Genomic DNA, 144,179 nt, shown 5'->3' on the forward strand with positions numbered 1-144,179 from the left:
AATGCTGTTGACCGCATGTTTAAAGGAGGTATTTCTAGGCCTGAATTGGGAACAGTTGTGAAAAAGAATAAATGGAGAATACCTAAAAAATATGCGATTTGCAAATGACATTGCCTTGCTGAGTCACTCAGGAGGTGAGCTGCAAATCATGATCAATGAGTGTGACAGGCAGAGCAGATCGATGGGTCTAAAAATTAACATGCTGAAAACCAAGGTAATGTTCAACAGCCTAGCAAGGGAACAACAGTTCACGTTTGGCAGCGAGAGCCTAGAAGTTGTGACGGAATACGTCTACTTAGGGCAGGTAGTGACAGCTAATCCGGATCATGAGAGGGAGATAACTAGAAGGATAAGAATGGGGTGGAGCGCATATGGCAAATTCTCGCAGATCAAGAGTGGCAGTTTACCAATTTCCCTCAAGAGGAAAGTGTACAACAGCTTAATCTTACCGGTACTCGCCTACGGGGCAGAAACGTGGAGGCTAACGAAAAGAGTTCAGCTTAAGTTAAGGACAACGCAGCGAGCCACGGAACGAAAAATGATGGGTGTAACGTTAAGAGACCGGAAGCGGGCAGAGTGGGTGAGGGAACAAACACGGGTTAATGACATCCTATTCGAAATCAAGAGAAAGAAATGGGCTTGGGCAGGGCATGTAATGCGAAGGCAAGACAACCGCTGGTCGTTAAGAGTAACGGAGTGGATTCCAAGAGAAAGTAAGCGCAGCAGGGGGCGGCAGAAGGTTAGGTGGGCGGATGAGATTAAAAAGTTTGCAGGCAAAGGGTGGATGCAGCTGGCAAAGGATAGGGTTAATTGGAGAGACATGGGAGAAGCCTTTGTCCTGCAGTGGGTGTAGTAAGGCTGATAATGATGATGATGATGAACGTTTAGAAACACTCTTTCGTTGTCCAAACACACGGATAACATTTTCGCATCCGCTTCCGGCTGCCGATTCGCTCGGGGTTCGCACGGGGAGTCAGACGTGCTGGTCGTCGGCTTCGGCGATTTTCAGCCGGAGCAGCGGAAGTTTCCGCCTGACCCTAGCAAGATCATCCCCAACGTGCACCGAAAGCTGTCGGGAACATCTGGACACCAGTTTTTTCCAAGGTGGGCCCGGTTAAACCCCCTTTTCGGGCAACACATGGCCCGATCGGGCCGGTGGCGCGGCTAGGCCTAACGGCCGAACCGGTACCCGGCACATCGGGGCCTCTGGCCACTGACGCCAGTATGGCTGCTACGCAAATCTCCTGCCGAGGCTACGACCCCGAGAACATGCACTGGACAACGGTTCACCCAGCGGAAACCGCAGGCCCAGTTTCGGCAACGGTTACCCCAGCGGCAATCGGAGGCCCAGATTCGGCAAGATTTCGCAGCGCCGCGTTGAACGTACATAAAAATTACACGGCCTCCCAGGTTGACCTGGATCTTAGCGCTACTTTCTCATATGTAATGGTGACGATCCTTCCGCTACGCAAACAGGACCCCCCATTGCACATACTCAACATTTACTGTCCCCCAAAGCTACCAAATGTTACATTCGCAGATATCTTCAGCCGGGCTTTGAAGGTCGCGAATAGGGATCCCCTCATAATCGTTGGGGACTTTAATGCTCCCAGCACCTTATGGGGGTACACACGTGAAGAGAAACGCGGACGCAAGTTGGCGGAGCTTGTTTCCACACTGGGCCTTACTCTTCACACGGATCCCGCGCAACCCACTCGTATAGGTAACTCCGTTACACGCGATACGTGTCCGGACCTCACCTTTACGAAAAATATTCGCTATGCAGATGGGAGGAACACCGAGGAATCCCTCGGTAGTGACCACTGCATAATTACCACTACAATCCATACCAAGCCACTCACAAGACCACAGGCCAATGCAAAACTACCCGACTGGACCAAATTTAGGAACAGTTACACCAATCCTCAATCGATAATGGACCAAGGATACTCAACGTGGTCCCAACACCTAGTATCCCACTTGAAATCAGTCGAGCAAAATGTTCAACTCTCAGAGGCGAGCCCGGCGGTGGATAACCACCTCCTCCACCTCTGGGAGGCACGACACAGCCTAGTCCGCCGCTGGCGTCGTCAAAAACACAATCGGAAACTCGAAATTCGAATTGCGGATATCACCCAACAGGCGGCACAATACGCGGCCCAACTCGCCGACTCCAATTGGGTGCACCGATGCAACACTGCAGCTCGGCAAATGTCGAGTCGGAGTACGTGGCGCCTCTTCCGCGATCTTATTGATCCGGCACAAACCCGTACTGAGACACAAAAACAGCTTCAAAGGGCTATACATAACTTCACTGGAGACACGGCCAAACTGGCCGATGCGCTCCGCGACCAATATTTCAGTATACACCAGGATCCCCGTGGTCAGGCGTACTCGTATGCAGGTTCCGAGAACGCGGATTTGGATCAACCGTTCCAGCTCCATGACCTAAAAGCGGCCCTGGCTAAAATGAAGCGAGGTACAGCACCAGGCCGGGACAAGGTGACGATAAAGCTTATTGCCAACCTCCCAGATCCCGCCTACGAAACTCTCTTCGATTACTTCAACACTATCTGGATTGGAGGCACACCACTCCCCATAGATTGGAAAACGGCACTAGTAACTTTCATTCCCAAGCCAGGTAAAGCCATTAACACCGACAACCTCCGGCCCATCTCCCTCACTTCGTGTGTGGGGAAGCTGATGGAGACTATGGTCCGCGACAGATTGTCGGCTTTCCTGGAACAACAAAACATTTTCGCAGACACCATGTACGGTTTCCGCCCACACCGGTCCGCACAAGATGTCCTGTTGCAACTTCACAAGGAGATTCTCGACACCGTCGAGCACCCCAGCAATGATGAAGTAGTCGTCGCACTTGACCTGCGGGGGGCTTTCGACAATGTGACCCACGAGATCATCCTATCCCACTTGTCGCAAACACATTGTGGGCGCAATACTTTCAATTATATCAAACAATTCCTTACAGATAGCCAATCCTATATCCAGCTACAAGACACAGAATATGGCCCATATCAACTTGGTACACGAGGGACCCCACAGGGAGCTGTCCTCTCGCCATTACTATTTAATCTGGCCATGATGAAGCTCCCTACCCAGCTGGCGGAGGTCGCCGGTGTGCAGCACGCTCTGTATGCGGACGACATCACCCTCTGGGCAACACAACAATCGGTTGGAGACATCGAGACCAACCTGCAACAAGCGGCAGCTATAGTGGACGAATACGCTCGTCTCTGTGGTCTTGAATGCTCCCCGAGCAAATCTGAATTTGTGCACATACGCCCCAACTCAAAGTGCACAACCAAAATTGCCCTTTCCCTACTTAGCGGACCGATACCTGAACACGCGGAGATCCGGGTACTGGGGCTTTTCATTCATCATAGGCGCAAGATAGACACCACCCTAAACAAGTTACGTAAGGTGGGGGACCAGGTGGGTCGGATGCTCCGCCGGGTGTCCAATAAAAGGGGGGGACTACGATGCAAAGATGCCCTGCGGCTGGCCAATGCATTCGTGACCAGCCGGATTTTATATTCGGCTCCCTACCTCCACCTACGCAAATGCGATGAGAATGCCTTAGAGGCAGTTCTCCGCAAGATTTATAAGAGAGCGCTCGACCTCCCCATAACGACGTCCAACAAGCGTCTCCTCGGTCTGGGGATGACCAACACCTTTGGGGAGTTACGAGAAGCTCATCTTAACAATCAATACTTGCGCCTAAGCAAAACACCTGCGGGGAGCCGCCTTCTAACCCGCTTACACATTTCCTACGCAACACATACAGAAGAACGGGTCCGCATCCCTGAAGCCTGGCGCTTTGCACTCCAGGTGCGACCCCTTCCGAAGAACATGACTGCAGACACCCATGATTGTCGCCGTCTCGCGCGGGCGGAGGCTATTTCTCAACAATATGGCCACAAGCCAGGTGTCTTCTATGTGGATGCGGCCGGCCCGCACCATGGGGGTTGGTACACGGCGGCCGTCATCCACCAAAACACTTCAGTTCAGGGCCTTACTTTCCGTGCCCCAAACATTACATTTGCGGAAGAGATCGCCATTGCACTGGCCGCCGCAGATCCAGAGTCCCGAGTCATTATTACGGACTCCGGGGGCGCCTGCCGCAATATTGAGCAAGGGTACATTCCAGACCGTGCTTTCAAAATTCTCCACGCATGCAATTACACAGGGTTTCCGACCCATCGTACCATCGTGTGGGCTCCGGCTCATGCGGGTCTTGAGGGGAACGAGGCAGCCGACGCTGCCGCCCGCGCGCTTACTCACCGGGCGTCGCCTCATCCGCAGCCTGATCCGGAATTCAATTTCAATCCGGCCATCACCTTTAAAGAGATCACCTCTCTTTATCAAAATTTTCATGGTCTCTATCCCCCTCCCTGTAAAGGCCTCACCAGGGTGGAGGAGCGCTGGCTTCTCCGCCTCTATACCAATACTGTACTGTGCCCGGCAGTACTTAAGCACTTCAATTCTTCTTTCTCGGGCGCGTGCCCACACTGTGAGGAGGAGTTTTCGGACACGTACCACATGGTGTGGGCATGCCCTTCCAATCCTGCCTACCCACCCCACCTCCACCCCACTCGAGAGGCCTGGGAAGCTGCCCTGCGCGGCTGCTCCGAACTCCATGCCCAACAGGCATTGGTAGCTAGAGCCCGAGCCGCTGCGGAAGCTACAGGGATCCCGGACTAGGGCTCCCTCCTAGTGTTTGTAAGGGACGGGCCCTTCCGGCTCGCCCCATCGACCTCTCACTGTAAATAGAAATAAAAGTTTTCCTCCTCCTCCTCTCCGGAAAACTCGGCTTTCTGCGTCATAAGCTGAAAACAGCACCTTCTGATTTGAAAATGCTATCCTACAGAACTTACGTATTGCCGAAATTAGAGTATGCAGCCATAGTATGGAATCCCTTTTATCTAAACCTTAAACATAAACTTGAAATGGTTCAGAGGCTAGCAGTGAGGTTCATTTTCAACAAGTTCAGGCCCACTGATTCCCCGTCACAACTCAGTGCTGACAACCATTTTCCTACCTCAGAATTGCGAAGAACTATAGCACGACTCAAATTTGTTTTCACGATGTATGACAAGTCGCTAGAATTTAATGGACGGCCATACATTCAACGTTACCTGCCACGCGTGTCAAGGCACCGTCACGCTCGCAATTTGCTGCCTTTCCATGCCCGTACTAACCTGTTTAAATTTTCTTTTTTTCCTCGTACAGTTAGTCAGTGGAATGGTCTCCCCTCTGAAATTTTTTCCACTGATAATTTTGACCAGGCGCTGCTGCTGTATTTTGCGTCGTGACATTCTGTGACGTTTTTTCCGTAATTTTATCACGTTATCATTATTCTGAGAGGTAGCGAATGCAAGTTCATTTCTGCGAGATTACATAAAAATCATTCTACATAACTGAAATGCGTGCTTGTTCACTTTTGTTCTCTTCCCATGTTTTGTTCTCTTTCAGATGTTAAACGCAAGAGCTTATTTATTATTGACGTTCATCGGGAGAAAATGTTGTACGACATGCCCACCTGCTTTGTCTCGTTGAGACCGCAGTATTTGTAAATAAAAATAAATAAATAAGGGAGAGTGCCAGCGTTCGAAAAAGACCAAGATGGCGGCCACCGGGATAGCCATTGCGTGAAACGAGGGGCGCGAAGTTCCGCCGCATTTTGCTCCGAACTGAGCTTTGTGGTGCTTCGGAGGCGTGAAAAAAATTATTACAAGACACTTTGGCAACTAAATTGTTGAGATTCGAAAGCCAACCATTATGTGACAATTTTCACTATGCCGTGACGGCTTCCGGTGGAAGTGACGTCACATAATTCCCGTGGTTGTATCGACGTCCGCGCTATTTGAACGCAATTTTGACATTTTTTACTATAATTAATTAATTACTCTACAGTCATCAAGCTTGGCTTCTAGGTTCATTTTTCTCTTCCTGTATCTGAAGCAACCACTTTTTCTGCTATATTTTAAATACCACTGCCACACGGCATTTCTCGAGGCCTTTCCAGCAAAGGCACCTCTTTTTACCAAAAGAGCTAAAGCTTAAAGGAGCAGCGACGCTGCTACACGCTGCAGCCCAAAGGTGCAACAGTCGTTGAGGCTTAGCACCCGCTGCTGTGCTCGAGCCAGCTGAAGTGAGTGTTTTATATTTAAAGTGGGGTATTCTGTTCATTGGCTGAGCACAGCCATTTTTTTTTTCATTCTAATTGCTTGCTTGAAAGAACTGCAACAGCTGCTCTCATCAGGAGCAGCAGGTTTTATGTATTGATTTGGCCACCAGGGGGCACTCGTATTGCTGCTACACTTTACTGCCTTCAAATCTTGGCAGAAAATATAAACACACAGTATAAAAAGCAAAGCCAGACACACCTTTCGTATTTTAAAAAGATGTTTTCAGACATTGTTGGCTGCGTCTACTTTTTTTCATTCCTTTTACTTTTTGACGTTGGGCGGCACTGCGATCGCAGGTTCTCGAAGGCCGCGCCTTTCGGCTCTAAAGGTCTCGGACGGGCGCCTTCGCCTCCAAGGCCCTTAGCGGTAAAGGCACAGCATTTGTGCCATGTAGCTACACTTCGGACCTAAGGACCTGATTCTCAAAGGTCTCTGCCGTGCCCGCGTGACAGGGGTATTAGTTCCCGAGTTAAACGTGTGACACCCTCTGCGAACGGCGGGACGATGGTATCGATTTTATAGTAGTTGGAGGTCGAATGACGCATGTAAACTTCGGAGGTAGGTACTTTAAAGTGTATTGAATACTCATACGCCGTTTTTAAACAATAAAAAATGGCATTTTTTTCACCATGTCCTCTCCCTGTCATTTTTCTCACTCTAGTCCCAGCTCAGGTGCTTCAGGTGTCGATGGCAGTTGCCGTGGCTAGCAACATCTTTTCCTTCCATTGTTATTTTTATTAATAAAGAGCCACTAATAATGAGACAGAGGTGAAGTCTCCCCTTGAGTTTTAGTGTGAAATCACTCACACGATCGTGAGAGCCGAGCGAACATCTTGCTCGTGCATCGCTCGTTGTCATGGCAACTGTGACGCCAAGTGGCACAAATTTGGTATGAGCCGCCGCTGAATTTTTCATTGGCCGATTTCAACCAAAATCGATGTCCAACCATAATTGAGCGTGCCTGACACGATGGCGACATTTGGCCAATTAATTCTGCCCGTGCGGGCGCGGAAGGCAGAGCGGGGTTCCTTTTTCCCGCCCTGCGTGCAGGAAGCAGAAGAGAGCGGAACACATTTTGGTGGACTGCAGTACAGCGTAGATATTCCGGGATGAAGTTTATTCCGTAAACGTTGGGACGCCACAGGGGCGCTCACATGCGCCCTCGGAGTCCCCCATACTGCGTCTGGCTCCACACCATCTGTAGGGCACAGACCGGTGTGCGTGCGCGACACCAAGACAGCCTGGCGGTACTTCATACATAAAGTTGAGTGGGCAATGTGCGCGCATGGCAACGCGAGCTCCGAACTGAGAGATAGGGTGCCGCGCGACCGACAGGCAGCCGTCGAATTTCAGTCGCGAAAAACTGATGTCGCTTTCAGTTCAGAACAGGCCACCTTTGCTAGGCAAACACTGCTTGCACCCGCGGCCTTCGCTTATCTCCACACTTAGACTCCCTGCGTGACAATTCCATCGTTCAACCTCTTTCCCACCAAGAATAGTGTTCTAACGCGATAGCGTTAAAGATCTCATTGTCCAGAAAATTCGGCGTCGTGTGCGTCGGCGTTGTGGCCGAAAAATCATGATCATGGCTCTGGCAGGTGGTGCCCAGAAAGCAGCCTAGGAGGCAGGCGGGACACCTAGGTCTCGTGACCTTGCGGCGTCATCACAACCTGCCCACCGGATAGTGGGCAAACTGCCCATCGTAGAAGGGGGCCGGTAAATTAATGATCGGTCGCTCGGGAAGATCAACCTGCGCCGCACAAGGGTCATCAGTGATAGGATCTGGCAGTGCGCGTCGCTTAAGCTCTGCACCTCTCCGCCAGGAGGGGTATAAGGACTGCTAGGGATCTGTGATTGTATAATAGAGAATGACACTACATAGGGTAGCCTAAGCGTCCCCTCCAATGTGTTTAGTGGACTAGCAGTTATAGTGGTCATTCCCCGCATTTAGCTGTTACGTGTTCGTCTGAATACTGTTTTCTGGCAGACTTCTCACCTGCCCAGGCGTATATATACCTAGCGACCTGCCGACCGTGTCAGGTTGCAGCTCAATTATTCATGACAGGGTACTCGGGAAGAGCAACCTGGGTCACAACCGAACCCAAGCAACCTAAGTTCCACCGATGGAAGCACCTGCCATGTGCAGTGGCGCACCGCTTGACCGTTGTACCACTGCGCCAGAAGAGGTTTGAGTACTCCCAGGGATCTATGAATGAATGAGCCGTTTATTTAGAAAGGGAGGCTCAAGGCCGTTTGTTGCGGAATTGAGTTGTCAAGGCAGAGAAATGTAGGGGTCTGTTGATACATGAGGGGACGTAGGAAGACCATTACGCATATATGGACCTTAACCCATTATCGCTATCCGAACAACTGCCATCCGTGAGCACTGGATCTGAGCACCGCAACCGAAGTGAAAACCTAACTGCTGGCGCACCTAATCCGCATCGGGCCTAACTGCGCAAATCGGCCATAATTTTTTTTATTTCATTATTGTCTTTTTCTCTGGACCTTTTTCACCAACTTTCCTGTACATTCCCACGCCATCGCCGCAGCCGTCGTTTTTGTGGTCCTCTGTTGGAAAGGCGTTAACTGCCAGTCTCGCGCTGTGCCTTGAATGTCGTCCTCATGGACTTACACCTCTGCGCAGTGGGTCCGCGGAACAAACCGCTATCGTATTGCCCTCTTAAGTTGCGTTAAGTGGCCCCACCACGTTTCGGTGCGCTGGCACTACGGCCACCACTCACCGGTTTTGGCGAACTTGGTTGTGGCAGTAAAGCCAGACCAGGATACCTACATCAAGACCGACAAATTTGACCACCACAGGCATTTTCCCGCCGAGTTGCCGGCGGTCGATGATTTCACTTGGACAACGCCAGGAAAATGGACATCAACAGAGGGGGCGTTTTCTTCGGGCCGGGATTTCCGTCGTACCGTCAGTGGACTTGGCGGCACCGGTTTGACAACGACAATGACCAACCCTCTTCTGTTGTTCGCACAGGTTGGTGAAAAGCGTTTTGTACCTACTATCAGAGACGACTGTCTTGGCCTACTTGTGCTGCCAAGCCCACAGGCACTTTGTGTAATTATTGCTTACTTTTGGGACACAATGGCACTGTTGCTGATGTGTTGCGGGGATATTGAAGCAACTCCAGGTCCTGACAGTGACATAATAGGTATGATGCAGATGCTTTTGGACGGGCAGCATGAAATTAAAGCGGGTATAGCTGAATTGAAGCAAAAGCTCGTTGACCTAGAAATGAGGCTCTCGAAGACCTCAGAAGAATGTAAGAGGATTGAGCAGGCTGAACATGAAATTGCAGATTTGGGCTCCAGTGTTGGAGGCGTATTAAAAAGCTTGATGACATCGAAATTCGTAGCCGCAGTAAGAACTTGGTGATCCGGGGCATTCTTGAGGTACAAAATGAAACCGAGGAACAACTGAAGCAGAAAGTGATTGCGGGCGTCTTCGCGCAGAAACTGAACGTAGCAGTGACGAGTGCAGAATGGGTACACAGAATTGGAAAGCCTTCTACGGGAAACTCGAGACCAGTCATTGTGCGGCTTGGAAATTATAACGAAAAGAAATAAATACTGCGCTACCGGACGAGACTGGAAGGAACAAAGATCTTTATTGACGAAGACTTTTCATATGAAGTAAGAAGAAAACGACAACGTCTTTGGAGCAGCGCAGTAAACGATAGGAAAAATGGAAAAAAAACTTACACTTGTTTTCGACAAGATTAAGATAAATGGTGTGACTTACGCGTGGGACGAAGCGACAAACCGGCGCTGTCGTGTGAAAGAACAGCAACCCGATAAAGCGCCAGCGGCTCACGTCCACGCAGGGGTTGACTTGCGCATGACGGAGTGTTCAGGCTGCTGAACCTTAACGCTCGTAGCCTTGTAAATAAGTGTGTTGATTTCGAACATGTGCTGATTGAACATGACCCTGATGTTGTTGTCATGACCGAGACCTGGTTGCACGATGATGTACGTGACTCTGAAATATGCCCGCCTGGTTACAACGTGCTTAGGAACGACCGTGGCAGCAGAGGGGGCGGGGTAGCTATTTTCATTAAAAAGCCGATTAATTACACATCATTTGCAAAATGACCGACATCGAACCAGTATGGTGTAAAATTTTTTTAGGAACAAAAGAGCTGTTTGTAGGGGCTGTGTATCGTGCACCTGGGTCCGGTTCAAACGGTATTAATAAGCTAAACGATTTTCTTTATGACCTGCGCGCACAGCACAAACATGTTGTTGTTGCTGGAGATTTTAACCTTCCGGATGTAAAATGGGATGAAATGGAACCGGGTTCACGGGAGAATGAAGCTGGGATAGCTGCTGTTGACATGTGTTTTTCCCACGTGCTCACACAGGTAGTCAGGGAGCTTACTCGTGTTCACGGTGATGATGGATCCGTTCTGGATCTAGTCTTCATAACAGACAGTGTAGCATCATGGCTGCACAAAGTTGCCATTCTACCTGGAATTTCGGATCATTCCTTAGTCAGTATAACTTTGCAGTTGGGTCCATTCTCTTGTACGCAAAAGCGCCTGACATACTACAGAGATTTCAATACAGCTGATGACACTACCATACTTGACGAATTAAACTACCGTTATGATTACTTCGACAAACTAAGCCACGATGAGTCCGCACACATAAATGAACTATGGCTAACTTTCAAAGAAACTGTTCACAAATGTATAACACAATATGTACCCTTGAAATGTAAGAAAAAACGTATCCACAATCCGTGGATTACGAGAGAAATTCTTCAACTAAAAAGAAAAGTGCCGAGACGTAAAGCAAGGTTGCGGCGATCAGGGAACCCGGCGTTACCTGATGACTTAATGATATTAAGCGAAAGGTTGAAATCAACGATTAAAGAATCGAAACATAAGTTTTACAACACCACAATGAGTAAATATCTTCGCGAATCTCCCCAAAAGTTTTGGAGACACTTGTCCGCATGCAAGACACCAATAACAAAAATGAATTCGCAACAGGGTCTCACTGAGGATAAGGCTAAAATTGCGGAGGCTTTCAATGGGTTCTTTTTAAGTGTTTTTACTTCAGATGACGGAGAATCGAAACAGTTTACGTCGCATAACAATTTACCCGAATTAGACGAATTACAAGTGTCATACGAGGGAATTCTGGCTTCACTGCTTAAGCTATACACCTCAAAAGCTGCAGGCCCGGATGAAATACCGAACTTATTTTTAAAGAGGTACGCCGAATGGACGGCTAGGTATCTTCATAATTTGTAAGAAATCTTTAACCACAGGTACGCTTCCTGATTACTGGAAGATCGGTAAGGTTACCCCAGTTTTTAAGGATGGTGACACTGCTAATGTTTCCAATTTCAGGCCAATAGCACTAACATCAGTGTGTTGTAAGCTTTTAGAGAATATTGTATCAAAACACATTCGCCAGCACTTAACGCGCAATGATTTTTTTAGTGAATACCAACATGGCTTTCGGGAGGGCTTGTCAACAGTGACGCAACTATTGGAATGTTGTCATGATTTTTGTAAAACGATTGACTGCAGGGGACAGATGGATGTTATATTCTTAGACTTCAAAAAAGCCTTCGACAAGGTTGACCACAGAAAGCTTCAAATTAAGGTAAAACTGTTTTGGGACATAACTGTGTAGTTCGATGGGTAGAGGACTTCCTAAGAGGTCGCAGACAGTATGTTGTCATTGGGGATAAGAGGTCCGATTGTTGCGAAGTTAGATCGGGTGTACCCCAGGGGTCAGTTCTTGGCCCCCTCTTATTCCTGATATACATTAATGACATGATCCGGGATTCACCAGTAAAGCGAGGCTATTCGCAGACGATTGTATTATCTACCATGAAATTAGATCCGTTAAGGACCAAATTCAGCTTAGTGATTATCTGCTCAAAAATAGATAATTGGTGTACGGAATGGCAGATGTCACTGAACCCGCACAAGACAGTTTGCATGACATAAAGCTCACAAGCTTGAGCCCCTGAACTATGTGTATAACTTGCAAGGTAACCCGCTTTCCAGAGTAACTGAACACAAGTACCTCGGCGTGACCATCACCTCAAATCTTAGCTGGGCAAAACAAATTGACAACATTGTCGCGAAGGGAAACAAGCGATTAGGCTACATTAGGCGCGTCCTAAAACAGGCTTCTACGGACACAAAACTGACAGCGTACAAGATGCTTGTACGGCCTTTACTTGATTACGCATGCGAAATATGGGACCCATATACCAAAAAGTCTGTCTCTAAGCTTGAGCAGATACAGAGACGGGCGCTACGCTTCATTTTCTCCCGGTACCGACGATTGGATTCAGTGACCCCTCTTTATGCCCAAGCAGATGTGCCTCTTCTTTCCAACAGACGAAAAGAAAAACGACTAACTGTGTTTTATTGTGTAATAAATGGTTTAGTCTTGGTTAAGACAGAACAATACATTAACGAAGCAAAGACACGCGTCACTCGTAATAAACATAACAAACACGTCCAGGTAGAAAAAGTTTTTAAAGACTGTTTTAAATACTCTTTTTTTCCTGCCACCTCGTCCGATTGGAACAGCCTTTTTAACCACGTTGTGAATGCCCAATCCCGAGAGCAATTTGCTACCCTCATGTGCAAATATTTAACGCAGGAGTGCACATAATTTGTACATTACATTGACTGTATTTTATGAACTGTGTTTGACTATACTGGCTGTTTTATCGTACTGGCCTGCGTTTATAAATTTTGATGTCGTACCCACTCCTATCTTAGTCCAGCTGGACTGATAGTATGTACAAATAACCGGGCTCGAACCCAAGTGAAAACCGAAGTGCGAGCCCAGCTCGCTGGCATTTGGCCGTCATTTTTTTTATGCTCCTTTTTCAAAGTAGCCGGGCCCCATCCAAGAGAGGCGCAGCCAGTTTTAATGCTGCGGGAGGCGGTCGCATGGGTCCAGTCTTTGTTGGGCCATCGTTGTCCGGACGTTGGTCGAGCGCACTCGCTGCTGCTGTCGCCGCCGCCCAGTGGTGCAGCGGCGGCTACACGCGACCGCAATAAGGTGACGCGTCGTCATCCCCGACGAGAGACCGGGAGGGAGAGCAGCCCTAAACTTCACGCTCCTTTCCTAAGCTACAAAAAACTGCGCGGGCATCGCGCCGTGTACACCGAACCTCCGGCTTCGTTCCCGTTTTATTCGCATTTGTGCAGGACCTTTGAGCCAGTCATTTGTGCTATCATTAAACAATTTTAAAAATCAAATGACCGTTAAACGTCATCCCATTCTAAGTTCACCCTTGGTATGCTTTGTATAAATATTCATGATCGCATGAAAATAGAACCACGCAGGTATCTCCACTTCAAATTTAATGCCAACACATGTGTAAGAGGAGAGAGTCGTAACAGCTTGGGCCTCATTTGCACGTTCAGCGCACACAACTCCTCAAGGAACACAGAAGCGAACAGCAGACATGCATGCTAGACGAGCGTCGCTGGTTGTGGGCTTCCTCGGCCGGTCCCACACAAGCAGACTTCTCCACTGAATCAATTGGGAGGAGTCTCTCGCGACCACCGACGCCGACGGATGACCAGTGCGCGGTCTGTCGTGAGTTTCTTTCGATTTCCGTTGTTGCTGAGCCTTATTTACATGATTTTACGAGACTTGGCGGCATTTTCCGACGCGCGCAGAAGGATGCGTCTGTCCCAGACGGATCGTTCTGGCGAGCGGAGCAGCTGGGGTTCAAGAAGGAAGCAGCTCTCGGCGCAATTGTCCAGGATCAGCAGCATGAACACGGGGCCTGGCTCGTCAGCTGGATCGCTTGCAGAGTAGAGGGCGCCAACTCCGGCGCGCAATCAGTGTTGCCCGTCGAGCTGCAGAGGCTGCCCGCCTCAAGTCCATGTGGGCTCCCGAGCAGGACGGCTCTAGTTGCTGGACATCGTGGTGAAAGTGCGCTGAGAGAGCGCATGGCACATGCCTTCGGCACGCAGAAGCCGAGCTCCAAACTGGGAAAAGGTCGCACTCGGTGGAAAAGGCTCCCAGGACGATAACGGTACTCGGAAATTCGCAATTACAGCGCAGCTATTTCGATATTTATTTCAATATAACAAGCAGTTGCATTGATGTTCGCGACGCCGGCGCTGCACTTGAGCTTCGATCGATGGCTTGCACGGAGGGATTTCGGCCGAGAAGACGCTTTAAGTTTTCCCCAAAAGTAAGCATTACCGAGAATTGCAATCGTCCTGCGAGTTTTTCACCTGTGTTTGCTATAGCCCGGTAGAACTTGTACACCCTAATTGGACGTCAAGTGGCTGCGTGTTTTACAGCGATCGCAGTGTCTTTTTCTGTGCATCTGCAATAAGGAAGGGGGGCCCCTTCCTCCTTCCACAACCGAAACACAGTCGGCGAAACCACCTCAGCGGGCCTCACTCGTCCACTCGCATCCGTGAATCCGGCCTCGCTCACACGCACGCGCAGGGCCCACGCAGGAGGGTCACCGCTCCGCATCCCTGCGCGACAGAGGCGTAACGTCGCAGCTCACGTTGCGTATACTGGAACTGAAAATATATTTCGCCGATTTATTCTATGCAGGATAAACGAACTACACTTTTCTGGTGTTACTTTCCGCCGCACATTCATGCATGCACTGAAAATACAAATTTGAAAGTTGTGGCTGATCAACAATGGCGAATTCTTAAAACTACGCATACTCACTTATTTACGCAAGCACACGCTACCAAAAATGCACGTTATTGAATGTAAATACGTTGATACAATATCTACAAAAATTATTAGTATTGATCGTATATATAGTGTTGAGCACCCTTTGGTGAGTGCACATCCAGGCACCCAGCTGGGAAAGTGCATGTCCTACCCGCGAGCCTCCACCGATCCATCATCAGCGCGGTAACTTAACCATCTCTACCCAACACCCGCCCACTTGCCACCATCTTTAAGAAGGCTTCCGCCTGTCGCCCATAACAAAGCATAAACGATTAAACAGCAAGATTGGTTTTATCGAAAACCGTATACATCAGCATGAGTCGCAGGTACTGCTAGGCGGAAAAGCACATGGTGCTTCTAAATTCTCATTGTTTACGAGGCGAGACCACATCATTTTACTACCACATATTAAAGAACTTGAGATCGGCTTTCATCTCCACAAGTGAGGTTTAGATCGAGTGGGTAATAATAAAGCTGTCGTTCGTAGCTCATGCGTCTTAGGAGCTCATAGCCCCGACAGTACATGCGGCCAAATGAATGAGGAGTATTGAATGGATAAAACAAGGTTAAACGTGCTTTATGAAAAAGTTAGGTCTTTTCTGCCTTACCTCTTGCTACAACAGTTCCCCAAAACAGAGCGTATCCCTCTCCAATAAAAAAAACAAAGCCTGAATGCCGTGCCCCGATTCTGTTACCCTAACTGTGTGTGTGTGCGTGTGCGTGTGTGTGTGTGTGTGTGTTTAAATAGGGAGGAGAAAGAGCGGGACAGATACATTTTTTCTTTCCAATTGATACTTTATATACAGGGTGAGTGTTGTCGCTTTTTCAGATTTTTATTTTATATACTTAGTTACGTCGTTGTGGTCTTCTGAGCTGGATTTTACAGTAAGGCAGACATTATGTACCTGAAATGTACCATGGTTTATGGAGGATTTAACGTCCCAAAGCGACTCAGGCTATGAGGGACGCCGTAGTGAAGGGTTCCGGAAATTTCGACCACCGGGGGTTCTTTTACTTGCACTGACATCGCACAGCACACGGGCCTCTAGAATTTCGCCTCCATCGAAATTCGACCGCCGCGGCCGGGATCGAACCCGCGTCTTTCGGGCCGGCAGCCGAGCGCCATAACCACTCAGCCTCCGCGGCGGCTTCAAATGTACCAGTAGTTAGATTAACTTTGATAGGCTTTTTTACTTTTGATTTAGAGGCAAGGTTGTATTGCAAAATTTATTGCTGTCAACTTCGAATGTCAGCTGTTTTTAAATATTCTTAACCGGCAGTATGGTCCCACATATCGACCGTCAGAAATACGCACCTGAAAGCTCGTTGAGTCGGCTTTCCAGCATTGCATAATTATAAAGAATCGCTTCTCGCATTTCTAATGCATTTCAAATACAGGTGCAGTTAGTGCATGTGATTATGTATAAGTTAACTAGATTTAGGCGGCAACACCATGCACAGCGATGACATTGTATATATAGTTAGGTAATGTGGGGAAGCCAATTGAGCAAGTTTTCCTTCGATACTTCGAACTATATACGTTGCCGAGCAAAAAAAAAATTAAAAACCAGACTAACGTTCTCCGTACACGGATAAATTTTGCAATATAACATTGCCTCCTAAAGCAGAAATTATAAAGTTTATTAGGTTATTTACTCTGATTAATGTCTAATTGTTGATCCATACGAGGAACACCCCCCGTCTAAAGTATACGACCAAAGGGGTTCGTTTGTAAGGCCAGCTGGTGTATGCCTCGTTATGCACCTTCAGCGACCGTAACTTCTCTGAAGAGGAATGTCTTCGCGTCCTCAATCCTCCCAAGATTTGGACTGCTGGATGTACTTCGGAGCCCTATTAAACAGCTTAGAATCAAGCCCCTTGGGCTGCATACTTATGACGGGGGTTGTGCATAACGTCCACTTCGCTGTACAATCCAGCACAACAGAAAGTAACGGCGTATTGCTCACAGTTTTCAAAATACAAGTCTGTAAAGGTTAAATAAAAAATGACATTGCGCTTGCGTCCTGCGCATGCGCACTATCGCCCCCGCATGCTCCTTGCGTGCACCAAGCCTTTGCGGACGCACAACTAAAACTGTCTAAGAACTGTCCCACCAAACAAGCTACTGCGCTATCACACCTGTCTTTGCTTACTTTGCTCAGGGGCATGATGGTTTACTGCTTCACCATCCCCGACAATAAAATAACTAAGGAAGGTTAGCAACCGCACAAAAGGACGACGACAGAAGGTAAACAAACGTACACGACACCACGGGCAAACAAGAAGTTGACAGTCTGCGCCCATGGTGTTGCGTTCGTTTCCTTGTCCTCGTCGTTTTGCGCAGTTTCTGACCTTCCCCGAAAATGAACCAACTAGACCGCAAGAACGTCGTACTAAAAGCGAAATAACCAATGCGGTGCAAAGCGGAACACGGTGAGGTTGACGAGACGCGGGCATTGCTCGCTCAGTCTCACGTTTAACCCTCATGCACGCAAAAGATTTTCTCGCTCCGTAGAACCCAGTAGCGATTTTTTTGCGGGAATTGCCAGATCGCATTATAGGCAACCTGCAGAGTAGTTTGCCGGTTCATGTGCCGCCTCTCGTGGCCAAAGGGGACAAGCATTGAGTAGGCAGCTCGGCGCGGTCCGGCCGGCTCCGCTTCCCGAGAAAGGCGCCAACAGCGAGGTTGCGCAGCTTTCCGGATTTTCTGGGAGCTTTATCTCGACCATCCTACACCATGGATGTCGGTCGTATTCGGGGAAAAAAAAAACTGGCCGGAGATACTGTTGCGTGAAGGACTGCCATAGCCGAGAAGGGAACGGAGCCGTGAAGCTGTTTCGTTTTCCTGCAAGGCCGTACGAGTCGGCCCGGCGACAGAAGTGAATCGTCGCAGTGCGTCAAGTAAGTTGCGCTGGTGTTATAATTCGTGTGAAGCTATGGAAAAAAAAGCAACAATTCGGAGCGGCTGAATGAAGCTAGAGTGTTGAGCATTCATTAAATTCGCCGCTAGTAGTTTTCTCGCTTGGTATCGTCAAATTGTGGTCGCGCTCCTGCGTTAAGAAGACGTTTTTCTGGTTCTATGAGAACAGCGGTCTTCAAATCGAGTTTCGTCGCATTCGAAAGCGGGGTTCTTGGTCGCGGTTTTTTCTTATGCACGGTACTCAATTGCGTACTCACAACGTTAGCGCGTGCGTGTCGAAGTACCTTGAATTAACGCAGCACGCCTTGCGGGGCGAATCGCAGGTGATTAATTCAGGTCCCACTGCCGTTCGTCATTCCCTTATGTGATTGCGCTTCTGGCGCAGATTTGCATGCGTTGTCTTAGGGGATGAATTGCTTTTGCAGTGTTGTGTGCATTTGGTTGCATTATATTTCAGTGGTGAAGACTGGAGCCCAAATGACAACACAAGAATATCATCAAAGCACTTTGTCAATGGGGAAAAGACAACCATTGAAACACATCCCGGTTATCTCCCCACAATCTTCCCACCTGTGTACAGGAAACGGTCGAGGGACTCCGCAGGCCAGTTGTTAAGATTTAACAGGTAGCTTGTTTATATTTATTTACTTCATACGAGACTGTGACTCATGTTTTACTTAGCATTCGAGCTAAACGTACGCATGCATGTTAATGTTTTTGCAGGTGGATGCAAAGATCTGCCGGCTAACGCAGGTCCACAAGAACAAGAAGCCGCAGCATGTGCCACTGACGATGGCCGTTCCCCTACATCTGGCCCCGCTGAGCTGGACACATCCAGTGGAGAACCTTGGAATGGCCTCGACTTCCTGTGTGCTGCAGCTGAAATCTATTCAGCAGTTGCTCCTGTGGTGAGCCTCGATGTCCTGTCAGGAACGTTTCACTGCAGTTTGGCAGCACAAGCGCTATGTTTGCAGCAATATGTATGCTCTAAGCACCAAGAAAACATTTCCAGCATCATATTAAGTGCTGCTGTCTCTTTTTCCTGCAAGACTTTATGCTAGGGCTCAGAAATGTGACGCCAGAGTGCACATTTTTTTTAGCTGTTGAGGACCACATGTTACTGGTTTTGTTTATTATCAGGTCAGGAGCAGTACACTAAATGACCAAATGTTTTGAAATATGAGCTAACTGAGGGAGGTGAAAATCAGTAATTTCTGGGAAATTAAGAACATATGTATGATGGCTCTAAGGTTGCAGTGCTCAAGTAAAAAAAATATTTCTGTATTATGAAACTTAGTCATATGGTAGCTTTCTCCCTTGACTCAGCTGTGCTTTATTATTCTGTATCACGCCTTCTATCTCTGTGCATGACGGGCCAGGAAAGGCGTTTTTTTCCAGAGTGCTGGCCTAGCGTTGTTGTTGTTAACCTATCAAAAGTTGGCACATACCAACAATGGGGGATCGCCCAAGAATCAGATGGCTATTCACCTGTACTCTGTTAATAAAAAATAAAAGCAGCGGGAACGCAACACCCGAGGATTCTTCCTCAGGAACAGAAAAGGGATAAGAGTTTTGATTTCAAAATATATAATAATAAGAAGAACTGTGACACATCGTCTTCCTCAACGTAACGTGACGCATCATGCAAGAAGCAATTTTTTTTTCTTTGTAGGGCAGCAAGGACATTTACAACATAAGCAACAAAGAATAACATTTGTTACAATTGCTTTTTAGTACCGCCACTGTAATGCCATTGTAAACACTTGTTCACTTTGAAATTTGTTCCAGGAAACTGAAACAGACCACGAAAGTGCTGGCAGTGTGCCCAAGGGTGTGACGTGTCGACCCAGGTCACACATTGTAAGACCCGTGACTGTGAAGTGCTGCATAAGCCAGCTGTTCTCAGCACCTTCAGCGGACCAGACCACCGGACAAGCTACTTTGCTGTTTATGACAGCATTGAAAAGCCTTCGGGTGCTCTTGAAGATTTGTGCAGTGTCAACTGTGTGGTTTTTGCACTATCGCTAAGCATGCTGCCCATATCTCGTGAGCGGAAGTGTGATGTTTCGAAAGAAAATAGGCTCCTCATTTTCTTAATGAACACGGTTTTATAACAGTGTTGCCATACAGAACGTAGTATCCGGCACTCTCTGTCAGTTTAGCGGAAGATAACTCGCGCACCTCAAAGCTCGTCTTTGCAGCGCGCTTAACTGCATGGTTAGATGGACTGAGTAAACACTTCAAACGCCTGTGCTTGTTTTCTTGCCTTCAGCAATCAATTTCTCATGAAATGCCGACTTGTCAGTAATGCTTAGACCTCTAATGCAAGACGAGAAAACTACTCACAAGAGAAACGTGCCACTGCATTCGCGCGTCCCACCGGCTGGGGTAAAATCACATGGCGGCTCTCATTATCGGCCCTCTGCCCGATCTGGCGGCAGGGTGGCTTCAACTTAACGGGTGCGCGGCGGTGCGCTGACGACCGTGCTGCGCCACATACGGGGAAAAACAGGCGGCTGCCGCCAGACCACGGCCCCCGTGATTCCAGCGCTGTTAGAAACAACTTGATTCTGCATACTCGGTAAAATGCTTAAAAGAACAGCTTTGCATTTACAATTCTGGCAATATTTATTTAACGGTGACAAAGAGGAAGAGTTATTCATTGTGACCCCTCTCTGAACCAAAATCTTTAGCCTGCTAGAACCTCTCGTTCTTTCTGACGTCAAACAACGCGTATTCATTAAGCCTAGAAGCTTTGAAAGTCCGGAAGTGATCTCAAAATGTTGTGCGTTTCATAACTAAAAAAAACTGCAATGCGGGCATCTTCAGACAATGCGAAAGCTTCGTGCGCCTTTCGTTCACAGTGAACGTGAGACACACTCTAGCGGCAACAACGAATTGGTGCTGAAGCGAGGGGTCCTGCTTCTTGGAGGAAAAAGAACTCGGGAAACGCCCTGCCCAAACAACAGCCAGGGAGAAAAGTGCGGAGTAAATCACGTGGTTTTTCTCGATCGGGAGGCCATCCTGTCTGGCCGCAGCTCATAGTTGGTATTTACAAACCGTGCGGCAGCATCGGCCCGTGGACGCATCGGTCTGGTCGGGCCGGCGGCGGCTGGCGCACTCGGCATGAAATAGAGACGTGCTTCAAGTCTCCGCCACTGCGATCGGAGTGCGCTGAAGCCGCCGAACGCGTCGGCGGTCAAACGCCGCTAAAGTGAAGGTCTCGCTTTGGCCAACGCGACGTCGCCATGACGGGCGCGTGCGCGGGTTACGTACGCGCCTGTAAGGAACACAACGATTTATTTAGATTCGCGGTGGCGCATAGTCCTTTTGCTAGATTTTGACTGAAGCACGCATGTCCTTACCCTGTCCCTTTTCTATGCGTCCCCACTTCCCCGCCTGGCCTTTCCTCTTGCTCGCTCTCGTCTACTTCCTTCGCCATATACGTACCGTGCGCAAGGCGACAGTGGTGGGCGGGCTTGTCCCCGCCGCAGGTGTGGGCCTAGGTCTCCACCGCCCCCACCACCACGGAGCCCACCAGTCGGAGCACTCTGCGAGGATGGCGTCTGTCAGATGAGAAGCCGCTCGAGGCATTCGCAGCCAAAAGCGGACAACAGAGTTGCACTTCCAAGCAAACTGTGTTTACACGCACTCACATGTGCCCCTTGACTTGTCCGCAGGGGCAAAGCAGAGGTGACTACGCCGCCCCTATCGACGAAAGGGCCCAATTTCCGGCACGCGTGGCCGACATGGCTAGCGACCTCCCCTATCCCATTACCGCGGAAGGACATCGCACAAATCGAACACCTCGTCAATAGTGATCTCATAGCTGACGTCATAAGACAACGGCAGCCAGGCTGCACACTCCGAAAAGCTTTCCCGACGCAACACGCGGTGTTAAATTGGCCTCGGTGTAATGGTAATACTGGAAACCTGTGACAGCAGCCAGGAGCGTTCGATGCAAGAGCATGTCTCGCATTACTTGGCTCACTGTGCGAAAACCCCGCCGTCATCTGATATCCGTGGCTGTTATGCGTGGCAGAAACGCGGCACGCGAATGGCGTTATCACCCCTCCTGCTGCAATAGGACGCCGGCGTTTAGTGGCGTTGGCGTTGAGAACGTTGCCCTCGGCGTCGCCATGTACGCCAAGCCAAGACTTCAACTAGAACCCGTCTAGCCCGGCGACTGCTTCAAAGCAGGCGGAGAGATGTGCGCTGTGAACTCAGTGACATAACTAAACGCCACACTCAGCGAAAGGTAACGCTCTGTCATTTACACATGGATAGAATTTATTAGATGCCCCCATAATTTTATTCTCGGCAGCTATACGTGCGTGACTGAAAACAAAATTGTTTGCAGGTCTGCACTCATCTGACCTTCATGCTGGCTTTGCCCTGTCTGCTGTATTCAATGCAGTGTTCCTGGCCGCGCCACTGTAATGTCAACACGAGTACGCACGGACACCTTCCCCTTGTAGGCGTGCAAGGCGGCGGTCGCGTTAAAGTTGTCTGCAACCATTTTCAGCTGATCACGCCCACTACGCCTTAGAAGATATCCCCAATTCTACTCCGGTCATACCGGTGCTTACCTACGGGGCAGAAACGTGGAGTGTTAGGAAAAGTGTTCAGCGCAAGTTAGGGACAACGCATCGAGCTATGGAAAGAATAATGATAGGTGTAACGTTAACAGACCGGAAGCGGGCAGAGTGGGTGACGAAACAAACGCGGGTTAATGACATCCTATTGTCGAAATCAAGAGGAAAAAATGTTCTTGGGCACGGCATGTGATGCGAAGGCAAGGCAACCGCAGGTCTTTAAAGGTAACGGAATTGATTCCAAGACAAGTCAAGCGTGTCAGGGGCCGGCAGAAAGTTAGGTGGGCGGTTGAGAAGTTCGCGGGCATACTGTGGGTGCTGCTGGCGAAGGACAGGTTAATTGGAGAGATGTGGGGGAGGCCTTTGCCTTGCAGTGGGCGTAGTCAGGCTGATTATGATGATGTCGACTCGGCTAATGGACCTAACAGCGTCCAGCTTCCATCTTCAGACCTGATTTGGCTAGCGAAAACACCAGCTGGAGTGGTCCCATACCTATGAGCGCACTTCAGGGAATGCTTCAGGGAACACTGCAGACACAGCAGGTGAGGCGCCCGAGCGAAACAATAGCCCATTGCTCGTGACAGAGCAAGATTACGGGCTAGCCGAGATGATGCGCACTGTCCGTTTATCCTTAAGCCCGCTGTGCCGTTGGCGGTACGGACTGGGCAACATTATTTTTCTTTCCTTTTTCTCTGCCCACACTAATATATGTCCGTTTATCTAACCCGCTATACTTAGTGGCACGGGTGGGGACACTTTATTTTTCGTTCTTTTTATGGCACCTCAATAATTTTTGTCCGTTTATTCTTTCTGGCAGTTCGGGCAGGGCACTTCATTTCTATTTATTTTTTTCTCTCAAAATTAATCTCTGTCCGTTTATCCTACCCATGGGCACGGGCTGGGACCCTTTTTTAAATTTTCTTCTTAGTTCCAAAATAATTTTTGTCCGTTTATCCTAGCCCGTTGTGCCTTCTGGCCACAGAGCGCTTCTTCAGGGCATTTTATTTTTACTTATTTCTTTTGCCCAAACTAATGTCGGTTCGTTTATCCTACTCAGTGGCAGGGTTTGGGACCCTTCTAAAACTTTTTTCTTAGTCCCAAAATTATGTTTTTGTCCGTTTATCCTAGTCCTTTATGCTTTCTGAGCACGGGGCCCTTGTTAGGGCACTTCATTTTTATTCCTTTTTTCTGTCCAAACTAATCTCTGTCCCACTCTACCCAATGACTGATGTGCGACGGTGGCAGCCGCGTAGCAGCAGAGTCCGTTCTTGGGCTAGTTGGCATTGTTGAGTCACATTCATGGTATTCCAGCGCAACGGCACATAGCCAAAGAAAGGAAGACGGAAAAGAAGAAGGACGAACACAACGCGTAGCAGCTTCCGGGCGGCAAAAGAAGCGAGTGCAGGAGCGCAGCATGTGCAGGAGTACGTACTCTAGCACACACTGTTTTGTGAAAGGGAGTGAGCTACAGGACAGCTTACTCCCTTCGTGTACAGAGTATGCGAAAAGAAGGGAAAATCAGCCGGCGCAATTTTTGGGGGTCCGCGTCTCCACGCCACGCGTCTACTCGCGGAGAACACCGCTTGCTTGGGGCATAAAGTCAAGAACACTAGGCGTAAATATGACGCTGTAATTGGCTTCAGGTTCTGTTGTTTATCACTGTTTGCTTTTTTTAACTGCTCCGAATTCTCAAGTTTTCCTTTGCTAACCTACCTACAAGTAGTTATCAAAAACTTATTGTCGAGTTCGCTTTGTTATGGCCTGTTTGTAATTTGTATTGTTATTTTTAACTTTCACTTGCACTGGTTGCCCATCTTCGACAGTCCGGTATTGAGACTAGCAGTATTGTAAATAAATAAATAAATAAAGATATTTCGCTTCATCCTCCTTCGGAGTCATGGGAAATACGTGGATCCCAATAGTTAGATGCGAACATACATGTGAATTTTTATATCACATTCTTCATGCCAGTCGCCAAGTACACCTTACAGAACAGACTTTTTTACTATCTGGAATTTATAACCTCAGTATTAAAAGGCCAGAAATACGGAGTCTCTTGGAGGGATCGTGTCAGCAACGCGTAGAAATGTCTGGAAGATGAAATTTTCACATAACATCTACAACGATAACACCACAACTGAGAAAAGTAAAAACCTTGGAGAGCCTCATACCTTGGAGAGCCTCATTATGCCTTCCTTAGACGACGAAATGCTGTAAGTAATCAATTTTAAGCTTCGGTGTTCAACGTCCCGAAGCGACACGTGGGCTAAAAGGGACTCGCTAAAATTATCAGAAGTAATCGATAGTGCATTTGCATCACGGAAGCCAACAGCCACAGAAACCAAGGAGCATAGGGGATGATTTTTTTGTTTGTTTTCTATTCGAGCAGTTTTGATGCCATGGGTAACATAAAAAGGTTCTCGCACAACTCTCGTCATCACCGTTTGATCACGTGTCACGAGGAACTCGCGGTAATATGAGACGTACTACGTTCGCCACTGTGGACGAGGGTGGCGCAGCTGAACAATCTCAAGGTTAGGTTACAGAATACATAAATACCCCCGAAAGCAGAAGACTGGACGGCCGTCGCCGTAGCTCCGTTGGTACAGCACCGGACGCGAAATTCGGAGGTCGTAGGTTCGGATGCCACCCGTGGCTTGTGGTTGTTTTTTTATTCTGCTTTCTAATCAGTTATCTTTAAATAATTACTCTATAAATATTCCTATTGATTAACTTCCCAAATTAATGAAAAACGTAAACTATGCTCCTTGGTTTCAGTGACTGTTGGCTTGCGTCATGTATATCATAACGAGCCCCTCATTTCCACTCCCTTGTTTGCTCAATAGTGCATTTAGATCTTCACTTTTCCCCAGCAGAATTTCCGATTGTAATATTAACACGATGAGACTATCACTCCACCCGGTCGTCACACCCGCACATAATTAAGATTTTGTTTTTTTAAATGTACTGTTTGTTTCTGAGGCTTTCTGTGCCTACAGCGCTGCTGTCGCTTTTGCTTATTTGCCTTTTCGGCTCCCAACTGTGTGTATACCGGGTGTTTCACCTAAGATGTTCCGCATTTTTTAAAAATAGGCGTTTAGAAATGGAACAGCACTTTTTTCTACATAGCACTGTCTGCGGTGTTGCGCATGAGGATACAGCTAAGATGTGCGAACTGGTAGGCTGGTTAAATAGCATTGGATAATCAATTTTAACTATTGCTTTTAGTCTCCTTATATAGTGAGAGGCGTGCAGCCCACCGTAATTAATATAAATATCAGTTTTTTAAAACGCAGTTGCCCTCGGCGCTGTGGCCCCAATAAATTTGACTGTTTTGACCAGTCACGTGCACGGCAGGGTTCAGCAGACAAGGGAATGGAAAGAGGTGCTCGTTATGACATATACATGGCTTCCGTCATGTGTGTGCACTGGAGGGGTTGCTTTGCATGCAAGGTTTTCGAAAGCGCAAGTATTCTGGCGCGATGTAGGGAGAATTAGTCGGGCCACAGCGCCTAGAGTAACTGAGTTATCAAAATCTGATATGAATATTACTTTGGGTGGGCTACACGTCTCTCAATAAATAAGGAAGCTAATGAATAGCTTCAAGTTAAAAATTAAGTATTACTTAAACAGCCTAATAGTAAGCACGGCTCAGCTGTATTCTCTTGCGCTACACCCCTGACAACGCGAAGCCAAAAAAAAAGTGGTCTTCTAACTCAATGAGCCTATGGTCAAATGCTTAGGGGAATCCCCCAAGTTGGAGTAACTTTGTAATGAGTGAGTAATTACTCATTAGTATCCCCCCAAGCGCAACCATACGGCTACAAAGGAAAGCTATACAACTTTCTCAGAAACTTCGTAGTTAAAGAAAAAGTGCGAGGGGATTCCCGGTGCTCCGGTAATGCGGTGGTCCCGGGTTCGAACCCCGGACCAGGAAGAATTTTTTTTTAACTACGAGGATTCTGAGAAAGCTGCATAGCTTTCCTTTGTAGCCGTATGGCTGCGTTCGGGTGGATGCTAATGAGTAATTACTCCCTTATTTCAAAGAGCCCATTTTTATAATGTGCCGAACATCTTCGGTGGGACACCCGGCGAGTTGCGTCGACAGAACTCCTGCAAGTGTAGCCTTCCATTTCGGCTGTTCCCGCTCTTCACCGCCTATAATACGCGCGTGTGCACTGCTCAGCGCCTGCTGCGTTCCCAATGCACCAGAGGAATGGACAGAGGAATGCGCCCACTGGCTGCCCGCTACTCCCCATATGTCCCTAACCGATCGCGTTAACCTGTTCTTAAAGCGCCTATTGTCACACTTCTCGGTGGACACACGAACCGCGCCGTAAACGAAGGGAGGAAAGTGGCAGTGAAGCAATGAAAAAGAAGAGCAGGGGCCATAGTGGAGGGCTCCACAATAATTTCTACCACCTGGGCATCGTGCACTGACATCGCACATTCTGCCTCCATCGAAAACCCGCCGCACTGACTCAGTGGCTAGGGCGCTCGGCTACTGAGATCGATTACCCGGGCTCGATCCCGGCCGCGGCGGCCGCGTTTTGATCGAGGCGAAACGCAAAAGGCGCCCGTGTGCTGTGCGATGTCAGTGCGCTTTAAAGATCCCCAGGTGCCAGAAATTATTCTGGAGACCACTACTTCTACATATCATGAAATCACCACATTCTACAAAATCAGCCGGATGACACTCCCACCATCACACAGTACCTTGTCGCCCTCATCCAGCGCCACATGGCGACAATTGCAGACGGGCTGCTTTATTTCACCCCACCGTCTCTCATGCTTGCGCCCCACCTTTCCACCTCATTGTAACACCTGCGGCGTGCCCAGATCCATATTTTCCACTATCTTTGCAAATTTCCTTCCCCACAACCAGGACCCCCATCCCCAATCCCGCTCATTCTTCCTGGGAGGCTGTTTTACGGACCGCTCAGCCCGCTGGTCAGAAATGGCTGGTGGATCGGACTTTATGTGAAGCACAAGTCCGTGGACTCCTGGACCAATAGGGGATCACCATGGAAGATTTGTTTTGTTGCGAAAGCAACACTACGCCAGCCAGCTAGCCATTTCGGCTCGTCGCGCACTTCAGCTGTATGCCGTATGCTGCGGCCGACTAACGCCCTTGAGCCGCCGTTGCCTAGCAACGCCGCAGCCGCGCTCCAACAGATGGCGCCGCCGTCGACCTCGCTGCCGTCGCCGCTCGCTCCCCCAGATGTGCTCCGCTGGGGCAGAGGGAGAGGAGGTGTCGCCTCATGGGGTGTATATATATATATATATATATATATATATATATATATATATATATGCGCTTCGCCTCAGTTTATTGTAGTTGTAGTCGTTATGGAGAGCGAGAAAGAGGCAACAACGAAAGAACGAAGCGGAGACGAGACAGTGCGCTCAAGATACAGCAGAAGCGGCCGGCTAGAAGTCGTGCCACGTCCAGGAGTGACTATTCAACTGCGAATAGACCGGTTTGAGTTTTCGAGAGCGTCGGAATGAGACGCTGCGTATACGACGTGCCGCGGAAGCGAAGCTTTCGCAATTCAACTAGGGTTAACCAGAGCTAAACCACACCCATTTTTTTTTTCTCTTCTAATAATGTTTCCATCTATTCTACGGCACCTTTTTCTTCTTTTCTTTCACTCCCTCCTCTACCCCTTTCCTTACTACGCGGTTCGGGTGTCCACCGAGACACGTGAGACATTTATTGCGTAATTTCCTTTGCTTAAAAACCAATTTTTTCATTTTTCAATAGGCTGCTGGCATCCATTGGGTTCATTGGCGTTGGCATTAACATTATATACTCCGTTGATTATGAGGAAAGGGAAAGCGCATAACTGGCTCCCAGGGTCAGTGGACAACTGATTCGCGCTTTCTGGTAAGCAGCGGTGGTGTCTACCTGCTAAAACTGCTTTTGCACAATATTCTGTACCCGCCGCGGTGGCTCAGTGGTAGAGCGCTCGGCTACTCACCTGGAGTTCCCGGGTTCGAACCCGACCACGGCGCCTGCGTTTCGACTGACGCGAAATGCAAAGGCGCCCGTGTGCTGTGCGATGTCAGTGGACATTAAAGATCCCCAGGTGGTCGAAATTATTCGGGAGCCCTCCACTATGGCACCTTTTTCTTCCTTCTTTCACTCTCTCCTTTACGCCTCCTCTTACGGCGAGGTTCAGCTGTCCACCGATATGTCACATACTGCGCCATTTCCTTTTCCTAAAAAAACAATTATCAATATTCTATGTTTAGCAGTGACAACCGCCAGCAATTTTAAGAGCGTGAGCTTATTCATCACGTTTCTCGATTTCTTGAGGTGTGCTGGCGCCTCCCTTCGGTCCGAAATTTTCTGAGACCGACAAATTTAAGACAGCGGCCCCCACTGTAAATCGATTTAGCAATGCGATTGGTGATTGGTGAGCTAAGTGATTTTCTGACGTCATAATAACTATAGGCACTTGCCTATGTTTACTCGTTTATAACTCACTAATTATTCAGGTCATCATAAAACGAATTAGATATTTGGAACCCTCTAGATGAGTAGAACACGTTAAACACCAATATGAAATAAGTTAATATTTAGTCACATTTAGGCTTAAATTTAATTGATTATATTTAATTATAGATCACGTCTTGATGTAACTAATGGCATATTCGTAATGGGCTCGATGAGTAGAACATGTTAGGCACCAATATCGCCTAATTATGTTAATATTTAGTTATGGTTAGGCTTAACATGGTAGACGTCACGTCAGCACTCGGCAGCTCACAATTTCATACCTCTTAGCGACCGGGCACCTACTACCTTGAGGTAAGGGAAAATGGCCTCTAAATAGTCTAAAAACTTTTTCGGCCCAAATTGGTCAAAAATATCCGACCTCAAGGCGGTAGGCGTCCGCTCGCCATAGAGGTATGCAAAAGCAGCCTAATCACATGCTAATACATCGCATGGCCGACAGATTGCGCTACCAAACAGCTAACGCTAGGGTGCCACAATGCCAGGGCCGCCGGGTCGGGTGGAGACAACTTAAGCGACGCCGCCATATTGAATCACAACTGGCCTCTCCCATGTACCGCGAAATGCTCGACTGGTAGCCCAGTGTAGCTCTCGCGGCAAAAGGCCGTTCAAGTTGAAGCACATTGAAGCGTGCCGAGAGCATGAACGGCGCCGTTACATACGCTAGCGCCGCTGATCCCGTGTGATTCAATATGGCGGCGCCGCTGAAGTTGTCTCCACCCCGGCGCTAGCATTGAGGCACCCTAGCTAACGCTCGTTACTTAAACGTCTTCCAGAAAGGCGGCATATTTTTTTTTAAAGAGCCTTAGCACTTACCACGTTCCTCGATTTCTTGGGGTCTGCTACCACCTCCCTTTGGCGTGAAATTTTCCAAGTCCTAGGATGGCGGCCCCCATGGCAAATCGACATAGCAACCCAGTATTGATTTACTGGTGACGTCATTAGTATATCGATTTGGTGATTGATTGGTTACGGCACTGATATTTCCAATTCTTAATTGATTGGTGGTCTTCATATGGTTATATCTCGGCAATGAATGACTTCACAGCTAGACTATTGTATTCTTGGCGGGGGTTGTCAGGATACTTCATTAATCTTATTAATTATTCCGCGACGTCATAAATAAATAGTCACGTGACTATGTTTCATCGCTTATAAATTAATAATTAATGATGTCATAAAACGAGTTAGATATTTTGAATTTTCTCAATGAGTAGAACACGTTCGGAGCCAGCAATAATTAATGAAATTAATAATTAGTTATGGATACGCGTAAATTTAATCGCTTATATTTAATTAACCGTTGACGTCATGATCTAACTAATGGACTATTCGTAACGGGCTCGATGAGTAAGTAGAACATTAGACTTCAGTATCACCTAATTTGGTTAATATTTAGTTATGGTTAGGCTTAAAGTGGCGGTCTAGGCGTCAGCATTCGGCAGCTCACAATTTCATACCTCATGGTGACCAGGCACCTACCGCCTTGAGGTAAGAAAAAATTGCCCTCTAAAGAGTCGAGGAGGAGAAAACTTAATTTTCTGCAGTTTGGGACGCCTTCAGAGATATTCTGTCCTTGGTTGTATCCCCAGGAGTCTTCCCTGTCGAGCTCGTCCGCTTCTAATCAGTGGTCGGTTGCCCTCAGTCCAGGGCTTTGCTGGCCACTGCCACCCATTGAGCTCGGTGTACCAGACGTTGTTAGTCTTCACAGCGGTCGCTAGACAGCAGTCTTTCCCATTGCTCCGTACTCGGGTTTGGCATTCTGGGGACCACGTCGATGTTTTGACAGGCCCATGTGATGTGAGTCAAAAAACTTTTCCGGCCCAAATTGGACAAAAATATCCGACCCCAAGGCGGTAGGCGCCCGCTCGCTGTGAGGAGGAGGAGGAGGTGTAGGAACTTTAATGAAACAGGAGAAGTCTGCCCGGTTTTTGGCCTGGCATGCTCGCCGTGAGGTATGGAAGAGTAGCCTAATCACGTGGTAATACATCGCATGGAAGATAGATGGCGGTACCAAACAGCTAACGCTCGTTACTTCAACGTCTTCCGCACGGTGGCGGTATCTTTTTTATCAGGGTATTTCAGCAGGCAACCTTAAACCATTCAGAAAAAAATATATACAGCAAACTGACAGGATGTACTGAAAGAAAGCGATACTGAGGAGGCTTACACCTTGGGCACCTTGAATGACAACGTTGTCGTTCTAACTGAAACCTGGTTAATTCTTCCATCGCCAACCCTGAACTTCAGATAGCTTTGCCTAACTTTGATATCTTCCGCTGCTTTCGCGATGAGAGGCATGGTGGAGGGGTGTTGATAGCAACTAACCGTAGTCTACATTGCTTTAAAATTGTTATCTCCTATCCGTTGAAAATACTGTTCGTTTGCACTAAAAGTACCCACCAACCGGTCCAGTATTCTGAAATAAATAAATAAATAAATTTCCACCCCAACAAGGCATAACAATAAGTCTTCCAGTCTGCTCGATCTTTTGTTCACCACAGATCCTGATAACCTTTCTGCACTAACTGTCTGGCCCGAGCTCAGCGATCATAGCGTAATTCACGCTATGTATCAATCCCGTATAGCGTACCCGAAAAGAAATGAAGAAGAAAATAACCCTCTACAACAGAGATGATTACTTCGCTTTCAATGAAAGTTAACTCAGTTTAGTTTCTCTTTTCTTGATACGTTCTCCTGTGGGTCAGTTGAAGATAAGTGGCTAATTTTTAAATCAAACATACAATAATAAATCAAAGCCCACATTCCCACAACTACCGTAACCGAACGGTCGTCTTCCCCCTCGTTCAATAACACCTTAAAGCGCCTCAACAATAAAAAGAAACGACTCTATCTCACCGCAAAACAAAGTACCACTTCACGCGCATAGAAAAGCGCGGCACTGATAAAATATTTTCGTCTCTAGCTGCAAAAACTAAGCGATCATTCTTTTCTACCTCAATTCCTGATATGTTGCGTAATAACTCAAGTCAATTCTGGAAGGTTATTAATCCATGCCTGAAAAAATCGATAACTATACATGACCAAAACTACATTCCTATTCCTCATACTGAAGTTGCAACCACTAAACTCAGCGCTTTGTTCAGTTTTCACCAAAAATTTCGAAGGCAATCTTCCTTGTTTTCCTAAGCTTCAACATCCTGACATGCCAGATATCACGTACGAACCTCGCGGCATTTGCAGATTAATCGAATCACTAAAGCTAACCTCATCGGCTGGAGTTGACGACATCAACGCCAAAGTACTCAAAAACCGCAAATGAATTACCAGTGTGATCCTGTCGTACATTTTTCAACAGTCATTTTCGTATAGAGTGGTGCCGCTGGATCGGAAAACAGGTAAGGGCATTCCAGTTCCATTACTAGCGTTTATTCTAAATTGATAGAGAATGTCATTTTTGTCCAACTCATGAATTTTCTTATTTGCAACAACTTCTTTCATTCTATTCAGCATGGATTCCTTAAAAATTTATCTTGCGATACGCAACTTTCACTTTTCACAAACGACATCAGCTCCAACCTAGACCTTAACACACCTGCACATTCAATGTTTTTAGACTTCGATAAAGCTTTTGACAAGGTTCCCCATAATCAAATCTTCCTGAAACTTTCGCGCCTAAATCTTCATCCTCTAGTCTGTAACTCGCAAGGTATTTTTTTGATCGGCCGTCATCAGTTCGTTTTCGCAAATAACCATTCCTCACCTCTGTCTCCTGTGATTTCTGGTGTGCCTCATGGTTCCGTTCTTGGCCCACTGCTCTTCTTAATCTACATCAATGACCTCCCTAACGATATACCTTCTAACATCCGTTTGTTTGATGATGATCGTATTATATACCGATCGATTAACGATTTTTCAGACGCCGTCATTTTTCAACGCGACTTACAAACAGTGGAAAAATGATGTAAACCATGCTTAATATTTTGAAATGACAGCAAAACGTCATTAATTACTTTCCACCGCCACCATCGTCACGTAGTGCCCACGTATTATTTTGGCAGCCCAGTAATGTCCTCTGTGACATTTCATAAATATTAAGGACCTATTTTAATACAGAATATTTCGTGGTCCTCTCACATAGCGAAAATATCTAACGAGGCTAACAGCACTCTCGGCATTCTAAGTTGAAATCTTAAATTCTCCTCCCCTTCCATAAAAACCCTTGCTTACAAAACACTTGTAAGGCCCAAGCTAGAATATGCGTGCTCCGTTTGGGACCCTCATTCGACTGATCTGTCAAACTCCATTGATCATATCCAAAACCGCGCAGATAGATTTATTTTTCACGACTATTCTTCCTATACTAGTGTGACAGCTTTAAAACCTAATGCTAATGTTCGCAATCTAGAAACTCGAAGTAAAATAGCCAGGCTTGTTCTCTACCACAAGTTCTATCATTTTCTAATTGATAACAGCGTTCTATCTCCCGCTCACCGCCATTCATCCCGGACCAGTCATTCCAAGTCTGTATTCCCACCGCACGCATCGCACCTTCACTCGTTTTTTTTTTTTCAGAAACAGCGAAAGACGACTGATCTGCCTGAAGAAGCGGTTCACCACTGCAGTGCGACAAATTTCAGGACAGCCACTCAAAATTTTCTTTTGCGAAGCCGCCCACCCCTCCTGTAACCCCCTGTCCAAGTGGCATTTGACGACTAACTAACTAACTAAATAAATAAATAAATAAATTAATGAAACAGTTTTTCATAATGGACAAGGAATGCTTTCCATTACAAATGTTTAGACATTCAAAGAAAATTAGAAAGCATGGGATAATTCCGGAAGTACTTGGGGAAATAGGAGTGAAATAAAAACTTGTCAATGTTTTTAACTGTCCTGACAACGATGTGTCCAAAGCCTTAAAATTATATCGCAACAAACTCAGAACTGGGATTCTAAAAGCAAAAACGAACAAAGTGAGAGATTACTTTCCTGCGTGGCCTAAAAGAACAGCGCTAACGTTGAAAACAAATTAAATACAGTGTTGATTAGACATTTTCCTAGCAGTCTTGCTCTAAAGATCGTTGTGAATAGTGAGAACCCATCAGGGGACTGGGTGGTTAATGCCTTCAAGAACCATTTTGTGAAAATAACTATGCGCAGTGTTGATGATCTCAGTGCTTTAAAGTGTGCCGATTATAACGAAAAATCACTGTTCTTGCAGGCTATTAACGATGACGAGGTTCGGTTCATGTTTCGAAAATTAAATAATAGTGTAAGTCACGATGTAGGCGGCATACAGTCAGTTTTCACATACTACAGTATTAGTTTTAGTTGGTAACAACTTTATTTAGAAGTCCTGCAGAGCTTTCGCGACGGGGCCTTAGGTCTCCCACGTGGGGACGTCGAGGTGTTGCCTCGTCGTCGCCTCGCAGGCCTTGCTGGACGGCCCAGAGTTGGTCACCGAGGCTGGGGCTGCGCAAGGCAGCGGCCCACCGCGGCGGGAGGGTTCCGTAGTTTGCACCGTCAGGGTTTTTGCTACAGTCCCATAGCATGTGGGGTAAAGTTGCTATAGCAGTGTGGCAGACCTTGCATATATTTGTCGGGTATGTTCGGGGTTGAGTGTGGTATTGTGCCGGATTGGGGTTGAGCGTCTGCAGTTGTCTGAGGGCCACCGCGTGCGCCCTGTCCAGCTTGTCGTTGGGCGGAGGGAAGGTTCGGTGGGCCAGGCAGAGGGCCTTGGTAATTTCGTTGTATGTGTCAAACAGACTTTGGTGCTGTCCCATGGACGGCGGTCGCCGGCGCGGTTCGCGAGCTCGCGCGCCTGGACGTGCGCCGTCTCGTTTCGGTTGCGATATGTGTGCGATACTTCTCCCATGTGCGCCGAGAGCCACTGGGTTCTGGTTTGAAAAGCTTCCTCCCACTGGACTTTTCGATTGGTCAGGATTCGGGCCGCTGTCTGTGAGATCCATCCTTTGGCGAAGTTTTTGACCGTTTGTCGCGAGTCGCAGAGAACTGTGGTGCATGTCGGATCCGTGAGGGCGAGGGCCACCGCCTCTTCCTCCGCTTCTTCTGCGCGCTCGCACCCTACACTTGCCGTTATGCGCGTTTCGCCACTCGAATCGACGACCGCAACCGTGAATCGCGAGCGTTCTGCGTATTCCGCGGCGTCAACCAACCTTGTCCCCGTTTCGTCTCCGTAGCTGTGTAGGAGAGCTCTGGCCCTGGCCACTCTTCTTCCCCGGTTGTGTTCTGGGTGGACGTTCCGTGGAATCGGGTCGACTCTTAGAGTTCGTCTGATCGCGCCCGGAACAGCGGTTTTCCGGCCTTGTTGTGTATGGTAACGGATGCCGACACTTTCCATGATATGGCGTCCTGCTCTTGTGCCCGCTAATCTTTCTAGTTGTGAAGTGCGCTGCGCCTCGGCGATTTCGGTAAGCGTGTTGTGAAGCTGGAGCAAGCGTTGCGTGCTGGTGTACTCGGGTAGACCCAGTGCTATCTTGTACAGCCTGCGGATGAGGACGTTGATCTTGGCTTCTTCTCCCTTGTAACAGTTGTGGAATGCCGCGACGTACGCAATATGGCTCATGACGAAAGAGTGTATGAGTCGTGTGGTACTCGCCTCCCTCATTCCGTTTCTTCTGCTGGTGACCCTCTTGAGGATTCGCATGGCGTTAGCCGTCTTGTGCTGTAATTTAGTGATCGTTTCACCGTTGACGCCATTGGCTTCGATTATCATGCCAAGGACCCTAATTCTGTGCACTATCGGGATGGTTGCTCCGTTGATCGTGCGTAGTCTGATCTCTTCGTATTCTCGTCTGGTCGCTGCCGCATTCCGACCACACGCGGGTGGTCTGCCCCTCTGCTAGGGCGGTATAGTAGGAGTTCCGACTTTGTAGGCGAACATTGTAATCCCGTACTCACAAGGTATTCCTCTATTGTCTCGATTGCTAGTTGCAGTGCCGTTTCGATGTGACCGTTGCTGCCTTCGTGCACCCAGGTGTTATGCCGTCGGCGTATATGGTGTGCCGGACATCTTCGAGTTCTAGTAGTTTTTCTGCTAGCTCGATCATGACGAGGTTGAAGAGCATGGGCGAGATGACGGAGCCCTGCGGGGTGCCGGTGCTTCCCGGCGTTTTCTCTTCTATTTGGATATCCCCTGCCACTAAAAAAGCTCGCCTGTCTGTCAAAAAAAAATTTAACGTAGTTGTACGAGCGTACACCTAGGTTTTGCTGCGATATCTGGTGTAAGATCGCCGAGTGCGCGATTCTGTCGAACGCGCTTTCAAGGTCGAGACAGGGAATTGATCTGGTGCCTCTCGTCTTGCCGTCAAGCACCTGGTGCTTCAGTTGTAACATTGCCTCTTGCGTGGATAATTGGGCGGAATCCTATTATGGATGGTGGGTATGCCCCTTTCTGCTCTAAGTGGGCTTGCCAGCGGTTAAGCAGTGCGTGCTCCATGGTCTTGCCGACGCACGACGTTAGGGATATGAGGCGAAGGTTGTCGAGGCTCGGCGGTTTTCCGGGTTTTGGGATTAGTATCATTCTCCCAGTTTTCCACTGTTGCGGGAGGCTGCCGCGCTGCCAGCACTCATTGATGAATGCCGTGAACTGTTCCACGGATCGGTCGTCGAGATTCTTTAGGGCGCGATTCGGCACCCCGTCGGGGCCCGGCGCCGATCTGCTGTGGAGGTTGTGCAGCGTCATCCTGATCTCTTCTACGTTAAAGTCCTTATCCAATTCTGCGTTCAGATCCCCCTCATATGGGCCGTGTTGTGCGGTCGAAGTGTGCGGCAAGTACTTCGCTCGTAACCGGACGGTCACTGCATCTTCACCGTGCTTCTCGAGCTCCTTGTGTAATAGACGTGCGAGGCACTTCCTCTGGTGGGACTTCGTCTTCGTTTCGTCCAACAGATGCCTGAGCAGGTTCCACGATTTCCCGTTGTGTAGTTGGCCGTCGACTGCATTGCATAACTCATCCCATTGCTGGAGGTTGAGCGTTCGGCAGTGCTACTCGATATTGCGGTTGATCTCCGCTATTTTCTTTCTGAGTCTCCGATTGAGTCTCTGTCCCTTCCACCTGGCCAGGACAGAGTTCTTCGCATCAATGAGATGCGCCAGGCAGCTGTCCATCTTGTCAGTTTCAAACTCGGTTTCAACGGTCTTGGTTGACGCTTTGGCGCCTGCAATCAGCGAGCGGGTCCAGGCTTCGATGTCCGTGATCGTATCTCCTGAAGACTTCTGTTGGTCTCGTTTATTTCTGAAATCTTCCAAATCGGCCCATTTGAAATTTCGCTTACTGCCCTGCGCCTTGTCCGGAGTCTGTACGTGTATTTCGACGATCATGTGGTCACTCCTCAGGTCGGTCGACGTGTTTTTCGACGTGGTAGCCGTCGTCCCGGCATTTCGGACGAACGTCAGGTCCGGGGTCGTGTCTCTGGTAGTGGAGGTACCGATTCTCGTCGGGTGCGCCGGATCCGTATGTAACGTGAAGTCGAGTTCCTGCGCATCTTGTCCAAGTTGTCTTCCCTTGGTCGTGCTGTAGCCGTAACCCCATGCCGTGTCTGCCGCGTTGAAATCTCCCCCTGCAATCAACGTCCGGGACCCGGCAATCTTGAGCGTCTTCTGAAACAGCGCTCGGAAATGTTGGCGGCGTTTCGATGGGCTGCTGTATACGATCAGTATGAATATACTTTGTTTCCTCTGCTTGGTGGGTACCAGTTCGATGAGAGCGTGTTCCATCTGGACGGCTCTTAGTTCGTGGTCAACGAATGTGAGACGCTTCCTAACGAGCGTGTATACACCCCTCCCATCAATTTTGCTGCCTTGCGTTTTGTAGCCTGTTAAGGTAGCCGCGTTGGTGAGCGTTTCTTGGAGTAATATCACGTCCGGTTTACGTTTTGCGTGCCTGTTGTGTTGCTGTAGAACGTCCTTTTTGCCGGCGAAGCCGCGGCAGTTCCACTGCCATATTACTATCCATTGGTTATCGTTGGTAATGTTGATGCTGATGCAAGTTACGCGGCTGCCCTTGATGGTGGCTCGGTCCCGCATCACTGCTCGCCGGTGCTTGTCCATTTTGCGTGAATGCGGAGTGATTCAGTATAATCTGCATGTTTCCTTCAAGGTTAGTGTCCTGTTTGCGAGGCCAAGGAATGTTGCGTGTAGATTCTCAATGGTACTTTGCATGGTGCATAGCATTTTCTTGATGTCTGTCATTTCCACTCGCAGCTGAGTGAATACGATTATGTCGAGAACGTCGCGTGGGCAGAGGGTATATGTACCGAGAAAGGTCCAAAGCTAACTTCTGGTTAAGCAAATAATAAAGAAAGTCAAGGCGGTCTTTTCTTCTTCGCGTTTCAAGTGATTAAATATTATCAGCTGCCACGAGCTCAGTGTTTAAGATATACCGCTATACCCTGCCTCACACGCGTATTTTTGTGTATAACGTGGTATTTTCCCAAAGAGTATCGAGACAGCAGAAGTGATCGTCTTACAAAAGACAGGTGATTAAAAATTACATAAGTAATTAGAGGCCTGTGCCTATTTTCCCTGTTTTTTCGAAAGTTCCTGAGTAGGTTATTTGGACAAAAATAAACAGCTTTTGTAATAACCACATGGTTGTAAATGCCGCACAGTTTGGCTTCCGAAGGAATCCATCAACGGAGCTCGCTCTGTTAGAACAAAATGTGTTTATTTTGAAGAAATTTGACAACATAAAGTTGGCCCTTTGAATATTGGTGTATGTTAAAAAAATTATTCGCCCGAGTCAAAATTTATTGCTAGATAGATAATTTACAAAACTATGGCTTCCGTTGAGAGCTTTCGAACTACTGATATGTCACCTAAGGAGCCGACAACAGTCTGTTTACATTAATGTCCGCTCGTCATACACTAAAGCGATTCCATCAGGTGTGCCCCAAGGAAGCATTTTAGGACCATCCTTATTATATATATATATATATATATATATATATATATATATATATATATATATATATATATATATATATATATATATATATGTATATATATATATATATATATATATATATATGTATATATATATATATATATATATATATATATATATATATATATATATATATATATATATATATATATATATATATATATATATATATATATATATATATATAAATGGCAGACTTAAGTTTTATAGCACTGAAAAATTCGCAACCTATGCCGAAGATACAGCACAGCTTTTTTCAGCCGCTTCAAAGGGAGGACTAGCAATTCAGGGTAACGCCACGCCTTGAAATCTTCGACTACTGACGAAATATAATGGGCCGGATATAAACATAAATTTAAAGGCCATTTCTTACCATCTCAAGAAAGAAATCATCCCGTTTAATCACAATAATATTACAAACAATGATAAAGTAGAGATGGCTAATACCTTCAAGGTTCTTAGAGGGACCTTTTCAAAAAAGCTAACTTTTGATGACTGTATACAAATCACATAATGTCCAAGCTTTCAATTGTTGTAGTATTAACCGACATCAACATATACTTTCCGCTGTCGGAGGTGAACCTTCTTACTTACGCCTCGTTATTTTTTCTCATTTGAACAACTTTTTTTTGCAGCGGGGTACTACTTACTACCTTGCAAGAATTTAAATAAAAATACGCTTTACAAAAAATAGCAACAAATGTCGCTAACTCTTCACACTGCGAATCATCTGTCGCCCTTCTCTGCAAATATTACATTGTTAGAATGCAAGACACGTATACATACCACTCATGCACAACTTTTAAAACTTACATAAAAAATAATACCAATTTCTTTGCTGACCTAGAATTTTTAACAAAAAATGTTTGTATATAACACATGAACAGTTAAAAATTTGAGTCTTTGTAGGACTACTTATGGGGAATGAACTATGCAACACAAACTCCCTGAAATATTAAATTATTGCATGAGCTGCGATATCCAGCTCGAAAGGATACCAAAGCCAGTTTGCGTAAATTTTTAGGTCACCGAAATTCTCACTAACTTTTTCACTTTCATAAGGTGTACAGACCTTTATGTCTCTTATTCATTGTCATTTCATGCCACATAATTGCAAGTTATCGTAAAGGCCGACCAACATGGAGCGGTTTTCCTGCGATAAACTGGCGAGCGGCAGTCCGGCGGCATACGTCCCGCGGATGTTTGCCGTCGATTAGAGCCAATTTCACATGCAAGCCAAAACAGCAGCGAATCCCACCGCCGCGGCACAAGAACCCGTATTGAGTCGTCGTGGTGGCTCCAGTGGCTGGCGCGGCGAGGTACCAAAAAGGTTTAAATGTTCGCTGCGACGCGCCGCTCAATCGCTCAGTCGCTTACATGTTCGCCAGGCAGTCAGCCGCTCGCCGGAAACGGCCAACGGGGATGGTCAGCGGGGACCAATCGGCGCACGACCGCGTCTGGATTCCGCCCGCCGGGCAACAAGGCTGCGCCCGTCGAAGCGGGGCCTCTCGGTTCACCACCGATTTGTCGTTGCCGCTACTCTGTGTTTTATGTTCACGGCGAACGAAGGGCAAGAACCTTACTCTTTGCTTAAAGATGCCCGCACCACCAAATTCTAGCGATGAAACGCGTCCAATTTTAGACTGCTTCCGTGTTTACAGAGCTGCTAGGCTTAGCCGGTGCGCGTTGTTTGACGTCAGAAGGCGCGGGATGTTCTAACAGATAACGATTTTGGTCCAGAAAGGAGTCAAAGAGTAATTCGTCCTATTTGTCGCCACTGAATATACAACTGTTTCAATGTCATTACAAAGCTATTCTTTTAGCATTTCACTGAGCGCATAGAATCACGCCGTTTCCAGCAACACTGAAATCACACCGGCTGCGCACGCGTCGTGGCCCCTGCAAGCCTCACCCATGTCACAGCGCGTGCGCAGGAGTAGTGCGGTAAGCCGCTATACATCTCAGCTATTACGTCTCCGCTATGCTAAAAAGTCTATTGACAGCGACCAACTTCTAAGCTCCAGACGAATTCCTTATAACTGAGTGTTACTAGTTAAAATAATCTCCTTTCGTGCTATTTTTATGCGCTACCCCCCCCCCCCCCCGCCCTTTATGTCCTTCTTCACTCGGGCCTTTACGTGTACAGTTAATGATGAATATGTTAGGTCTCCTTGGTGTGCATATAGCGTGGATTAGCTGTTCCTGCTGTGGGCAGCCGGGTGTCAGCATTCTCTCCAGCCCACCGTGGTACGCAGCTACAGACCATTACTGTTGGGGCCTCATGACGGCACTCACCGGTAGGCGGCCGACACGGCCAGCGCGGCGCGGAGCACCTGCACCGGCTGCACCCGCACTAGGGTGTCTATCGCCAGCTGTGCCACGGGCCGCAAATTGGGAGGTACCAGGGGCCTCCGGTCCGGAACGCCCGTCAACTCGCCCCGGAGCCAGCCGACCAGCTTCTGCAGGCTGTCGCCGTGCGCCAGGCTGCGGAGAACAAGAGCACCATGTGGCAGTGTCCGGCCGGGCTCCGCATGGCTGCTTTGTTCACAACACGAAAGTCAGCCAACGGATGCACCGTACTGCTCGGAATGTCGTCCCTCGTATTCGAGGGGAGATGGACTGTGGGTTCGGCCACTGCCACTGCAGAGGAGGAAAAAATTGTCTGCCTCGCGAGTAGCTGCAAGCATGAAATGCATTGCAGGAAAGCAGCGGAATATTCTAAGACGGCTCCTTCCTGAAGATTTGCTTTCCGCCGTTGGTTAGATGCGCTGAGAAGCCGACGTGTGCGGTAGTCTACCTTAAAACACGCAAGATGTACGACAAGGACTGATTAGCGGCATTAAGCGCTACACCAGTGCGAATATTCGATCATTTCGAATAGTCGGTCGAATAGTAAAGCATTCGAATCTGTTCGAACACATTCGAACGTTTGATATTCGGAATTTCCAAGTACTCATCTCAAGCCAATAATGTTTCTGCAACTCTTGCTTCGTGTCGTTTTCCGTACAGCATACCTCATCTGGAATCCTCCACCCTATCTGCTAGGCGTACGCGCCGCGTGCATTTGCGCCCGCGCGTATTACGGATCCGATCTGCGCATGCTCGCGGCATTGCAGGCGAGAAGGCGCAAGTGCGGCGCACACATCCGTATCTGCAAGGTGACTGCGCCAGGGGTTGGAAACTTGATATACATCAGAGTCCAGCCAACACAGACGTCAGCGACAATCTTTTTCAAAGCGGCAGGAGAGATGCCAACTGGAGTTTCGTATTGTCGTCATGATAACGGTACCCGGCACAAAAAACCTCCGAGCGGGATGCGGAGGCTGATGATGATGACAAATCCCGAAAAATTCATCCACTGTCGCTGCCTATCGAGCTATGAGCATGCGGAGGAAATAGTTTAAACCAAAACTAGCCGGAATGTCCTGCCCCCGACTGCGCCCGCAGTGTGCCCACTATGCGCCGGAACCGGCACAGTGGCGTCCATCACTTGGAGGTCTTGACTTCTGCGGTCCGAGTCTGAGCTGACTGAAGCTGCCGCTTTTCTCTGCCTCAAATTCGCTAATCAAGCGCCATGAGAGGGGGCTATAGCATGGAGATCGGTGCCCTCTTCCAACGCCTGGGGAGTGCCTCGTAGAAATAAAGCGCCTGCACTCCTTCCGTGACGTCACGAACCATCACCAGTTGACCACACCATACAAGGTTCAAGAAGAGGCAGCCGCCTCACAGGGAGAGTGCAAAGGCCATTTCTTTCTAGGAGGCACTGTTTGGGCGCGCAGGCTAGCTGTGTGTACGGCTAGCAGATGTCCATGGTGTCCCCGGTTAAAAGCAACAGCTGCTCAGCGACGCAATCGTGAATAAGACCAGCAGCTGGAGGTAACTCAAAGGGTCCCACACCCCACGTATAAGCTGACTCCGTATATGGGTTCACCCCTTTAATTTCCGCTGGCCATTTTAGCAGGAAGTCGACATAGCTTCGATGAGTGTGACAAAGATCCAATTAACTCTTTCTTTCTTCATGCAATGGCCTCATGTGTTCGCAAAATACATGGCTTTGAAAATGCCTCTCGCACCCTTTAACCTCGCAAGTATTCTATTCGCTTAGATTTTTTTTTAAATATCGCTGTTCGCTTCAAACTTGAATTTCACTATTCGCTCAGGTCTACTAAGTAATCTTAATTGTTTCATAGACGCTACGCGTCTGTTCGTTGTTTAGTTTCAAGCTGGGGCACACACAGACACCCTGACGACGTAAACGTCGTATCACCCTCCGGTCAGCACGCACGTAGGGCTGGTTCCGCGGCACCCAAGCGATAGCAGTCGTCATACTGGGGCATCTTCGCCGGCATTCGAGAACATTCGAAGTCCCGCACGGCTGGCCAGTTTTATTAGCGTGCGGCCAGCTGGATAACATTCGAACGGAGAGATTCGAAATGCTCTGCTTTATAGGTACAGAGCTATGTTCGGCTTAGGCACGCCGCAGGTTCTCCAGAACATGCCGAAAATGGGACCTAAGAGCATTTTCTGCTTAATAAAGATTTCTACTGCAAGCTTATATTCTGGCCCGAACTGGGACAACTATCGTGATCTTGTTTCCATATGTTTTGCTGAACCGCGCTGCGCGTCGCCCTGCAGTGCAGTAATTTCGCACCCTGATGTTGCTGCGACTGAGTTCACCATGCATCCACAGCGACCAGTTCCCTGCTGATTGGCGTTTTAAAATAGGTAGCCGACGAAGTAGCTAGAGCCTGGACTGCCCAGAAAAAAGATGCATGTACACATTCCAGACACCTTTTCGCACAATGTAGTCCCAGAGTCCTTCGGTACCTCTATTCTGGTCTTTTAAAGCTTCACATAGGGACAAGAGTTGCCGCTAGGCGCGCAGCAGCAAGTGAGGAGGCAACCAAGTGGCGACGGCACTGAAGGGCTGTGGAAAAGGTCATAAAAGGCGATCGGATGCATTTATGACTACTTCTTGGGATTGATTTATGGGAATGCAGCAAAGCCACGCGCGCAGAGCAAAATTTCATCCCGCCTCCTGCGGCAAAAAAAAAATTCAGGGGACGATTGAGCACTGAAGCAGTGCATAGCCGCCTTGCATAATTCGGTGCGGGTCGGAAGTGCAGCGGTAACTACTTGGCACGCTTTCCATCCTTAAGCAGTGCTCTTAAGAGGGATAGAATTAGTTCATTAGAACTTGGCTGAACCGCGCAAGGAACGTAAGATTCATTCACGGAGCTTTGAGTCCCTCAATCACAAGAGCACACTTACCACAGCATTGCATCATCATCACCATCATAATCAGCTTGCCTACGCCCACTGCAGGGCAAATTCCTCTCCCATGTCTCTCCAATTAGCCCCATCTTTTGCCAGCTGGGGCCACTGTATCCCCGCAAATGTTTTATTCTCATACGTCCACCCATTTTTTTCTGCCCATTAACGACTAGAGGTTGTCTTGCCTTGCATTACCAGCCCTGCTCAAGCCTGTTTTTTCCTTTTTATTTCGACTAGGATGTCATTAACCCGCGTTTGTTCTCTCACCCACTCTGCATGCTTCATTTTTCTTCCCATGGCTCGCTGCGTTGTCCTTAATATCAGCTGAATCCGTTTCGTTAGCCTCGACGTTTCTGCCCCATAGGTGAGTACCGGTAAAATACCGCTGTTGTATACTGCTCTCTTGAGAAATAATGGCAAACTGCCATTCATGATCTGAGAGAACCTGCCATACGCGCTCCATCCCATTCTTAATCTTTTAGTTATTTCCCTTTCATGATCCGTATCAGTGGCCACTACGTGCACTAAGTAGACATATTCCCTTACCACATATATTTTCTTTCAGTATTTTCACGTAAGGCTCTTGTACACCCGGATTTCTTAATGCATGCGTGACTGCTGAGGTTTCCACCGAGTCAAATGCTTTCTCGTATTCAATGGACGCAATATGTAGGGGTTGGTTATATTCTGCGCGTTTGTTTGTTACCTGACTGGCAGTGTGATTATGGTCTACTGTCGAGTATCCTTTACGAAAGCCTGCCTGATCATTTGGTTTATTGAAGTCTAAGGTTGCCCTGAATGTATTTGCTATTAACAGACAGTAAACTGATTGGTCTGTAATCTTTGAAGTTCTTGACGTCTCCTTCGCTGTGAATTGAGATAATATTATCGTTCCAAGCTTCTGGAATGTTCGATGTCATGAGGCATTGGGTATGCGAACGTTGGCAGGAGATGTGAGGAGAGCAAGTTTACATATTCCATTGTAACTTTTTACTTTTACTCACAGTAAATACGCATTCGAATAGTACTGACAACTTATAAAACCTAAATTCATTGAATCATGTTACGCGAGAACGTGTTGTAAGACGTGCGCTGCGCGAGTAAAAAAAACTGTGGTTTAAGTACTGCTGAACCTGGTTAGAGGGCGAAACCTTCGGTGCATAGCGCAAGTAGACACGACTTTGGCGTCTTTAACGTTGAGTGCGTTCAGCACATTGGATAGGCAGTGCGTCCCCCTTACGGCCTGGCAGGTGGCAGCTAAATTAATGGTTGATCTCGAGAGGTTGGTCGCCCAATGAACGCTGCGGCCTTTTTGCCGCCCTCTACCGGTGAATCGAAAGGTCAAAGGTCAAGTGGTGCGACACCATAGTGGAGCACATATGGTAAGGCCTATAGCCACACTTCACCTCTGGCTCACATTGAGGTGAACTGGTACCGCACGGAGAAATCGGCTTTACCTAGCGTAGTGAAGCTTTCTCTTAAAGAAAAAAATACGAGCCCGCCATTTACTTCTTTAAACTAAACGCGACGTAGGGGCGCTAGCACATTCACTTTGCTTAATTTTGTGTATCGTCGTTAATATTGGTGACTGTGCTGTCGGGTTTAAATTGGGGGTCAAGTTTAAGGCGACAAATTTTATTGCGGAGGAAATGAAAGCGCGCACTCTTTCGGCTCCGCTTAAGTACAAATGAGGAACCCATCAAAGATTTACATTGTATTCAAGTCTCTCTTTATAACCGTATTTTCCGCTATATCTGAGTTTTTGCCTTTCCTATTTCTCCCCTACAACACGAAAGGGGAGATTTCTCTCGCCATATTGCCACCTGCCTACTGTGGAACGTGGCGCTTCCGTCATTTAAACCCCAGCCTCTCTCGTAGCGAAACACTCAGTCCAAATGCGAATTCTGTGCCGAAAAACCGATTTTCATTTTCAAGCACTTCGTTTCTCACTTTGGTTTTTGGCTCCACTGCGCACGCGTGGAGGCTGCAGAAGATGACGACGTGCAAAGCACCGCGCTTGCAGTTTAGCACGCGGCGTGTTCAGCTGCGCCGATCGTCAAAAGGGAGCGCGTCCCGAGTCGCATCGCGGCGACGGCGCCTAATGCAGTGGCCAACAAAGCAGATCTGTTCACGCCGCCCCGGGTTCTAAACCCGTTAAGTGGTTTATTCTAGTTTATTTGTGCTCCGAGGCTTCATCCCCTGGCAAGACAGCTTTTTCGCACGCGAGCGGCTTCTTACTAGTGCACTCTAAACTCGTCACTCTTCGCAGACGTGTGTAAGTGATAGCTACACGCGCGCTTTTTTCCGGAGTTCGCTTTCCCCGCCCTTTCTTGGGAACAACACTAAACCTGACAGACGCCAAGTCGGTGTGCAGCTGCGTTATCCCACCATGCAGGCACAGCATATATGTTAGAGTCCTCCGTTTCGCATGCTTCTGTTTGCACTCATATTTACACTGTAAACAAGAATCAACCCAAATGGAGGTTTAAATGGTTGGCGCCATTACTCTATACTCTATATGCGGAAACATTTACCCCACGAATATGGAGCAAAAATGTGTTAAAGGACCTATTTTACTCCATGCACTAAATAATGAGGTATAAAGGAGGATTCTCCCCCTGATAACTCCCATTTTAAATGGAGTTTCTTTGTCTCAATGCGCCCAAAGTCCCCAATGAAGTAAAAAAAAAATACCATTTTGCGCCATCCGCGCCGCCAAATAGCGTCCCCTCTGCTTCTGGCCAGTCGTCTGATAATGGCGGTGAGTGACGACCCCGTGGTTGCCATCGTCGCTGGATCTCTTCTCGCTTCTGCGCCTTCACGGGCGCCTGCCGCGGTACAAGATATCGGCTCGTCGCCGTTTTCCGCTAGCTTAAGCTACATAATTGAACTGTTCTTGTGAAGCCTCCAATGCTGTAACCATACCCGATCTTGTATTGTTAGTGTCGCCAGCCCGTTAGAGCTTCCGCTTAGGCCTAATTCTCACAGCTTTTTTCATTGTGGTTCTCGAGGTGTGTTGCAGCAGATAAAAATGCGTTGCATGAGCATGGAACTGTGACAGAGCATAGTTTCAACGCTGAGCTCTTGATTGAACTGATGAGGCTACATTTTTCCTTAGTCATATTGAAAAGCCAAGCCTTAAATAAGTGAATATGAGCAAAAACAGTCATACCAAAAAACCTTCATGGGTGTTTTCATTTTGAGCTTGTTCTGCCCTGGTTTTTACTCAAATATAGCATGGTGCAGAGAGTGAAAAGTTCCCCGCGACTTTTCATATTTGAACTATTTATTCTAATGTTACATCTCTTTATCTACGAACATTACAACCAAACGAGCTCGAACAGCAAAAGCAGACGACAAGCAAACGACTCCTGCCACCTCCGCCTACGCCGCCGCTGGGCTTGCAGACGACGAAAAGAACGCGCGACGCGGGGTCAAATTAGGGCAGCGCAGTTTTCTAAGTTGGATTGCCGGCGGCCCTCGCAGCTACTGCCCGTTCCCGCCGCTGGCACTGCGGTAAGAATGAACCTGCATGAGGATAAATATGACGCAATTTTGGGCTCCATTTCTGCGGGTAGTAACAAATGTACTCCTTTGTACTCCTAAATACCTTAACGGTGTAAGGAGTAAATCAAATACTCCTCTTACATTGAGTAAATAAAACCTCCTTTTGGGTGTGCGCTAGAGGATAAGCCATTTACTCCCATTTGGCTGCATTTTTGTTAACAGTGTACACATACGCAACTCGTGCTGACGACCATTCCATTATTTAGGTTTTAGCTGATCGTTTCGATACATTCTCTGCTTTCTCAGCAAGCCACGACGTAACTTTTTTTACTAATTACTTTGAATGTCTTGTCAAGGATTGTGTCCAACGCTTTGTTCCTTTTAAAACTAAGAAAAGAAATACTAATGTTCCTTGGATGACTCGAGACATTTTGCATTTATCTCGTCGCCTTCGTAGGCTAAGGCGTTCGAGAAGAAGCAACGATCCCATAACCTTAGACAGATTTCACAAGGCAAAAAAGGAACTTAATCTTAAGTTGCGCATGGCCAAGGATTTCTTTTTTCGTGTCCACCTGCGCGATCTGTTAAGAACTAACCCCCGAAAATTTTGGTCATCCATCTTACCTCGTGACACTTCATCCACTTCGTTCAGATTAGACAATGACGTCATCAGTGAGCCTGCTGTAATATCTGATGCTTTCAACAAATATTTTAACTCGGTGTTCGTTCCGGATAACAACGTCATTCCGCCACTTACTAATATAATTTCTTCTCCAGCAATCAGTAATGCTGTCATAAAAACTGATGGCATCCTAAATCTTGTATTAAACCTCGACGTTAAGAAATGTACCGGCCCAGATGGAATACATAATGCGTTCCTGGTTCGTTACTCCATGTGGTCTTCGAAATATCTGACCATCATATTCAACAAGTCCTTATCATCCGCTACAGTTCTTTCTTCTTGGAAATTAGCCAAAGTGCTCCCTCTTTTCAAATCTGGTGAGAGACAGTGCTTGTCGAACTACAGACCGATTTCATTGACATCACAGTCATGCAAAATGTTGGAACACATCATTCATAAACACATCATGGTTTTTCTTGAATCCAATAATTTCCTATCTAACTTTCAGCATGGGTTTAGGCGCGGTTTTAGTACGGTAACACAATTAACAGAATTTGCTCATGATATATTACATAACCTCGATGTCGGTAACCAAGTTGATGCCATTTTTATAGACTTCTCGAAAGCATTCGATACTGTTCTACATTCCAAGCTTCTTGCTAAACTAAATGCTATACTAAACAATCCTCACTTGGTTGATTGGATTTCTAGCTTTCTCTCATCTCGTTCCCAGTTCGTATCCTATAATTCTTCTCTTTCTACTGCTGTTGATGTAACGTCAGGTGTGCCTCAAGACTCCGTCCTTGGACCACTACTCTTTTTAATATATATAAATGACTTGCCGCATAACATTTCTTCTAACATTCGTCTTTACGCTGATGACTGCGTTTTATACGAAGTAATTAATGGCCCTAATGACCATCGTCACCTCCAAGAGTCATTTGCTATGTTTTGTAGTTGGTGTAGTACCTGGCAAATGAGAATTAATTTCGACAAAACCGTCCTCATGTCTTTTTGTAACAAATCTTCCGTTTCCCATTTTAGTTACTCTTTCAATGGCCGTGTGGTGGATAGGGTCTCGTAGTACAAATATCTTGGTGTCATATTCACGCATAACATGTCTTGGTCTAAACACATTGATTACGTATGTAATAAAGCACTAAAAAAACTAGGTTATCTACGACGCACGCTACCCATTTCACCAAAAGACACAAAGCTACTGTTGTATAAATCTCTAATCCGCCCTGTTCTTGATTACGCAGCTGTAGTGTGGAACCCGTACAAGCAATTCGAAATTAACATGTTAGAAGCAGTCCAGAAGAAAGCTGTGCGTTTTATATGTCATCGTTATGATCGCGATTTCTCACCCTCTTCTACACTTCTCTCATTGAATTTAACCACGCTGTCTGTCCGTCGCCACACAGAATCATTAAAATTCTTACATTGTGTCGTCAATTCCTCAGTAAGGCTGTCAGCTAACCACTACATTTACTTTGCACCATTATCATCTACAAGAAGTCATCACGAGCTTAATTTGATACCGTATTTTGCGCATGCTAATTTGTTCAAATTCAGTTTTTTTCCCCGTTCAATAGAAGCCTGGAATTCTCTACCCGGGTCCAATCGTTCTTGTCCATTTCAAAACTTTGTAACTGCCGTTGAAGACGCATAATAGCTGTGTATTCTTACCCTGTCGTTAACAGTTCCTTTCTTGTTTGATATTTCATTTGTGATTTTAACTTTTTGTAGTGCTCACTTTGTACATTTTGCTGCACTTTGTTTCCTTGCATTTTTGTGTTTTCCCACTCCTGCCATAGCGCATATAATTGCGCTGCAGTATGTATAAATAAAAATAAAAATAAAAATCAGAGCTCAAGCACATAGAGCTCGTGTGCCCGCAGTGTGATCCTAATAATGAGATAAGGGAGCATGCTTTGAAGGACATGCGAGCGCAGGACAGGCGTAGTTTCCCGCGTTGTCGTGATCGTGAGGTGACGGATTCAGACGGCATTCTGAGCGTTACTGGCGCGCCGCCAGTCCAGATATCAACTCCTACAAAAATACCAAGAGGCCTCTAATTACGGGCCGCAGCATCCGTCCTGCATTCCTAACGGGGGCAGCGAATTTCACCTGCTCTCCCGGTGAGGACCAGTGCCGACGACACGAATTAGATCACTCACGCCAAAATGGTTTCTGAAGACGTGGGCGAGCTGAGAATCGAAAGAAACGCCACCAGTTTCCTGTCGAGGCGCTGTCCATTAATTACATCACTTAGAGCCATTCACTAGGCGAGGCGGACGCCACAGAAGCGGCAGCGCAGTGCACAGCAAATCTTCGGCGTTCGTAGTCGCGATCCCACGTAGCATTTCGCGCGCATGACACAGAAAGAACTGAAGAGATTCCGTGCGAATCCGTCACGATGCCAGCGCGTCACATCACTGCCAATAGCGGCCGCCTCCCTCGCTGACCAGCTTTTGCGGGTCGGTAGACTGGAAACGCTGATTGGTCAAAAAAATGTGACGTCAGATTCGTAACGTCATGATCACGTGACTTTTAATGACGTCATGTCCGGTTGGGGACATACACGTTTTCCCTAGGTTTTTCTCGGAATTCCCCACGTTTTTGACAACGCGCGCGGGATAAAAAAAGCGCATCGTGCACGTGTGCACGTGTCTCTAGTTAAGCTAACTGCGCCGCTGATTGCGCATTGACTATACCTGCCGAAGAGGCTCCAGGGAAGTCTGCCCTGTCTGCGTTTTATTCCGTTTATTTGTTTAGTCGTTTTGGCCAGCAGCACGCGAGTACATGCATCTATAATTCTTATCTGTTCCGCGAATCCGCCACCGTCTTTTGCTGTACTAGCCGCCGCTCTGCCTTGAGGGGCGCCTATTCTCCCCTCCTGCTCCTCGTTTTGCTTTTCTATTTCTTTTTTTTTCTGCCCACTCCCTGCGGCTGCTCGGTGGACAGGGGGCGACAGCGCGTTTTTCTTTTTCTCTTTATTTCTCTTTCTCCTTTGAAAAACGCCCTCCTTCGAGCAAACAAACAGATCACACAAGAGACAAACAGCGAGCAACCACACTCCTCTCTTCGACTGAGGGAAAGGAGGAGGGTGCTCAAAGGAACAGACGAAAAAAAAGGGAGGGACGAGAAAGCAGAGGTTAGAGACTGCGGGGCGGAGAGGGGTGAGTTGTCCGCAAGGGAAAAAAGGGGGGGGGGGGGCGCTTCCTTCGGCGGAAGCGAGAGGTTCGAACACGAGGAAAGAAAATATCGTAAACAAGAAAACAGCAATAAAAGAACAAAGAAACGGAAAACACACTGCGCGCATATGCCTCAGAGCGCGATGCGCTCCCCGCGGGTGCGGCTGTTAACAGTTAGAATGTAAGTTACGGCGGCGGTGCGGCCGGCCAAACGCACCGCAGAAACCCGAGCCCGCAGCCGGGCGCCGCAAAGCGCAAATGTCTCCGCTCTCCCTCGTGTCAGAAGGGCGCCTCCGCCCCGCGTTTCGTCGCGGAGACAAAAAGAGGTCTCCTTCCTAGAAACTCAGAGAGGCGAGTAACAGAAAGAAAATGGGGAACGGAGGCGCGAAATCACCCAAGTGTCCGTTATTGCAATGGGTTACTGCCCTATATGGAGCATCACGCTCTACTATCTGCAAATCAAGAAAAAAATTAATAAAAATAAAAATATAAAGAGTTGAGGGGGGAATAGGCAATATGCTTTGCTCTCAGAACTGTTTTCTCTGGTCATGAGCAAGAAAGAATGGCAGGGGGAGGAGAAGGGCGGCATGTGGAAGCAAGCACGCAAATTGGCATGACCTCAGGTGATGCAGTCGGGGTGCTTTGAATTTCAGTAGGGCTAGGACTCTGACCTCTGAAGTGTGGAGAGAGTGCCAGGGTTCTCATTCATACCGGCCTGCACAGGATTAAACTTATATATAAAGTATGATTCTCTATGCTCACGCTCACGGGTATTTTAGAAGCCGCTCTGTAGTAGCGTAACATTTAGTTCGTGAAACTGTTGACCTTCCTGGGAAAGGTGTTTCGAAAGGGAGAGGAGAGGAAGATATATATATATATATATATATATATATATATATATATATATATATATATATATATATATATATATATATATATATATATATATGAAAAGCTGAGAAACGCTTGATTTAGACATTTATTTTGAGTCGACGTTTCGGACAGAGCCTGTCCTTTCTCAAGACTGAAGTTAAGCGATCTTCATTCCCTTTTTAATGAGTTGGAATTGGCACACATGTCCGCCACATGAACAGAGCAACAAGCAATCGGGTGCTGGAAAGAAGATGGGCACAAAAGAGAAATACTAGAAAAGGGAGAAAGAGAACAAGAAAAACGCGCTGTCGCCCCCTGTCCACCGAGCAGCCACGGGGAGCGGGCAGGAATTGCCGAAGTCGCAATTCTTCGCAAGTTCGCGTAACTGAGCAATATGAACCTCTGACAGGCTCACCAGGGTTCTGTAAACATATCTCGAACCGCGGTGGCGTTCCGTCGTGGCTGAGAACAGACGGTCGCAAGTGTTGAGCGCGGTTAGAAACGCATCTTCGCCTTTCGTAACTTCATTTAATTGAGGTCCCTGCTCCTTCGTTTTAATATTGCGCCCGTGGCGGATGGCGTTCCGTAACGACGCTGACCTTCGACGCCGCGCGAATGCAGAAGCATACTTTGCGCCGGGATGCAGCAAACTCAGGCGCCGGACGCCTCTAAGTAGGTAGGAAACAGTGCTTTCAACTTGTTCCGTGGTATTGGTGGCTGGACAGGGGTTTCCAGGAATGTACGAGGGGGCGTAAGATCCCGTGAAACTCATAGTAAAGGCCTACCTCGTCGGCACGTTGTTGTATTGTATAGATGCAAGATCGAACGACACACCGGAGCGAGCGATGTCATGCTGACGCCAAGTTTCCGCCGACCCCCCCCCCCCCCCCCCCTTCTTGCTTTTCCTGCGTCACGTATACGTAGTGTCAAGCAACATGCATGTGACTGAAACTGAAACTTTGAAGAAGAGAAACTGAAAGTAAGAGAACTGAATTTGAAAATAAGGGAAGAGAAACTGAAACTGCCGCACAGTTCATTACCTGATGGGCACAACAGTATCACGTATAACTTAACGTCTTCATAAAACCGCTGTTTGTTCTTCTATAAGATTAGCAGCATTAGTATATGTTTGCTATTAAAGGCACCCAGGTAATCAACATGATTTACCAACTTAATTAGTGTTGGTTCTGGTGTAATGCACGAATAATTTATAGGCATGCCTTTGTGCATACGTCAGAAATTATATTGTGAAGCAAGCCTTGAAACTGCCTGTGCATTTCTCATAAAAGAAGGAAAAAATTATCTTGCTGTCATAGCATGCGTGTCATCTATATCAGATGTAATTGTAATCTTCAGCTATAACTTGAAATGACCCATGCTGGCTGCCATCATAAATCACTTTTTTAATTGTTCAATAAACCTCATAACTCATTTTTGTCATGAAAGGAATGAAATGCTTCATTTATATCTCAGTGCCTTGGTACAGTCATGGTTCATTATGCAATGTAAAATCAGATTTAGGAATATTTTTGTTACTTGTTGCACGGTTTATTCCTGAAATTCAGCACATCCACCAGTGTTGCGTTCCCCCGTGGTTTTCTTTTTTATTAATTGAGTACAGATGAATAGCCACCGGATTCTTGGCCGATCGCCCAGTGTAGGTATGTGCTATCTTTTGATAGGCTAACAATATCAACAACATTCGTCTTTCACTTTCAATCATATATGTGCTGCACTATACTTTTTCTTCTACTTTGTATTGATTCCATCCATAATGATGTCAGACTTTAAAGACAAATCCTCAATACTTGGAGATCTTTACTATGTGCCCAATTTTTGTTGTTGCGACAATGATGGCACAATATGTAATGAAGAATTTAATATATATTTCTCCACATCAGTCCCCAAAAATACTATGAGAGAGAAAGGGCAAATCAGTTACAGCGCCAAAGTACCTTTCACATAATTCTAAACTGTGCAGATAAAACAACTGAAAAGGTAATTTTCCCTAAACTTATTCCATACTACGGCCGGCTTTCAGGCTAATTGTGAGAAATGTCTGTGTAAGCATGGCGAAAGGGTTGAGCCGGAATGCTGTCATGATTCATGGAAGAAAAAGATAGTAGGCATAGGAGGCACTGGCCACGCTATCAGCCTCTTTAAGTTCCTGATTCCGCTCCATCTAAATTCGTTAAGGTTGCTTTGGGTACCAGGTCATATGGGCTTTCACTTAAATGAGGTCGCAGATTCCTTAGCAAGAGCCTCTCTCAGCGGCCCAATTGTTGCTGTCCTGCCATCGTGTGCATATACAGCTGCGGTGAGGTTCCGCAGCTACACAACATTTCAGGAATTTGCTGCCTCGGCTCTTACATCATCTCCCGAATATCAGCATCTTCTGCATCCTTGGAGTAGCAAAGACTGGCGCTCACGCAGACTAGAGGTCTATTTCACGTGCTTGCGTTGCCGGGTTCCCCTTCTAAATTTCTACTTTCACAGATCTGGCCTGGCAGCTTCCCCACTGTGCCCTTTTTGTGCCGAACCTGAGGCAATTGATCACTTCCTGCTGTTCTGCCGCCGCTTTTCTCATTTGAGGAAGCGTCTTTTGCAAATTCCATTTCATCAACTGGGCTTGCCTGTGTCTTCCGCGGTTGTTCTTTCCATTGGCGCTTCTTTGCTTGGACGAAGCGACAGGAGTGTGCGCTCTGCTGTGCAAAATTTTCTTCAAGAAACGCAGCGACTCCCATTCTAATTTCTTTTTCCCGCTCTCAGTCAGTACGACATTGCAACATTACAGGCATTGTGTACTATTATGCACATTAAGCAATTGTCCCGTCTTCGATCTCCAAGTTAACTGGACCCCTGTCCTTCCCTCATCCAATCTATCAGACTACATACTATTACCACTCCTTTTCCCGTCAAAAATTTCCTGTATCCAGTAATTAACCACCTGTGTCTTGGCCACTCCCCCGTAGTGGGTATGTGCCAGCAACGTCTGAGGCCTTCCTTCCTTCCTTCCTTCCTTCCTTCCTTCCTTCCTTCCTTCCTTCCTTCCTTCCTTCCTTCCTTCCTTCCTTCCTTCCTTCCTTCCTTCCTTCCTTCTTTCCTTCCTTCCTATCAGCTTCCCCAAGTTATAGGTTCACGCAAGCTCCGCGGCAGGTTGATATGATCTCCTTGCCACGAGTTGCTGATACGCAGGCTGACCCCGTCTTCTATTACGACCATATTTACCCGTCCCATGCAAAACATATGCCCGCAAATATCCTAAACGGTCTTCTTTCTGAGCACCTACAGAATTTTCCTCATCATACCGTTCTCTCCACTGATGCCTCCGGCAGTTGTGAGAATGCGGCGATTGGGATATATTCGCAAGATCTGGCTTGGAGCTATTCCGTTCGTATCCCAGGTTATACTCCTATATTCTTCGTAGAGTTTATGGCTATTGGTTTGGCTTTTCTCAAACTTCCCAGGCATGTAGCACGGGTTATTATTCTTGCAGACTGCCTTTCAGTTCTAGTCTCTCTCCGAATTTCCGGAAAATCTTAATTGAATCGGTCGCTTAGGTATTTTGTTCCGTGCACAGTGCGAGAGATCCGCTTTGTCCGGGTACCTGCAGGCATTCGGGTGTCTATTTTAACGAGGTGGCTGATTTTTTGGCAAGGTTAGCTCTCCGCGCTCCTGTAATCTATCCCGTCCCTCACCTCATTTAGTTGGAAACTTCACGTTTCCAGATAGGTACTGGGCCCTGCCAGACACCTGCCATATCCGCCTTAAACGGCTAGATCCGACGATGACCTTTTCAGTTCCTCGCGGAATACCTCGCCCTATTGCATGCGTTAACCGTACACTACGTTTAAACGTGGCATTCACGCGCAAATACTTGCACTTAATAGGACAAGCGGACTCCCCGGAATGTACCACATGTGGCGTGCTAGAGACTATAGAACATGTTTTAGTGGCGTGTCCAGCGTATGCACGTGAAAGGCTCATACTCGCATCTGCTCTGAAGCCTATGGACACATCGCTCCTCTCTGAGGATTTGATCCTCGGCGCTTGGCCAGATAGTATTAGAACTGTAAAGGCAACGCGAGCGCTCTCACGCTTTTTGAGCGACACGGACCTTGTCTCGCGTTTGTGATGTCAGAAAGTGTGCCTTGTTTTTCTTTAATAGTTTTTCATCTGCCTCCTTCCATCATCATCGTCCCCCATCGTGACCTTCTTTTATCTCCTCTTCCTGTCCCCCAGAGCAGAGTAGCAGGCCGGATATTTATTTTTCAGGCCAACCTCTCTGCCTTTCCTATCAATAAACCCTCTCTCTCTCTCACGTTTCCAGCTTTTCCAAAATATTTCAGCCAGCTTCAATGATCCGTCGCTCAATACCGTGGATTTTCACCACTTAAAGTACCCATGGAATGTCCGGTGGTGTAAATCAAGGCGTTGAGAAGTGTCCATGACACTTCTGCGATGCAGAATCCCTCACTTAAATTTGTATTTACGCAAATACGGGTTCGCTGCGACAAACATTTGTGTCTCATGTGGGCAAGTTGAAACATTAGATCATTTTGTCCTCTCTTGCCGGCTGTTCACAGTTCAAGGAAAGCAGTATTTGGAGGTCCCTCTTTCGAGGTTAGGACTTTCTCTGTCTCTTCCAGTTCTTCTCTCGTTCGGTGCGAGCGCCAAGGAATTCCCGTTAAGCAGTGTTTGTGGCTGCCTTCATGATTACATAAGTGCAACTGATCGGTTACCTTGTTAGCTGTATACAAAATTCTGTCGCATGTCCAAAAATGCTTTATTCTATTCCTGGTAATTCATATTTCTTAAATTTAATTCAATTTCCCTATTTCTATCTTGATCCAGTCTTCTACGCCGCCGCCTCACGTCTTTTTTTCCCCCGTGCAAATACTTCATTGGCAATCTCCACTATACCTTGGTCAGTCCCCCCGCGTGGGTATGTGCCATATTTGCTGAGGGGAAGAAGAAGAGTGTGGACTACAAACACTATCTGTACTTGTGCTCTGTGTTTTTTTTGTATGTTTGCATTGTAAGCCATTAATAGGTAGAAAGGCATGCACGTAATGGGCATACCCTGTGCACATGAATGCGGAAAGCTGGTGATGGCTGTCAAAGCATTGCCAACAAAGCAACGGGACCTTCAAGAAACAGGATATGGTTGTGAACCCTCACATGCAATGATTTTCACACAATTTGAAAATGTGGCAAGTTACAGCAGTCCCGTGGTTATATTGCTGCAAACCAAGCTAGCTCATTTATGCGGAAACATTTTTAGAGGCTGCCAAAAAGGAACATGTCAAGAAGTTACACATAGCATCCTGTTTCATTGAGGATGTTTATATGTGTGGGAAACGATGGGAACAAGCATCTCTGTGTTGGCTAACTGCTCTGCAATCCACGCACTGCCATGCAGTACATACACAATCACAGTCCAGTGACTGCAGAGCGGTCTGCAACCAGTAACTTGCAACTATACTATGCAGCAAGTTTCTTTGCACTGTATTTGTTACATTTATCGAACGATGAGATAGAATTGGCATGGCTATTTCTACACAGCGCATTTCCGAAAGACTCCTTTCTGCCATACTGTACTTTTTAGCCAAAAAGCTTCCTACACAGTCATTTAAATCGCTACGCATGAATATGTTTGTAGCAGGTGTGTGAGCCCGAACAAAAAAATGTTTTTATTTTCCTTAATTCTTCGGTATTCCTGATTATGACGACCTGGGCATTTATATGTTGGTACAACTTTTTTCAGGCATCACAACTGATGCACCGATGTGTTTGGTACAGATTCACCTTCAGACATTTCATATCTGTTGGGTCAAAAAAAAAAAAAGTAATAGTTGACTGCAGTAGTTTTTTACTGAGATAACTAACATCACACTGCATGCTCATGAAATTCCTCTGGCTGTCTGTAATTGGATTCATTGTATAGCTTCATACTTGTTTCATTTAAACTCTGCACACTGCTCTTTTCACCGCACATGGAGACATGGCACGCGGAGCCCCGTGGGAATGGGCAAGGAGGATTAGGAGGTCGGCTACTACTTCCCTGGAATCCAAACACAGCTTTAGGCCCCTGTAAGTCACGGTTAATTTCGGAAAGGCAGCTTTGCCCGCTTCCTTTCGTCCTCTTGTCCATCGTGCGTCGCGTCTCGCGGCGAACCGGACAAAGGGGAGGCCATCAACCCCCCTCCCCTTCTCGTCCTGAAGCAGGGGAAAGATCCCGCAAATAGTTTCCTAGAGACGTCCTTTTTTTTCCCTGGTGTCAACGAGGGGTCAAACGTGGTGCGAGGCAACGTTCTCTTTTCATTCTAGAGACGCAAAAATACACTGCAAAATGAAACCTTGTCTTTCTCTTCCGCGATATTCGGAGGTCGTGGGTTCGTATCCCACCGGTGGCATGGTTGTTTTTTCTGGTGGTTTATAAGTAATTTTCTTTAAACCAATTAATTGGCTTTAGAAATTAAAAAAAAAAGAAAACATTCTCCTATGCACCTTGGTTTCGGTGACTGTTGGCTTCCTTTATATATATATATATATATATATATATATATATATATATATATATATATATATATATATATATATATATATATATATATATTATAACAAACCCAAAAAAACAACGAAGCAAGTGACATATATATTCAATGCAATGAAAACAATGAGAATGTATGTTCACTAACAATAGTTTACAGACGCATGAAAACGAAGAGAGAACCCGAGAAAAATAGAGAGAAAGAAAAACACTTAATAGGCATACATGCCACCGGCAGACAACAGAGGCACATAAAATGCAACCTGGCTATATATTAACAAAATACATTTTTAACTCGCTTGGTTTAACAGTAGCCAAAACTTTGTACTTATAAGAGTGGACGGTAAATTGTGTTCAAGCGTTTGTAGTTTATAATTATTTCGAAAATATGGAATATACCAGAGGTCGGTGTTTCGGGTGTAGAGTCGATTCGAAGCGGTCTTTAAATGTGCAGTACGTATTAAGAAAAATCAATAAGCAGAAGAAGAATGGTGAAAGAACCTCAAAATGCTAGAAACATACATATGTTCAAAACGAATTATGAGCATAAATTCTAAAAGCAGTTTGCGTTGGAGAGAGATAAGGAAGGTTTGCAATGTAGCGGATCATTTTCTTCTGCAGAACCTGTATTTTTATCACGTTTGTTTTTGTAATGGTTGCCCAAACAGAGATACAATAATTCAAAACGGAACCGAAAAGAGCATGATAAATTTGAATTTTCACGTGAGTGGGAAGGAGCCATCGGCATCCTGATAGAACACCTGCTACTGAAGAGAGCTTTTTACAAATATTTTCCACATGCCGATCCCAGCTGAGATGCGACGAGAAAGTAACTCCAAGGATTTTGTGGCCGTCAACAATTTGAATCTCTTGACCTGCGTATTTAGAAGCGCGTTGTAGTTCGACTGGCTTGTTCCTTGCGCGGAAAGTTATTATCTTAGTCTTTGTAGGGTTTATTTGGAGGCAATTAGAAGAGGACCAGTTCTCTAGTTTCGTAAGGATTACGTTGCACTCTTCAATTAACTTGTTTATGTCGTGACCAGAGATAAGTATACTGCTATCATCGGCGTATATAATTTCGCTTTGTAATAAATATGCACAATGTCATTTATATAGACGTTAAAAAGCATCGGGCCCAGAATGCTGCCTTGAGGCACACCAATTCGTACCGCCAGAAAAGAACACTGATGGTTGCGGATATAGACAGATTGTTTTCGATTGTGCAGGTATGATTTCATGAGGTCTAAAGGTGTTCCACAAACTCCGTTTTGAGAAAGTTCAATGTTTTGCAGGATACATTCCTTAAGTGATAACAAAGCTGTTTCCGTCGACTTGCCCTTCAGAAGCCAAATGGAGCCTCCGACAGGATTTGTTTTGAATTAAAAAAGTTCACTACACGGGAAAAGATTACTTTTTCCAAGCCCTTTGAAAAGACTGGAATCACAGATATTGGTCTATAATTGGACACTACATTTTTATCCCCCCCCCCCCCCCCCTTTAAACACAACTGTCACTCCTGCTTTCTTCATTTCTTCCGGGTAAACTCCCGTTTCAATTACCAAATTAAGATGTCTGCAAGCACAGGTGCAATAAAAGATAGTACATATTTGACTGGTTTTATCTGAATATTGTCAACATCTAAGGCTTTGCTATTATTCAAATTCATAAAGGTTGTACATACTTCGGTCTCATTGGTGGGCTCAAGGAAAAGGCTTTCGAAAGGGCTACAAGATTAAGGAACTTCAGGTAGATGTATCATAGGTAAATGGGTAGTTAAAAAATTGCTGTTTAAATGGCCAAAGAAGAGCCTGACCGAATAATTGAGAGCCCTTACAGATTATTCGTTGAGTTGGAGCATTTTTTCGTATTGCGACGTAACAAGTTATTTAGAACTTTCCAGACAGCGTCTGAAGTTTTCATTCTAACATCAGAGAACAGTTTTTGATGATACACAATCTTAGCACGCCTAAGCTCAGTATTTAGTTTATTTCTTGTTTTCTTTAAAATAAGATTAGAGATTCTAGAGAGCGATTATTTAAAAAGGCATGGTACAACTTGTTTTTGCGCTTTATCATTCTTTTGAACTCTGGCGTCATCCATGATTTTCTTATTCGTTTAGACTGCTTAATGCTCTTGAAGGGAAAGTGCTTAGAGTATATTTCTACAAAAACCTTGATGAACGCTGAATATGCATTATTTAGTCTTTTATATCGAACAACTAGGAGTCCCGCCCAAAACCGTTTCAGCTTGTTATCTGGGTACCTCCAAACTTTTTTTATTTGCGTGTAACTCCAGCCCTTCTAAATCTTTGTCATGGTAGCCGCTATTGTTTCTCAAGTACTATACACCATCTTGATATTAGCAGTTCCTAATTCAAGCCTTCTGCAGGGTTTGAAGGACCTGTTTAATTGGAAATGAGAACACGTGCACAGGGTGGAAAGCGTGTGATCTGCCAGGAAACACTGAGGCGGCCCCGAGAAGGGCCTTTATTAAGGTTGACAGCGGTTTTGTGCCTCTTCACTTGGCAGCGACGACACAGCGTTTGCGGTCCCCATGGTTTTGCCCCAGCTGTCGAAGCAATCCTCGGGCCCGACCTTCGACATCTGATGTTTTTATTTAAAAAACACATGGACCAAAGTCGTGCTGTATGCAGTGCGATCGCCATGTGGTTCCACTGACGGCGAACAATCATCCACCTAGCCCGGCTCTTTGGACAGATTCAGGAAACGACTGAAAAGAACAAAAGTAACGAGCAAACAAAGGTGTGCTGCAAACAAGTTAGAACGCAAAGAAACAAAGGCACGCTGCGCTGGGCTAATGCTGTAGCGAGGTCTAATGTGTAAATTTTCACGGCTGGCGTCGAGTTCTACAAAGCGTGAGTAGTCGCTACGGAAATAAACAAAGGCGCACTGGGGCTGGGTAAGTCTGCAGCTACAAGCACGAGTTTTTTTGCCTCTACCGCCGATTTCCACACCGCGCGATCGTCATAACTTTTCTTGGATTTGCTGTTGAAGCTGACAGCGATCATAAAAATTAACGCCGCCGACTGTAGTGGCAGAGGCTTGCCATTGAAAGGAAGAAACCCGTGCACTTTGTCAACCAGGCAACGAGGCCTAGCGCGAATTTTAGAGCTGACTTGGACAAAGCGCGAGACGGCGCGCGCTTTTAACGCTTGCCAACACAAAGAAACAAAGGCGCGCGGCGCTGGGATAATGCTGTAGCGAGGTCTAATATGTAAATTTTTACGGCTGCCGTCGATTTCGACAAAGCGCGAGAAGTCTCTCAGTAATTAAACAAAGCTGCACTGCACTGGGTGAATGCTGGATACTTAGGCCAGGCGCGATTTCCACAATGCGCGAGTCGGAACTTCTGGACTTACCGTTGCAGCTGATAGCGATCCTAAAGGGCAGATTGTAGTGGCAGAATTATCGTGGCCACTTTTGCCCTGGACTTGCCACTGCAAAGGAACAAAGGTGCACTGGGGTCGATGCCCCGGCCTCTCGCCATGTGGTATCGGTCCGCGGCAAATAAGGACTGCATCGGCTTGCCAGAAGTATCCAGGAAACGATGCTGCACAAAAAGTTACGTTACAAGCGCCGCAATTTGGTGAGTTCTGCACGAGAAAACTTGCGAAAACGGTGTACAACCCTTACCTCGGGGATGAGAACGTGCACGCCCGACAAGCGCTTCATCGTGGCTGTCAGACGGCGGTTCAGCTGGCGACGCCGGCGGTCCTCAAACCGCACCTTATGTGGGTCGTCGTGATGGCGTTGCAAAATTTTGAACACCAGCACGACACTAGCCACGTACTCCTGCAGCAGCAAAACGAGGTCCTGGAATGCGCAAGGCATGTAGGTAAGCGGTACAGCACTTCATGAAGCGAAATTTGAGATAAAATGCGTACCTTTATGTCGCTGGCGATTTCTCGCGGGTCAGCGCCTTTTGGGGGTCGTCGCAATGTCGTGGAAGCAAGACCTGTAAAGAAATTTCAGCTGGCTGTCGCCGACGAGCGCACCACGCAAAAAAGCCATGCCTGGACAGCTCCCGAAACGCGCGCGTCGCCGCCTAGGCTCACGAAGAGAATGCCCGCGTTCCACGCACGCCCGGCGGCCGGCCGGCCGGCCCTAGCGATTCCCTAGGCCCTCTAGGGGCAGGCCGAGAGAGGCGCGGCGACCCCATATCCGGCGACCCCACAACGAGGGTGAAGCGAAAAAAACGTCACGCAGACAGGCATCCCACCCACCAATCGACGTTTCCAGCCTACCGACCCGCAAACGCTTCTGTCACACGACCGCTGGCGCCGCGGCGCGGCCGCCCCTGGCAGCGTGCAAAAAGCTCTCTCTCCCTCATGCATGACCAGGAAGAGGTACTGAAAAACTCTGGCACGAAGTTCACAGACGAAAGCCGAGCTCGAAGGCGACGAACGACAGTGATGAAAGGGCGTGGCTGGCGTAGTCTGTCGTAACGGCATGGAGCAAGGAAGACGTACGGCGCACACGAGCCCATCCTTTGTTTTCATCCGTGCAATCTTGCGCTGAGATGATGGAGAGAACACTTGAACGTCTGTTGAGAAGAACGAGTAATGGAAGAATTCTTTAAAGGGACTATGCAACGAATAAAATGTCACTTGTAAATGTTTTCAATGCTTAGAAATGATCCTTCACACCAAGTATGAGTCTTCAGAACTGAGTCCGCAATTTATAATGAACTTTTAAAGACCGTGTTTTTTTAAAATTCGCTGGTGCATTGGTGTGCTCGTAGTGATTGATTTTGCAACTAAAATTGTGAAAGAAAGACGTCACACTACCCATGACGTCGCAAGGCCACCACACTCTCCCATTAGCTGGAGCCACGGCAGCCACGACGTCACGGGCACATTTCCTGTAGCCGTGAAAATCGTCTGCTCGTGCCGCCGCGCGACCCTCTCGGGCAAGCGCGAGCCAGGGCATTGCCTTCGCGCTTATGGTTTCAATTTTCCCCTGCCGCCTCCTGTCGGGAGTTCCGGAGCCACTCGCACGGCTCTTCGTGCGCACGCATAGGGCTCGATGCCCATCGCGGCCGTAAAAGCGAGCAGTCGCACCTCGAAGTCCGGGTTTATTACTGCTAATTACCACAGATGACACGCAAAGAAACCCGACGCGCGCCGCAATCCAGGAAGGCGAAGAGATCGTAGAGATGCCGCCACGTCGCCGACGCTGGTGCTGGGGGGCTAGGAGCGACAACCGGAAGTAGCAAAATAAACGTCAGCGGATAACGTTTTCATGGGCGGGGCCCATGCAGTAACAGAGCTGTTTTCTTTACTTTTTTCTGGTGCTCCGCGTGTCCGAGTTGAGGGGGGGGGGGAGGGGGGAGCGTAATTTTTAATCGTCTATATCTTCGCTGTTATTGATGCTAGCTCAAAAATTCTTGCACTGGGGTGACGACTGATCGAATGCCTATCTCTCGTCTGCTTTACGTAATCTCAATTAATTTATTGTATAGTCTCTTTAAATACGCTACGTGCACAGCTGGACCATTAGATGCCTACCGACAGGCACTGTGCCATACAAAGACAGAAACAAACGTGTATGGCTTCTTGAGAATACATTTTCGCGATGAACTCGGAGATGTGTGAGTGTGGCTGTTTACTTTTTACGTGTGTGTGCACGGGTGTGGGCGCTATTCGCGAAGATTTGCAATGTTCGTTCATGATCGAAGCCAGCGGCACGTGACACGACCATGCATCTAGAGTACTCGGGCAAGACTGCAGCCGCACGCTCCTACGCTCTTCAAGATTGACTCGTAGGTTCTTTCCTCGCCATATCTTGAGAAAGTTCTTGGTCACCCTCAGGTAGACCTTACCAATAATTTCGCCGCGCCATCAAGCGGCCGCGCAACGCAATCTGGGAAAACAGAGCACCTCGCTCGCGTCTCTCTGTCACGTTGACTCCGCCGGCAATCCTTCGTCCACCTGTCATCGCGGCGCTGCTGCTTCCCGCTGTTTCCTGATCATCGTGGAGTGCCCGCTGTTTCTATGCATCGTATGGCACAGTTTGGGGTTGCGTTCTGCGGCCATATGGGTCACCAGCCGAGCGCGGTAAAGGTCCGGTCACACTATAGGCAAACGCGACGTCGGCCCATCCCGTCGCTGATGCACTAGCCTGTCACATCAGACCGACGACGAAGCCATCACGACTAACCACCACGTATCGGCGTAGCGTGACAGGCTTTCATGCCAGCGAAGCCAACGAAACCGATCGGCGGACGGTCGCCCGACCGGTCCTCGGCAGATTAGCGGGAAAGCTTCACCCAGATGAGGAGACGGCCTGCATAGGTGCGCTTCTCTCTGCTTTATCCGCGCTAGAAATAAGCAAAGCAAGTGGCTGCGTTCGATATGTTGACATCTGAATTCAATCATCAGCGACAAATTTTCGCCAAATTGTTAAATTTCAGTCGACGCTGTCTACGACGATTAGGCTTAGCTGGTCGGCAGGATTCGTATGAGCGTTTCCGCGGTTGTTGAGAGCGAATTAAAAAGTTTTAGCAACTGAAAATGGTCATCGAGTGTAGTTTTGGTCACAATGATCATTATTGACCAAACTCCATTATTGTTTGCGCCAGAGGATATGTGCACAATAAGCGGTAAGCGCCGGTGTGACCTGCTTTGCCGAGCAATATTTGAGGCGGAGTCGTCGGCGTGCGAGAATAAATCAGGCCGCTTTAGCCAATGCCAACTGTCGCCGAACAGACCTCTGGATAAAGCGATTTATAATCAACTACATCGTACAAAGCAGGTGCTACCACGTCGTCTCCCAGCGCCTGGAAAACACAACGGAGCAATAGCAACAGACGACCGTCTCCTGACGGGCAACCGCAGCAGGTCTCCGTGCCGCATTCAGCCGGTGCGGAACATAGTCCATACTCTTGGGCCCACTAGGGTTAAAATGTGCACCACATATTTTGTGGTGTTCTGAAGGCCGCCATAGGGTAAATCGCCATTGCGAGCCTTGTTGATTAACCACGCGCGCCGATTATGGCTTCAAGTAGTTTTCAAGGGATCCCTCGAATGAAACGTGCAAGTCCCTTCATGTGTAGCTGCCGCAGTGCATTTGACCGCCACCACGATTCTTCTTCGCTGGCATGCCGTACGTCGAAAAAGCTGTAGGTTGTGCTAAAAAGTCACAAAAATGGCAGAGAGGCAAGTAGCCAACTTTCACAACAGTCAGCTGCTACATTTATAGCTTGGAAGAACCAACAAATAAACACGAACGAGAAGGGCGCACAACGCTAGAAAGCAGCAGCGCTACCAGGCAACACCAGGTATTCAGGGCTGCTAACACGTTTGACGGCACACGAAGGCGGAAGGCGGTTCCTCCGTTCTCCCTTCATGCTTTGCGCGCATCCGCCAGGGGATGACGCGGCGCTTGAATCCGTGGAAAGGTCTATTGAGCCCGGTGATTTGTCCTGCTTCCCGGCAGAAGGTCGGCCAGCGAACATTTCAAGTTGGACGCAAGCCTGCCGGTCTTCTTTCTTAGCTGCCGTCACCGTTAAGTACAGTCAGGCCGGAATGAAACGCGAACACGCGTATGCCGCTCTTTTCTACTTTGCAGAGAGATGTTGCCTTCCAACCCTTTATCAGTATGTACTCCATTTGCAGGGAAACCTGAATCGGTCTAGTTGTAGGCACACTGGAGGTGAACGTACACAAGTAAGATTTTCTGGTTTGTTTCAAGGCGCTGTCACGTTTCATTCCGGACTGACTGCACATTATAGCGTGCAAATGCTGCCTGCTTCTCATCTCCAGTTTTCTCCTCCTACGTTATGTTCTGCTTTTTCGTCCTCCTGACGGCCGCTTTGCTAATTCCCCTTTACTTGCACCGGGAGCCGTCCAAGCGCCCGACTGGGAGTGCTCCTTCCTTTATGGCCATTGTTTAGAAATATAACATACTAATGTGTTCCTCATAAAGCACTTGTTCCAGCCAGCAGCTGGTAACGCGTTCCGAGTTCATTCGTGGCGATGCGCCCGTGTCCCAAACAAGAAACCGCCAGTGGACCGGAGGGCACAAAAGTGACCGTCGTGGTTGCCACGCGTCGCTCTGCGCAGCCACGCCACAATATGCTCACCTCGTGGAGCCCCCTGGACCGGCATCCCGCCGCCGCCGCCACCGCCGATGCGCGCCCGTCTGGTGGACGGTCACCACGTGCACGGGGGCGGGGACCTGCGCCGCATCAGGGGCGCTCAGCTATCGTCCATTTGCGAACACGCTCAAGAAACACTGTAGGCCGACAGAATGTTCGCCACTTTGAAAGATCGTCTCGATCTTGCACCTTTGAGCAATAAAACGGCTTCTTTATAATCAGGCAACGGGGTCTCGTCATTTAAATCAACACGCTGATGAGGCACTAATAGCACGGCGTGGATAATAGTGGCAGCCCCAATCAATTAATGGTCCGTCCTCTGGATGCCTCTACTGAGGGAAGACGAAATGTGCCGGGAGCCGCCGAGGTAAGGCAGAGCACTTACCTTGAGCACCGTCTGTCGAGGAGGGAAGCGCCCCACGGGCGCGTGCGGCAGCGGCGGCACCGGCAGCGGTGAGAGTGGCGAGTGCGCCAGCACCACGGCCAGGAAGGCGGCCGTGCCGGCCGCCCACAGGGGGATCACGTGCTTGGCCGCCACCACCAGCGGGAGGCCCCACTCTGCACAAGCAGCAGTGACAGTGTCCGCTATATTCGTTCCACCGGGAGAGACGACTGAGCACAGCGCCGCCGCTCTCTCACAGGGCCACGGTTCACGTGACCACAGGTGCTAAACTTCACAACGAAATGGCAGAATGGAGGCAACTCGTCCCAGTACGTCTACCTCTGGGAACTCAAAAGTTCAAAACAAAAAAATGACAATTTCTGAGAGTTCAATCGATTAATGCGCGAAGTGTAACAAACAAATACGATCTTCTAGAACACATAATACAATCTCATCGCCCACACATCCTAGTTATTACCGAAACATGGTTGCATTTAGAAGTGCAGGACTCTGAACTGCACCACCGTACAAGCTTATCCGCAAACGCCGAGGTGCAAGAGGCGGAGGAGTAGCAGTGCAGTTAAAAACAACACTACTTTCTCCCGCATGGATTACATCGATGACCACGAGAGTGTATGGTCTAATATAGAAGCGCGGGCAAACACATACTGCTCGGAGGTGTGTACCGACCACCGAATGCTCCCGACGAGTATCTCTAGGTAATGCACGACTACCTGACACAGCATACCAATTCAAGATCAAAAATAATCATCACAGGTGACTTAAAATTAATTGTTCAGCACTGTCCCATGGTAAAAAGAAGTGAAAAGAGCTGAAATGCTGTTATTCGGCGCATTTAGTTTTCAATTAAATCAATTGGTTACCTCTAATACTCGAGTTGTCGGAGCATGCTCTTCTCTGACCTTATGCTTGTTAGCAGTACCCTGGAAAACTGCTCGGTAAATATCGATGATGGAATTTCGGACCATAAAATAATAATCCTCTCATGTCCATTCCATATTTCACATAGCACTGTGAAACCATCCGTTACCTTTGTCAGAGATTACAAGCGGGCTGGAGATATTTGTTTTAGCTCGTTTGCTTTCCATAATTTGAAACTTTGAGTGACATTTTCGCTCTGTGGTCTTATTTCAAAGAAGTTTTTCACTTGTGCGAACAGCTTTATATTTCTTTGAGAAAAAAAACGCGACAACCGTGAATATCCACGGATAAAACGAGAAATTATTCACCTGAAAAGAAAGATTAAGCGGCGGCGCAAGCATCGCCCATCAGGCGACCTTGTACACCTTATCAGTACGCTGCATGATAAAATTCGAATTGCTGAAACACGTTCCCTTTCGGAGACGCTGCCGTCCTTTATGAAGCATAACCCACACAAGTTTTGGCACTATCTAGCAAGCGAGCAATCCATAGTTTACAAATAAAAACTCCGAGCGGAATCGTTATTGACCCTGACACCAATGTTACGAATTTTAACTCCTTCTTTCAGTCTTCTTTCTCACGTAAGGCTTCCGGCACTTGCCCACAACCATACTTGATCAATCATCCAATGCCTGAAATAAACATAAGCGAGGATGGCATTTCGTGCTTGCTGCGCAAATTAGACACAAAGAAATCTGCTGGGCTGGATGATATTTCAAATACTTTTTTCAAGTAGGAATGCATCATGGGTTTCAACGTATTTATTTAGAATATTCCCTATATCCATGCCCCCTAACAATCCCGGATGACTGGCGCTGTGCTGAAATAGTTCCTGGAGGAGGAGGAGGAAAGGCGGGGAGGCTAACCAGACGAATAGCCGGTCTGCTACCCTGCAGGTGGGGAAGGGGTTGAGGGGAGGAAAAGGTGAAGGAGAAAAGGCAGTTACCGGAAATTAAAGTCACTATGTAAACATAGTAAACTCACAGCCTATCGTGCAGGCCAGAAGCCCTCAAAAAGCGGAGCAGTGCCTTGGACGCCTTCACCGCCGACGACCACCGCGGCCAGTGGCAGACAATCTTCGTTTCCGTCAGTGTGCGCAGGTCTGGATGCTGCAGTGCACGGCAGATCTAGAGACTGACTTTCGGCGCTGTAGGCAGGTCATTCACAAAGAATGTGGGCTATAGCATCATCACACCCGCCGATGCCACATGCAGGGCTGTAAGCCATACCTATTAAGAAGGAGCAGTGCTTGGTGAAAGCTACACCAAGCCACAGGGGACACAATAAAGTTGCTTCACGTCGTGGTAGGCCGGATGGAAGCCGAAGCTTCAGATCTGGGTCCAAGCTTTTTAAACGCGAATGCCAGAATTGGCCTGAATTCCACGCGGCAAGCGTGATGTCCCGCGGCAGTGGTCTAAGCCTACCGGCTGCGTCAGCTCTCGAGATGGGGACGGAGACACAATCCCCCTCACGGTGAGCAGTTCGCGCGGCCTCGTCAGCGCGGTGGTTGCCTGCGATGCCGCTGTGTCCTGGCAGCCATTGGTAAACAATATCGTGCCCTTTGATGATGGCTGTGTGGTGGAGCTCTCGGATTTCCGCGACAAGTTGTTCATGGGACCCATGAAGAAGAGCAGATTGTAACGCTTGGAAGGCTGCCTTTGAATCGGTGAAAACCGACTATTGCTGGGGTGTTTCTCCACTAATATGCTCAATGGCGACACGAATAGCAGTAAGTTCTGCACCAGTCGATAAAGTCCGGTGTGATGTTTTCACTTTCTTAGCTATGGTCTTTACGGGGATGACTACGGAGCCCGAAGAACTAGAAGGGGTCACTGAGCCATCGGTCTATACGTGCAGTCGACGTCCGTGTTTCTCATGCAAATATTCTAGAGTGGTCTTTTTAGTGGAGTCGTCGATAAATCAGCCTTCTTTTTTATGGCCGGTATGGAAAGAAGCCCACGATGTTGGTGTAGACTCCATAAAAGAGAAGACGGTCTAGAGGCTGGTGTAAATTGGGTTGGTAGGAAGTCGCGATGGGCATCAATAATTTTCGCAAACGATGTACTCGGTCGGTTAGCAGGATGACTGGCAAGATGGTGTGCGGGAATCCGAGAGGGGTGATGAATATGCGCTCTCAAGGTTTCGATTGTGACATAGGCAGTCACTGGATACTCCTTAGCGATGAGTACTGTTGCGGCTGTAGACGCGCATTTTGTCAGTCCTAGGCAAGTCCGCAGAGCTTGAGCCTGAATACTTTGCGGACACCGTATTCTCGTTTTCCTGAAGTTTCCTTGTGCAGGGATACTGTACCGAAGGAATTCCATTAATAATGCGGTGTACAGCTGGAGCATCGACTGCCCTGATGTTCCCCACGACTTCCCTCCGAGAAAGGAGAGAACTTGAATGATCGATGTCAGTCGCCTTTTCATGTACGAGACATGTAGGCTCCAAGTTAGATTGCGATCGATGATTACTCCAAGGAAGCGATGGCTTCTTTCCTAGGGTATTGTTGACCCATTTATGCGTACGGGGTAATGGGACATGCTCTTCCGTGTAAAGGCAACAACGGAACATTTTTCAGTAGAAATCTCTAGGCCATGCAGGCGGAGGTAGGCCGCAAGATTGCTTGTGGCCTTTTGAAGCCTTGCTCGAACTTGTGGTCGCGTAACTCCTGATGTCCAGATAAAAATATCGTTTACATAGACTGACTGAGACTCTCGCCGACTGTAGTAGTACATCGACAAGGCCGACAAGCGCAAGATTGAAAAGCGTTGGGTTGAGTACTTTTCCTTGTGGGACCCCACGGGAAGTGTAATGTAAGGATGTTGGTCTGACCTCAGTCTGCATAAATAGTGATCGGTTGGATAGGTAACTGCGTATCCAGCAGAACATGCGACCACCAAGTTCTGCAGCCTCCAGAGAGTTCAAAATAACTTGATGAGTGACGTTATCATACGCCCCTTAAACATCCAGAAACAGCGCCGCGGTCAAGCGCTTCAGATGCTTCTGATGTTTAGCTGATGAGACCAGGTCAATCACGCTATCAATAGACGAACGTCCCCGCCGAAACCCGGACATTACATGATAGCGCTCCAGATAACACTCAATTCGCGTAAGTGCCATCCTTTTCATGAGTTTGCGCACGCTACTAGCCAATGCGATTGGACGGTACGATGCTAAGACAAGCGTCGATTTTCCAGGTTAAAGGACTAGAACCAGATGACTTGATTTCCTCGCGTCCGGAACTGTACCTGCACACCACGATGAGTTGAAGTGGTCTAAAAGAACACGTCGAGCCTCCTGACCAAGGTTTGCAAGGGCAGAGTATGCTACTCCATAGGGTCCCGGGAATGAAGACCGTCTGCAAGCGGCCATGGCAGCGTCTGGTTCTTGCATAGAGAAAAAAAGGTCAATTCGCGAATCCCTAGATCTAGGAACTTCGCAGCAATTCAAAGTTCTGGATTGGTTCCTGGCACCTGCTATTCTTGCGCAAAAATGTTCACCAATCTCCGCTTCGCTACGCCCTTGGTGAAGTGCGATAGACTTCAGCGAACGCAGGGCTAGCGAACGCAGGGTTTCCCCGTCACGTCATAATAAGAACGTGTGACAAGTTGCTGAAAAAAGTAAAACAGTCGTGCGCAATTTTGCGGGAGCAGGAGTGGGTTGGACAGAGAGAAGCTAAGAGACCTGTGGTTCTGCCATATGTACACAGCCTGTCACGCAATTTTAGAAATGTGGCCGGAAGGTACGATGTTGGTGTGGTCTTCTCAGCATCATATAAGTTGTCGAAAATATGTAGCACGGCTAAGAACAAAGTAGCGAAAATGATTCGGGAAAGGAAACACTTGTCGGGTGAAGCATGAGTAAGCCTACGTTCATTGTAAAGTGTGTGTGATATACAGAATTCCGTTATCTTGTGACAAAGTGTATGCGGGTCAAAGTGGCAGATGTATCAAAGTTCGGTTACGGGAACACGAGAGATCACTCGACACTGGCAGAGGGCCAAATCTGGTCACGCATTGTAAGGGGCGTAAAAGCTGCCAACCTTTTCTTTCACAGGCAGACATTTTGGGTGCCCATCCGGCGAAGATCAACCGGGAAATCATTGAGGCCAGACGTATCATGCGATTAAGGGAAAAATGCGTTATTGACCCTTCCATTGCTTTAACAGATGACGAGGTTCGATTTGTTGAACAGGGCATCTGTAGGGGGTTGTCATGGCACGGTTTTCTCGTTTTTGATGGCGTGGTTTTGGTGCTGCTTGGCTTGGATATATTCTGTGTTTTCCTCAATAAACAGTACTTTTTAGTCAGCGCTCGTTCTGTTTGCCCTTCGTCGCTTGTCTTCAGCGCTGTTAATTCATTATTTCATAAGGGTGGTCCCAAACACGAAATAAATAACTACAGGCCGGTCTCGTTAACAAGCTCCTAATGTAAATTGCTAGGACATATTATTTACAAACCACTCATTAATCCCCTAGAAAATAATCATCTAGTCTACAATCGGCAACATCGCTTTGGATTCCGATTATCAGCAACCACAAAGTTAGCAGAGACAACTTACGATATCCCAAATGTCTTGAATGTAAGGAGTCAGTTAGATGCTATCTTTTTAGACTTTTCTAACGAGTTCGACTTAGTTCCTCACGAGGACTTGCAGAACTCAAGGCTATGGTATTGAAAATGACGTAATTTCATAGACTGACTGCTTTCTGAAAAAACCGTAAAAAATGAGTCAAACTGAAAAATTCTGTTTCTGGTAACTTGGACGTTTATTCAGGGTTCAGTGTTTGCACCCTTATTATTCTTAATAGGCATCAATGATACCCATTTAGCGTTGAGCCTGGGGTTCAAATCTCATTCTCCGGTGATGACTGCATAGTGTATTAGGCAAAATATTCCGTAGAGGATCAGATTGTACTAAATGATTTCTTATCATCCATTGAGACGTGGTGCATTTTTTGGTGAATGAAACTTAACGCCGACAAAACAAACAGCATAGCTTTACCAACAATAAGAATGCCATTAGATTTTTCCTACGCTATAAATATTGTCCCAGTCCTAAAAACCAATTAGGTTAAATACATATAGGTGGGGCTATGAAGCAATATGAGCTGGGAACAACACCTAAGTAAAATATGTAAGAAGGCCCAGGAAAAGTTGTATTTCCTCAGAAAGACGAGTAACTTAATGCATACAAAACACTCGTGAGACCATTCCTAGAGTATTCTGATATTATTTGGAGTCCTCACCAGAAATATTTAATAGGCAGATAAGAACAAATTCAGAACCTAGCAGCACGCTTTGTATACTCAAACTATTCCAGGCATTCGAACATCTCTAACCTATTAAAGAAAGCAGATCTACACAGCCTAGCTCAGCGTACAGCAGCATCAATACTTAAGTTCTTGTACCTAATTTATCACGGACACTTCAACATAACAAAAGAAACATACCTTCAGAAACCATTCCACCGCTCCTCGATGACTAACAATATGAAAGCACTTCGCCAACCATAAGCCACATTTTATGTTCACAATTATTCCTAGTTCCCTTCAGCTGTCCAATACTGGAATAAACTACCGTCTACTGCTGTGAACTGCAACACAGTCGAATCTTTCTTAAAACATGTTAATCACCTTGATCGAACATCATTCCCAACTTGCTGCTTCTTTAGTGATGAAATTGTTATTTTGTGTTATCTGTGCATATACTTGTCTCCCTTGTTCACTCCGCCATTGTCATTTTTTCTGCCTTGCATCCACTCCTGCATGGGCCCGAAAAGGGCCTGCAGTATTTGTATATAAATAATAATAAACTAGCACTGGACAGCAGAGGGACGCCTCTTAAGACAAAAAAGCATTAACAAGCACAGTGAGATGCCACTGAGACTTCTGCTATGCAAGTACGCTAAAACTATGCTGCGACGACACCCCCCTCTCCGGTGGCTACGGCTTGGGTGCAAGTTCTTTGTCTGCACCACGGCCAGGCCGGACACAGCATTTCGATGAGGGGACGCGGAAAAACGCTCGTGTAGCGCTATTCCACCGCACGTTTTTCCTTTTTGGAAAGGCTGACAGCTCGGCTGCGACTCTGTAACGCGAAGCTCAGCGACAGCTGTAAATGGCTGTTGTGAATTATAGTGCACATTCAGCAACAAACTGCAGTAGAGACGACCACCCAAAAAATCAATCTTGCAGCTGCACTCATTCGCTTTCGCTTCCAATGCCGGGTTTCAGTACCGCATCTGACAAGCATGTGACTGGAATAAGTCACGCGGATGTTTGGTCGCGGCGAATGGCGCGCGTGTGACCCAGTTACTTACACGAGCGATGTGACAGACAGAAAATAGGGTTCGCGTAGTTATCGCACTGCCCAAACTGAAGACTACGCCTCAGCATGCTCGCAACGATGAACACACCCTAGCGAACGCCTCCCACTCGATGTAACCGCTCGCCCAAGCCTCAGAATGAATTTGTTATGAGTAAGGGTTGGACATTTCGGTTCAAATCGATAAAAGCACGCCGAATTGAATATTCCAAGTTCAGGTTTATGCGGAAAAGGTCAGCATCTTTGATATGCAAGCCACAACCAGCTTACCAGGAGTTAAATCGAGTCGAATGAGAAAATTAACAAAGTACAGAAGCCAGGGGCAGGATAACGTGTCGGTAATGTTGGAGGAACACAGTTATGCGTTTTGACGCATCATCCGCTACCTTACAATAATACCTCTGCAGACCGGAAGGTACCACATGCCCATCGTCTGCAAGCGAAGCGCTCTTGTTACGCCAAAAGCTGTAATAGTTTTGTTATAAGCTATTTAGGTATATACAACGACCAATAACGCGGTACGTGTAATGTCACGCGGTCTTTCTTTGCGTTTCACCTGCATCGGAAAGCGGCCTCCGAAGTTTGAGTGTGTGTGTGTGTGGCGACTGAAAGAACATGAAAAGGAACGTGCGCGGGCCTGTCCATTGTGTCGAGAGAAACCACATTCGCTGGCAACAGCTCGAGAGCACTAAGCTAGCGCCGCAGCCCATCACGCCTTGTGTTAAACTGTAGCCCACTCTCGCAGTGTGCATTGCAAATCGTTGTCTTAATCAACTTCCATCGGCGGCGCGAACAGATCAAATCAGCTTAACCTCGATCAAAGCCTAACGAAGAGTTCAGTACCGCCGCCACAGGTGCCGATGACACAGGAAACAAAGCCATGAGTCGATCAGGCTAAGCACACGCTTTCGTACATTTCACCGGTTTAACCACGTTAGAACCCTACCTTTTTTTTTGTTTCCCCGTTTCACAACCGCTCCATTTTTTCATTGGCGATAGCATTTCTTTGAACAAGCACAGCTCTAATTATTTGAGGTGATTACTGGTAAATAGACTGCCCATATTGACGAGAAGGTCAAGGTAAACTGTGACTTCTGACCGCACAGGAATACCATGCTTGATCATCTAAAAAATTCTAATTGACATCCAAGAAATAATAATCCCCCCCCCCCCAAATAAAAAAACAGAAGCCGGTGCAATCAGAAAGTAAATGCGAGAGACAGTAGCGAACAGCAATGGGTCATCCCATAAGTAACGAGGGAGGAAGTAAAGAAAGCACTAGAATCAATGCAGAGGGGGAAAGCAGCTGCCGAGAATCAGGTAACAGCTGATCTTTTAAAGGAGGGAGAGGAGATTGTGCTAGAAGATCTTGCCACCCTGTATGCGCAATGCCAAAATTACCTCTAGCGTACCAGAGGCTTGGAAGAACGCTAACATTGTCTTAATGCATAAGAAAGGAGACGTCAAGGACTTGAAAAATTACAGGCCAATCAGCTTAATGTCCGTCGCCTAGAATGTATTTACTAGGGTAATCGCTAATAGAGTCACGATAATCTTAGTATTCAATCAACCACATGATCGGGCAGGCTTTCGTTCAGGATATTCCACAATGAATCATATTCACATCATCAATCAGGTGATAGAGAAATGTGCAAAATATAACCAACCCCTATCTATATATAGGCTTCGCTGATATTGAGAAAGCATTTGACTCAAAGGAAACCTCAGCAGTCATGCAGGTATTGCGGGATAAGGGTGTAGGTGAAAATACTGCAAGATATCAACTGCACCGCTACCATATTGCTAAAAAATCAGCAACAAAAAATTCAATAAGGAAGGGCGTCAGGCAGGCAGACACGACCTCTCTGATGCTATACACCTTCTGTTTACACGAGGTAATCCGAGGGCTTAATTGGGAACAGTTGAGGATAAGAGTTTATAGAGAATACCTAAATAAACTGCGATTCGCTGATGACATTGCCTTGATGAGTCACTCAGGATATTAGTTGCAAAACGTGATGAATTAGTTAGACAGGCAGAGCTGAACGGTGGGTGTAAAATTTAACATTCAGAAAAACAGAGTTGCTGAAAACCAAACAAACAAAAACAACAATAAAGGAAAAAGTCAAAGAAAAGATGCCGAAAAATGCCCTCTTCGGACTCAAAAAGCCTATTTTTAAAAATTGTGCAGTCTTAGGTGAAAAACCTGTATAGCTAGACATGCATTACTTTGCCCATACGTGCCAGTATTTTGTTCGCGTTTGTCTCTGTCGCTAATTGGTAGCGCGTCCCCGACTTTCCGAAGGGGAACGCTATCGCGTGCAGATTCCAACGAGAGAACAAAGAGATCGAACAAAACGAAACGAGGCCGTATTTATAATTTAAAAGAAAATGCCCAAAAGCAACGGAAACGCAAAAAGAAAAACACACACTACACACGTGTACAACACTACAGAATAAAGGAAAGAGTTCACCAGGTACTTAGCGTTCCAGGTGAAGCGGGGATGCCTTGCAGAGAGGATGGACGCGGGTGGATGTAGTGCGACACGGCGCTGGCGTTGCAGCGAAGAAAGCCGCGGGAAGGAGTTAGGTAGTAGTAGGAGCGGAGAGGAACACAGGGAGACGCCGGTGGCCTCCCATCAGCAGCCCGAAGAACTTGGCAGCTGCAGGAGAATCCTAACCAGATCCCGTCGGCGGCGGCCCGAAACGCCGGAGACTTAAAGCAGGCTATCCAAGAGTGCCGTTCGGCAGCACGGATCCTCAGTCCACCGGCTGCCACCTCCGAACTTGAAGGAACGCAGGAGACTTGCGTCGGTGATCCAAGGGAGGGCACGGCAGCACGGACCCAACGTCCGACGGCTGCCACCTCCACGCTTGAATGACACGATCTCCGCTGCGCTGTCTCCCTTCACACCTCGGGTTTCTGACACGTCAGCTCTCCGCTCCACGTGCTCGGCACGCTCTTTGTCGCCATCGCCTCGCACACGCCCTTCGCAAGCGCACACGCGCAACGCTGGGCTGGCGCGCGCAGCGCTCCGCTGTCTGACGCACCACTGTGGACGCATCGCGTTCAACATCCTCCGCAGATGCGTTGTGCACCTCGCATATGACCCCCCCCCTTCTGAAAAGTTTTTTAACATAGAAAAAACTTACATTGGTGCACACGACACTTATGTTCATGTGGTAAACAGACAGATGAAACGGTGTCGAAGTCCCCGAAGGCACTTTACACAGTGACACATGGAGGCACATGGAAACGCTCACAGAGCAAACATGGGGTCAAACATTATACATCTAGAAAAAGGAAATATAAGGCCATACAAAACATCAGACACAAGCTTTAAATACGTCTGTACCATAAAAGCGAACATGTACACACTGAATAACACATAACTGGAGAACGAAAGAAGAAGAAAAACAACACACCAACGTTACCCCATCCGTTTGCACAGGTCACCATTGCAAACACACCGGATAGTAGCTCTCTACATTGGGCATAACTCTCCGGTAATTTACAATCGACTCATGCAATCGGCGCCAACGTTTTCGGAGCCCTTGATGTACTCTACACAAGAGGTATACTCTTGTAATGTTAGGCTCCAACGCAGTACCCTGCTGTTCAAGTGCTTAGCCTTTGTTAATTATTGCAAGGGTTGGTGGTCAGTCTGAATGATGAAGAACGTCCCATATAAGAATATGTGGAATTTTTCAACCGCCCAGACTATCGCCTAACACTCGCGTTCAATCGCGGAGTAGCGAGGTTCGCAAGGTAACAACTGTCGACTCGCATGTGACACTGGGTGGAGGATTACATCATGCTCCTGAAGGAGAACGGCGCCTATACTGACCTTAGAAGCATCTGTGCGAAGCACGAACTGCTTACTGAGAAGTGGAGCTCTTAATACGGGTCTGGAAGTGAACGCATTCTTGAGCTCGTCGAAAGCGGCTTGCCGCTGTGGTGTCCAAGAGACAAGGTTGCGTTCACTTTTCCGTGTCAACTCCACGAGCGGTTGGACTTTGCCGGCATAACCAGGGAGGAAATCGCGATAGTTTCCGGCAAGCAGTACGTACGTACTGCTTGAAGCAGGAAGCTTCGAGAACGAAAACATCGTTCTCTACCCAATCCGGCCACTATCAGTTCTCCTATATGCCCTTCGGCATTAAGACAGCATCGACCATCTTCACGCGCCTGATGCTCATTCTGTTACAAGGTATACAGACAATGTCGTTCATTACATCGACGACGTTCTTGTAGCGACCTCTACCTGGGAAGAACATCTTTGGACTTCAAACCGGCTATTTAGCAGATTGCGCGAGGTCGGCCTCACGATAAAGCCGCAGAAGAGTAAAATCACAGCCACTAACATCTCTTTTCTTGGACACCAGATTGGAGAAGGGACCATCCGACCATTGGAAACGGTGGTGGAAAAGCTTGTCAACGTACCGCCGAGTGAAACTTGGTCACATAATCAACCACGTGACGAACCACGTGATCAGCCACGGCGCCGCGCCGTCGGCACGCGACCAAACACGTGACAGAGTGACGACGCAGCCACAGGGTGGCGGCGCCGCCACCGCCACGGCACCACCACGCTGAAGGCTCGAAATGCTGCCGTAATTCAGCTATCGCTACAAAACGTGACACTGCCTCGTGACATCGCACTTAATACGGCTAAAATGAATTAGCAATTTGGGTAAAATGCTTGTTATCAATTTTCACTGTAATACTTCAAGGAAGAACCCTATACTAACACTTGTTAATAAACTGTCACAATAAGTTGGACTAGTTTTCTCCCTTAATTATCTGCCACGAAATGTAAAGCTGTTACCTGCACTGTTGCTACCTTATCAGGGGTACTCTGCTACAAAGATCGGCTATTTGTTCTTCATAAAATGCTTACCTAGGCAATATGTGATGCGCCAAGAGATCCCCTAAGTGAACCTCTCTTTCAACAGCTTAAAATACACGACGTGCGCCATTTATACAATTAAAGCTTAACATTCGTTCAAGAGCAAACCTTAAACACAGAATACTTGATTACCAGACACTACCTCTCGAATACTAATAGGTACCACACCCACGCTGCGATTGCGGGAAGCAAATGCTGGTCATCCACTGCATCTTCTCTTGAACACAATCATCCGTGAGAATATTGCTTTTGAAACGAATACTTTATTATTTCTTAAGTTCAACTTACTTGGGCATCAATTTTAGAAGTGACACTTTTGACGATAGCAAAAACGTTAATAACAAAAACGCAAGCCTGCCGACCGGAGCTTTGCTATTATATTGATTGTAATAATGAAGCCTTGCAATATATGAAAAAATTGGCTTCATAAAGTCTTTCCCGTTGAAAAATGCTTTTGCCTAGAGCTGTTGGGTGTGAGTCGCTTCTTCCTGTTTTTCCAAGTATAGTTCAGGTTAGTGCAGTTCGGTAAAAATGTTAAAAGCCTGTGATTGTCATCATGATCATCGTCAGCCTGACTGCGCTCACTGCGGGACAAAGATCTCTCTCATATCTCTTCAATTAACCCTGTCATGTGCCAGCTGCGGCCGCCCTATCCCTGCAAACTTTTTAATCTCATCTCCTCAACTACTTTCTGCCGCACTCTGCTACGCTTCCCTTCCTTTGGAATCCAGTCTGTTTTGCATTCGCATTACATGCCCAGCCGAAGCCCATCCCTTCCTCTTGGTTTCGACGATGATGCCATTATCCACGTGTTTGATCCCTCACCCACTCAGCCTTCTTCCTGTCTCTTAACTTTCAACCCGTCATTTTTCTTTACATAGCTCGCAGGGCTGTCCTTTTTGAGCGGCTTCCGCACGGCGAGCGGGCCGTCCGTTTTCGGCCTCCGGGCGGACGTAGGTGTTGTACGATCACTGCTGCTTGCGAGCGAGCCGGGTGGTACCAGCATTCTGATTGGTGCGCACGGCAGTGCCTGTCGTCTAATCACATGCAGCGGTACAGGCATGCATGCTTGTAGCAAAACACGCAGATATCTTGCAGTAGAAATTGCCCGTATTAATTGCGGCGTACTCGAGACATCCGTTGCGTCAACGTTTATATTTATTTTTTTTGCTGCGGGATTTTCGTCGAAGGTGCAATCGTGGTCGGCTGTGATATGGCATGGATTTCGGTGCGGCGGACTCCATCGGCCGCGAACCGATTCGTGACAAAACTTTGCAACATCGCAGGAGAGCCTGATCATCTGAAGCGATGCTGTGGGAAACGACATGTGGACCATTTCTATCCAAGAGACCGAATCACATCGCGATCGCGTACTCCTCCCCATTCGACCGCTATGTTTTCACAACGGTCAATGATTTGCCAAAATAACAGAAGCTACGGCGCCGCTCCGCCAGCAGCTGCTCGGCACCACGTGACCAACCACGTGACAGTGTGGCGGCACAGCCACAGGGTGGCGCGCCGCCACGCTGAAGGTTCGAAATGCTACCGTAATGTAGCTATCGCTACAAAAGAAGAAAAGCAGTGATGGCTTTTGTCTTTTTACCTCTTTGCTGCAACTTGAAGTTGGCGGCTATTGTGCTTAAGATGAACCAAGAGCCCTGTTAACACTGTCTTGAATATATAAAAGTCACAGCATAAACATGTATTTGTAGCATTCTCATTGAGCCACGTTATGGTGAGCCACCTAATGAAGTCGGTGCTGCTTAGCTGAAGAGATGATACGAGAGAAGCACCAAAGAAAATCTGACACAGATAGGCACGATAATGCATGCTTAGGGAGGGGGGGGGGGCTTTTAGTTTACGAGTTCAGATGGCTAGACACAGCTTTTGCACAGTGTGCAAGATAGCCTAAATGTGCAAGATAGCCTAAAGGCAACTGTATGCCGTGCGACAAAACTAGTGTGTAAATTTGCCCCAATATTACTTGAAATAGATTGTGAAGAAAGTTCCTACGCATACGAGAGCATTGTATTGGCTTGCCGAGGAGTTCAAGCGACTAAGAAATTCATTATAACAATTTATTTTAACATTTATTATACCTAAACAGTACTAAATGACAATACTTGAATGGTGAGCTTTGACATGATGTGTCAAGTAGGAACTTTATGAGTTTGTAAATTACTATTAAGAAGTAATCAACAATTAGCATCCAAGCACAGGCATACGGCTACAAAGGAAAGCTTTGTAGCTCTTCCTTGTGGCTTTATGGCTGCTCTTAGGTGGGTGCTAATGAGTAGTTACTCCCGTAAAACAGATATTCTCCGCCTTCGGAAAATTACCTAAATCAGTGGTCTAACATCATCATTTGCTGCGTGGTTTTCTGCAGTGACCAGCTCAAAGGACAAGAGGTTAGTAAGCCTTGTGAGGTGGAAGGCCATTCCAGCCTTTCGTGGCAAAAGCAAAAATGACTCTTGAAATGCAGGTGCATGAGCTAACTGAGGCTCTTCAGTACTTGTGCGGCTAATGCAGAAGGAACCATGAGTCAGGACAGAATAGTTGGTTATGTGACGGTAAATAGTTAAAAAACACCCTGCAGTTTCTGCACGACATTAAGAAGTTTGAAGATTCACCTTTAGTGCCGTGACACTGGAGCTTCAACAATAGTCTGAGAAAATAAAACGAGGGCTCAGGTCTGAACTTATCGCCGGATTTCACTTAAGTTAGGTTTGTTCCATGTGTCATTAGAACGCCCAAGCTGATGCCACACAGGGGATTTTAACGCAAGTAAATTGGAAGACGGCGATGCTAAGTACACGTTATGGTGTAAACATCCTAGGTTGTGGGCGGGCGTATAAAGATTAAGAGGTGAGGCCATGGTACTTCATGAGCCATGTTTACCGATAAGTTTACTATAAATGGGCAAAATGTAAGTGACAATGTCCAGGTTTCCTCAGCATTTAATAACACCTTTAAAAAAGTTTTCACAAAAGATGACGGGTGTCTCCAGCCCTTTAGCATGTTCAATACTTGCCTGACTGATGTTGTCATTTCTGAAGAGGGTGTGTTTAATCTATTGTTCAAACTGGATGCTAAGGAATCACCTGGACCAGATGATATTCTGAATGCCTTTCTTAAACAGTATGCAGAGTGGTGTTCCAAGCATTTGTGCATCCTATTCACTCGATCTTTGAATAATAATTGGTTGTTTTTTTTTTGGTGGGGGGGGGGGGGAGGAAGGAACTGGCGCAGTACCTGTCTCATATATCGGCGGACACCTGAACCGCGCCGTAAGGGAAGAAATAAAGGAGGTATTCAAAGAAGAAAGGAAGAAAGAGGTGCCGTAGTGGGGGGCTCCGGAATAATTTCGACCACGTGGGGATCTTTAACATGCACTGACATCGCACAGCACACGCACGCCTTACCGTTTTGCGGCCATAAAAACGCAGCCGCCGCGGTCGGGTTCGAGCCCGGGAACTCCTTATCAGTAGCCGAGCGCTTTAACCACTGAGCCACCGCGGCGGGTTCTCGATCTTTGATCTTTGAAAGAAGGTGTTTTACAGTGTGATTGGAAAACTGCTATAATTAAGCCTTCGTATAAAATTGAATAGGGCGTGTATTGAAGATTATCGCCCTAGCTCATTATCTTCAACAACGTGCAAATTATTAGAAAATATCATTCATAGCATCTAACTAATTTCCTCGACGAGCGTAATGTACTGGTAGATGCTCAACATGGGTTCAGACGAGGGTATTCAACATGCACTCAGCTGGTCGAAACAATCCATCATTTTGCAACAGCAATCAAAGAAAGGAAAACAAACAGGTGTTATCTTCATAGACTTTTGAAAAGCTTTCGATAAGGTTTCGCACAAAAAACTACTTCATAAACTCATATTGTTATAAATAATAAACAGATATTAATATGGATACGATCGTACCTATCTGATCGCCGTCAGTTTGCAGAACTACATAAAACCTGCTCCAGTCACGTTCCTATCGATAATGCCGTTCCACAGGGATATGTCCTCGACCCCCTACTGTTTTTTATATTTTTAAATGATATTGTTAAAGGCCTGTCCGTACGTATTAGGCTACATGCGTACGACTGCGTGCTGTATGAGAAAATAAGTTTGTCTGATGATTAAATTAGGCTGAATAATGACTTTGCAAAAATAGTTTCTTGGTGTGAGAAGTGACAAATGTCAAATAATTTTGAAAAAAAAAACCGTATTTATGTGAATAACAGTTAAAGAGAACCCTCTTCTTTATCACAACACTGCTAAAAATAGTTTTCTTCTATGAGGTTACAGAATATAAGCATCTACGCCTATGGATTTCCCATAACGTCTCTTGCACCAAGCATCCCAATAAGTTTTCACCAAACGCTCTCCGAAAGCTTTTTTTCTTACGGCGCTCGCTTAAGTTAGCAACCCCTGGTACACGCCTCCTTGCCTACAACACTATTATAAGACCAATCTTAGAATATGCAGTAATTATCTGGGATCCTTTTACAAAGGTAAACATAATAAACTTGAAAAAATCCAAAAGAAAGCAGTAAAGTTTATATATAACACTTACGGGCGAGCATCAGTCAGTGCCCTCCTCAAAAAAAGCGGCTTACCCTCTATTCTTAACACAAATCGCATTTGTCGCTTAAAGATTTTCTTTCAATTAATAATAACTTCAAAGTTGACACCTCCAATATCCTTACTTATTCCTCGGGGTACCAAACTAGAAATCGCTATTCCCTTTTCATAACAGCGTTAAATTCGTGAGTTAATTGTTCTAAATATTTTTTTCAGGGACCATCACTGATTGGAATAATCTCACGGATGATGTCAGGCAGACATCAATTTATTTGTTTGAAGAGCACTTGAAATGATTATTGTTGACTACCTTGTCGCGGTATTTTCTTGCTGGCTTTCGATGTGCAATTTTGTTTTGTTTGGGTCTGTATTTTTGTATCTTAACAAAATGTTTCCCACCTGCTATGATCTTGGGTATAGAATCGCAGTGTTCATAAATAAATAAATAAATAAATGAATAATGTTAATAGCTGTGTGTTTGAACCAGTGTAGTGTGTTATAAGTAGGCAAAATGTAGTTATGCTGGTAATAAAAAAAAGGCCGCCACCATCTGGAAGACGTTGAAGTAACGAGCGTTAGCTTTATTGGCCGTGCGTAAGTCGAGTCTTTCCGCATCCAGCGGGGCCAGTGAAGAAAACCCTGTGCGGTTCGGAAAAGTAATACCCCTGTCACACGGCCAGTTTCAATTACCCTCGAGTCGAGGGTCTTCGAGATTCTCAATCGCCATCGAACTCGCCGCTGCTACACGGCAAATCTCAATGGCCATTGAAATGGTTCTCGTGTCTTACGCCACGGATGTGTGGCGCCACAATCGCTACTTTGGATTTTGCAAAAATAACAAAAATATTTGATAAATGTTTACTAAATGCTGAAATACAGGCATACGCGAAAGTCGTTCAAAACCCTTTTAATTGCACGTACGCGACTGACATATGCTTACACGGCTGTAGCCACTCTAATACAAGACGAGCCAAAGCCAAGCCATTGCAACTGCGTCAGAGCGCTGCTTCGTGAGGCTTAAGACCTGGGAAATCGCCTTGATATCTGGAAAACAAGAGCTATTTGTCTCTTGAAACTTTATGCGAGGGTAATAATGGACAAATCAAAGGCGAATAAAACTTAAAACACGATATTGCTTTGAGGGATTAGCCACGAAGCTGTTATCGCTGTGAAGCGGGCGGGCAGGGTGCCGCCATGTTGTCAACTTTAAGTACGCAAGCAACGCAAAGTTAATGCGCTTAATGCACTTAAAACCAGTCTAATACAATTTTAAAATTATTATACTGACTGCTTGCATTAAAGTTTAGGTTAATAATGTTTGTTCATGCTTTTGTACCGCGAATGTATCGTGTACGAAAGTGCGCTTGGCGCCGCTCGAAGCAACGCTAGCAACCTTGGGCAGCGCTCGAAGGCCCTCGAAATCTCGATGGAGTTCTGCGCTACTCCGTTGACTCGATAGGCTATTGACTCGATCGCCATTGAAACTGCCCGTGTGGCAGCGCTCGATCGCCTTTGAGTCGATAGACTATCGGTTCGAGGGCCCTCGAAATGCCCGTGTGACAGGGGTATAAACCAAGCTTTCCACCTAGCGGAGCGCCTAGCGCCGTCTGTCACAGAAATTACGATGCACGACTACCCGTTGTCAAGTCGCGCCCCCTCAGTATACGTCCCAAACAGAATTTGCTTTGTTGGGGGGTCAAGGTGGACCTAGAATTCGGCTTGAGGTGCGATTTGGTAACGCTTCAATTAGTAATTGCATGTATACAGTATTTACCTATTATTTAATTTGGTTTTATTTCTGTACCAACACCCGTAGGGTTTTATTTGCCTACCAAATTCGGTACACAACTGTCCCTGGATGGGTGCCCCTTGTTGTCGGAGTATATATAGCCGAACGAATGTATGCATTGTAGATGGTGCTACAAGTCGCAATGCGCGATGTGCTGTTCTATATTTGCTGCCACAGATGGCGCTGTGATCTCAGGGTGGTAGGAGACCCCACGAAACCTCCAAACGTGATGAGTAAGAGCTAACGATCTTAAAACATTAGTGCATTCTAGTAACATCAGTAAACAGGTCATTCTAGAGCAGGCAAAATGCTGTTTTGGAGAACTGAAACGCTGGTATTTATTGCAAGATGGCAGACCCCATATAGCCATCAGTGAATGCATGTATCAAAACACTGAAGGGAAAATGATAATGTGGGTAATAAAAAGCTGAGGCCCGACGACAATGCCTTGGGTAGCGTCCAAGATTGCAGGAAAAGGCAGGGTGCATGAGAATTGGCAAGGGAAATCTACCGACGGCAGGCTATTTATGCTTGAATTCAGTTCAGAGCTATTGGATGCAAGTTAAAGCACGGGAAAACTAGAGTTACATAAATAAGCGAATCACATGCTTTTTCAAAGCCAAGAAAAAAAAGCATCGAAGGGGATGTTACAGTGAACGTGCATGTCGTGAAGAACAAGAGCAATTGGCTATTGCAGGAATGTTTTCGAAAAGCTTGACAATATGGATGAAAGAAGTTAATGGGCCAAAACAATCTAGCAGGGCAAGAGTACAAAATGTGTTTGGCGATTTGCAGCGCATGGCAATGGCATAAATAGGACCATAGGTGCTGGGTAATTGTGGATAAGAAACATAGAGTGGCCAAGCTTTGATGAGGCTGGAAGCAATCTGCACAACATGCACCAGATATGCATTTAACTTGCTTCCTGTCCTGTTGATGTTTTCTGTAAATTTAACAAAACTTGATCCGAGTGTACTGTCGGTTGAACCGGTGGTAATTTGTCATGTTGAAACAGAGCTAAAGGATGAGGGCAACAGAGCAAGAACTGCCACTCTGTGCCGTGGTGTTGTTTTTCGTCGTCTTTGTTCCCAACATATCTTTACCAGCTCCACAGGGCTTATTTTGCAGTCTGCTGTTTAAAAGTGGTGTCAGGTAAAGCCAATCGCTATTCTTCAGCCAACAAACTGCTGTGCCATACAACACATCCTTGTAATGATCTTCATAATTTGCAAGAGAAATGTACTTCTTTTGTCACATGGTTAAATAACACAGATTAATTTCTTGTGAAATCATCGGAACTAAAAACCAATCATAATTTCATATATACAGCCATGCCCCATTAGTACATGCCTCGTCAATATGCACTCAAAGTATTGACAGTGTTTCAGGGGACAAATATTTTTCAGTGCACTTATGCTTTGTTAACATGCAAACTTGCTGATCACAGCGGACAGAACGAGAATGCGTACAGCCCATTGCCGCATGTGTTGCCAGATTAATTTGCGTAGTGGAAAGACTTAAAACTTTGGATTTGAGAAGATAAATGAAACGCTGCCTAATCATATACCTTTCTTGCACAGTGGAATCCCCATCACACTGCTTGCCCCACTGTCTGCACAGAATTTTATGCTAACCGGTGAACTGCCAGGCGCACTGACTTCTCCAGCTGTGACAATCAATGTCGGGGCTCGGCGACTCACATCCTGGCGTAAATTGCTCATTGCACCAAATGAATTAAGCTGCTTAAAAATAGAACAACAGTATCGCTTGCTTATATTATAACCTCACAGATGCCTACACGCAGTCCACAAGGCTAGGTTAGCACTTTTTATACAGCGTACACTGCAGAAGAAAAGAAAAATGCAACACTCCTGACTCAGGCATGCGCAGTGGGCAAGAACAGAACTAGGCGCTGCTGCAACGCGGGGAATCTGCTAATGCAAGCAGCAACAGCCATTTCATTCAATCCGAGGAGTAGAGGAATGGGTTTAAATTAAATGCGGTCTTTGCCTTGGCAGGTAAATGGTTCCATTGATACTATAGGACTCTCAAAAACAGGGCCATATCGGTATTGCAGAACCGACCACCATGTAACAATTCTTAGAACAAATAAGCCTTGTTACTGTAGCTTTGAATGTATGCAGGAATGGTACTGTCGTGACCACACAAACGTGAATGGATAAGCGTGCCAGGAAACCTAGCCAATCACTGAGGAAGGTGAAAATATGCATCTATATATGCAAATATATTTTTTCTCGTGCAAAAACGCAAGGAGGATTAAAGAAATCTGGGAAGCGTTCTACACTGCCGACACAAAGCTGATTGTGCCCACCATCGCCGTCATTCAGTAGACAAGTAATCATGTCCGTAGCAAGTAGTCACAGTCAAATGAAGGTAGCACATAGACGTGTACACGTGCATCGATGACATCTTCTTCTCAAGGCTTCGAAAATGTGTTCCTAAACAAACAGGTGCGGCTGACCAAGGGAGTGCTGCTGAACAACCGCTTAACACCACTTATCGCTTAATGCCAATTCCTCACGGGTAATGTTTCCGTATGTAATTTGTAGAAGGTTGTAGAAGGAAGTCTTAGTGCATGACATGATATACATCATGTCCCGGCATTCCAAAGTACATTGAGCAGTAAATAGGAGGAGAGAAAAGCATCGTCATTGTTCATAGGTTTTCGCAACACTGAAAATGATAACCGTTGAGAAACGGTCTGCCAGAGAGCGCATAGCAAAATTTACCTCATGCATAAATCCTGCATAAAGTATAGAGTATGCATAAACTATAAAACAGCTGTATCTTACGGTACTCACCTACGGGGCAGAAACGTGGAGGCTAACGAAAAGTTTTCAGCTTAAGTTAAGGACAAGGCAGCGAGCCATGGAAAGAAAACTGATAGGTGCAACGTTAAGAGACAGGAAGAGGGCAGAATGGGTGAGGGAACAAACGCGGGTTAATGACATCCTACTAGATATCAAGAGAAAGAAAAGGGCTTGGGCATGGCATGTAATGCGAAGGGAAGATGACTGCTGGTCTTTATGGGTAACGGAGTGGATTCCAAGTGAAGGGGGGCAGAAAGTTTGGTGGGCGCATGAGATTAAGAATTTTGCGGGGATACAGCTAGTGATCGCAGCTGGCAAAGGACAGGGTTAATTGGAGAGACTTGTGAGAGGCATTTGCCCTGCAGTGGGCGTAGTCAGGCTCATGATAATCAATATGCCCGCAAACTTCCTAATTTTATGTGTCCACCTGACTATCTGGCGCCCCCTACTTCGCCGCCCAGTACAAAAGAGTTCCTGCTTTGTAAGTAGTCTGAGACGACTTATCTTTTATAACTTGAATCCTTGTGGAGATGAGCGAGATAAATTAACTCTTGTGAACCTCCCTGTTAAAGTGGTTCGATTGTGAAATGCGTTTGGGCGTTCACCCCTTGTTGGTCGATTTTTTATTGAATAAGCGTAGAGAGCGTTCAGCTTACTGTCAGTTGCTTGCAAGGTATTCCCTAGGCAATCGCTAACAAAATTAAAATAACCTTAGTCTTCAGTTAGGCAAAGCACCAAGTGGGTTTTCAAAAGGCTGGTCGACAACAGATCATGTTTACACCACCAATGAAGTGAAGGAAAAATACGGATAATTTAATTTACATTTATATACATATAGTCTTCATTGATTACAAGAAAGCATTTGATTCAGTCGAAACCTCAGCATTCGCAGGCATTGCGTAGCTATAGGGTGTAGAAAAGGCATAAGTAACGGTGCTGGAAAATATACTTAACGGCTGCACAGCGCGTGACCTTTGTCGTCTATACAGTAAGTGGTAATACCAATTAGGCCCAATCATGTAGGGAGACACTATCTCTCCAGTACTATTCACTGCGTGTTTACAGACAGTACTGGAAAGTTTGGAATGTGAAGAGTTAAGGATAAAACTTAACCGAGCAGACAGTATAGCAAGCTGCGGTTTGGTGATGACATTGCCTTGCTAAGTGAGACAGGCCGCAAACTGCAGTGCGTGATTTAATACCTAGCCGGTCAAAGCATAACGGTGGTTCTGAAGGTTATAATGAAGAGCACGGGTAATGTTCAAAAGCCCGTGAAGAGAACAACAGTTTACAGTAGACAGTGAGGCATTAGAAGTCTTAAGGAATTACTCGGTCAGGTAATAACCGCTGTTCCACACCACAAGAGCGAAAGAGCTATGAGAATAGGAATGGGATGGAGTGGATTTGGCAGGAACCATGAAAAGCAGCTTCCCAGTATACCTCAAGAAGAATGTACATAACAGTTGTATCTTGCCAGTACTCACCTATGGAACAGAAACTTAAAGGCTAACGAAAAGGTTTCAAATTAAACTGACGACAGCACAGACAGCTGTGGAAAGATTTTAAATTGGTTGGTTTACGTTTGGTTGGTTTAACGTTAAGAGACAGGAAGAGAGCCGGATGGGGAAGAGACCCGGTCGAAAGATAACCCAACTGAAATCAGGAAGAGGGAAAGGGCTTGGGAAGGACATATAATGCGAAAGCAACATGGTGAGCTGGCGTTTAAGGCAAGGCAGGAGCGGAATAATAGAAGAAGTAAATTCGACACCCCCCCCCCCGGTGGGAAATTTTACATAGGCAAATCATACTGACACCCATTTTTTCGACGAAGAAAGAACAAGAAATGTGCATGTTTAAAATGGGACCGCTTTCCCCCGCCCCAACCGCAGCCTTCAGGATCCCGAACAAGCGGCCCCTTGGACGCAAAGAATTTGATTTCTGTAGAAAAACGTCACGCTTTCTTCCTTTCTTACTCTGATAACCTGTAGCCGCAAATAATTCCTTCACGTCGGGTCATCCCTTCGTACGTCAAAAAAAAAAATGATTTTTCGTTAGAAGCGCCTAAAAATTTGAACCCGGCAGAAAATCGGAAAACAAGTGAAAGAAAAAAGAACCGCTTTATTTTTTCACAACTGGCCCTCTTCACCGGAGCTTTTGACTTATTCGCTTTGATTTTTTTCTTCTGCTTGATTTTACTTATAGATACTTTCGGTCACCTTTACTCCTTTTTTTCTGGCAATTCCTCCCGTTCACTCTCTCCTTTTCAGCTACTGGTCCGAGGCAGACAAAATCCAAACAGTTCTTCCCACGTCGCGGTATGGGTTTGTGACATCTGCCTTAGGATATGAGTTCCACCCTGAGTTGCACTCTACGGATGTGAGTTCCGGGAGAAGCCAATCGTAACAGCTTCGGCAGAGTCAGGTGGGCGGATGAGGTAAGGAGGTTTGCGGGGATAAGGAGGCCGCAGGAGGCACCGGGAAGGGTAAGTTGGAGGCATAGGTCTTTGTCCTGCAGTGGAAAAAGGCCAGTGACGAAGTTCACGTATGACTCTGTGTTGCGCAGCCTGTACAATAATGCCTTTTGTGTACATTGCCTCTGCCCTTATCCTTTCTTCTTGCCGCCTCATCTCTTTCATTTCATTACTCCATTCTCCCTGCTATCCTTTATTTCCACTGCCCCAGCTCAGGTGCTTCAGTATCGATGACAGATGCCAGGGCTAGCAAAAATCTCTCCATTTCTTTTTTATTATTTTTAATAATACCACTTACTACTATTCTTTCCGTCACCTTTTCCCCGCTGTGCATCTTCGGCCACGATGCATTTTAAGGAGAACAAATTATTGTACCTCTTTTTCTGCGCACGTGTTTACCAGAGGCACTGTAACCTTATTTTCTGAAAATTTCTCCTCTTTAGTGCAATGGAGCCTTTGATTCGCACAGTTAACCTTCGATCAGTCATTTAATCTAAAAGATCTCAATTAAATGTTTTCTTCACGACGGTGTGATTAAGTTAATGTGTGGTGTGAGCTAGGCGTGACGTAGCAGGTTCGCGGGCCATAAACGGGAAGCAGAAAGTGTGACCTGCGTCAGGGCGGCTCGCGACAGACGCGCCAAAGGAAAAACCTTTCCTGGAGTTGCACCAGGCGACTTCCTCGTCTCGGAAGCTAGGCAGTTTTGCAGAAGTTTGAACCTGGCCGAGTGGTCGTTCCGAGGGATTAAGGGTAGCAACGTAGTTGAGGACGGCCGCAGTGGGCGCAGCCTGTATAGTTACGATGTCGAACGCGAGATGCTTTTACGAGTCGATGGCGGCGAGGTAGCGGCCGCTCTTCAGAAGTCCTGGACAACGAGCCTCGACAGAGCTGTCAACGCAAACGCCAAGACGCGCCGCACCGGTGGCCTCAAGAGCGAAAGTGTCGCGGTCCCGCCATCCGACTGCGTTGATGGCTTCCGCGCCGTCGGTCGTTTTAAAGGGCGCAGTGTGTTGGCGCACAGACGTTGCGTCGAAACGCAAGAAAAGTGCGCATTGTCCAGTTGCGCTCGGCCGCGCGCCACTTCACTTTGCTGAAGAAGGCCTGTTCTGGTGAGGAATAAGTACGTCTTAGCTGAGGAGCCGCACACAGTGAAAAGAGTACGTACACAAGCCTCAGAACACAGCTGAAATTCAAGTATGCTAGCAATGGACACAGCTAACCACGCGTTTCCTTGTCTTTGTTGTGCATCTGCCAGCTGCCCTGCGTTGGGCGTGTTAGCAAAGTGGCGGCGATCGAACGCAACGGCCGCTACATAGAGATTAAAATCGCTACAAGATCAATCGATGGGGCGCAATCCTTATCACCGATGTCTCATTCATATCCATGCCCTCGTGCTCTCTTGAATTGTTGCACTACAGCAGTATGGAATAGAAAAGTTAAACTAACTCAAGCGCACACGAACTACGCAGCCAATAAATTGAAACCGAAACTACATAAGCTGCCTTTGACAACACTATTGTGGCTATACTTTATTTGTCTTGTGCATACGAATGCCTTTCTCTCTATTCTTCAAGCTTCGCTCTAAATCAACTGCTTCAGGCTTGAAGTTTTTTGTTTCATAGTGCTCTCGTAACGTTATTTCCTGTAAACCACACAAAGTGAACAACCAGACGAAGACAAGTCCATTTGTCGAAACGTTGGCAAACACACTAAGGCTTTCCGCTCCCTTGTTCACTTCCTGTTGCGAAGGAAGCCATCTACTTCCCGCTCACTACCATGGATTCCTATAGCTATACACTATGATCATTGAACATCTCGTTGAAAAATTCTTGCCAGTTTTTTGCTGTGAAGAAAATGATGAGGCGTCCCCCTTACACTCTACATTAACGTTAAATTGTTTCACTGCGTCCTAAACGTTTGCCTTTTCCTGTGATTGGGCCAGTTCTGGTGATGGCGCTACTTACTGTAAATAAATGCCAATCTATCCAGCCCAAGGATACGTTTTAAAGATTTAACAAAAACTCTGGGTTTGACGAAATGCATATCTAATGTCATTGAAAGATAATATGTTCATCTCGACCTACTTGATTGTGCGGGCCTCTTGAAATGTTCACCGAAACCGTGCCAGTTTGAACCTGTTTGCATTAGGCGGCTGTCTTCGTAATGAACAATGAATCATAAACATATGCTCCACAAGCTGCGAAGATGCGACCGTCTTCTGGTGCGTGCACCGAAAACCCTGGAAGAAAGTTTTTCTATTTGAACCATACTTGTCGCTTGCTTGCTCAGTCCTGGAAAGTCAATGTGTCCCTTGGCATGTTCTGCCTTATCGCACTGCATAGCTCAGGAAAAACCGAATTGCTTTACTGCACTGCTCAAGTTGCTTCTACGCCAGAATTGAGCTTTAACAAATGGATTAGCTGCCCTGAGGACGTGTATCACCTGGTTGGCTGGTTTTCAACCGCAGTCGTATATACCCGTGCTGATTACGAGCTTGTCATTGTCGCATTAATGCAGATCTGAAAGGTGAAGTTCTGTTCCATGAGTTCTCTCTATCTGTAAAAATAATAGCTCACTTTGTGCGAATATGTTTTCAGCGCCCGCCCTGTCTCATCTTTCTGTGTGGGTTGTGTAAAAATTAGCGCTGTTTTTACTTTTGTTACACACTGCGAATATGTCTTGCAGCTCACGCTGTCTTCAGCGATATTACCAGGCTTGGACTGGGGCAGTTTAGTTTACGGGACCTGTGTTTCCAGTGATGTAATTATGGACATTATGTTAGCCTTAAACCTTAACCAAATTGTGTGTGACTGCACACGCAAAAATGATCTGTTGGATTTATTTTTATTAGTAATTTGTTCTGTAATGGTGAATTGAGAGTTGAATCTGGTATTTCGGATCACCATTTGTTGTTTTTTCTTGTCCTACTGATTACGTTAAAACTAAAAGAAATTTTTCTGTTGCCTATGTCCATGATTTTGATCGCTCTGACGACACTTCTATTATTGACTGTTTGGATTATGTGTTGATGTGTACCAATGAAGGTGGCACACACAGCTTATGGGAACGCCTCAAGAAGGGCGTTTTATTTTGCACCGAAAATTAAAAACAAGCGTCGAAGCCCCTGGGTAAGTCGTGATACTATTCATATGAAGCGGAGACTTAAACGTCTTAGGCGACATCCCTCTTTATCTTCTCAGTATTTGCAGAAATTAAAACATGAATTAGCACAGGAACTGTCTACATCAAAATCCCATTACTTTAAGGTCACCCTTCCTTCATTCATATAAACAGATCCGAGCGAATTTTGGCGATACCTTGGTCAACAAAAGGAAGCCTGCAAATAAATTAGATGTGAGGATGGGAGCCTCGTCACTGATGTGAAGGATATAGCTCAACAGTTTAACAGGTATTTTCAGTGTTTTCCGGAGCCTTTCAGATATTATGGTCGCGGATTCACCCAAACAATCCATCGATCCTAACGAAGTTCCTGTTATTTCCACAGAAGGGGTTCTCTCTTTGCTGCGTAAAATAAATATTCGGAAGGGCCTTGGTCTGGACGACATTCCAAATGCCTTTTTAAAGCGTTACGCGCTCCAGATCTCGGAGCATCCGGCTAAACTTTTTATTGTGTCTCTACAAACCAGTGAGTTGCCAAAAGATTGGAAGAAGGCTCGTGTTCTGCCAATTCATAAAAAAGGGGACAAATTACTCGTAACTAATTACCGACCGGTATCTATTATCTCTACATCCTGTAAGCTTCTAGAGCACATCGTGGCCCGCTTAATAATTGACTTTTTAAATGACAGAAATATTCAGTCACCTTTTTAGCACGGATTCAGGAAGGGTATGTCGTCCATCGTTCAACTAGTTGCGACTATTGATGATTTTCTTAGAGTGCTGGATAACTCGAGACAGATTGATGTTCTTTTTTTGGATATGGCTAAAGCTTTTGATAAGGTGTCACATTCAAAGCTCCTTTATAAATTACAGTTACTTGGTATTCCGTTTTATCTTAATTAATGGGTCAGATCATATTTAGGTGGTAGAACTCAGTGTGTTGATGTGAATGGTACTCTTTCTGAATCCCTTCCGGTTACTTCCGGTGTTCCCCAGGGTAGTGTGTTAGGACCTTTGCTGTTTTTAACATATATAAATGATTTAATACATGCCATTCCTCCGTCTGTGTCAATAAGATTGTTCGCATGTGACTGCGTTGTATATAAAGAAATAACATCAATTGGAGACCATCAATTGCTTCAAGAATCTTTGCTCAAAATATGTCACTGGTGTAAGGAATGAAACATGGATTTAAATATAGATAAGAGTGTACTTCTCAGAGTTACGAGAAAAACAAAGTTAGTCATTATCAATATTACCTTCCCCACAGCCACATTAGAGAGGTTGCGCAATATAAATATCTAGGAATTACTCTTAACAACCGATTAACCTGGGGCACTCATATTTCTGAGATCTGTTCAGCCGCTTTCTCTAAACTTTGTTTCTTGAGACGTAAATTAAAACATACTCCTAAAAATATTAAGCTTTTGGCTTAAAAAACTTTTGTCAGGTCCAAACTTGAAAACGCTTCTGAAATTTGGGACCCGCACACCAAGAAAGGTATCTATCATTTAGAGCTCATCCAGAGGAAGGCAGTAAGTTTCATTTTTCATAAATATAAAAGGTCTGACTCTGCAACAGAGCTCATGAAAGACAATAACATTCCGTTGCTCCGTACACGCAGAAAAGTTAACCGTATTTCTTTCCTTCATAAAATTATAGCTGGTAAGCTTACCATTTCTCCCTCTTCATTCCTCAGGCACTCCACTGCTCGAAGGACCCGCCATAGTAGGGAGCACTCCTCACATCATCTTTTTGGCAAAACAAACGCATTTAAGCACAGTTTTATCCCTCAAGCAATATCAGATAGGAGCGCACTCCATGAATCGATTTTTAATTCTCCTAACGTGGAACACGTGATAAAAACCTTTTTGCTCAACTAAAAAGTAAGTGACTCTATTTTGTTCCTTTTTTTCAGCATGTATTTTTCTCTTTGCTATGTTCATTTTTTTGGTTTCGTTTTTGCTGTGTGTCACACGCAATGTTTTCACGTGGTGCTGTGATTTGTGTTTTTTTATGCCCCTCCTGCTTCGGTCAATGCTGGCCTGCAGTATTTTGAAATAAATAAATAATACCAAAAAGCAGAAGAAACAGAAGCTCCGACCTGTACGAGCCGGTATTGGAGTTCATCTTGCTCGACTGCAGGCTCCGCTTGCTGTAAACGGCCAGGCCGGAATGAAACGCGAACACGCGTACGCTCTTACTTTTGTACTTTGCGTCGAGATAATTTTTACAGCAGATTTATGAATGCGCATATCGGTAGACCCTTTGCGCAGGGAAATGAATCAGGCTGATTTTATATTGCAGCTGAAAGGCAAGATATGTTATCGTGTCCAGAGACATTGTTCGCTCTTCATTCTGGCCGGACTGTGCATGGCTTCAACTGCTTGAATAATCATTACTTGTGGCAGACTGAAGGAAAGCTGAGATGGCTATGCGGGCACGCCGGTGCTTCATACTCCATTAGCAAAAAAAGTAGAGAAGAAACCATAAGCGATGACTTTCAATACGGATGTGCAACAGGCATTTCCCCAGAACTGCTTCTCTCGTTGAGAATAAGTTGTAAATTGTGAGAAAATTTCACCAACCTTATGACCAGACGTTTCGGAGCGCGTTCAACTCGTTCTTCAGGGATGCAGAGGGAAGAATGGTTGACAGCTTTTAGGGCACGGTGGGGAAGAGGCATAAGGTAAGCCGGCGCGTGGAGGCCATGTCGAAGCCTGCGCCATCATCGTCAAAAGCCTAGCTATGCCCACTGCAGGACAAGGGCATATCCCTCCAAATAAGCATCGCATGCGGCAGTTGCGGCAACTTTTTTTTACCACCCTTGAAACGTCTGTCTCATCTACCCACCCGACCTTCTGCCGCCACCGCAGCGGTGGCCTAGTGGCTTGACCATTCGCATCGCATGAAGAAGGTGCAAGGTTCGATCCATAGTGCCGCCGGTTGCCCATCAGTGATACAATGCGTACAACGATTCCCCTGGCATGGTGCTCGGCTCCTTTGGAGCGGAATGCTTGGAAAATGAGTCTTCGACCCCGCCTTGTGTGGGCTAAAAAAATGACAGTGGTTTAGCATTGCTAAGCACGAAATACTGTGCGAGAGCACGGTTTTTTGCAGGTGAACACCACCGCCAAGTAGCTCAAAGCGCAGTTCAAGTGTCCACTGACCCAGGGAGCCAGTTATGCCCTTTCCTATTCTTTCGTGACTATCTCAGAGGCTTCTCGTACACCTGCTGATTTTGCGAGGTAGGAGGCTAATAATGCTTTTTGCGCACAGGTGGAAGTTGATGAATACGACGGCATGCAATGCACAGCGCGAGAGTGTGCAGCAGTTTAACACGAGGCGTGATCGGTTCCAGCGATGGCAAGCGCTCTCGTGCAGTGTCCAACGAAGCTGATCTCTTTGCGCCACCGCGGGCCCAGTCTCGGCAATATTTCTGCAGGATACTGAGAGACTCGACGTCCATCTTTGGATTTTGTGGGATAGGAGGATAACAGTGCTTTCGCACTAAAACACCTTTCGCCGTGCTGCTCTTAGGAAAAGCAGCCCTTGCGCCAATAAAATGTATCATCATCACTCTCTGCTGCTATCCCTGCTTGGGTTCTCTTCGGAATCCACTCCATTACCCTTGAGGAACCACCGGTCAGTGATCACCTTCCTTTCGCATCGCGTCATTGCCCACCTCGATGTCATCTTGATTATTCCTAACTCACGTCTCTCCAGGTAGAAAAACCCGCAGAAAAGGACGCGTGAACATAGAAAGAATTCCCACGGACGATGCTGGAGACACAACTCAAAAATTTTTACTTCGTCAAAGAGTCCAGCAGAGCAGGGCGCAAAGGCGCCTGAGCAGGACACGCCGACAAAAGGAAGAAAACAAAAAGAAAAGAAAGGCCAGTCATTAAAATACTGCTATCTTGCACGTGGAGACTACACCCTATTCATGAATCTGTATCCTTTGGACGAAAATTTGACTGAAGTACCGCTGACGCAATCCGTGCCTAAATTTTGATTTTAAAAGCTTCCAAGATTCCACATTCTATCTGCGTTTTGCCTCGGTCGATCACTTTTACACTGCTGAAGAGGGGAGTACATTTTTGACATTTGTTACAATGTTTTGGGAGATTGGCCGTATTATCCGGTTGCAGTGTTGTGCGATGCTGTCTTAACCGATTATTAATGCATTGGCCAGTCTGGCCGATATAGGTCTCTCCTCATGGCAGGGGAACGAGTACACAATGTTGGTTGTACATTTGGTGAACTTTGTTTGATGCTTGACTTTGCAATATTTTTTGTGCTCTTTGCAGAGATACGGGCACACAATGACGAAAGTTTTGTGGGTGCTGAAAACACAACGTTCACATCGTATTTCACTGCCACCTTCTTGATACCATGCGAGACTTTGTGCATGTAAGTAATAACAGCAGGCCTCAAAACCTCACGCTAGCCGCCGCGGTGGCTGAGTGGTTATGGCATTCGGCTGCCGGCCCGAAAGACGCGGGCTCGATCCCGGCCGCAGCGGTCGAATTTCGATGGAGGCGAAATTCTAGAGGCCCGTGTGCTGTGCGATGTCAGTGCACGTAAAAGAACCCCAGGTGGTCGAAATTTCCAGAGCCCTTCACTACGGCGTCCCTCATACCTTGAGTCGCTTTGGGACGTTAACCCCCCCCCCCCCCCATAAACGAAACCATCAAAACCTCACGCGACGCGTCTTCGTTGTCAGGTGCGTGATGTAGCCTAAGCTTACGTAACAATGATTCAGCAACAAAGGCAAGGATCTGTTCGGGGTAACCGGCTGGCCGGAGGCGACCAGCTTTACCAAAGAAACAGTTCTGCATAACGTGGGAGAGTCTTTTTCGCAGGACATTTCCTAGACAGAGATTGGCTACACCCTTTTTCACTACTGGCATTGAGTGTGACGAGGTATAGCGTATAAAAGACCTTTTTTAGCTCGAGGAGCGCATTTCCAGCAAATGTGACCATCGTCAGAACGTGACCACGTCCTGTACTCCCTTGTTCAGCAGTACAAAAATCATCGGCCGAGGCAAAACGCAGATAGAATGAGAAGTCTCGGAAGCTTTTAAAATAAAAAAGTCAGGCACTGATTGCGTCCGCGATACCTCAGTCTAATTTTCTTCCAAGGAATTTCAATTCAAGAATGGGATATAGCCTCCACGTGCAAGATAGCAGTATTTTTAATGACGGCCCTTTATTTGGTTTTTGTTTTCTTCCTTTTGTCGGCGAGTCCTGCTCACGCGCATGTGTGCACTGCTCTGCTCGATTCTTTGACAAAGTAAAAATTTTCAGTTGTGTCTCCAGCATCGTCCGTGGCATGGACCGAAATCTTCACGAAGACAGACGAAAAGCGAGGGCCGAGTACGTAGAAAGAAAGCTAGACCAGTTAGACACCACCGTATACACGGACGCTGTCGTATATCCGCGCGAGAGAACGCGTAGCCGCGACGGTAGTGGTAAACAAGGAAGGAAACATGATCGCGTGTGCCACGGCAAAGGTTGCCGGCACAGCGGAGGCCGAAGAGATTGCCGCTGCGCTGGCGGCAGCAGAAGGCTACAGAACGGGCCGATCTCTCAACATACTGACGGACTCGAAGGAGACGTGCAGGAACTACACGAGGGGCAGGATCAGCAGAACAGCCCTTAGAATACTCAGCGGGGTAACCTCCGCCGGGGAGAAACCCAGGCATAACCTAATCTGGATCCCGGGCCACGCGGGCATAGGGGGGAACGAAAGGGCAGACAGCCTAGCTCGAGGTAACGCATTCCGAGCAAGGCAGTCAAATGCTCCGGAGCTCCGCCTACAGGCTTGCGAGGGGGGATACGCAGAGACCTTGAACGTGCATAGGGGAGCTAGAATTAGATATCCACCACCACACAAAACCCTAACAAAGGAGGAAGCGACCGGCTGGCGCAGATTACAGACCAACTCCTTTCCTAACCTACACATACTTAATAAGATGTTCCCGACACAATACAGAGCTACCTGCCCTTGGTGCGATGCCACACCTACACTTTACCATATCACGTGGGAGTGCGAACGCAACAAAGCATTCCACCAACACGAACACCCGAGTACGGAGCAATGGGAGAGTCGGCTCACCAGCGGTGAGCTCACGACCCAAAGGGCCTTAGTGCAGCACGCGAATGATGCAGCACGACTCAGTGGAGCCTTGGAATAGGGGCCCACCCTTGCTGCCGAGAAGCCTCAAGTCGCCAGCGCCAGAGAAGACGACGGAGACTTCATAACCGCGAAACCCTTGAAAGATCCAATAAAGTTTTCACTCACTCACTCTCCTGTGTATGCGCCCTCTTCTGCTGATTTTTCTACCGGGTATCATGTGCCAACTGGCCCAACAAGCTATGATTCTACAATACACCTTTCAGCAGACGCACTCTGCTCTCATTCTTTCCGTAGCTCGTTGTGTCGTCCGTGCTGTATGCTCAAGCCTTTTATCTATGCGCTCCAGATTTTTGCCCCCAAGGTGAATACCGGCACGATTTATTAATCGCATCCTTCCTCAGGAGGGATACTGGTAAGCTACTGTTGGTGACATGAGAGTGTGCGTGTCGAAAAAAGCAGGGGACCCACCTGCCATATAGGCAATGTGATCTTGTGGCGTCATCACAACCTGCCCACTGTGGCAGGTGGCAGTTAAGTTAATGTTTGGTCGCAAGAGGTTGTTCGGGAAGAGCAACCTTGTTCTCACAAGCCCCACCGGTGGTTTTGTTTGAAACAGCCACCTGCCGGGGCAGTGCAGCATATATCTGAACCACTGCACCCCTGCGCAAGGTGTCGATCTATGGATATAAAGTAGAGAATGAGCTATTCCGTAGATATGGGCATGTAGGCAGTATTTTGGCGACAGAGAAGAAGTGCTTGCGCCGGAGGGATCTCTAATGCTATCGTACTGTATTCCTAAGGGTAAGTTAAGTGCTATGTGATAACGAAATAAAAATCAGTTCCCGTGTCTGCAAAGTGCTGCACAGGACTCCGTGCCGCTGAAGAGACCCATTAATGCTATCGTGTCATACCCTTAAGTCGGTGATTAAATGTCGCCTCGAGTTGCTACTGCGAAAGCGCGAAAATTAAAGTGGTCCCAACCAAGCATCTTGCGGGAAGCTCGGAGTAACTCGGATAACCTAGGGTCAGTTCGAAGGAGCGTCGCGCAAGCTGCAGCCAATGGGAGGACGGTGGCGCGCAAGCTGCCGCCGAGTGTTCAATACCTTGGTGCCCATCTAAAATAATAATGCTCTAACGCGTCGAAGAAAGTAATCTGCACTGTTGAACAATCTAAAATTTTGGTCTCTTCCAAGACTTGAACACTATTTTACTTTTCTTCAGGGTATTTCTAAGTTCGCCGTTCTGCTTTGTTAGCCGCTGCGGTGGCTCAGTGGCTACGGCACTCGGCCGCTGACTCGAAGGATGCGGGCTCGATCCCTGCCGCAGCGGTCGAATTTCGGTAGAAGCGAAATTTTAGAGGCCCGTGCACTGTTCGATGGGAGTGCACGTTTAAGAACCCGATGCTGGTCGAAATTTCCGGAGCCCTCCACTACGGCGCCTCTCATAGGCTGAGTCGCTATGGGACGTTAAACCCCATAAACCAAAACGCTCTGATTTGAGTCTTTAGGCCTTGATTTCTGCACTTCAACCTCATCCCCTCTTTTTCTTTTATTTGTTAAGCATTCGACCATCACATAAAAAAAAACTTACCGTTGGGCACTTACAGGACTTACGTGCGAGTATTGCAATCCTATTCTAATTCGATCTAATCCGATTCTAATTCTATTCCTTTCATATCGTAATTTTATTCTATTCCTTTGTAGTTGATGCCCTTATAAGTACTAGTACATTCATTACTTGCCAACATTTCGTATTTTCTCGGTTTTGATTATGTCACAACGTTCTGAGCAGTAGCGAATTTTTTAACGCTGATGCTTTTTGTCCGACGCCCGGTCTTCATGTCAGTGAGTCATCGAGTGCTTTCGCACAAAAAGGCGCGATTTTTTAGGTCACTCGATGATATAAACTCGCTTCTTTTCGGCATGACCTATGGGTAGGACGCTCAAACGTCAGTCCTACCACCTACAGGTTTGTCCACAACATCCCCCCCCCCCCCTTGCTAGCTCCTAACTGCGCAGCTGGAGGACTTTCACTCAGATGCCTCCCGCTGCTCAGCTGCATCGCTATGCACCTCCAAGCGACTGCAACCGCACTGTGCACGTCGGTAACGTGCTCCCTGAATCAGCCGCTGACACTCCGTGCAATCGGGCGCTGTCTCTCCTGTGCACTTGCGTTCACTCCTCCGTCCCTTAGAGAGGTAACAAGCACGGTTGCGGTGAAAGAATGTTCTCGGGAGCACTTACATAAGGGAAGAGGGAGGTTTATTTGAGAGAAAGGCAGCGACAGGTTGGCATGAAGGATCAGCAGCTGCCCTGCACTGGGCAAGGGAGGAAGAAAGAGGGTCTCGATGGGCACCTAGGACGACAAAAAGGAGACGCGAATGTATACAGGCACGCCAGGAGCGCACCTAATCAACACCGCCAGTCGATACTCGTGCAAAAAACGAAAAAGAGCTTGGGTTGCCCGGAGAGCTTTCCAAGTTTCCGGCCAAGTTCCGAGTACAAGGCCTTCCGAGACTGGCCTGCTCTACATATACGTGGCATCACGTAGGAGGAGCGCGCGGTCCTCAGCATGGATTCGGGGCTGACTGGGCGGCCTCTCCAATCACGCAGCCTCTGAGCGTGCGAGCGGAGCCAGCCCTGCAGGCAAGAGAGGCGCCTTCGAGCGCCCTGTTAGGCGTGCGACTATTACCTCAGGCGCGCGCAACCGGCACGAGGGTAGCGGTGCACCACGGCACCTCCGTGGTCTGAATGCGGCGCGCACAAGGAGGGAGCGCTGCACCCGGCGAAAGCAGCGCCGCATCTGCATGCTTTCAAATGAGGAAAGTATGTCACGACGTCGCTCTTCTTTGCTTTGCCTCATCTTTTTTTTTGCCTTGGTGTGACCCCCCTCGGCATTCCCCGAGGCACTAAATGTGTTTTACGTGCGCTCCCCTCGGCGCGTATTCGCGGCCGAGCGCACCAGGAAAACGGGGGAACCTGTTCACGCCTCGGCTCTGTCGTTGAGAACATCGAGCGGTTGAGAAACGCGCCTTCCGGCAGTCGAACCGATCCTTATAATGCCGGCCTCTGCACCCGTGCAAGCTACGCTGGAGTCCGGTGCTGATCGAGAAGTCGGCATCGAGGACCTATCTGCGAAGGCAAGATATTACAAGTTTTTGGCATACAGACGTATATCGGTTTACCGCAAGCCTCCTGCGCACGAGCAGTGAGCCCGCCTAAAACCGGCTTGGACACACCCATGACGTGCGGTAAACCGATATAAGTATCCGCTAATACGCCTCCGGTATGCTAAAAAAAGTCTATCATCCATTACAGTTTACTCAGCACGCTGCTTCCGACAGCGACGGTCACTCGTATGGCCTCTCGGCGCTCCCTGCTCTCGCCCAGCTCACGCTTTGCTGAAGGAGTCAGTGCGGCGCTGATGCCGACTCAAAATGCCGTAGCGGGCAATATTATAAGTCATCACCCGTCTTACCTGTTACCGCGCATACAGAAAAGACTTCTCAGTGTTCCAAATTATTACCTGACCCTGCTAAAGGAGAATGCGCTATTCAGATGAGGAAGGTACAGGAGATGTACCGTGCTTGAGACGGCACTATTATTCTCAGACATCCTTCCATTTATATAGTCCTCCTGAGTCCTGGACGACAAGCCGACGTGGGCATAAACAAAGTAAGCTCTCGCATTGATAATTCCTGTCACAAAAAGATCTCTGCAATTTATCTCAGCGCACAGTCTGACGTCCCAACATTCCAATTTTGCTCATTGAACTACTTCACCTAAAGGTAATTTACTATAAACGTACTCAAGAAAGAAAAAGTTGTCCCAATGCAGACAAAAACTGCCGGCAACTACAATATAAAGCCACAAACTGCCACTGATGCCTACACCTTTTCGTTTTTCCTTAACTGCATTGTTCTTGACTTTGATCTGTCATTTCCGGTTCAAGACGGGAAAGCGTATTTGTAGCGAAGTGAAGTTTGCTTTTCTGCCTCATCGTCTGTTTTCGCGTCAGTAATTCGCAGTTCTACACATGTGCTTTCACAATGCTCATGACGTCACCGACGGCATTATTACGGTATGCTATATCTTTTCACACTCTCAATGGCCACTAATAATAGGAGCATTTGTGCGCGTTACTCCCGTCGTGTATTTTGCTCTTCTCGCACTCTTTCTGCGGGTTTCACTAAATTTTCCGTTTTCAGCGCAAGTGATCCGATATTAAATCAAGGATCCCATTCTTGTTGGTATAAGAAAATAAAACAAAACAACAACAAAGAGCGGACGTGAGGAGCGCTGAAGCCACTGGCGAAGTGCAAAGAAAGAATACAATTGAAACGCGGTCGTTACAGAGCTAAGCCACCGTGATTTGGGACAGCCCAACCAATACCAGTACGGGGATGACGGACGCTTTCGGCGAACGCCTCGTGGCTTCATCTGTCGGGCCGCTGTGGGACTGGAGATCATTTTGCACAGAAGCCCGAAAATAGGAGCACACAGCAGAGTGCGACGCACTCCAATGCAACTTCAGGCCAGCGCACACAGCACATTCTTCAGGCCAGCGCACACAGCACATAGACAGGACGGCCATCGTGCATATCAAGAAAAGGACGCTTACTCACTGATGTAAGGCAAGACCAGATCAGAACGATGAATTGCGGCTGCCACAACCTCGTGGGGATAAAATACAAATCAGCAGAGACCTTTGGCTGAAAGCGTGGGAAACACAGAGTCAGTTCCTCGGTAGATTTTCGCAGAAGCGAAGGTTGTACCTAAGGTAAAAAAAAGAAAGTCTCCTTTAGTGCGAAAGCACTACTTCAGTATGTCTAACCGGCTCACACAGTTTGTTTGAGGCTTTACTTTGAAGCTGACCTTGGCCAAGCTATAAATACATATATCTTGCCGCGACTGAGTTTCGAACCCACGGCGGCGCGAAAAAGTAAGCTTCTCTAACCACTGCACGATAGCACTACGCTATCACCGCAGCCGATCATGTCTCGTGTTCTCTCGCGCTGCGCATTGCACACGGTCGCCTTCATCAACTAATGCTACCATCGAACTAAAATCGTCGCCAGACGTGCCGACGACCCAGCAAAGTAAAACCATGAGCCACATGCTTTCGCACATCTGATCGGTTTAGCTACGTTGAAAGCCCAGCACTTTTCTTCCCCGCCGCTAGGAATATTGATAGAGAGAGCAGAGCCGACACGAAAGGCGTCACCAAGGAACCGACCGCGGAAGCCACTTCCGGCAGAGTAGCTCCTGGACGTTGCGAGATGCTGCAGTCTGCTGCTACTCACTCTCGATCAGGTGGTGGTGCGTCTTCTTGCGGAGCAGCGCAGCTCCCAGCTCTCGCACGCGGTCCTCCCGCATGCCGGCTTCGGACAGCAGCCGAGATTTGACGCTGGCATCCACGCGCGCCGAGGCGAGCCCCACGAAGCCCAGCAGCAGCAGCAGCACCCACGCTGCCATGGTTCAGGCGCCCTCGGTGAAAGCGGCTGCCGCTCGCCGGCGGCCGAGGATAGCGACTGCCGAGAGCGGCCGTCCATTGAGAGCGCGCTCCCAAGATCAGGGTCACGAAGAAGGACACGGTCGTTTACCCCGGAGGAAGCGCGCTCTCCGCTGCGCCCGGAGGCCTGGCGCGGCGTGGCACCGCTTCCGTTTGCGCGGGGGCCGATCAAGCCGGCCATCTGGAACGGCCGCCGCACTCCACGAGACGACGCGTGTGACGTAAGGATGTGGAAAGTAAAGCGTAACGTAATGACCGCAGTTCAATGATCGTTCCTGGTGATGCACAGAGCAGGTAGACGGGTTTACCTGCCCCGCACCTGCCATGCTGCAGGAGGCCGGCTCTAAAACCCCCGTTCTGCACAGAAAAGGGGCACTGAACTTGGTGCAGAGTGGGTAATTTATGTTGCGACGCTCATCTATAGGATTCCCGTTTGCTTGAATCGGGTGATTAGGGGCCGAAAACATAACGCAATGCAAGTAGATGCGAAAATGCAGAATGAGGGTTGTGAAACGAGAGATCAAAACAGGCTCTCGAAAATTTAAAGTTAAGCTAGGAAATGGTGTGGATCATTGTCGCATAGTTCCTCCGGGGGTGATGAAGAAATGCTGCAAATCTCACAAGCAGCTTTTACCCTAAACACCTGAGGGTGCGCCCTGTTTCACTTCGTGCGCGGCGTGAGCTAAAATAAAACACGCACGCTCACGCTTGTTCACATTCTCTTTAGGAAACATGGTCCGCTTACGTTGCCTCCTCAACTATGACAGCCGGAGCCAAGCGGAGGTATTGGGTGCGAGCGCGAGTTCACAGGGCAGTTTCCGCGTGGCGACCCTGGAACGTAGCATTTTCCTATGCGATGAACGAACGAATTAGAGGAATTATGCGATTGCAGCTGGTTCTCTCTCGTCGCCAATCGCTATGAAGAAAGAAACAACGCTCGAGGGAGCGTCACGGAACGAAGTCTTGAAGATAAAAATAAAATGCAGAAAGTCGACCCCACGTGACAGGACGCAACGCGTTTTAGTGATCAGGAGCCCTCACGTGGGGACCGGAGAGAAAAAGGGGAAGAGGAACGGCTTCAAGCGGGTCTGCCTGGAGGAGGCGGGCCGTATGCTTGGGTTACCCAGGCGAGCTCCGTGCCAATCGTGCCAATCGTGGTAGCCGCTTTCTCTCGCCCAATAGCCCTGGAGCGGTAACAACGCGAAAGGAGCTTCACCGCGTCGGCTGCTATTGCCACCGAGTCGAGAGAAGCGACTGCGCAGTTGCAGTTGTGTTCTCTGTGGCGCACCATCCACAGCTTTCCAAAAGCGCAAGTTGAGAATAGTAATCATCGTTAGCCTATCTACGTCCACTCAGGACAAAGAAAGACCTCTCCCATATGCCTGTTTGGTTCGTGCCTTATCCCGCAAACTTCTAGCAGCTCCCGCTACCCTCACCTTCTCTTATCCACCCTTTACCTTAGGGCCATCGGTATTACATGCCCTGCCCATCCACATTACTTGGTTTCCGCCTGACATGAATAACTCGCGTTTCATCCATGTACCACGCTGCTCTCTTACTGCCTCTTGCAAGAGCATGCACTAAATGTTCGTCTTCAAATGATGCGGTAAGCATTAGTGTACACGCATCACGCCGAGGTACTCCCCTACGACTGCTAAATAATTTAGAATTGAATTCCTTCTCTCATGCCGCTTCTGTTTCATCAACAGAACGATTATCGTGACATGTAAGAAGTGTTTAAGTCACATGAGCCATAAAGAAAAGCTCCGATGAGTAGCTTAGATTGTCCACAACGCTTAAAACCAGCCTTCTTCGATGTTGGAGTGGCAACATACGTATCAGCGGTTATACTGCACTTTCTTTGATGCCCCATGTGCCCTAAAGAGTTCTCACACGTCACAGTCATCATTACAGAGCGGGTTTGCGTATGAGGCCCACAGCGTTCGACTGCCTTAAACGAACCGTGTTCGTACCGTCCTGCACAAACGTCGTTCAAAAAGAAATCATTTTATTTTTAAAAGTGCACTTGGTAGTTCTAATATACATTCGATTTCGTATAACTGCCCCTTGATACCTTTGAGGCAACAAAATTTACGGCTTTTCCACGCGGCAGTAGTCCTTCCACAGGCCCGTCGCTGGTGTAAATGAGCATTATTACGGCAACTGCCGTACTGCACACTGGCGCCGGCCGTCTGCATGACTCGACAGATGCTGTGAACGCACCATTTGAAACTCGTCAGTGGAAGGTGCCGCCAGGCTGGGTACTTCTTCTAGCGAACGTCATCTGGCTGTTATCGTCGGAAACAGCTGCTAGCCGGAAGCCCAACTAGAAGGCAGACCAATCCGAAACATTTCTGTCCAATGGTAGCTATCATAAAAATACGATACATATGATCCCAACCGGGTGTTTATATTCCAATGCGAAATGATTAGAAGGCTATGCTGACGCCCAAAGTGTCCGCGAAATGTGTCGCCTGAAGTTGGTCCCGGATGTAATGAGTCATGCAAGACCTGAGATATTAGAATAAAAATAAGAAAAGAAAACTGAGGCCTGGGTGGGAATCGAACCTGGGCCACCGGCTTGCGAGACGGGGACGCTGCCACTCCGCTACGATACTTTTTCTTCTTTTTTTTCCACGTGGTTTTTACTACGCGCGGATACGTATGCACAGAAAGGGGATAGGTACAGATTATTTACAAAGCACGAAGCTAGTGATGGCACCTCACTAGCTAGACAGAAAACACCGCAGCTAAAAGGGCTCAAAGGCAAAAATAAACGCCACATCAATAGCGGAAACCAGCCCCGGTAGAAAGTCGCTCTCAACACGATTGACCCTAAGTTGGAGCATCATTCGACTGAAATGGGCTCTGGCTGAAACAAAATTTTCAGCGTTGTTGTCCAACGTCCGCGTTTTCCACGGGCTATGAATTCCAATGAGGAAAAACATGTCCTTTGCTCGTAATAAGTTTGAGTTGCCGCAAGGTAGCGAACGCTGCCGGAATTTAAAGCTAAGTCTTCCTTTAGCGTCCTCGATCTGCAACACATCCCAAAATAAAATCGCATCCTTACAGTTGATAAAACAGTGTTCAATGCTTTCAGCTACATTGCACAGACGAAAGTTAACAGAAGGTGCAAAATATTCTTCCTATGGAGCCCCGATCAAACAGGGAGAGCATCGGTGTGTAATATGTGGAAAAACGCTTTAGTGCAAGGAGGAATGCTCATCTTGCACACTCGCGTTAACGCATCCCGACCCTTGAGGCCAAAGTAGACAGAACGATAAAAGGGCGGCAGAAATAGCATCGTTATCAAATCCCTGTACAGACTCTTCCGCGAAGCAGAAAATGAGTACTCGTTAGAAAATGGGACTGTCGGAAAGCTCACAGATTCACTAACTTCCTGCATAAAGCTCAGTAAAGAGGGTCATTCAGAAAAAAATTGAAGAAACCACTAAAAAACGGGTGGCCAATTTTTTGCCTTTTAAGGCAAAAATTCCGAAAAAGTGATTATGTTTTTTAAAGACAGACCTGGCACCGAATTGTCGGCTTTTTCAATTGACGTAAGAGATTTGTATTACTAAATGCCCCATGACGCCCTGATGAGGAGCGTGCAGAACTGCTCAGATATGTATGCTGTGATATCAATCCCAAATGAGTTCGAGGTTCGAGGTTCGTTTATTGCATGTTTAGGGTACAAGATCAGAAAAACACTGGAATACAAAAGGAGGTACCCTAGTCAGAGACTGTGGACGGGACCCCGTGTAAGAACTATTGTAAAAAAAAAAGAATATACAGTCAGCAGATGCAAAACTTTTGAACTTCTTGGGATATCAGTGAGTGAGATACGATATAGAATGCAAACACTTATTTGAATGAAAAATGATTGCATACCTAATAGCGTACAGAACAACACAAAACACAAATCATAGAATGGTATAAATGACAAAACTAGTACCATATATCACGTCCAATACTATTAGGGGGATTTTAAAGACTGTCGAAGAGCGGATTTAAAGGCACATATATTTGATGATTGCTTAACGGTTAACTGGTAACGAGTTCCATAATGTGGTAGCAGAGAAAAGAACTATTTGTTTTCCATAATTAGTGTTAGGTTTAGGGAGTAAAAAGTTATTGTGATTAGCAAAACGCGTGTCGTTGCGACGCGGATTTTTGTCGCTGGTACTTAGTGAAAAGGAAGTAGCTCTCTAAGAGATTTGTACATAAGGCTACATAATTTGTAGACGATTAATTTGAGCAAAGATAAAATATTGTGTGATAAGAGCAGACGAGGGGAATTTACAGAGTAGTGACTGTAAGTGATAGTGCGGCTTGACTTCATGGTTTATAGATGTTTAACGTCTCAAAGCTACTCAGGCTATGAGGGACACCGTAATGAAGGGCTCCGGAAATTTCGACCTCCTGGAGTTCTTTAACGTGCACTGACATCGCACAGTACACGAGCCTCTAGAATATTGCCTCCATCGAAATTCGACCGCCGCGGCCGGGATGGAACCCGCGTCTTTCGGGTCAGCAGCCGAGCGCCATAACCAGTCAGCCATCGCGGCGGCCTGCGGCTTGACTTCGGAAAGCTTTTTAGAACTGGTCTCAACATACCTAAAGTCCACCTTCGCGACTTGGGAAGGTACTATCGTTTGCCAGAAGAATGGAATCTGCGTCGGTTCCTTCGTCGCGCCCGTATACTGAGCGATATTTTCCTGGCGTAGCGTGACCGGGACCTCAGCCACCGATGCGAGGGGTCGCGATAGTTGGTGTATTTAGGTATGTTGGCGATTACCTCATTGTGTCCAGTGCTTTTAGTCCGTGACCTGGCTCGTACACATTTCCGACACCATGTCTCTTTTTTCCGAGTCTATTCGACCCTTGGCCATGAACAACGAGATCCCTGTTAGAAACTCCTTTAGGTTTCTGGATCTTAGCTTCTACCTTTTAGAATTTCATATTTGCTGGGCTGCCGAACCGGGCGGTAGCAAAGCCGTCCTTCCCTTCGAATCAGCTCACTCGGAGGTAGCCAAACGAGGCATTATCCGGTCATGCTTCTCTAACGCCCTCGCAAACTCATGCGAGCGCCGCCTCGAAACAGACTTCCATCACCAGGTGTCCCGCTCTCGAGTTGAGGCTGCCCCTCTACGCTGTTGATTTCCGTGGCTGAAGACATGATTAGACGTCTAAATAAACTAGCTTCCAAAGCAGCAGAGGAGCCAGCTCGCAGCAAGAAAGTAGATGCGATACCATCCCTGCATGCCATCTCCCGCAACCTCAGGAAAACAGGCAAACGAGCAGGTGTGCAAGTGGTCTTTTCGGCACCGGATAAGCTACCAAGACTGTGCAAGAAGGTCAATGCAACCGACAGTCAGGATAGGAACTGCACAATCAGGCACCAGCGGCGGTTTGCTGCATGCAGAGAAAACGCGGTGTACGCCCTGTGGACGAGCCTACGCTGGCCAGACTGGTAGATGTCAGAATGAGAGGCTCAGGGAGGACAACTGAACGTGACGGTTGCCTCTCGACGCCCAGGCGTACATTGCCGTGACTGCAGTCGGTGTAAGGAACAAGGTCCTTCCTTTGAGCAGACCACAAGGGAAATTTTTGAAGCTGGGCCAATAACAAAGCTTAGAGAAAATGGCGTCAGCGCGCCTTCAGTAAGTGACAAGGAGCGTCATTTCTTGGGCACAATCGCGCAGTAACGATGTCTTCGAGGCTGCCCACTTACGCGTATACTAGTTCGGTTGTGAACTAATGTGTTTAGTTTATGAAACTACCTCGTGCTGTACGTAGTTCGTCGTCCCAATCAAGGAGGAACCCGACGTATAATCTATATGTTTGTAGATTTTCTGCGCACGCTTTTGCACTGCAGTGTATAAATGTAGCGCATCGCGTGGAAATAAAGTAGTTGAAGTACGGCGCTTTGTTGCTGTTGTTGTTAGCCTAAACTTGATACCAAAATTCATTACTGGCTTCAGGTTTGCCTTACTAACCGCTCAGTTTGTTTCAGTTAATGAAGTAACCTCGAAGCTATGTCCTGTGCAATCGGGTGTACCACAAGGCCCTGTGCTTGAGCCTCTTTTATTTCTCATTTACATTAACGACTTACCTTCCTGCGTCTCCTCGCACATTCACTTATTTGCTGATGACTGTGTAATTCTCACCGAATTAACTTGTGATCACGACATAACCAGGCTCCAATAAGACCTTAATGCTGTTTCTACATGGTGTAAATTATGGTTAATGGAACTAAATGTTAATAAATGCAAATTTAAGCGGGTTTCAAGAAACGCTAACGAACTTCCTGTGTATTCTCTTAATAATGCACCGTTAGATCCAGTAACTACTTACAAGTATCTCGGCCTTCACATCCCCTCTGATCTAACCTGGAACGTTCATATCGCGCATATAACATCCAGCGCTCACCGAAAGCTTGGATACTTACGACGCCACTTTTCCAAAGCACCATCCACTTTAAAATTACTCCTTTATAAAACTCTAATATGGCTCAAGCTCGAGTACGCCGCGTCAATTTGGGATCCAGGTCAAACAAACCTAACACAGGCATTGGAAATGGTTCAAAATAATTCTACTCGCTTCATTCTTTCTAACTATACCATAACACAGGCATTGGAAATGGTTCAAAATAATTCTACTCGCTTCATTCTTTCTAACTATACCAGAACAGCAAGTATCAGTGCCATGAAATCTAGCCTTAACTTATCATCCTTGTCATCACGTCGCAAAATTTTTCGTCTATGCCTTTTTCACAAATTATTCTATCACCCGCAGTTTCGTGCTGAACTTATCTCACCATCTGAGTATGTATCGCCGAGACTTGACCACATTCATAAGGTTGGCATCTCTTTCTGCAGAACAAAAACTTTTTTTCAGCCATTCGTACCAGGCACATCGAATGAGTGGAATCACCTTTCTTCTTCGACGGCCACCATCACCGGTCATCAATTATTCAAGAACGTTCTGGCTAACATTGTATAACTAGGATACATTTTATATTGTGTTATCTTTATTTTCTCCTCAACGCCTTAGCTAACAATGTATATGTACAAGTCATGTTTGTACCTTGTCTGTTTCATTAACTCCAGTTCGTTAAATTTATTTCACTTTTTTGTAACCACTCGCCTCTATAATGCCGTAGTGAAGCTTCGGGTATAATAAATAAATAAATAAATAAATAAACAAATAAATAAATAAATAAATAAAAAGATGGCGCATAACCACACTGGGGGATCTGCCGGGAATCTGGTGGCTATTCACATGCACGCAGTTAATAAAAAAGAAAAGCACGCGGGAACGCAAAACCGGTGGATTCTTCCTCATGAACAGAAAAGGGATGAGAGTTTTGATTTCAAAATAATAATAAAGAGAGGAATTAAATAAGAATGATTAGGTCAAAATATAATAATTTAGAGAAAAGAAAATTATGGAACACTTAGCAAGGCAGTCGGTGAGATTCTATCAGAAAATTTTGTACAGCGGTACAAGCAGAACGGCGCTTTATGGTGTGCTCTCTGTCTTCGTCTTTTTTGCGCGCCAAGAATCATTTGGCTGCCTGAATGAATAACTGAATGAGCAAGGTATGCATGGCAGCAAATTACAAACACTGGAAACTTGAAACACTGAAATCTGGAGGGCTTAAAGTCGTTAACGACAGCATTGAGAAAAGGGTAGGCCTGCAGGAACTGGACGCCGAATTAGCCGCCGTATCTGCCTACAGTGAGAAAATCAGCGACGCGAAAACTCGCATCAAAATAGCGCTACGTGATCAAGCTTTGAGCGAAGACCCATCGACAACCCTATCAGTAACAGGGGCCCTTCCTGAGACTAATTCTCAGTGTTCAGTCAATACCAGCATCTCTACGAGACAGCTACTGTCGGCAACGATTAAACTGCTGAAGGTGGAAATGACCAAGATTAACGGGAGACTTGCGATCATGGCAGAGGTTTTAGAATAGATTCGAATCAACGATTCACAAGAATAGAGCTCTTACATCAATCGTTAAATTTCAGTACATAACAATTTGCCTCTCAGGAGAAGCGGCCGTGGCCATCGAAGGCCTATCCCTAAGCAATGAAAACTACGCAGAAGCGATCAAGACCTTGACGGAAAGATTCCGTAAAGAAGACGTCATAATCGAAGAACACATGTCACGGTTGCTCTGTGTTCACCCTGTACACAACATCCACGAGACGAAAAGGCTCAGAACCCTTTACGATGAAATCCAGTTGGTAGTCCGAAGCCGCGAGGCACTGCGAGTGGCATCGAGTACTCATGGCGTATTGTTGCTTACTGCCATAAGAAACGTAGTTCTTGACCACCTTTTTCTTGATTACTGCTGGAAGAAAGCTACCACTGCAACCGTCCACCAAGCCGACCTATAAGATTTCCTTGATCTTTCTTAAGAATGGAAGTGGAGAGCACAGAACGAGCACAATATACAGCAGCCGCCAGTCGCAGCACGGGGGCAAAGCGAGGGAGTCAAGCTTAAAGGGAGAGATGCCCTCTGAAAAAGCAAACGCTCTAAATGGCAGGGGGTCACAGTGCTCATTTCGTGGTGCAGAAGATCACCTTACGCCAGAGTGCGTGGCCTCTGTTCTGCTGGAATTGAAGAAATAAATCATGGCCAAGAAGAGACCGTGCTTTAAATGTGCGACAAGGAATCATCAGAATGCGTTGCAAAGCGTTTACAAGAAAAACGATGACCCGATATCCGCTGCTCCTAGGCGGACGATCGCTGCCATATGTACGATCTCAGCGATTCCTGGGTGTTGTAATCGACTATAATCTGTCATGGTCACCTCAGATCAAGAAACTCCGTGCGAGGATTACTGCAGCATCGCAAGTGTTCAGGTTCATGGCGGGAACAAGGTGGGGTAGCAACTGCCGATCAATGCTTATGCTTGAAAAAGCCTACGTTGAAGGAACCTTGCGCTACTGCCTACCAGTGCTTCAAAGATTATCTACATCAAGCAATAAGACTCTCAATGCCGCACGGAACAACTGCCTGCGAATATGTCGTGGCCTCCCAAAGGGTTCCTCTGCATCAGGAACAGTAGCGGAGGCAGGATGTCTCCCACTAGAGGTAATTGCCGCCCAGGAAACTATGCGTACCCATCTCCGCCATGTCCTGCAAGGGAAGAAGCACTTCCTACACCGTGTCCACCTAACTCACAGCAACTCTAGCTTTGGCCAGGCAGTGCAGCTCCTGCCCCTTCCTACTATTATTCAGCCTCAGAAACTACTACCTCTGGCCTTTCCTCCATGGACACTCTCTCCTCTAAAGGTGAAGAAGTCTGTTCCAGGTGTGAATGCAAAGAGCCGCATGCCACAGGCAGCACTTCTGCAAGCTACTCTCGCCTACTTAATCGAAGAATATACGCAGCACACCCTTATCTTCACCGATGGTTCAACTACTAAAGAAACTTCTTGTGGCCTTTATGTGCCCTCAACAGGCCATGCCCTTTCTTACCGGCTGCAGCGGAGGACCTCCTCTACAACAGCTGAGCTTCACGGCATTAAGGAAGCTGTTTCTTACATCCTGCGCCGAACCGCCGGCCGTTGGGTTATCTTCACCGATTCAAAAGCATCTCTGCAGATCCTGGCCAACCTGCTGAAGAAAACGAATCACCAGCCAGTTTCCCTGGACATTGGGTATATCCATCATTTAGCAATTGCCGCAGGCCACTGCATAACATTTCAGTGGGTACCTGCTCACTGTGGCATTATGGCTAATGAAAAAGCAGATGAAGCGGCCCGTAAGGGCCATCAACATCAGAGATACATTCGAAGTTTTCTCACGAAATCTGATGCGTCCCAAATGGCTAAAAGTTTTGCGTACAAAGAAACGTATCGGCTTTGGAGTTTTCCGACACATCAGTACCAATTTCTTCATTCCATCGACCCACATCTTAGATCAAGACTCTCACTCAGAATTCCTCGACAACTCGAAACACTTTATCACCGACTTCGTCTGAATGCTGCATATACAAATGGCCTGCGATACCGTTTTGGACAAATTAACAGTCCGCATTGTGAAAACTGTGCTTCGATAGAAACTGTGGAACATATCCAGCTTGAGTGCCCTGCGTATGCTAACGAGCGTGCGTACTATGAACATTGCATGCAGAAGCTCTGCCCAGTGCCCCTAACAATGGACAAAGTTTTAGGCCCCTTAGCCTGCTTCAGGCAACAGAGACTTGCAATGAACTTTCTTTTTACATATTTAAAAGACATTGGACATCTCGATAACCTCTAAATTCACTTGCATGTTACCTTCATGCATTCTTCTTGCAGTGAACTTCGTCAGCCCATTCGTCGGACTTTGCACTCCATCATTCCATAGGTTACATCAATACTCGCCACTGCATCCTTAGTACCCATTTCATGGCTGCATTTTATCTTCGTTTTTTTTCCACCTCTTCCACGCTGCTCTCCTTCCGTCTTTATCTCCCAAATTCCCCTCCCTACGCAGAGTAGCATGCCAGCGATATTGCAACGCCGGCTAAATTCTCTGTTTCTTCATTAAAGAGTCTCTCTCTCTCTCTCTCTCTCTCTCTCTCTCTCAGAATGCCAAATGCATAACAGTCAAGTGGCCCAAGTGCGCGAAATGCTCCGCCCGGCACGCTACGGGCTTCTGCGACTTAAACATGTAGACAGTACCTCATGCAAGAAATAGCCCTTCACCTTGACAGTATGGTGCAGTCACCGTTACAGGCGGCATAGGCTTACCGCACTTCGTGCGTGCTCCTGCAGACAGCACAAGTCTGGTCAGAAGCGAAAGAGAATCGCGCTTTGGTGAGAATCTTGCTCAGTGGTGGCCGCCACGGACATACGTAAACGAGGAGGTTTCCCGGCGTCTCAAGCTTCGAGTGGTGGGCGAAGAACGTCTCGCCATTCACACCTTTTGGAGCAATAGGCCAAGCTTCAAAACATGCAACAGGATCGAGTTATGGCTACGAAGCAGGCATAACGACAACATAATTCGAGTCGAGGACCTCGAGGTTCAGATCATCTCCAGAAACTTCCTGCACCGGACGCCTCCGCTAACAGCCTGGCTGTAGACCAAGGGCTCCAGCTCGCTGACCGTGTTCCTGCGACCATCGACAGAACACTGGAGTCTGTATCCTGATTGGCGTTGACCGATACTGGAACGTCACCACCGGAAATGTCAAGAGGGCCAACGACAAGCTCGTTGCCGTGGAGACTATTTTTGGGTGGACATTGCAAGGTACGGTGTCGGAAACAACAGTGGCGATGGGTTTACAACCACCGCGGGGTGATGCGCGTTTAGGCGACTGGCCAGCAGGACAACGACGACCTGCCCCGAAAAATCACGAAAAGGCAAAAAAAGGCATTCCTCGACGTGCAGCTCGCCGACAGTGAGCGAAATTCCCCGCGTTTTTTTTATATCGTATGTATGAGCGCCTGTATGAGGCTAACGAAAAGAGTTCAGCTTAAGTTAAGGACAACGCAGCGAGCCATGGAAAGAAAAATGATAGGTGTAACGTTAAGAGATCGGAAGCGGGCAGAGTGGGTGAGGGAACAAACACGGGTTAATGACATCCTAGTCGAAATCAATCGATTGATTTAATTATTTGTTGTCTTGTTCGTACCTGCACGCAATAGCGAACTTCCCCTTCGGAAAGTCGGGGACGCGTTACCGATTCCCGACAATTGGCTACCGCGCGACAGAACGAGGCCATGTTATTTTTTTGTCCTTTCGTGGGCGTGTAAAAAAAAAACGATGTCAACACTAACAGATTTGATCGAGTGGGCTGAACGAATGGGGTTGAAAGATGGCGAGGTGGGTTCGTGGGCTTTCGATGAGCAGGAGAAAGAACGCGTCGCAAGTGCAGCTGAACGCGAGCACGCCAAGGCACAACGCTAGCATGAAAAGACCCAGGCAGAGGCTGAAGAGCGTAGGCTGCAGCGTCAATTAAGGATCGCAGAAGCTGGTGGGGGGTAATCGAGAACCCGCACCGGGGCACTCAGTAGCAGTTAGCCCACACAAATTGATCCCGCCTTTCGACAATCGCAGGGATGACTTGGATGCATACCTGAAACGTTTTGAGCGTCTCGCAGAAGGGCACAGCTCGACCAAGGGAAAATGGGCTACTGCACTCAGTATGCCTCTGACAGGGGAGGCTCTCCGTGTGTTCGGTCGATTGTCTCCCACAGATTCAATCGATTATAAGGCAAAACTAGCCCTGCTCCAACATTTTCGCTTCACAGCAGGGGGTTATCGCGAAAGGTTTCGTGAAAGTCAGTCGCTAGATAAAGAAACAGGCAAGCAATACGCAGCACGCTTGCTCAGTCTTTTTGGTCGATAGGTCGAGGTGTCGGAACGGCCACAACGTACAATTATTTACGTGACTTGGTGGTGGCTGTACAGTTCATGAGGAACTGTCGTAGTCGTCTGGCGATTTTCCTTCGAGAAATAAGAGCACTGAACGTAAAAGCGCAAAAAACAAGGACATAGAATAAGACAGACAACACGAGCGCTCACTTCCATCTTATTTTATTTTGTGCAAGAAACGGAACTTTATACTCTCGATAATGCCGGCAAGGCATTACCACAGAGTGTTGAAAGATAGATAACAGTCATCGAGCGTTGCACTTGAATGATGTAAGATAGGACATCTCTTTTTCTGAGCAGAATTGACCGAACACTCACACAGTCATCGCCAGCTCGCACTATCTCCAAAGCCTCAACAATTTCTCGCGTAATTTGACATTTGTTCCCTTAAAGGACTTTGCACTTGTGAAAAAGAGGACGACAATCCTCTTTTTCATTGCTTTTGTATTTTGGACAATGAATGCTCATGTGCCCCCCTTTTTTATTGTTCACAACAGAGTCATGCTCACCCAATCGTTCATACAGGCATCTTCCCGTTTGGCCCATATAATATTTACCACAGGGCAACGACACCTTGTAAACAACACCTTATGTGCATCTCACGAACGGATTTTGATGCCTGATTTTGCTACCAGTTTTTCCTGTGTTTTCTGAAGTGCTTTGCTTACAAAATGAACTCAGCATATTTGGGGCAGAGAACAGCACGTCGACGTTTACCCTGTTGCCAATTTTTTTAAGATTGTGCGAAAGCTTATGTTTATAAGGAATGAGTGCCAATTTCTTATCGGCTTTTTTCTTTTCCGGCTCTTCCTGAGACTTTGCTTCCCATTTTTTTCTTTTTGATAAGTCCTTCCGCCACAGAAACGAGCATGTGCAACGGATAACCCACATCTTGCAACTTGTTGCACTGCAGGAAAAGGCTTTCTTCGCTTGGATGGTCGCATGACTTTTTTATGCAGTTGACAAACCCTAAACGAGCCATGTTTCTTTTTATGAGCTTTGAATGCGCGGAACTGAAAGGTAAGGGCATTTTTCTATCCCTGGCATGATAAATCCAGCAGGTGTGGTCTTCTAAAAAAGTTAACTTGATATCGAGAAAGTGTATGCTACCGTTTTCAGGAAGTTCATGCGTGACGACAAATGGAGATAAGCTATGTTTAAAATGATCTAAAACGCTTCCTACCGCCTCATCGAGGCCGATTGCAGTGGTGTCTAAAAATATTAAAAAATCATCCACAAAACGAAAAACCTTCAACACCCCTACGTCTTCAAGGCAGGCAAAAAGCCTTCTGTCACATTCAGCTAAAAATAGGTCACTTAACAAAGGAGCAACGCTGGACCCTATACATATTCCTTGTTTCTGCAAAAACAGGTCATCGCCCCACGTTACAAAAGTGGAAATAAGATATGCACTTAAGAGCTCTAAAAATCTCCCTACACTCACTCCCACTGAATTCTGGAAAGCAATGGGGCCAGCGTTCTCAATACATCTTCCAACGCACTGCAACAATCCATTTTGCGGATAAAAAATTCCGGAAGTGTAATTGATTTTCTAAAGCAAAGTGAAGGAAAGGACATGGTTGCCTTCTCAATCGATGTAAAAGACCTTTACTACTCATTGTTGAAGTGGAAAGTGGGAAATGACGAAGTGGGAAACGCGTGATCATCAACAAATCGTCGAGTGGTGGGCCTAAGTCCTGTATGGCAAGGGCGGTTTGACGGTTCTCTTTAACCGCGTTTAAGTCGGCTAACCGCAGTTAAGCGTAACCGCGGTTACAATGCCCGTTTGACAAGAGTATTACACGGTCTCCTCTCAACCGCGGGTGACTTGATGGAGCGTGAGCGCGGCCGCATATCTTCCCCTTGTTTAGCGACTTCGAGGAGATATTTGGGGACCGCCCCGGCCGAACACAACTGGTGCAGCACCGCATCGAAACAGGGGACGCACAGCCTTGGAAATCCAATCTCAGACCGGTGAGCCCTGCCAAACGGATGGCGATTGACGCAGCGCTGCAAGAGCTGCTCGATGTGGGCATTGTTCGCCGCTCACTCGTACTCGTCCACAAAAAGGACGGCAGCTCGAGCTTGTGCGGGGACTATACAGGCGATTGAATGCAGTCACACAGAAGGATGCGTACCCCTTCCCAAGCATTGACGATATTGTCTCAAACCTTGGCGGAGCAAGGTATTTCTCTACTCTGGACGCGAGTGCAAAACGGCATGCACATGCAACATAGCATCCTAACGGATTCGTTAGGATGCCCATCGGTTTGTCCGGAAGCCCGAGCACCTTTCAGCGGCTGATTGACTGCGTGCTCGGCGACGCCAAATGGCATCACGCCCTCGCCTACCTGGACGACATCGTCACCTACTCCCGTACCTTTGAGAAACACCTCGATCATCTCGGGGATGTCCTCAGAAAGCTCACAGCAGCAGGCCTCACACTCAACCTCGCCAAGGCGCAGCTGTGCGGAGCAGCCTACTCGGCTACTGCGTGCGGCGAGGACAGGTGTCCCCAAACCCGGAGAAGCTTCGCTCGATCCTGGAACTTCCAGCGCCGAACGACGTGAAGGCCGTGCGCCGCTTTCTCGGGATGGTCGGCTACTACCGCCAGTTCGTTCCCAACTGCATACGCCTGCAAGCCCCCCTGACAAAGTTGTTAAAGAAGGCAGCCCCGTGGGAGTGGGGAGAGAAAGAGCAGACGAGTTTTCGTCAGCTGGCTCAAAACATCGCCGACACCGCGCCACTGAAACTGCCAGACCTAAACAGGCCATTCGTGATCCAGACAGATGCCTGCGATTTCGGAGTGGGCGCAGTGTTGCTCCAGAGGGAGGACGAACAACTCCGACCCGTGGCATTTGCAAGCCGTGCGCTGACGCCGGCCGAGCGCAACTACTCAGTGACGGAGAACGATTGCTTGGCAATCATCTACGCACTACGAAAATTTGAGATGTACGTAGAAGGAACCAAGTTCACGGTCGAAACCGACCACATGGCATTGACATGGCTAACCCGCCTTCGTGAGCCGAGCGGAAGGCTCTTGCATTGGGCCCTGATGCTACAGCGCTTCGAATTCAAAGTGCGGTGCCAAAAAGGAGCCACAAACGTGGTTGCTGACGCGCTGTCGCGCGCGCCCGTGAATGACCTCTCCCCATGTGGCGGAGAGGAGGAGCCGCCGCAGCAACTTCCCCACGCGTCGGGTGAGCGGAGCCGAGGGGACAAAGATCTCGCTCGATTGAACGCGCATCTCGTTGGTGTGCAGTTTCCCATCGAGGTCGCGGGAAGACTCGTACTGTCGGAGGCTGGTAGTCGGTCTTAGTGAAGAGACAGACCTCCCGACGAATCTAGTCAAAGGGCGCCCGGGAACCCTCGAGCTCTAGTGCAGCTTGCAGTGCTGCGTGTGAGCAGGGGAGTTTTCTGCTTGATGCCGACGGAGCTTTGCTGAAGTTCGTGCCAGGCAAAGAGGACTCAAACGAGTGCTTCAAAGCCGTCATCCCGCACCAGCTCAAGCAAGCTGTGATGGAGCTTCACCACGATGCGGACGGCCATGGCAGCGCGCCAAAGACATGGAAGAAACTATGTCGGTTCGCTACCTGGCCTGGAATGAAGGTTGAAGTACGCAAATACGTACAAAGCTGCCATGTCTTCCAAGAGAGAAAGCCGAGAGGGCGAAGGCCACCCGGCTTGCTTCATCCGATAGTGAGCACAAAGCCTTTGTGATATCGCGGCGTGCGACCTCATCAGACCGCTGCCGCGCAGCAAAAGAGGGCACAGATTTGACCTAGTGGTCACTTGCCACTTAAGCGGGATCGCTGAACTCTATCCGCTGCGAAAAGCCACTACGAAGGAAGTTCTGGCAAGAATCTCAGTATTAATTTTACATTTTGGATTCTCCGGCCGGTGAATCACCGACAGTGCATCGCACTTCACGTCAAAGGTTTCTCGTGACACGTGCGCGGCAATGGGAGTATGGAAGGCGAAAACGACGTGCTAACATTCGCAGTCCACTATCACACAGCGTCGCAATAGCGATGTGAAACCACTGCTCGGTGAAACCACGCCATCACATTCACACTGCGAACAAGCGAAAACCGCTCGACGGGCCTCACGCCAGCTTTCCTGATGTTCGGGAGGGAGTTGAAGACACCAACGGACACTTTCATTAACAAAAGGAGGGATGCTGCTCCAGTCGATTACGCGCGGCGTGTGCGAGAACGAACAGAAAACGCAGTGAAGGAGGCCAGCAGCAATTACGCGAAAGCCAGGGCGATTAAGAAGGCGGCCTATGATCGAGCGCATCGGGACTTGGAATTCCAAGTGGGAGATTTGGTTCTCAAACGCAACCATGCGCTCAGCGATGCAAGCACGGGATTTGTGGCAGGCCTCGTGCCCTAATGTGTCAGTCCATTCATCGTTGCTGAGCAGCACTCGCCAGTTAATTTCAAGCTGAAGAATCCGTACTCGGCTCGACTCAGCGCGCACATCCATTTAGGGGATCTAAGTAGGTACCTCCAAAGGGTAGTCGGTGGGGAGATGGAAGCTCCGGCCACGCGAAATCGCGCGGAAAGGGCGCTGTCCCCAACGCACTCCTACAATACCCGCATGAAGCGAAAGCGCTGCCAAGGGGACACACTGGGCGAAGGGCGCCTCGGCCGCGCCGGAGGCAAATTAGCGGACGAAGGACGGTGGGATTCCGGGAGATTACACCCACCGGCGCAAAGGCGCGGCTGAGGTCGCAAGGAATTCAATGGACTTCAAAAAAAAGTTCCCAGGAGACGACCACGTGATGACCTTCCCAATCCCTGCTCCTCGGACGAACCGTGACTTGACCAAATGGCAAGTTGCGACGGGATTAGAAGGAGAGGGAAGAGCCAATGGCTAGCCTGAATGCATTTCCAAGAGGGTACTGCGGGAGGACGGTCGTCAGCCCACAGTGACTGCGGTTCTCACTTCCCACGCAACCACCATTCAAGCACCGTCGCAATTACCGTTGCAGCGAGCACGGGTACCCGTGCACGCGCGCCCGGCGGACCACTGGCGGCAACGGGCTCGCCGGCAATGGTCAGGGAAAATACGCGACCAGCCGGCGCCGCGGCCCCACGCAGGACCCCAGCCGCGACCGCGACAGCAAGGAGGCCGCGGTACAACGAGACAGCAGCCGGCGCCGCGGCCTCAGGCAAACAACGGCCGCGGTGCAGCGGAACAGCACGTTGGCTGGCGGCAAGCGCCTGGCCCCCGCCACCAGCTTTTGGGGACCGCGCCAGCACCTTACTCCCAGGATCATGCAGCCGGGAACCGAGGACCCACTCCGGCCGGGTAATCCGGACCCCGTCGGCGGTCCGTCGCAACCCGGACCCATCAGGCCAGTGAGGCGCCACCTCGCTCCTAGGTGAGCGTGGCGCCGTGGGATCGGCAGCTGCACGTGGAGGCGGGTCTGGCGTGGGAGCGGGCCGCCCGCATTTTTCGGGGCGGCACCACTGCGGACCACCTGGCGGCGCTCCCGGCCGCCGTGATGCCACCGGTACCGGCGGACACGTACTGCCCGGAGTGCGGCGTCATGGTGGTCAACCGGCGCACACACGTCGCCTCCTGCTACCACCAGCAGCACCTGGAGAGGACGACATCGACGCCGAGGTGGTGCGGGCCCGGATGGCCCGGGACCCCGTGTTCGCGGCCAGGGTGCTTCGGGTGGAGATCGCCCCGGAGCCCTGGTCACACAACACGCGCCAGGGAGCCTCCTGCTGCGCCGCCGTCCTCAGCAGCACCACCCCTAGAGGACGACGAGATCGGGGACATGGGGATGGACTTCGATCTGCTGGGGGATTTATAAGCGGCAACGAATTTAGGTAAAGACCTTAATCAGATCATTGCAGTCTACCGTCCGCTGAACTTGTTCTGTCGTGGCCGAGGAAAGACACGAACGCAGCGAAGCCAGGGCAGGAACGAGAGTGGCATTATTCAAAGATGCCTCTGCTTTTATAGCACTTATCAGGACGGCCTACGTCATGAGCATGTGCGTGCACTGATAACCGATATCACAGAATTCAGGCGATGTTCGGTCTTTAGGGAGGAGGAGTGGGGGAATTTCGGAATGCCGTACCCTTCCCAGGCCGGCGAGGCGCGCCGTGCAGACGCAGGAAAGCGGATGCTGTCTTCCTTCCCCACGGGCGAGTAGCCAGAAGGTCAGCTCGAGAGCGCTGCGCCGCCTCGTCCCTCAAATCGGTCGAAAGCGCGCACCGCCAGGCGCCGCTGGAGCGGTCACTAATTGGCCGGAAGTGACAACGGGCAAGTGCGCCGAGAACGGCGAATACAAGCCGTGGCCGGGGGAGACGACAGCGAGCCGTGACAGCGAGAGAACGTAAGGTAATTACGTCCCTTCTGCCCACTTTGTTGCCGCCATCTTGCCCCGTCAGCCACTCGACCAAGCCAGACGGCAAGGGTCGCAGATCAAGCAGCCAGCAACCTGCGATTTTGGGAGAGCCCAATAAACGTTTCGGCCGAGAAACAAAATGGCAGCGCTTCCGTTCAAGACCGGAAGTGGGAAAGCTGTGTGAGGAGGAAGAGCCGTGGGGGAGGGGAGGCTGGCGCTACTTAACCTGGTCGGCAGAAAACTTCATGGAGGGGCTTCAGCAAGATTGTGCTCCCAAAGAGAGGGCGGATGCGTCTTCCGGTCCAGGCCCTTGTCTCTCTCTAACTACAAGCCTGGGACATGCCACACACTGCACAATGAGCTGAAGCTCATTGCGGGGGAGGATGTGGAAAAAAGGAGGTGGTCCTCGGAGCCGAGGAGGCGGAGGGAAACAACAGAGCTTTCTCTCTCTCGACGAATACCAGGAACCTCTCTGGATGCACTCCTTGCTTCCCTTTCCCACTGTTCTTTATCGTATGTGTTTTTATGCTCGATCTTTCTACAGGGCCGACTAGTTTAAACAATCGTTGGTCTGAAAGTGAAAGCCACCGAGAGTGTCGTTTTCAGGGCTCCTGCGCGCGCAGCCCCGCCACCCGAACGACTCTTACGCGCAGTTTTGCTTTAAATTAGTGTGGCTAAGTCGGCACTTACCGAGGTTTAGGCAGTCACAGTGAGGGATGTTAAGAAAAAATAACATGCGCAGTATGGCCAATGTTCTGGAGGGAATCGCAAAATTCATGCCAGTTTTAGCGTGACAGCGTTAGAGGGAAGCTGAAACACTTTACAAAAAAAAGAATTCTCTGCGGCATTTTACAATTTTCTGTTTGTACAACTCGAATATCTCGTTTAAAAAGGGCCAAAATGAACGCAACCAGCTGTTTTATACAAGCAAACGCGCACCAGTGCCTCAGAGCACCGAGCGAACGCCAATTTTGTCCATGATTTGGCCGGGACCATCGTGACGTCATCCGTGGGATCTCCGGTCGGCGCAGAGGCGTCGCATGTGTAGCGCGTTGCTAGAGGCGCTTGAAAACTCCATTTAGAAACTGTGCATTATTAAAGCAGTGCGAACAGCGCGGCCTCTTAGCGTACAGATTCCAGGCACCACCGGCCGCAGAAAACTGCGCAACCAACGACGCTGCGGATCGCGTCGGTAGAGAAAACGAAGTCGGAAATCTCAACTGTCACCTGCGTTTCGTGTACGAGCACCTGCAAGTGGCAGGAGAAGGGAAAATCGTGTCGAAACGATACTGCGCACTCGCTGCTGCTGCTGTTGCAAAAAAAAAAAAAAAAGCTGGAGCATCAACTTCTGACGTTTCTAAAATGCATGACTGAACTCAAACCGCCGACATGCATACACGTGTCGCGCGAGGTAAAGAAGTTTGTTTGATCATCCCTTTAAAGTAAGGTGTCTACTTACACCCGAAAGCTTTTTAGGACTGGACGGCGCGAGAACACCGCGCTGCAGCACCATCCCATGGCGCTCAACCTACGCATTCTAGCACCGTAACGTCGATAAAGGTGCGGTGTCACGGATCTCTCCGGAGAACACTTGGACTGAAAGAATGACTAGGCGACGGGTGTACCCACACAAACGCACATTTAATACACCCTACGTGACACACACACTAGAACACAAAACTAACAAAACTAACACAACACACAAAGGCTATAAATACACACGACCCGGGCACACTACTATCAGCGTCTACTACTAGCGTTCTACTATTCGTGGTTGGCATTCGTGCTCACGATTGGTTCGGTGCGGCTGCGGCGTTGTATGGATCCCGTAGGCGGCGTCGAGGCGGCGTTCGCCGTGCTTGGGCTGGCGTCGCTGGCGGCGTAGCTGACTGCGTCGTACAAGCTCCCGGTCCAAGCGCCCGTGGAGGTGATGCCGGTGTTGTTGGCGTTGGGGGCACCACCCAGATGGGTGGCAACAGTGCTAGAGACACCCCTGGCCGTAGCAGGTGGTAGCGTCCTCCGTTGACTCCCCGGAACGGGCTCAGGCACAGCAGGAAGTCCACGATGCGATGTCGTAGAACGCGAGCTCACCGGAGCAGTAGCCGGCGTCGCTCTCTTCCAGCCAAAGTGTCCCTGACCCGCCGGAGCCTCCGCTTCTCGGGGGGGCGCTGCGAGCGCGAGCGACAACGGACGAACTCCACGTGAGCTCCGCTGATTTCGTGTTTTTACCCTAGACAGTGAGACCCTACAATACTTCCGTTGATATCACCGGTTTCCTGAAGACGAGCGGAATCCAGGGACACCAACCAGAAGTACGTACAACAAGTTTTGACCATTTTAGGTCAACTTTTCCCCGTGGCCAAGCCAGATGCCTCGCTAGGCCTACTGCGCCGCGCCGAAGAATACGGAGCTCTGCGTCGCAGTGGCGTTCGCCACCTGCGTCGCAGCAGCGTTCGCCAGCTGGGCTGCGCCGTGGACCGTGCCCGCGCGCCGTAGTTCGCCATGAGGGTCACCGTAGAAGGCATCCCAATTTCTCGAGAAGAATTAGCAGCCAGTGATTGGTTGACTAAAGTTAACAAGCTCCGGGAAGCGCGAACAACATCAGGGCCTGCCGTGCCAGATTTCCCTGGAGACAAAGCGGGACCGAACCAAGCGTCCCAAATCGACAATGGGCTACGTGCGAAGACGGAAGCTGAACTCACGCCTCGGCAACGAGGACGCTTACTAGCCAAAAAATCTGTAGCATCGAACCAGCCTCGCTTACCCAGCAACGCTCTCAAGCTAATTGTGCGCCCACGGGGCGGACTGCTACTCTCCAAGATTACAACCTACCAACTACTGGAAGCAATTTGCACTGCTGCTCGCTTCACCAGGGACGCTGTTCGTCACGAAGACCTAATACAAGCTAACCTGATCCAGAATACTTTCGCGTACTGCACCCCAGTCGTCGAAAGAGCTGAACGGATGCTGCAACTCAAAGAGATCACCGTTGACAACAAGGCGTATGAGATATCCGTCTACTGCGCTCCAGATGATAGCTCGAGCCGTGGTGTGATTCGCGGCGTCGACCTCCGACTGGATCGAAATACAATCCAAGCAGAGTTACAAGACACCCGTAACCCAACCATTCTGGACTTTCGGCGGCTCGGGAACACCACCGCAGTACTCATCACATTCGCTCAGCGCCAAGTGCCTACCTGGGTCTACTTTTGCAATAGTCGCCACAGATGCAACTTATTCAAGAAGAAGTACGAGGTGTGCTATCGCTGTGGCGAGCTCGGTCATCGAGCCGATGTTTGTGCAAGCACAACTACAAAGTGTAGAGGTTGCGGACTATCCAATCCTACCACCGACCACACGTGCAAACCAATCTGCCGCCTGTGCGGCAAAGAACATTTCACGGGCGATAGTCGCTGCAGGGAAATCTTCAGGATTCCTTACGAAGTCAAGCGCAGGAAGTGGGAGAAAATTCGAAATGCTGAGGCAGAGAAACTCAAGACCCAAGAGACCGCCAAGGGGATCACACTCCAGCGCACCAGCCGATGGGACCGGCAACGCTCCGATAGCCAGCAGCGGCAGCTCCGAGACCGCTCGAGCTCTTTTCCACCGCTCAAGTCTCCCGCTCCACGGATGGGTTCTCAGGGGACCTCCCGGACCAATCCCGGGCCACCTGCAGTCGTCCAGCAGACAGGGGACTCTCCTCATCCTTTGCAGCAGCCACCTGGGCCACTACCATCTCTACCCGATCTACGAGAACGTCAAGAACCGGTGAGTACGCAGGAAGGGACTCCCACTACTCTAGACACACACAAAGCGATTATGGAACTGACAGCAGTCATCCAACAACTTATACTCAGAGTAGAGGCTCTCGAAAAGCCAATGGCCACACTCCCTTCGTCTCCCCCGCATCCGCAGGGATCATATGAATCAGTACCTATGGATATCGCTCCTCCCAACCGATCCGCACAAAAACGCAAAGCAACGTCCGACACCGACTCCCCCGCGGAGGGTTGGCAGGCGCGTTTTGCCAAAGTTGAGGAAAGCTGCAACCTCAGTCACACTCGCATCAAAGCTTTAGAAGCACACATCGAACGCTCACTCCACACAATCGGCTCACAAGTCACGCAACAATTTGACATGCTGAACAAAGCTATAGAAGCACAGGGCAAACTCCTCGCTGCCGTGGTACCCGCGGCCCCTGCGCCGACACCTGTTCAAACCCCACAACTATCCCCGCCTAATCATGGCGAGCAGCTCGGGTAACACCACCATCTGGCAGTGGAACTGTCGTGGGTTCGCGCGTAAGCGTCCGGTCCTCCAGCAGTTCCTCGCCGCGAGTGATCGCCCTGAACTAATAGCTCTCCAGGAATGCGACAAGAACACGAAACTTGCCGGTTACAGTACATACCTATCGGAACGAGTAAAACCTCGAATAGCTACTCTCGTCAAACGTAACCTCACTGTCCTCCAACACAATTTAGATCCAACTTTCCCCGAATACGTTTTCTTAGAAATATTACCCCGACCCTCGCGTAAACGTTGCACTAGTCTGTTTATAATTAATGTCTACAGCCCTCCCCGAGCTCATAAGGATATTTTCGGTCCGCTTTTCCTCAAAGCCCAGCAGCTGGCGCAGGGGCAACCCCTCCTCATTCTCGGTGACTTTAATGCGCATCACCGCGCTTGGGGCTACCACTATGACTCCGCTAAAGGTCGACGCCTTTGGAATGACTGGCATATGAACGTGTCCTACCCCACTAGACACGGTACGGGCCTACATCGTGATACAACGCCGGATCTGGCCTTTACGACCTCCGGAGTTAAAGCGACTTGGTGTCACACTCACGAAAACTTTGGGAGTGATCACTTCGTACTCGAAATCGTAATACACGAGCCCACCAGGCAATGTACGCGGCCAGCTCAGGTGATTGACTGGGACTCCTTCCGGAAGCACAGGAAACAGCAGGACAAACCTCCCGCTATAACTGATATCAAGGCGTGGACAACCGAAATTGTCAAACAAGTGGCCGACGCCACTCAAACCGTCGAGTTAGAGGACAGTATCCCACACTGCGACCGCTACTACGCCCATCTGTGGGAGCGCAAGAAGTCGCTCGAAGCTCTACTTGCCACTCGGAAATGGGACCGCAATATCCGACGTAGACTGGCGCGCGCACATACGAATATCGAGAAATATGCAATAGAACTCACTCGACAGAGCTGGCACAACATATGTGACCAGATGAACAACACTCCAAACGCTCGTAAGACGTGGAACCTCCTTCGACATTTACTCGACCCAGAAGGAGGCAAGCTCCAAACACGCCAACAGCTCGAGCGAATCTTCCACCAGTATCCTGGCACGTCTGACGAGCTTAAACAAGAGCTTATAAATACTTACATCCGCCCTGAACCAACAACCAACCTCCCTTTCTATCAGGGCGCGGAAAATCTCTGTCTAGACGCTCCGATCACTTTAGCGGAGGTCCGAGCAGAACTCAATCGCCTCAAGACGACTTCGGCGGCCGGTCCTGACCGCATTTCAAATAAAATGCTTAGGAATCTAGACGACGCATCCATTCATGCTCTTACCGACTATTTTCAAGAATGTTGGGCCAGCGGTACCATCCCTCAAGAGTAGAAACGCGCCAATCTAGTCCTCATCCCCAAGCAAGGCAAACCACCAACCTTGGCCAACCTCCGTCCCATCTCTCTCACGTCCTGCGTTGGGAAGCTGATGCAACACGTTATCCAGACCAGACTCTCACGATACCTTGAAGACAACCATCTTCTACCAGACACTATGTTCGGCTTCCGCCCTCATTTAGCAGCCCCGGACATTATGCTTCTTCTCCATCATCAGGTAGTCATGAGACGTACACTAGACACGAAAGTCATTGTCGGCCTCGATGTTGCCAAGGCATTCGACAACGTCCTCCATGAAGCGATTCTTCAACAACTTCAAGCTCTCGGTGTCGGACATCGCATGTATGCGTACATCCGAAACTTTCTCACCGACCGCACAGTGCAACTTAAAGCCGGCACGGGAGATCCTTCCATCATCTCTCCGGGAAACCGTGGCACGCCGCAAGGCGCCGTACTTTCGCCGATGCTTTTTAACGTCGCACTGATAGGCCTGCCGAAGCTACTGGCCGACATCCCCCACCTGCATCACAGCATTTATGCTGACGACCTCACACTTTGGATCACGCGCGGCAGTGACGGCCAGATTGAAGAGACTTTACAGACCGCGATCGAACGGATCGGAGATTATCTAAGTACAGTTGGCCTCACGTGCTCGGCGACAAAGTCCGAGTATATCATCATTCCTTCCCCGGGACGACGCCCTTCAAAGATACTTCCGGACATCAACCTCCAGGTGCAAGGAAACCCGATTCCTCGAACAGACAACATCAGGATCCTGGGCTTGCATCTACAGGCCAACGGCAGCAACAACATCACGATCCAACGCATCGACCAGTCGGTTGTGCAGATCGGACGCCTCCTTAAGCGAATCTCCAACAAGCGTCATGGCATGCAAGAGTCCAACCTCCTGCGCCTCGTTCAAGCTTTCGTCTGCTCCCGCATCACCTACTCTGGACCCTACTTACGTCTCACTCGTGCCGAAAGCGAACGGCTAGACGCGTCACTTCGAAAAGCATACAAGACGGCCCTAGGTCTTCCCATGTCCACAGCTACCCATAAGCTCATGGCTCTCGGAATCTCCAATACCGTGAGCGAACTGATCGAAGCAACCCTCACCGCCCAGTATGAGCGGCTCTCACTCACACACGCTGGCCGAGCGGTACTGCAGCAAGTTGGGATCTCCCCGCCGAGATCGGCCCCAAGTTACGCTGAACTTACATCGGAATATCGCCTAAATCTCCGCATTCCTCCCATTCCCAAACGGATGCACCCGGAACACCACGCCGAGAGACGGGCCGACCGGGCTCGTCAGTTCGAGAAACGCTTCAGCGGACGTCCGGACGTCACGTATACGGACGCCTCTTACCATCCATCGAGGCCAGCGATGGTGGCGGTAGCTCTCGCCCCTCACCGCAGCTGGTACACAGCCTGCAGCATTCGCAATGCAGAAACAGTCACCGCAGCTGAGGAGGTTGCCATTGCGCTCGCGCTAGCCGACCCTAATACCAAAGTCGTCATCAGTAACTCTCAACAGGCTATTCGCAATTACGATGCTGGCCGTATCTCTTGCCAGGCGTTACACATTCTACGTTCTACAGCACCCTCTTCCACATCTCGCTTACTTCTTTGGGCTCCAGCCCACGAGTCGCTCAGCGGAAACGCCCAGGCACACACTCTCGCTCGAGATCTCAGCTGCCGAGCCGAGAGTATGATCAGCCACCCTGCTTCCGCTGACACTAATATCCCACGCGCTTCACTATCTCTACTCACCACTTACACGGACATACTCCAGCACTACAGACTCCAAAGGTGCACATATCCTCCCGCACACCGCGATCTAACAAGACGCGAGGCCGTCCAATGGCGCAAACTACAAACTGGCAGCTTCCCACACCCCCTCTTATACAGCAGGATCTTTCCGGAACAGATAGCCCCCATGTGTAAACACTGCTCAACTCCGGCCACACTCATACACATGGTGTGGACTTGTACACATTACAACAGAGACAACGCAAACACCCCAGAGACGTGGGAGTCTCTCCTGTGTACTTCCAAGCCAGCAGACCAACGCTGGCTTATCCAGCGCGCGGTGGAGGCCGCGGCATCCCAAAGGATCCCCGCCGACCTCCTCTAAGTCAGCGCAACCGGTCCTTTGACTGGTCCCCTGTTTTTGGGCGCAATAAAAGAGTTTACCTACCTACCTCCGCTTCTCTGCTGCCCCCCCCCCCTCTGCCTCGCTCTCACTCGCCCTTTTATAGCCTTGGTGTTAGTTCACGTAAGCCTTGTCGTCGTCTTCTCTTCTTCACCAATCATCTCTCTCCACCTCACCGAATGCTTCTCCACCAATCATCTCTCTCCACCTAAACGAATGCTTCTCCTTCCTCTTCTTTATTCTTCGGTTAATTTGCGTCGTCTTCTTTACACCTTTTTCCTTTAAAATTTAATTTAGCCTCCTTAATATATGTGACATGCGGTCAATGCTGCATCCTCAAAATAGGCCACGCAACGCTCGCAGCACCGGATTCTGTCAGCTTACCGCAGTGGTGCCGCCTGCGAGCACGGTGCACGGCGGCGCTCTGACAGTGTGCTGCTCCTTGGCCGTCGCTATTCGCGAATTCTCTAATCCATGCTGCACCTAGCGGCGCAGGCAAGAAAGAGATTGGAGGTCAAATAGCAGACGCGCCTCGCCAGCCTAATGAAAACACGTTACCATAGAGCGTAACCTAACCTTCTGCCGCCCCCTGCTATGCTTGCCTTCTCTTGGAATCCACTCTGTTACCCTTAAGGACCAGCGGTTATCTTGCCTTCGCAGTACATTCCCTGCACAAGCGCGTTTCTTCCTCTTGATTTCGACTGGGATGTCATTAACACGCGTTTGTTCCCTCCCCCACTCTGCCCGCTTCCGGTCTCTTCACGTTACATCCATCATTTTCCTTTCCGTGGCTCCCTTGACTGTCCTTAACTTAAGCTGGACCCTTTTCGTAAGCCTCCAAGTTTCTCACCGTATGTGAGTATCGGTAAGATACAGCTGCTGTACACTTTTCTCTTGAGGGATATTGGTAACCTGCTATTCATGATCTGAGAGAACCTGCGATCTGCGCTCCATCCCATTGTTATCCTTCTAGTTATTTCCCTCTCTTTGTCCGGATCAGCTGTCACTACCTGCCCTAATCGATAAATAAATAATACGATAAATAAATAAATAAATAGGTGAGCAAACAAACTTCTTTACCTCTCGCGACGCGTGTAGGCATGCCGGCGGTTTGAGTTCAATCATGCATTTTGGAAGCGTAAGAAGTTAGTGCTCCAGCTTTTTTTTTTTTTTGCAGCCGCCGCGAGTGTGCAGTATCGTTCCGACACGATTTCCCCTTCTCCTGCCACTTGCAGATGCTCGTACACGAAACACAGGTGACAGTTGAGAGTTCCGACTTCGGTTTCGCTGCCGACGCGATCCGCAGCATCGTTAGCATAGAGCCGCAAAAACCGAAAAGAAGCGAACGCGAAACCATATCTGCACTGTTCTGCAGTCCGTGTCAACCCCGGAGTGACATTTCATCTCAAAATCATCGTGCTGAAAGAATCGGCGCCGCAGGATCGGCCGTATTGAGATTCTGCTGTGATCTCAAAAAGTCACACCGACAGTGCTATTTTCGCCAGTTCTGGTGGTGCGATTTCGTGTCTCCTAGTGTCTGATGTCTCCTCCCTCCTAATGTTACTAAGGTGCGAAACTCATGCGCAGCTGTTGTGCTCATACTCGCCTTTGCTATCGCAATGTCGGCACGCATAAACTGCAACCGCTGGGATCAGAGGGCACTTCATGCTGGTGCTTTTAAGTTAAAGCTATCGCTAAACGCGTTTAGGGAAGCAATTCGTGGTGGTCGACTCTTTTCGACGCATCTTTTCTCAACGGGTCAATGGCACCGGGCTCAATATTGGACCGCGCGCGTCACTGCGAGTTTCACGACCGTTTACTTATTCGGCGCCGCTCGCCGGACTGTAAATTTATACCTTCGTATTTGTATTGCGTGGATTGCGAGGAAGCGACTACCGGCCGACACGGCAACCGTTACACAAGTGCCTTACTCCAAATAAGGTCCGCGAAGGGCAAACGCCTAGAAGCCAAGTCCACACATACAGCGGCGATATATATGCGCGCTGGAAGGTGTGCGCTGCTCGCTCGCAAGGAGGTGCCGTTGACATGGAGGAGCTCCTTCTAGGTTTGATGTGCATCCACATGAATAATCCACATTCAGAGGGGTTTCAACATTCATAACCAGCCGAATTTGGTGCAAAAACCTGCTAAGCACTGAATAATAAGCCACGCAGGCTCAGCAGCAAGTTAGCCGTGAAGGCGGTCAGGAATTCCTTTCAGTACATGTGCACATTGTTGTAACAAGGAATTGATGCAGTGTCCCCAAGATAGGGAAATGCTGTACATACTGATGTGCCTGCATCCAACATACTTCTCGGGATATTACTTCGTTCAGTAGTCTCCCTTTAGTATAATCCTTCCAGAGCCATAGTAGGCAACAACAGCAAATGCGGCAGTGTTCGAGTTGGGCAGGTTAATAAAATGGTATGATCAGGGAAATAAAAAGATACAGGAGCCATGCGGCATAACTCACAAGCATGTGTTATGGCTTGCCCTACAGTGCTTACATCAAATGCAAAACTTGACCACACATATAGACACATAAGGACATATTTATTTTTTTATTACCTCAAAGACCCCGGATATGGGGCATTACATGAGGGATGGACATCACAGACTACAAGATGATGGCCTCAATCTTTTTCTTGAATTTGGTGGGGTTGGTAAGGTGCATGGCTTCCGGAGGCAGATCGTTCCAGTCCCGAGATGATTTGACAAAAAGATCGGAAATGAGATGCAGTTCTAGCAGGGGGAGGGTACACTGTCTTGCTGTGGTGAATGCGGCTGGACAGATGATGTGCTGCTGATATGATCGATGCTCCTAAATATGAATGATAAAACTTAAGGAACAAGCATAATCGAGATATTTTTCTTCTTGTTTCAAGACTAGACAAAGAGGCTCTAGGTTTTAGAGAAGACACACAAGTATAATATGAATAATCACAGTAAATAAAGCGGATAGCGCGATTTTGTATTTTTTCAAGTGTTAGCGAGACGTTTGATTGATGAGGGTCGCATACTGCTGAAGCGAATTCTAATTTAGGTTGAACGAAAGTTTGGTAAGCTAATAATTTAATGGAAGGAGTAGCAAAACAAAGATTTCGACGTAGGAAGCCAAGGGTGTGGTTAGCGTCATTAGCGATGTTCGTTATATGTGAAGACCATGTTAGGGCATGAGTTAAAGTACACCTAAATACTTACAGGTAAGAACGGAACGCGCTTCAGAACCAAAAAGAACATATTTAGATGAAATGTGGGATTGCCTGCGATGCAAGGAAATCATACATGTTTTAGCAATATTTAGGGACATTAACCAGTGTTGCACCAAGTTTCAATTCGGGTTAAATCTTGTTGAAGGGTGTCAGCATCAGTGCTTGTAGATATCGGGCGGTAAATAACGCAATCATCTGCAAATAGCCGGATGGTAGAGGTAACGTCGGAAGGAAGATCGTTTATATAAATTAGAAAAAGCAAGGGTTCGACATATGGACACATATAGGCTGAGTTACTCAGGAGATGAACTGCAAATCATGATTAATAAGTTTGACAGACAGACCAGTGCGGTGGGTCTGAAAATTAACATGAATAAAACCAAAGTATTGTTAAACAGTCTAGCAAGCGAACAGCAGTTCACAATTGGCAATGAGGTGCATGAAGTGGTGAAGGAATAGGTCTACTTAGGGCAGGTAGTGACCACTGATCCGGACTAAGAGAGGGAAATAACTAGAAGGATAAAAATGGGGTGGAGCGCGGATGGCAGGTTCTCTCAGATCATGAATAGCAGGTTGCCAATGTCCCTCAAGAAAAAAGTGTACAACAGCTGTATCTTACCGGTATTCACCAACGGGGCAGAAACGTGGAGGCTAACGAAAAGGGTTCAGCTTAAGTTAAAGACAGCCCTGCGAGCCACGGAAAGTAAAATGATGGATGTAACGTTTAAAGACAGGAAGCGGGCAGAGTGGGTTTAATGACATCCTAGTCGAAATCAAGAGGAAGAAACGGGCTTGTGCAGGGAATGTACTGCGAAGGCAAGATAACCGCTGGTCCTTGAGGGTTACGGAGTGGTTTCCGAGAGAAGGCAAGCATAGCAGGGGGCGGCAGAAGGTCAGGTGGGCGGACGAGATTAGGAAGTTTGCAGGCATAGGCTGGGCGCAGCTGGCAAAGGACAGGGTTAATTGGAGAGACATTGGGGAGGCGTTTGCCCTTCAGTGGGTGTAGTCAGGCTGGTAATGAGAGACAAGGTTATTAACGTAGCAGTTGGCTGCTGTGTACCCACATAATCTTTGTATTGCCACTGGAGCTACGCTTCATGCATTGTGCCTTCACTTCGTGCCGACGTACAAACTAATATTATTTTCGAATTTTCAATTATTACACCAGTGTTCTGCTGCCTCAACCACAGCAGCATTATAATGAGCTTGCACTGCGAAGGAATTTTGTTGTTTTCCCATGAGTAAGCATACTCACATGAGTACTATGCATGAAATGTTTTTATTATAAACCACAGATGAATGACACACAACTTCTCACTTCAAGAAGTTCTGCCAAACCCATCATCACCCCCTCCTGGTTCTCAACAGGGTGGGAACAGTGTCATTCAGTATCAATGATGTCATTTCCACCAAACACCAGTGAAGCAAAAAAAAAACGGCACTAGTGTTTACGGTAAGCGCGAAGTGGCTTTTACTGTTGAAAAATGAGACTGCCGTCTTATGGCACTCACCAGTCTCAGCCATTACAACCACTATTTCAAAGCAATCACACATATTAACTTTCAAAACATTATCGCCCTCATTAAACCCTACTGTGGAAAATGCATACCAATCTCCACCAGCACTATCCACACAACAACGGTGTACATCCACGCACACCGAAAATTCAAGTGAATGAATTAGAGCAGCAACACAAAAAACATTATTCATGTGAATCCTTGCCTATCTCGAGCTACAGCTTACACACAGCAACTGATTTGAAAGCTATAAGGTGAATATGCAATGGGATATAAAACATCGGTGGAAATAAATTGATATGAGCTTTCAAAAAGCCGCATGAACAATGTTTGCATAAAAAATAAAGGAGAGGTTGGTGCTGCCTAGCGGCTCCGGCTACTACGTTTCACTAATTCATAGCAACCACTTGGCCCGATGATGTAGATTCAGTTCCACATAGCATAACGCAAACAGTACACAGCATATAAAACAAAGTATAAGCGTCTGGAAAAGTAACATTAAAAGGCGAACAAAAAACGCCTTGAATGTTAACACAGAATACAATATACATAAGAGATATGAATAAACAAGGACAGAAGAAAAAGACATAAGCTTATTTGCAGTGCACAAAGCAAAAGTAAATAAAGATATGGAAGCACTCACTCACAGAGAGGTAAGAGCTCTAGCATTGACTCCAATTCTACTAAGCTAGTATCTCCGAAGGATACCGTTGTCCGCAAGGAATGCTATCAATGCCACAAGTGCTCGCTTTTGCAGTTCACATGTCGGCCACGGGCCTAAGAGCTTTTGTAGACTTAAGGGTATTTTGTCAAGAGCGCTCAAGCCTCTCTTCAATCGCGACCGGAGATTGTCGTGCACTCGACAATCCAATAATAGGTGAGCCACATCCTGATTTTATCGGCCAAACGCCCACCGTGGGCTGTCTGCGCGGCCGATCCTATGAAGAAAGTGCATCGTGTGAGCTGTTGAAGCGGTGAAGGAGCGTTTCTAAGCTTCTGCTGGTAGATAATTGAATATTTAACAGCAGAAATTGATCGAATAAATTTAGATCAGAACTTGTATGGTTTGGCTCAAACCACATCTTTTCGTTCATTTCATTACGCATGGTCTTCAAGAAACGGCGCAGTGCGCACCTCGATAACGGAAGGCAAGACGTGAGGGCATTGGAGTGTGCTTGCCGAGCCGCTGCATCCGCCACGGTATTTCCAGGAATAAAGCAGTGTGCGGGTATTCACTGGAAAAATATAATATGCTGCTCTTTGGTAGCCTTAGAAAATTCTTAATGAACTTCTTATACCGGTCTAGCTTTCCATGGCATAGAACAAGCGCTGTAAAGAGATTTCTGGGCAGATTGCGAGTCGCTGAATGTTACCCACTGTTAAGAACAGCGACAGCAAGTCTGGTTGAATTTTGGTTGAAGTCTGGATGAATTTTAGAGACAGTAACCGTCCGTATACACATGAATGTAACCGGGCTGCCGAATGTGTATCTGGTAAAGTGCTAACTGTTGAGCAGTGAATATCATCAAGTTATGCTTCCTAATTGTCCCTTCGACAGATGACTGTATCATAGGGGTAATTCTATGAGCCATGGGGGTTTTCTGAGGGTACTTTCCAAAGTTTATAGCGAGGAAGGAGCTGACGATGATGTTGAAACACGATGTATATGACTTCCATCCCGTTCATGAAGCGCGGAAGCTAATGACTGCCTTTTATGCTGTGTTATCAGGCGGAAACTGTGTCCGCAGGGCTCTGCTGTTCGTAACACTTCAAACGGAGGCTGTCGCACCTCAGCAATTACCAGAGTGCTGGAAGTCGCTTGAGGAACTCCCAAACACTCACGGAGACCCCTAACTAACAGTCTTTTCAGGCGTTCCTCCATGGTTTGCGACAGACCGTGTAGAATCGATGGGGAATAGGCAACTTTTTGATAAATGAGTGCATTGTGAACTGCGAGCAGAGATGACGAAGCACAGCCCCAAGACGTACTTGCAAGAATGCGAAGCACGTTCGCAACAGTGCTCACCTGGTCTTCGATAGATTTTATGTTGTTATGAAGACGAAGAAGAGGGCAGTGGCGCGGGACGGAGTGCTCGCGCTAGACCTTGAGCCATTAAATCATATCTTCATTCTTCATTCTGTCATTATGTCCTACCTTCCTTGGCTTGCCACCACGTAACATTTGGTGTGAGGTGCTGAGTTCTCATCGTCATCCTAGTCCCCGGAGCATCGCCGCCTTCTGCACGCCTTCGTCGTCGGCCGAGGGGACCTGGCCTCCGCCGCCCGGCTCAACCCCAGCTCGAACTGACCAGAACCGACCAGCCGCTTTCCCCCGCCCCGTCCCCAGCCCTGAACACAAGACACGGCGACCAGGACCTGACGTACGATGACCCGACTACGACCCGAACCAAGACGGCACCCCCGCCCAGGCTGTGCGGCGATCCCTCAACCCTTGACCTTCGGCTGTGGGTGACCGACCGCTGGACCCGAAGCTCCGGGGGCAACCGTCCACCAGACAATCTCCTTCATCTTGGTGGCAAGCCTTTCATCTTCTTCTACCCTTTCTGGCCATGCTCATTGTCACCCCACCGTAATTCTAGCAATCGATCGGGACGATCGCTCGGAGGACCAGGGTCATGTTATGAAGACGAAGAAGAGGGCAGTGGCGCGGGACGGAGTGCTCGCGCTAGGCCTTGAGCCATTAAATCATATCTTCATTCTTCATTCTGTAATCATGTCGTGCCTTCCTTGACTTGCCACCACGTAACAATATGATGAGCCCAAGAGAGCTGTCTGTTAGGAACTACACCCAGAAAACGGTACTGCTTAACAGACGCTAAAGGTTGACCGTTGAGGCAGAGACGAAAATCCTTCAGATTTTTACGAATAAAAGGCAGAAGAGCTGTTTTTGCGTGAGAAAGCATCATCCCTCTCTTTTTAAAAGTAGTCAATGGTATCTAGGCCTTCTTGCAAGGTAGACTGGTTGCGGCGTGCAGTTTTGCCAGAAACCCAAATGCAGACATCATCGGCGTATAGCGAACAGTGTAAGCCAACAGAGAGCTTTCGCGGCAAATCCGCCATCACGCAGTTAAAAAGATAAGAACTTGGAACACGGCCCTGCGGCACTCCTTGCATTAGGCTATGTTCCGCGCTTTTTCCTCCACTTGCCTGCATGAATATTTTCCTGCCATCTAAAAAATGGGAAATCCAACGTAACGGCCTTCTTCCACTCACACCGAGGTCTAGCAAACAGGAGAGGACATGAATATGACTTACAGCATAGAATGCACGCTTGATGCCCAAAAATACTGCGACGATGACACTGCCTTTGATATATACGCTCATGTTCTACAAATGTTACTAGGTCCACAATTGCACCCATAGTGCATCTACTTCTACGAAATACAGTCATGAACTCAGAAAACAGTCCTCTTTCATCACACCACCACTGAAGCATGGTATCTATCAATTTCTCCACTACTTCGCACAAGCAGCTCGTCAGGCTCCCTCGTTAAAGGAGTCGAGAAGCAAAGGGGATATATAGGGCTTTAAAACAGGAAAGACTTCTTCCATGAGTGGTGAACAAACTTATTGACGCACACATTGTTAAATACCCCCAAAAGTACTGCAGTGCGCTTAGGCCCAAGATTTTGAAGTATTCCATAAGAAATGGCATCAGGCCCAGCAGCACTCTTTGGACGGCACAATGCCATAGGTCGGACCACTCACCCAAGAGTACACTCATATCGCCTCATTCACACTCACGTCTCTGAGTGTGAGTGAGTGGTTGTGAATGTGAGTGTGAGTAAGAGTGAGTGGATATGAGTGTGGGTGGTCATGAGTGTGAATGTGAGTGAGTGGTTATGAGTGCGAGTGAACGTGAGTGAGTGTAACAGTGAGGGGATATGGGTGCGGGTGGTCATGAGTGCAAGTGTGAGTGAGTGGTTGTGTGTGCGAGTGGTCATGAGTGCGAGTGTGAGTGAGTGGTTGTGAGTGCAAATGTGCGTGAGTGGTTGTGTGTGCGAGTGGACATGAGCTTTAGTGTGAGTGAGTGGATGTAAATGCGAGTGACCGTGAGTGTGAGTGTGATTGAGCCACCTCTCATGGTGCCGAGGTATGCACAACGCAAGAGCACTTTTAAGTTCTCTGATTGTGAATACAGAATCCAAATAGGCATGTTGCGCGGCCCTCCATTACGGCACCTCTCACTTCCTTTCTTCTTTCACTCCATCCTTTATCCCTTCACTTACGGCGCGGTTCAGGTGTCCAACGATATATGAGAGAGATACTGTGCCATTTCCTTTCCCCAAAAACCAATTATTATTATTATTATGTTGCGCATTGAAGCAAGTACTAACTTTTTCTGCGCATATGTAGCTGTTTTCTCAAATTCCTCGCAGTCTAATAACATGTCAGGACGAGAAATAAGTCGAGAAATCTCATCAGCCAGGTCTGATTCTGCAGTTTCCCGTTCCATTGCAAGAGCTCTGAAAGTGTTATTCTGAGGAACGGGCCTGCTTAAGGAGCGGACCATCATCCATATCCTAGGTACTGGAGTTTGAGGGGTCAATGTACTGCAGAAGTCATGCCATTTTTTACTTTCTAACTGCTGCAGATGTTTACGCATTTACGAATGATCTTTTGAGACTCGCGATACGATTCTAAAGACCCGGATCGACGGTAAGCCCTTTCCGCTTTTCTTCGTAGTGCCCACAGTCGCTCATACTCTCCATCAATACTTGTGAACCCATCTGGTATGGGGACTTCCTTCGCACAACGACTCAGGCTACCTTGCACCAGCGAAGGGAATGAGTAGTAAATACTAATGTCAGTGGAAACTTTTTGAGTTATGTTGTGACGAAAAGCTTCCCAATTGGTAAGTTTGGATTTACGTTGGGCACCCTGACATCGTAAGCTAGGATGATTTACCAGTATCAAGTAGTGATCACTTCCGTGTGTCTCAACGCCGTATTCAAGAACGACACTTAAGCTTAAAGTACGACTTAAGTGACTCTCCGGTGCTTAAAGCGTTTCATAAACAGCCCTTTCACTTAAGTCAAGATCAAAGGCGCACTTATCACCCCGACAACTTAAGCTAGGCTCTCTGCTAGCTTAAGTGACACTTTTCGCATTTCGACATGGCCGAGTCCTACCGCAGTTTTTCGGATTTCGTCAACTTCTGTGCTCGCGCCGCCGAAATCGCCGAGGACAGAGCGTACAGGTACGCGCGCGCTCCGCGGCCAGTGCTCAGGGATCGGCAAAACCCCATGGAGATATGCAACGACGCCGAATTCTTGAGCAGGTACCGCTTCTCGAAGCAAGCGGTGCTGGAGCTGCTTGGGAGGCTTCCGTTGCGCGCCAACACCGACGAACGCGGTATCCCGGTTCCGCCGCTGCTTCAGCTGCCCGTGGCCTTGCGGTTCTACGGTGCGGGGACCTTCCAGATCGTCACCGGCGATCTTGTGAACGTGTCTCAACCGACAGTGTCGCGGATAATTGCGCGCATATTGCACATGATAGCCGAGACATTGTTCGCGGAGCTCGTGAAGTTCCCGAGCGCCGCCGAAGCCCCGGGAGTTATGGAGGAATTTTACGGAGTGGCGAAGTTCCCTGGCGTGACCGGCTGCGTCTACTGCACCCACATCCCGATAAAGAGTCCGGGAGGGAATGACGCAGAATTTTTCCGCAACAGGAAAGGATACTTGTCCATCAATGTTCAGGTAAGTTCTGCGACGAAAAAATTTGTACTCGGCGAATTGAGAAAAAATAATGTTCAGTATTCGGCGGGAGGCGCCATTTAATGCATAGGAATGCCCTTCGCGCTATAATTGGTTCCAAGGTATTGAAGTAGCGCGATCTTTTTTTTTTCCCCCTTGAGCTAATGATGGTATTTCAGCCACCCTTCGACACCATGCTTGGCGAAGCCAGCATTTCAGTTGCCCTGGCGCAAACAGGGGTCGAGGCTGCGTTACTACCGTAATTGTATTTTTAATTTTCTCGCCTCCTCAAGTTATGTTAGACTGATAAGGTAAATTCGTAATTTCACCATCGTTACGTTGTTACTGCTGATAATCACAACAATAACAGCATAACAAAAGAATATGTTGCTACTAACAAACAGTTCTGTGAAAAATGTTTAAATCGGCGATTTTTCCTGGATTTTCAGCTGAGTACAGGCCGTAGGTATGTTGTGTTGTATGCAAACTTAATTCTTATTTTTAAGTAGAGTAAGCTTTGACAATAATTACCTGCTCCTATTTAATCACAAATAAGGCTTCGTTTTAACTGTTTTCGATGCAGAAGTAACCTATTACAGTAGTGAGTTGTTTTGCATATGTAGCACATGCCTTCAGTAATATGACAGACATGAAAATAACATAACAGTACGAAACAAGTGTGCATTGTTGCTGCAACTTTTTTATGCAGTGTCAACGAATATAAATTGCTCAAAACAAGCAGTGTTGATGTTATATACAAGTGGTTTACACACGCACGCATTTTTATTCAGCTGCCCAACGCTATTTACTTCCATATTCCAGAATAACATTCTGGCCGCAGTGCAGGTCAACTCGATCTTACTCGTGTTAATTTATTTATTTTGCAGGCAATCACAGGTCCCAAACTTCTGTTTCTGGACCTCGTTGCCAGCTGGCCCGGTTCGGCTCATGACAGCCGCATTTTTTATAACAGTCGGGCCAGGGTGCAGTACGAACAGGGGGACATTCCCGGCATCCTCCTTGGTGACATGGGCTATGCATGCAGGCCATACCTGATGACTCCTTTGAGAGATGATGTTCTACCAGGAAGTCCACAGTACAAGTAAGTTCAAGCTGTAGTTTTAACAAA

At 47.7% G+C, this 144,179-nt stretch overlaps 1 protein-coding gene and 1 long non-coding RNA gene across 2 annotated transcripts; one reads left to right on the plus strand and one right to left on the minus strand.

Moving 5' to 3' along the window:
• Positions 1–13,679: 13,679 nt before the first annotated feature.
• Positions 13,680–106,016, minus strand: LOC144123694 (uncharacterized). The gene is made up of 7 exons (XM_077656475.1): positions 105,845–106,016; positions 77,848–77,918; positions 67,427–67,708; positions 67,027–67,121; positions 41,193–41,381; positions 21,301–21,401; positions 13,680–14,716 (listed from the first exon to the last, which is right to left on the minus strand). The coding sequence occupies exons 1-6, from the start codon at positions 106,014–106,016 to the stop codon at positions 21,353–21,355; spliced, it is 858 nt and encodes a 285-aa protein (XP_077512601.1). The 3' UTR covers positions 13,680–14,716; positions 21,301–21,352.
• LOC144122925 (uncharacterized) lies at positions 17,719–20,067 on the plus strand. The gene is made up of 4 exons (XR_013312950.1): positions 17,719–17,831; positions 18,308–18,475; positions 18,574–18,758; positions 19,639–20,067. It is a non-coding gene; the product is annotated as an uncharacterized LOC144122925 (long non-coding RNA).
• Positions 106,017–144,179: the final 38,163 nt, after the last annotated feature.

Source organism: Amblyomma americanum, chromosome 3 (genome assembly GCF_052857255.1).
Source record: "Amblyomma americanum isolate KBUSLIRL-KWMA chromosome 3, ASM5285725v1, whole genome shotgun sequence".
NCBI classification, from domain to species: Eukaryota; Metazoa; Arthropoda; class Arachnida; order Ixodida; family Ixodidae; genus Amblyomma; species Amblyomma americanum.

Bases quoted from the DNA above. Each gene is read 5' to 3' on its own strand.
- LOC144123694 (XM_077656475.1), bottom strand. From the start codon at position 106,016: ATGGCAGCGTGGGTGCTGCTGCTGCTGCTGGGCTTCGTGGGGCTCGCC. The intron at 77,919-105,844 runs GTGAGTAGCAGC...CACTGTGTAAAG, and splicing joins GCACCACCACCTGATCGAGA to TGCCTTCGGGGACTTCGACA. The intron at 67,122-67,426 runs GTAAGTGCTCTG...GATGCGGCGCAG, and splicing joins CTCGACAGACGGTGCTCAAG to GTCCCCGCCCCCGTGCACGT.